This window comes from Calliphora vicina, chromosome 2, assembly GCF_958450345.1.
Source record: "Calliphora vicina chromosome 2, idCalVici1.1, whole genome shotgun sequence".
Lineage (NCBI taxonomy): Eukaryota > Metazoa > Arthropoda > Insecta > Diptera > Calliphoridae > Calliphora > Calliphora vicina.
The window spans coordinates 125,493,032-125,637,210 of NC_088781.1; the positions used below are offsets into that span (position 1 = coordinate 125,493,032).

Here is a 144,179-nt window from a genome sequence, read left to right on the forward strand (position 1 = left end):
GTTCTAGTTCAGTTCTAGTTCAGTTCTAGTTCAGTTCTAGTTCAGTTCTAGTTCAGTTCTAGTTCAGTTCTAGTTCAGTTCTAGTTCAGTTCTAGTTCAGTTCTAGTTCAGTTCTAGTTCAGTTCTAGTTCAGTTCTAGTTCAGTTCTAGTTCAGTTCTAGTTCAGTTCTAGTTCAGTTCTAGTTCAGTTCAGTAATTTCCTGCAGACAAGCTGAATAGCTTTGCGGGGTATAATAATTTTTAATAAAAATATACAACGAGAAATAAAATGAATAATATACATACAATAAAATTGTATAACAAAAACACCAATTAAAACTGATGCAAGATCTCCTTTCAACTACATAAATATGGAAATACAACACTGCTTGGATGATGGAGGCCGAATGCAGATACATACATATATATATTTTTTTGTTACACAATATTTTACTATATTTTGTTATATATTGTACTTTGTTATATATTATGTAACTTCAAACAATTTTTCTTAAATAAAAATAAAAAAAAAAAAAAAAAAAAAAAAAAAAAAAAAAAAAAGTTCTAGTTCAGTTCTAGTTCAGTTCTAGTTCTAGTTCAGTTCTAGTTCAGTTCTAGTTCAGTTCTAGTTCAGTTCTAGTTCAGTTCTAGTTCAGTTCTAGTTCAGTTCTAGTTCAGTTCTAGTTCAGTTCTAGTTCAGTTCTAGTTCAGTTCTAGTTCAGTTCTAGTTCAGTTCTAGTTCAGTTCTAGTTCAGTTCTAGTTCAGTTCTAGTTCAGTTCTAGTTCAGTTCTAGTTCAGTTCTAGTTCAGTTCTAGTTCAGTTCTAGTTCAGTTCTAGTTCAGTTCTAGTTCAGTTCTAGTTCAGTTCTAGTTCAGTTCTAGTTCAGTTCTAGTTCAGTTCTAGTTCAGTTCTAGTTCAGTTCTAGTTCAGTTCTAGTTCAGTTCTAGTTCAGTTCTAGTTCAGTTCTAGTTCAGTTCTAGTTCAGTTCTAGTTCAGTTCTAGTTCAGTTCTAGTTCAGTTCTAGTTCAGTTCTAGTTCAGTTCTAGTTCAGTTCTAGTTCAGTTCTAGTTCAGTTCTAGTTCAGTTCTAGTTCAGTTCTAGTTCAGTTCTAGTTCAGTTCTAGTTCAGTTCTAGTTCAGTTCTAGTTCAGTTCTAGTTCAGTTCTAGTTCAGTTCTAGTTCAGTTCTAGTTCAGTTCTAGTTCAGTTCTAGTTCAGTTCTAGTTCAGTTCTAGTTCAGTTCTAGTTCAGTTCTAGTTCAGTTCTAGTTCAGTTCTAGTTCAGTTCTAGTTCAGTTCTAGTTCAGTTCTAGTTCAGTTCTAGTTCAGTTCTAGTTCAGTTCTAGTTCAGTTCTAGTTCAGTTCTAGTTCAGTTCTAGTTCAGTTCTAGTTCAGTTCTAGTTCAGTTCTAGTTCAGTTCTAGTTCAGTTCTAGTTCAGTTCTAGTTCAGTTCTAGTTCAGTTCTAGTTCAGTTCTAGTTCAGTTCTAGTTCAGTTCTAGTTCAGTTCTAGTTCAGTTCTAGTTCAGTTCTAGTTCAGTTCTAGTTCAGTTCTAGTTCAGTTCTAGTTCAGTTCTAGTTCAGTTCTAGTTCAGTTCTAGTTCAGTTCTAGTTCAGTTCTAGTTCAGTTCTAGTTCAGTTCTAGTTCAGTTCTAGTTCAGTTCTAGTTCAGTTCTAGTTCAGTTCTAGTTCAGTTCTAGTTCAGTTCTAGTTCAGTTCTAGTTCAGTTCTAGTTCAGTTCTAGTTCAGTTCTAGTTCAGTTCTAGTTCAGTTCTAGTTCAGTTCTAGTTCAGTTCTAGTTCAGTTCTAGTTCAGTTCTAGTTCAGTTCTAGTTCAGTTCTAGTTCAGTTCTAGTTCAGTTCTAGTTCAGTTCTAGTTCAGTTCTAGTTCAGTTCTAGTTCAGTTCTAGTTCAGTTCTAGTTCAGTTCTAGTTCAGTTCTAGTTCAGTTCTAGTTCAGTTCTAGTTCAGTTCTAGTTCAGTTCTAGTTCAGTTCTAGTTCAGTTCTAGTTCAGTTCTAGTTCAGTTCTAGTTCAGTTCTAGTTCAGTTCTAGTTCAGTTCTAGTTCAGTTCTAGTTCAGTCCTAGTTCAGTTCTAGTTCAGTTCTAGCGCATTCAATTTCTGATTGCGTTAGAAATGAGCTTCATCCCAACGACTTTTCTTTTCAAAGAAAACAAATCTTTAAAATCGAAAATTAGATCCCACTCAAAGCAGTGGGTATATTTTATTTAACCTTTTTTATACTCTATATCCTCCTAATTTTATTATTTTATAATTAAATTATTTCAACTTTCCTTTTTAAAACCGTACATTTGTAAACTTTCAAAATATTTCTCATAGTAAGACAGCAATTCGTACGTTTCCCTGCCATACATCAATTCTGAATTCATTGTGCCGCCATAACATGCTGGCAGGCATTCGGGCGATATATAACGATGTAGGGACTCATAATTGCAACCATGTAAAATTATACGATTTGCAAATTTGGAGGTGAAAAATGGTTTAGCTGCAGCAAATATCGGTTGAAAGATTCTTGGTTGATTGACAATATGCAGTGCCTTAACTCTTAGGGGTATATTATTTTGTATATGGTCCAGAAGACGTTTGGCCTTATAGGGTGTAAAATGGAGAGCTTGAGAAAATGATAAACCCACCATATCCATTATATAGACAATGCCATTTATTTGGGTTTGCGGTTCCAATTGAAGGAGTTCAGAGCATAAAGTACTGCTGCTAAAGACATCATCTATGGGTATGAGTTTATGGTTCCACTGTTCTGTATTTATTATATAAGAATATTATCAAGATAATTGTTTAAATAATTGGGAAAACTTACTGCCACCTAATGATACTACTATGCGACGACCATATTGATCTCGTTGAGGTAATATGGTTACCAAATTAGCCTCGAATACATTTTTCAATTTACTGGGTATTAAGAAGTTGGTAATTTCGTTATATTTGCGACGTAGATTATAGTAACGTCTGATCTGTAAGTGGGTATAAATGGATTAGTAAATATTGTGTTCTGAATAAATATAAATCTTACCAAATCTCTGGCACTTTCTGGATAAAAATGACAAGGTCTCAGAAATTTCATCAACCACTCCTTATTTGTCTTGGGTATATTTAAATCTGTTTCAGCTGGAATTTTGTGTAAAACAATATATGTATTTGTTTATTATTTAAGTTTTGATTTATTATAATTTTATAATCACCTTCTAAACGACTTTGCAATTCTTTTAAACCATTTTGAATATTTTGTGGGTTTTCTCTTAGTTCCTCTAAAGCCTTATTCTGTACACTTTCGCTGGGTTCTGTCAAATCTAACTTTAGTAACAAATCACCACATTTTAATTCAGGAGACATTTTAGTTTAATTTATATATGTGTTTTCGTTTTAAGAATTGTAATGATTTTTGGCATGAGTCCCGTGGAAATTCTTTATATAAACTAATATGATTATTGCATTTTCAATTACTTTTATTTGCAGAAAATCCAAGGAAATATTCATAAATTATGTGTTAAATTTTAATGCAAATTATAATTCTAAACGAACTACTTACCATTTGTATATATTTTGTTTATTAATTACTACAACATGTCCAGCAAAAAGTGTTTGATTTTAACTTGCTGTTTCTAAAAAACAAGAACTATAGACAATTTCACGCCATTTTCTAATCACTTAGAGAATGAATTGACCCCTAATAGTGCTTCTGATTCCGTGCTTAATAAAATTCCAGTTTGTATACCCTTCACCTTCGTGAGAAGGGTATATATAAGTTTGTCATTTCGTTTGTAATTTCCACAATATAATTTTCCAACCCTATTAAGTATATATATTCTGGATCCTTATAGATAGTGGAGTCGATTAAGCCATGTTCGTCTGTCTGTCTGTCTGTTCAAATCAACTTTCCGAAGCCCCCAAATAACTTACATACACGATTCATACTTCAATATCTCCGGAACTCTTCCGGCTCGGTTGCTATTTAAAATCGAGAAAATCGGTCAATAAATGGCTGAGATATAAGGAAAGAAAACACGACAACCTCGATTTTTGACCTATTTTTTTACCTATATCTGGATTACTATCATTAATATAGACAATATGGATATCTAAAGATAGATATTTCAAAGACCTTTGCAATGACGTATATAAGACCATAGTAAATTGGACCTACATGGGTCAAAATCGGAAAAATATTTTTTAACTCGAATCTTCTTTTTCACCAATAGTTTTTTTTCGCTAAATATTAAAAAAAACAATTCCAAAAAAAAAATTTTAATTTTTTTGAAAAAAAATTTTGTTTACCTAAATATATTTAAAATTTTTATTTTGAAGCATAATTTGGTGAAGGGTATATAAGATTCGGCACAGCCGGATATAGCTCTCTTGCTTGTTAGTATAGCAATCATATGTCTCAAAGCGCAAAATTCTTCTGGTCGAATTTAGGCTACAAATCAGTTTAGCTCATTACTTATTTTGTCTTCAATGTTCTGCCGATTTCAACAAGGATATCGTCTCTGTATACATCTCGGAGAATTATTCCAAAATGTGTTTGCATCAAGTCCCAATTTATTCCTCATCGTCGTGTACACAAAGTGAGGACCGGGGCATATATCGTTAGAACCATTATCAGTATCTGCCCAGACCATATTAATTCATCCACAGTTACATTACCTCTAATAATAATGTGACCTGGTATCTAGCACAAGTTCAATACATTTTTCTCGTTGAGAACTTTTAGGTTTTTGATCGATAGCCAAGTGCCTTTATAGCAGCCTAACTGTCTATGAATATGGTGATATCGCTTGAATATATCGGTCTCATGATGCTAAGCTGCATCACAAATTAGATATATATTCTGGATATATGTCTAATTCCCAACAAAAAAATCCACTTTCGTTTCGTTTTCTTTCTTTTAACTATTTGTAAATTCTTTAATAGCTTAAGTAAGTTATTATTATTATTATTATTAAAAGACTCACAGTTATCTCTTTACAGAATACTTTTGGTGATCTCCATGATCTCTCCCGATAGGTAATCGAATTTGATCATTTTGTCTCAGTCTAAATCGAATCCTAGGATTTGATATAGAGATGCAAAGGATCGATTTCCAGTACTTTATATATTCGAGCTGGTTGAATACTTAGAGCGTCATTATTCTATTTATCCGTTCCGTGTATATAGAATAGGTTCGTACCTCTATTACAGGCCACCATACAAGTTAAATTATTAGTGGTTTATTACTCCATGTGTTTAATGCCTGACTATTTCCTTCTGATTAGGTGTAGAAGGCGCACCTAAAACATATCTTTCTTTGACAGCTTTAGAGATTATCCGCCAAGATTGGGGACCCTGAGATTCGATATTTTGTTTGAGGATTAACACCAAGCCAACAACTGGTGGTCTGACTTAATTCTCTTTGAAGCCATCAGATATTTTTAGATTGTTAAGGACATAGTTATGTTTGACATAAGCTTTTATAGACTTTGCGTCATCTTTTTCCATTTTTACTAACATGTCAATAAAATATTTCCGCATTGGCTTCCCTATCTGTTTCGTTATTGAGACTCCCCAGACCTCTGTTGGGAAAATAATCGTTCAAAGTTGTAATGTAATGAGAACTCTCAACTTTACTTCATACGAAGCCTTCACATTTTTAGCAGCACCCCTATCTTTAAACACTCTGTAGTGTATATGAAGATAGAGTAAATTCGGGTAATGTGGTATAGGTGGGTAATGTGGTATATCTGCTTTTCTCTAAAACTAAGAGCATAGGAGTAGCGGTACCAAGCTTAAGAGTTTTATGATCTCAGAAAATTCACATTGGGTGTGTGTACTTAATTTTTGCAGGTCATGTTAATAGTCAGTTGTAAAAAATCAGCATTATCTTATGGTAGACTTTTTTTGTGATCTGTTAAAAATTAATTTTTTTCTACATTCACGTGTTTTAAACATTATTAATTTAATTTTAAAGTCAAATGGTAATATTTTGCTATTGAAGAACATATGTAACAATATAGTATATTTAGTGTATATGTTTAATTTTATAATAATTTCAATAAACCACGTGGTCGGCTAATGTGGTATAGCTAAAGAATTTCAAGCAAATAATATGCCAAAGAAATGTGAAGTATGAAAATGGGCAGCGGAAGATTTTAAGAACGCTATCTGAGCTATTAGAAACAACAAATAAAAATTTGTTTCGCATCAGTCATTCAATGTCTCCTACGAAGCGAAGAATGTATTGAGGAGCTTCTGGTATGCTTGGTCAGCCGCCAACTTTAACCGCATCCATTAAAGATGATTTAAATAAAACGCAACTCATTTACAAATTAAAATACTATGTACACAGAGAAAACAGATTCGTGATAGCAACCGAATTTGTTGCCAATCGAATGATTCTGCCTTAGTGATCGAATTTTACAGTTGTGTCTACAAAATTTTAGAAGGGATAACCAACGATTGGTTTCTTGAACTGAAATTCTTCTTTATCAACTGACTTTCAGTTGATAGAACCGAAAAATTCTATGTGTAATACCGAATCATTCGATTGGCAACAAATTCGGTTGCTATCACGAATCTGTTTTCTGTGTGTATACAATATTAAAAGAACATGGTGTACCACATTACCCGCCAATTTTTTCAATGGCTTGTTTATGGGTGTTTTCTCTTTTTCCCAAATTTCTCTGAAACTTGAACTTAAAAGACTTTTTTACTTTCATGGATGTAAACCTAACACTTGTAGTAAAACACCAGCTGAAAACTGTTCCAATCGAATTAAGATTCTAAAAATTATTGTCAAATAAGAAATAGGTATACCACATTACCCGAACTTACTCTACCGCAAATTTATGTTTGAAAGATTGGGGTATATTTTCTTCGCATCAGTTTCCCCATTCGACTGTTTAGATCTATAACCTCATGCCACTAAGTCTGCTCCCTGTTCGAATTAAGAACCTTAAAGGTCCAGTGCAATACCAAAACTGATAGCCTACATTCAGGAACCCTAAATATATTAAGAATAAGTATGTGCAGCGACTTTAATGCCCGGCAAGCAGATTGAAAATTTGCAAGCCTGGTCTTTTACCAAACTGTGTAAAGCTGGAATGTGCAAAATGAGTCAATAGACTGATTTTATTAGACATGTTAACATTCCAGTTGAGTATCAAATTAAATTTTTACAACTGTTCTGCTTTTGCATTAAAACCGTTAAAAAAATTTTCAACAGAATCCAAGGTTTGGGAATTTGTGTATTTAATCCATTAGAATTTATTCCATCAAGTTGTGAAAATGATATCGTCCAAGTTGCCGCGACCAGAGTTGATGACCATACGGGCTTGTTTTATGACATTTTCCACTCTTGCCAGAACTTCGGGCGACAAGTTCTCGCATTCCTGATTAATATTCTCCTTAAGGGCTTTAAGAGTCTAATGCTTTTTCACATAACGTCAAAACCACATTTGGCTAAATTGGGTGATCACCAAAACGACCAGGAAATGCTTCCTTAGGAATGATGAGTCTAAGTTTATCGTGGGCAACTTCCGCATAGGCCTAGACCACACGGGCGACTTAACACCGGATAGAAACAATGCTTCTATCACCGCCATTGAGTGCCTTGCAAAAAACACTCAATTAGCAAATTTATGTACAAAGATTGCACAGATCAATGTACAAACCCCTTGCTCGAGAGCTCGGGATATCTAATCCGTGCTATCCATAGCTAGCTAATCAACTAACAAGCCCAGGACAATTATCAGAGCTCCATTGTATGGTATCTGACTTCAAAAGTTCCCGGCCGATAAAAGTCAGAGTGTGCTTACCATAACACACACTTCAGACCTCGACCGAGAACCAAGCCCAACGACCAGTACATCACGAATGCTACTAATAGTTGTTATCTGCTACTTTTAATGGCTCTGTTGTACTCATCAACAGCGCTTAGTCTGCACTAGCTCAAACATCAGTACTTTAGCCAACTATCTTCTTACCGAGATTTTGGGTTTAAACCAGTTACCAACACCAATGATCCTACAGGACCGAAGTCCTGGGGCCATAGGATCCCCGTGGTACTAGATAAGACTCTAGTCAGCTGCGAATTTAAAAAATTTAATTCTCACTAGGAAAGAGGTCCGTGCACCACAGGAAGCACAACATCAAAGTGTGGAGCTCACCAAGATCCATATCCTAAGGAATATTATATATTCCTTAGGAATATCGTTTGTGGCTCGAGCAGTGGCGGTCGACAGCTAACGGCTGAACATCTTCAAATCTGTAACCAAAAAATCAGTTTCGGGCTCCTCTTCGACATCTTGGGCAAAAGCAGTGATATTCTCAGCAGAACGTCTGCTCCGGGGCCAGCCAGCCTTGGGAAGATCCCGTGTTGTCCCAGTCTCTGCAAGGCGAGACACAACCAACGAATTGTTACCCAAAAAAATGGAAACAATTATTCCGCGTTCTTGTGGAGCGTTTTCCCATAAGGTGATTACATTTTTCCCACCTTGTATTTAGTATTATTTAAAACCTTAGCCCCTGTCTATACTTGACAAATATTTATCATAACAATAAATGACGTTTGCTGTCAAGACAAAGTTGTCTGAGCAAAAGCACTAACAGTTTTGTCATAACGAAGCAATAATACTAATAAATGGAGACTATACCTGATAATTTTTTATCTTGACAACCATTTTGACGTATGTCATGATATAAATTTATCAGGTATAGACATGGGTTAGGACTAGAGAGTTAACATTAAAAACAAATGTATTTCTTCAATTATTGGAATAAAATTTACCATAAAAATCTAAAATTTCATGATTTAGAGATTTTTCATGAAGAAATATTTCAAATTCGAATTAGTTTATAGGAACTTTGGAACTAAAACAGAAAAATAACTTATATTTTGAATGAAAAGTTTTCAGATATAGAACCAGCAAGAGCCTTACAATATTTTATTTACTATTGTTTATTATCCATGAAATTCTATATCATTATTGCTCTTATATAACCCTAATAGGAATACAACAAAATATCCAAAAATCAATCTACTGCGTTTTATAACCATACTGCTGTAAGCCTTCAAAATAGTTCTGATGATGTGACAGCAACTGATACGTTTCACGACCATACGTCAATTCCGATTTCAGTGTACCACCATAACATTGCGGCAGACATTCGGGCGATACATAACGATGTAGCGACTCATAATTCGAACCATGTAACAGTATGCGATCGGCGAATTTCGAATTGAAAAATAATTTAATAGCTGAAAAAATGGGTTCAAAGATTTTCGGCTGATTGACAATGTGAAAGCCCTTGACTCTTAGCGGTATATTATTTTGTATATAGTCCAGAATACGTTTTGTCCGATACGGTGTATGTTGTAGAGCCTGAGCAAATGATAATGCCTGCAAATCCACTAAATAGACTACACCATTTATTTGGGTTTCCTGTTCCAATTGAACTAAATCCGAGCATAAAGTGGTGGCGGCATAGACTGAATCATATGATATGATTTTGTGCAGCCATTGTTCTGAAGGAAAATAAATATACTTAGCAAGGCATTAATGATCAGATTAGTTTTTGTTAACACTTACTTCCCATTAGTGTTACTATAATGCGTCGGCCATGTTGATCTCGCTGAGGTAATATGGAGACCAAATTTGCCTCAAATACCGATTTCAGTTTAAGGGGAGTTAAGACATTTGTTATTTCCTTATATTTGCGGCGTATAGTGTAATAACGTCTAATCTGCATTTAAATATAATAACTGTATAAATAAATAATTCACATTTCAAGTCGTTCTTTTTTATAAATCTTACCAAATCTCTGGCACTTTCTGGATAAAATTTACAGGCTCTCAAAAACTTCATCAACCACTCCTCATTATTTTGGGGTGTTTTTATATCTATTTCATCTAGAAATTATATTAAATATATGTGTTTTAAATTAATTTAATATTTAATACGTTTTTTCTTTTGAGTTTAAAAACCTTGTAATAGTCTTTTTAATTCTATTAAACCATTTTGAATATTATCCGGGGTTTCTCTTAGCTCCCTTAAAGCCTTATTTTGGGCTGTTTCACTAGGTTTTCCCAAGTCTAATTTTAAAATTAAATCACCACATTTTATTTCAGGAGACATTTTTCTATAATTTTTCACTTAAGCTGTTTATGCAATTGTATATTTAATTTAACTTATTTGTTATTCGTGTGTCGTTTTTAAATTAATTGAATAAACTAAAACAATTATTGGCTGTTTAGTCATATTTATTTACAACAAATAATAGCTATTTAGACGGCTAAAGTGAATTGTAAATACCCTATTTCTATTTCGTAGCCCCAATGAAACTGCGAATTGTCGAAATACCCCTGTTTCATACGATTCATTGCTTTGATGTAACTTTCATTGCTATCATGTACAGTTTCATTAAATTAATGAAACTTTTCATTACATTAATGTAAGAGGGTTAACGTAACGGTTTCATTCCTGTTTCGAAACGTTTTTCCTTCAGTAATAGGCATAAGTATGACAATGGTGTTTAAATTAAACATTTTGTTTCAAAGGCGAAATGGTTTCTTTTTTCATTATAAAGAGTTTTGTTGAAAACTTCGACTGAGATCCGGATTATCGGATGGAAAATAAAAATTGTTGGAAATAACTTACGGCTTGACAAACGCCAATCGCCGCGGTATAAATTCATTCATAAATTAAAATATTAAAGTCAAGTGAACTTTGCCTGTTGACAAGTAAATTGAAAATTCCAGAGATCGAAAATAACTCGTCCATATACCAAAAAACCCAAATTGTGATTTATATTTCCCTTAAATACAGTAATTCTCAGTAATGTCTGCTATCTTGGCCAACTCCAATTGATATACATATGTTGGGTCATTTGCTCTTTGTAGTTCATAGAGAAGTCAATTTGTTACTTTATAGATCCCATGTAATCTAGGGTGAATACAATTGTCACTTAAGTGTCTCTAAGTAGTCTAAAGTCTGCTAAATTGGACAACTCCAATTGATACTTAGATATATGTTGAGTCATTTGACGCGAGTGTACTCTTTGTAGTGCAAAGAGAAGTCAATTTGTTACTTTATAGATCCCTTGTAATCTAGGGTGAAGACAATTGTCTCATAAGTGTCTCTAAGTAGTCTAGAGTCTGCTAACTTGGCCAACTCCATTTGATACTTATATGTTGGGTCATTTGACGCGAGTGTACTCTTTGCAGTGCAGAGATAAGTCAATTGGTTACGTTATAGCTCCCATGTAATCTAGCGCGAAGACAATTATCACTTAAGTATCTCTATGTAGTCTAGAGTGTAGTCACTTTAAATTATTTAGTTATGGATATTTTTATGAGTAACTCGTGTAATCCCATGTAATCTAGTGTGAAGTCATTTGTTACTTTAGTGTCTCTAAGTAACCTAGAGTGTAGTCACTTAAGAAATTTGTTATTTTACTCACCTGAAGTAGTCCATTGGTCTAAAAGATGTTTTTTTTAACAGGTCAATTACATGTTACATGTTAAAATAACCAGTTATGTAGCTGATCAATTAACCAGTTAGGTAGCTAGTAAGGTAACGTACTCTGTGTAACCGGTATTAGAATCCAAAGCTGGTCCAAAGTAGTGGACCAGCTATCAGACAGTCTCGTTGTAATCCAAAAGGTTCAATTGACCCCCTGCTTAGGACAGTACTAGTCACGTATTTAGCTGTGCAACAATTGTCACTTAAGTGTCTCTAAGTAGTCTAGAGTGTAGTCACTTTAAATTATTTAGTTATGGACATTTTAATGAGTAATTCGTACAAACTGGTTTTATACAAATTGTTGTTGATATAATTGTCATACAGTTTATTTTCTTCTTTGCTTAAGTATACTGACATCACATGTAACGTAGTGTCTCTAAGTAACTTAGAGTGTAGTCACTTTAGGAAGTTGTTCTTTTACCCATCTACAAAAGGGCAGAATCAAAATTTTTTGGACATAAATCTAGCATTTCTCAAAGGCTAGTCCGATCGATATAAAATTTGACGTGAGCGTAGCCAAGGAAAATTCGAGTTATTAAAATGGGACCTACAAATGATCCAAGAGCGGCGCTATGGGGGCTCAAAGTAGGGTACCTTCGACATGTAAAATTTTTAAAAATTGCAATATTTTTGAAGGACGGAGTTTTAAAGTGGAATATTTTTGAATCTAATTGAGATATTGACTTGAACTTTTTTTTGTAATACCAAAAATTAACTTATCTAAACAAAAAAATTAGTTCCGAATAAATGTGGATCAAATTGTTTCTAATATTTGTCAACCTATTAAAATTTTGATACAAATTTTAGTTTTAGAAACCCAATAAATATTTAATATGTAATAAAATCATTATTTATTAACAAAACTCAATAAAATTTTCACCGTTTTTTTTTAAATTCGTCATTCTAAATAACAAAATTTAAAAACACTTGTCAAAAGGTCAAAGCAAATCCCGCAATTCCTAAAAACTAGAGCGAAAATCCCAAAAATGGTAATTTTAACAATTTTGCCCATAGGGTCCACATTTCCTTTGGGACTGGGAAAATACTTTGGCGATAAATAGGAAACACATTAAAGTTTCCAAATCTGTTTTCTGTTTTCTGATCCCAGTTTTGGGATTTTAGAACATGTGGCCCAAAGTTGAAATTTTGATAAAAATTAAATCAAATTCCGAAGGCTGTAGGGGCGACATATTCGAAAAATAGGAAATTTTTTTATACCAAAATATTCTGCGTAAAGATACCTTACAGAAAAATATAAAATTGTTATATAGTCTTAAAGCAAGTTTCTTTTTAAGAAAAAAAAAGAGTTAAGTTACCTTTTCGGCCAAAAACAATAGCAAAAATCAACTATTTTTTGAATGGAAATTCATTTATTTTTGGATCCATAATTGATATTGCTCTGATATATTTTGTATATTATTGGCAATTTTGTTGTCTAACTAACAAAATAATTCGAGTCCATTCGTTCTAAAGCTACGGCCTACTTCAGGCTACCTAACTTCTGTACGGCTCTCCAAGCGGAAGTTACGGCCATTAAACGTGCATCCAACTGGCTGAGGTTTTATTGAATATCTGGTGATATATGTATATTTACTGACAGCAAGGCTGCCGTTAACGGAATAGCGGGTGTCTTCACGACATCTAGGTTAACCGAGGAATGCCGGGTATCCCTTAATGAGATAGCGAGACATTCTAGGAAAACGCTTATATGGGTCCCTGGTCAGGATGGAAATCAGGGTAATTGTATAGCAGACGAACTGGCCAAAAGGGGGGCGATGATGGATGATGAAGAGATTGATCCCTTTTCTGGTATTTCCCTTGCTAATTGCAAGATGGCTGTTCAGCGGATACTATATGAATCTGCACAAAACAGGTGGACCAATGAGTCTTCCTGTGTTATAACGAGGTCTACTTGGCCCGTATATGATGCCAACAGGACGAATCTACTTATAGAATTTCGTCGTGAGCAAATAAGGCTAATTGTTTCATTCATTACAGGACACTGTATAATTGGGACACATGCTAGGAGATTGGGCCTACGGTACAATGACTACTGTAGGAGGTGTCACAATGAAGAAGAGGAGGAGACGGTGTCCCACCTATTCTGCCAATGCCCGGCTCTGATAAACCTGAGGGAACGCATCCTCGGATTACCATTCCTATCATGCTTAGATGAGCTATCAGGATTGAGTCTTAGACGAATCTACTCTTTCATCAGAGAATCTGGTTGGTTTAGCCTGGAAACGATGGACGTATAATTAATACACAGACGTTTACCCCTTGGGTATCACAATGGGATCATATTACGGGGCACTGCATAATTGAAACACTTGGTTTAACGACTACTGTACAGCTGTTAAAACGAAAAAGAGGCTGTGTCACACCTATTCTGTCACTGACCAGCAAGAGCCGTCGAGCATGAATCTGAACACACATGCATTTCTTCATCAGAGAATCTGGTTGGTTCAAAAAGAAAATAAAGAGTGTCGACTGAGGGACCTACTTTTTAGTTCTTTTTTTAAAAAAATAAAAAAACAATTACTAACTGAAAAGCGTTTTGCTTGTCTGCAGGAAAACCGAGAGTCTCGGGCAGGAATCGAACTCGCAACCCTGGATTGATGGTCCAATACACTATCGTCTAGTCTATCGGGGCACTTGGCTATCACATCGGAATCAGCTTTTTTGAATGTACCCATGTTAGCTACTTAAAGAGTGGCTGACCACGGAACCTAACCTATTCTGTCGATGTTGTCAATTTAAAAATTGATGATTCCATTTTTGATTCTTTGAGATAGTTGCTAAATTCTATTTTCCTTAAACTGCAATATTTCCTTTCCCATATTGATATAGTCAGTTCAAAATTTCATTATTGCTCAATCCTTTTAATTATAACTTTCAGTTTACCACTAACACACTTCAATTAAAACAATTTACAGCATTTCATTTTTAATTTATTACATTTTTATTAGCAAACATCTGCATTTCACATCCTTAATACGTTCTTTGTGGTTGAAATATATTTTGTCGCGTGCTCTGGAAACCCATCAGTGTCAGCAGGAATTTGATTTTCCGTCGTATCAATTTCAGTTTCCATTTCAGACATTTTCTTGAACACATTCTGCGACGATGGTGTGGTCGTCTTGATCTGATACTTAAAACTGCCATTAGACCAACTAATTGCAATAAGTACAAGAAAACATGACATTTAATATTTTTTGTATTTGTATTTTTTTATTCAAATTTATTATTATTATTTTTGAAATGTTATGCAGACAAAATAACATTAAATAAAATGCATTTATTTTCTAGGTTTTAGTTTTAAAGGGTTGCTAATGGAATAGCAAAGAGTTAGTAAATTGGGAATGGTAATGGGATTGTTTTTAAAGAATTGGAAAAGCCCCTAGAAATTTGAGGGATATAAAAACATAAAAAACATAAGGATTGAGCAATAATGAAATTTTGAACTGACTATATCAATATGGGAAAGCTAGAGGAAAATAGAATAGAAAATTGCAATTATCAATTATTAAAAATACTTTTTAAGTAGCTCACTTGTGGAAAGAAAGAAAGATAGAAAGAAAGAAAGAAAGAAAGAAAGAAAGAAAGAAAGAAGAAAGAAAGAAAGAAAGAAGAAATATCTAATTGTTATTCAAATTTTGAGAGATCAATTAGAACAAGTATACCCGCCATCAATTTGTAGTTTTGGCAATCTATGGGGACTTGAATCAGTTATGGTCCCAACTGTATGGGTTATATGAGGGATTGGGTCAATTATAGATCGATGCTCACAAAAGTTGATAGAACGATATTTAGGTTCATATAAAACTCGTTTATGTCCAATATCATCGCAATATTAATAATTATAAGACAATTATGAATGTTCAAGTCATGAGGGGGACTAGGTACAATTGTTGCCCTATTTTCGACATATTTTACAATATGATTTCTGAGTACTGAGTAACTTGTGCAAAATTATTTAAATCCCAACCTAAACTAAAACTAAAGTTGGTATTGCCGCTACAATATCCAGGTAGTTTAAACTGGAGAGTTTGATCAACTCGCGTATTAGGGGGACATTGAGATCCCTATGGACATTACTATTGTGAATGGAACATGGAGCAACTGTTAATGTCCTTAACAGGGCTGACAGATTTCTTTGGAATTTGTCAACGCACAGTCGGGCAGAATCAAAATATTTTGGAAATAAATCTGGCATTTCAAAATTATGCCACTTTAAAACTCCGTGCATAAAAAATATTGCACTTTTTCATACTGAAAAATTTGTATAAATTTTCTTAATGTGACTGAGTCAGAACCAATGACTTGTGTTGAATAAAATATTAAGAAAATGTATACAAATTTTTTAGTATGAAAAAGTGCAACATTTTTGATGAACGGAGTTTTAAAGAGGTATATTTTTGAATCTAATTGAGATATTGAATTAAATTAACTTATCTAAACAAAAAAATATAACTGGGAATAAATGTGGATCAAATTGTTCGTAATATTTGCAAATTTTGATACAAATTTAGTTTTAGAATCTCAATAACAAAACTCAATGAAATATTCAACGTTTAAATTGTTATTCTAAATAACAAAATGTAAAAAAACTTGTCAAAAGGTCAAAGGGAATTCCTTAATTCTTAAAAATTGGAGCAAAAATCCCAAATATGGTATTTTTTACAATTTTGCCCATGGGGTCCACATTTCATTCTGGGCTGGGAAAATATTTTGGGGATAAATAAGGACACATCAAGGTTTCTAAAACTGCTTCTCGTTTTTTTTTATCCCAGCTTTGGTATTTTAGAACATGTGGCCCAAAGTTGAAATTTTGATAAAAAATAGGTCAAATTCCGAAGGACGTAGGGGCGACATACTCGAAAAATAGGACATGTTTTTTATACCAAAATGTTCTTCGTAAAGATACCTTACAGAAAAATATAAAATTGTTGTTTTTAATATTTAAATTGAATGCATAATAGATATTGCTCAGAAATCTTTTGTATGTTATTCGTAATTTATTTGTCTAACCAACAAAAAAAATTCTAGTCCAAAAGTCCGACCTATATTTTTAAAAAAGTGGAATTTCAATTTTGAAACTTTGAAATCGGATGGGAAACAAAAAATTGCACGTGTTTAAAAATTTTACATGTCGAGGTACCCTACTTTGAGCCCCCATAGCGCCACCCCTGTATCATTTGTAGGGCCCATTTTAATAATTTAAACTCGAATATTCCTTGTCTACGCTCACGTCAAATTTTATGCCGATGTGATTAGAAATGCCAGATTTATTTCCCAAAAACGTTAGATGAGGAGTCTGTTTCCCATAGCCGACTATCGGTTTTATGACTGTCTTGTACAAAAGTACTTTTGTACTCCAAATCTAGACCAGACCGTGGGCCAATTAGCCAGTGCAACTAAACTGACTTTAATTTTAATGATGTAACCTTTGCTTCAATATAGTGAGTCCATGCTAAGTGGCGATCAAGGTTGATACCAAGATATCTCACTTGGCTCTGTTCTGGAATTTTAATATTGTTTATCTGTGGGGGAGGACAGTTCTATCCTCTAAGAGTAAATGCACCGTAAGTACATTTTGTTGGATTGATTTTTATCTTCCATTTGTCCAGCCATTTTTCTAATTCGCCGATGTGAGACTGAAGTTTTTCGGAAGCTATTAAAGGATTTTCATGTATCGTCCACAAATGTGTGATAGGAACGGCCCTAGAATACTTCCTTGAGGTACCCCAACGGATAGTTTTCGACGTGAAGAGATCACATCTTTTGATCTGATTGGGAACGATCTTTCTTATCTATAATTGTTAAGCAGTTTATGTAAATTCCCAGGCAGTAATCTAATAATTTTGTATATCTGACTTTGTCGATAATGCAGAGCAATACTGCTTGCTCTCGAAGGTTTTCCGGATATGAGTAGTTATACGATGTACCTGGATAATTGTGCTTCCTTCTGAAACTAAATTAATGGTCAGAAATAATGCAATTATTGTTAAGGTGTACTATAAGGCTTTTAAGCAACAACTTTTCAAAAAGTTTAGATATTATTCACAACAGCTAAACATCTTTTCCCGGTTTTGGTATCATAACTATCTCTGATATTTTCCATGAAGAAGGCAAAAATCCTATACGTAGTATCGAGTTCAAGATGAACAAAATAATTCTTAGTGCTGAGTTAGGCAGGTTGCTATCGTCATGGTAGTAATTTTATCTATACCAGGAGATTTACCTTCCTTTATACCATTAATTGACGTCTTTATGGTAGAGAACCGGAATTTTATTGGGCGTATCACCACATTTTAATAGAAGAATTTGTATCATTTGGGGTAAATATTTACTCCAAGTGATTGGCGAATACCTCGGCATAGGTTAAGTTTAATCAGCTCGGGGATTGCGATTGTTATCATTGTCGTCTGAGTGTTCTCTTTTCTTTAATAAGAGTAAAGCGGTGGCTCAAATTAGAATTTTAGAAGACGTAATGACCAATAAAAACTTAACTGACAAAATTTGTTTTTTTTTATATCCAGAAAATGCGAAAAATGCAAAACTGATATCATAAATGCAGAATAGATTACAAGATGTGATTGATGCTAAAGGTGGACACACAAAATATTAGAGTATTACGTTACATAAACACTACAAATAGATGAATTATTCCATAGTAGCATAGAAGGGGGACCATTCGCCATAGAGGCACATCTGCCAACACCGATTAACTTGAAAACAGAGCAATCGTTACAATTGTATTACATTACCAATAGAACTTCTCCTGGGGCTCATTCGCCAAATGCCTGGTGGGGTGGTTTCGCTCGGTATTGTTCTATGGTAGCCAATTCCAACTCATCCATGAACATCACGATCAGTTACAAGATATTTATTTGATATTGATACATGTCACAGTACAATGTAAAGTAAAGTTTTGAACAAATTTAAAAAAATCAAAAATCTTTTAATCTCTTTTGATCACTTTTATATATTTTTTTGTTTAAATAATTAAAGTATAAAGTAGGGTATTCATTCGTGTAATGATCGCTGGATTCGAACAATGTAAAAATTTACATATGGGGGATTTCACGTCAAGTGAACCAACTTTTAAAATCGATGTCTTCGGTCGGGATGAAATACGAGACCAAAAAGCTCTTAAAGGAATAGACCTAAGCTTTCTTTTGAGCAAAAAAAAAAATTTAAAAAAGGGCCCCTTTTGAAAAAAAGTTCTATTTTGCCGAAAAAAAATAAAACAAATCTTGAGTTACAAAACATTTATTTTGCTATATATCCCACTCGCATCCCACTAAGCGACCAAATAGATCTTAAAGGACTAGACCTAAGCTTTCTTTTGAGCAAAAAAAAATTTTTTAAAAAGGGCCCATTTTGGAAAAAAAAAGTTCGATTTTGAAGAAAAAAAAAGTGAAAAATTTCATGTTTTGAGTTACAAAACATTTATTTTGAAAGATATCCCACTCGCATCCCACTTAGCCACCAAATAGGTCTGAAAACAAAATATCCAAGCTTTCTTTTGAGCAAAAAAAAAAAAAAATTAAAAAAGGGTCCACTTTGAAAAAAAAGTCAACAAATTTTTTGATTTTGCAAAAAAAGTAAAAAATTTCCTGTTTTGAGTTACAAAACATTTGTTTGGATAGATATCAAACTAAATTTCATCCCGATCGGAAGACATCGATTTTAAAAGTTGGTTCACTTGACGTGAAATCCCCCATTTATAAATGTTTGTTTTAACCTAGCCGTATGTACCCCATGGGTGGGTCGGTATCGCAGTATTTGGTCACTGAATAAATATTTAAAAAAAAGGTATAATAAAAATAAGTAAAAGTAAAGCCTACATATCTGACTATTTGAAACAAGAACAAATTTAAGAATATCTTTTATCGTTTTTAAAAGATAGCGTATCAAAAATAAAAGTGGCTTATGGTCCCCTTTCTATCCTAATTTATTTTGAAAACAATTGTTTAACTCTTTTGAATATTGTCTTATTTTAATTAGAAATTTGAAATGTATGTTTTCTTTGTCTTACTACTTTAAATTCAATAAAAAACATGAATTGTACGAAAAAAATCTGCAAAAAAAGATATATACTTTTTATTTTTATTTACTCATTAATTAAAATATTTTCAATATTTTCAGTTTTGAAAACAATTTATTGACAAACTGTAGATATTTTTTAAAAGATCATATATTTGAAAACTGAAATTAAGGAATATAGTTTTCAAAAAATGTTTCCATTGTTACAGAATATGGAAAAATTATTGTATTTCATTATTTTTCAGTTTTGTGCAACTCTGTAATTTTATTTGTTTATTTTATTTATTTATTATCCTTTTATATAACTGATAGTTCCGATTAATCGGGAATATTTATAGCAAATTTATCGATATTCTTACAAACCTTAATAGGAATATAACAAAATATCCTAAAATCAAACTGCCTGCCGCCTCTCAATGGTTTTTAAAACCATACTGCTTAATGTCTTCAAAATATTCTTCAAAATGTGACAGCAACTGGTAGGTTTCACGACCATACATCAATTCCGTTTTCATTGTGCCGCCATAGCATTGCGGCAGACATTCGGCCGATACATAACGATGCAGCGACTTATAATTCGAGCCATGTAACTGTATACGTTCGGCATATTTCGAGTTGAAAAATAGTTTAATGGCAGCAAAAATGGGTTCAAAGATTTTCGGTTGATTGACTACATGGAATCCCTTGACTCTTAGAGGTATATTATTTTGTATATAGTCCAGAACTCGTTTATTCCTATACGGTGTGTGTTGTAGAGCCTGACTAAATGATAAACCCTGTAAATCCACTATATAGACTACACCATTTATTTGAGTTTCCGGTTCCAATTGAAGGAGATCAGTGCATAAAGTACCGGCGGCATACATGATATCATATGGCAGGATATTGTAATCACATTGTTCTGAAGGAAAAGGAATAGAAAATGTTTCATTAGTGATCACATTACTTTTGGCAATTATTCTTTGTACTTACTTCCCATTAATGACATTATAATGCGCCGACCATGTTGATCACGCTGGGGTAATATGGTTACCATATTTGCATCAAATACCTGTTTCAATTTAAAGGGCTTCAAGACATTTGTTATTTCCTTGTATTTGTGTCGTAAATTGTAATGACGTCTGACCTGAATTTAAATATAAAGTAATTCACATTTCATGTTTTTCTTTATGTCTTAATCTTACCAAATCTCTGGCACTTTCTGGATAAAATTTACAAGGTCTCAAATATTTTATTAACCACTCTTCATTATCCTGGGGTATAATTAAATCAGTTTCAGCTGTAAATTAAATTAAACACTTTTACCCCCAGTAACACGAAGTCTGGTTATGTTTTAACTAATAGTTATACTGACAGTTTTCATACAAAAATAATTTTAACCGACTGTATAACTATGGGTTAAGGCTTAACCAGACTTCGTGTTAATGGGGGTTAGATTTATATTTATTTTGGTATATAAAACTTTTGTTTAGTTTAAAAACCTTGTAATAATCTTTTCAATTCGTATATGCCTTTTTGAATATTTTCTGACGTTTCTCTTAATTCCTTTAAAGCCTTTTTTTGTGCTGTTTCACTAGGTTTTCCCAAGTCTAATTTTAAAATCAAATCACCACATTTTATTTCAGGAGACGTTTTACGATTATTTTCCATTTTTATTAACTTGATGAAATTCTATATTTAATTAATTTAACTTATTTTTGATTTGTGTGATTCGTTCAAATGGATTCAATAAACTAATAGGTTTATTAATACTTCAGTAATTTTTATTAGTTTGGATTGCCAAACGGATCCCTAATTTTAAATATCAAATTCTAATGAACTTTGTCTATTTTGTTGCAAATTTTGTATATGACTTCTGAAGCCCCTTTAGACGATCACATTTTACAACTTAGTTTTGGAACAGTAATATTCCATGTTGTTAGTGACTAGCAATCATACCCTCCAATGACTACTATATCTTATATTATTATATTGTTACGTTTTAACCTTTTTAAAACGCTGGTTTATTTCCTTTAAATAAACCGGAGACTTTTGATTGCAAATAAAAGCCGTTTAGTAGTTTAAAAATTGTAACAACTCTTTATTTATTTAAAAATGTACAACAGAATTAAATAGGCACTCAATGTTTTTTTTTATACACGTTTATAAATTCTAAGAAATACAGACACTTTATAATGTACACGAATTCACTTGAAAAATACAGCACACTTTAAGGCACTCAGTTGGTGTTTATTCGAATAGCGTCTCTGATAAACTCACTCACGACTGCAACCTCTGCCACTATTTATAACACTGCATAACCATCTAGAAAGCTCTATTTCTACAATGTTCTTTAACTGAATATTCGAATTCGAATACAGCGTTGCCAACTTACGATCAATGGTCAACTGAATGATTTTATTTAATAAATAATGCCCACAGATATGTTACAGTTTGCTATTACATCACTGTTATTTAAAAGCCTTATGCTACTTTTAAATCAGCCCTTAAAATCGTTATATTTGAATTCAAGTACAATTTCGTAACAATATGTAATCTAATAACGATTAATTTATTATACAAAATTAGCCTATTCCAGCTGATCCATTACAGTTTCAAACAGTAGTATTATTTACTGCTAACGTTTAATATAAGTTCTTACGATCAATGAGTTATCATTGCCATTATATATAAGCGGTTATGGAAAGTACCTGCCTCCAATGATATCTCCGTTTTCAAATAATGATTCAAAATAAATCAGACACGGTTATTTTTTTGGAATGTTTTAATAAAAGCTGCTTTAAGCTAATAGAATTTTATGTCTCAAAAGTGTGTCGTAAAATCTGATTGTGTAAATAGTCTTTAATAAGTTGTAATTCCTTAAGGCCGAAGTCGCATAAACAGTGTTTTAATTTGTATTATTTATTTATTAAAAGGGAAACCGGAAATATGTTTTATTAAATATAATGTGAAAACCGAAAATTTTTTTTCGAATATTCTTGTTCATGTTCTAGTTCAGTTCTAGTTCAGTTCTAGTTCAGTTCTAGTTCAGTTCTAGTTCAGTTCTAGTTCAGTTCTAGTTCAGTTCTAGTTCAGTTCTAGTTCAGTTCTAGTTCAGTTCTAGTTCAGTTCTAGTTCAGTTCTAGTTCAGTTCTAGTTCAGTTCTAGTTCAGTTCTAGTTCAGTTCTAGTTCTAGTTCAGTTCTAGTTCAGTTCTAGTTCAGTTCTAGTTCAGTTCTAGTTCTAGTTCAGTTCTAGTTCAGTTCTAGTTCAGTTCTAGTTCAGTTCTAGTTCAGTTCTAGTTCAGTTCTAGTTCAGTTCTAGTTCTAGTTCAGTTCTAGTTCAGTTCTAGTTCTAGTTCAGTTCTAGTTCAGTTCTAGTTCAGTTCTAGTTCAGTTCTAGTTCAGTTCTAGTTCAGTTCTAGTTCTAGTTCAGTTCTAGTTCAGTTCTAGTTCAGTTCTAGTTCAGTTCTAGTTCAGTTCTAGTTCAGTTCTAGTTCAGTTCTAGTTCAGTTCTAGTTCAGTTCTAGTTCAGTTCTAGTTCAGTTCTAGTTCAGTTCTAGTTCAGTTCTAGTTCAGTTCTAGTTCAGTTCTAGTTCAGTTCTAGTTCAGTTCTAGTTCAGTTCTAGTTCAGTTCTAGTTCAGTTCTAGTTCAGTTCTAGTTCAGTTCTAGTTCAGTTCTAGTTCAGTTCTAGTTCAGTTCTAGTTCAGTTCTAGTTCAGTTCTAGTTCAGTTCTAGTTCAGTTCTAGTTCAGTTCTAGTTCAGTTCTAGTTCAGTTCTAGTTCAGTTCTAGTTCAGTTCTAGTTCAGTTCTAGTTCAGTTCTAGTTCAGTTCTAGTTCAGTTCTAGTTCAGTTCTAGTTCAGTTCTAGTTCAGTTCTAGTTCAGTTCTAGTTCAGTTCTAGTTCAGTTCTAGTTCAGTTCTAGTTCAGTTCTAGTTCAGTTCTAGTTCAGTTCTAGTTCAGTTCTAGTTCAGTTCTAGTTCAGTTCTAGTTCAGTTCTAGTTCAGTTCTAGTTCAGTTCTAGTTCAGTTCTAGTTCAGTTCTAGTTCAGTTCTAGTTCAGTTCTAGTTCAGTTCTAGTTCAGTTCTAGTTCAGTTCTAGTTCAGTTCTAGTTCAGTTCTAGTTCAGTTCTAGTTCAGTTCTAGTTCAGTTCTAGTTCAGTTCTAGTTCAGTTCTAGTTCAGTTCTAGTTCAGTTCTAGTTCAGTTCTAGTTCAGTTCTAGTTCAGTTCTAGTTCAGTTCTAGTTCAGTTCTAGTTCAGTTCTAGTTCAGTTCTAGTTCAGTTCTAGTTCAGTTCTAGTTCAGTTCTAGTTCAGTTCTAGTTCAGTTCTAGTTCAGTTCTAGTTCAGTTCTAGTTCAGTTCTAGTTCAGTTCTAGTTCAGTTCTAGTTCAGTTCTAGTTCAGTTCTAGTTCAGTTCTAGTTCAGTTCTAGTTCAGTTCTAGTTCAGTTCTAGTTCAGTTCTAGTTCAGTTCTAGTTCAGTTCTAGTTCAGTTCTAGTTCAGTTCTAGTTCAGTTCTAGTTCAGTTCTAGTTCAGTTCTAGTTCAGTTCTAGTTCAGTTCTAGTTCAGTTCTAGTTCAGTTCTAGTTCAGTTCTAGTTCAGTTCTAGTTCAGTTCTAGTTCAGTTCAAGTTCAGTTCTAGTTCAGTTCTAGTTCAGTTCTAGTTCAGTTCTAGTTCTAGTTCTAGTTCTAGTTCTAGTTCTAGTTCAGTTCTAGTTCAGTTCTAGTTCAGTTCTAGTTCAGTTCTAGTTCAGTTCTAGTTCAGTTCTAGTTCAGTTCTAGTTCAGTTCTAGTTCAGTTCTAGTTCAGTTCTAGTTCAGTTCTAGTTCAGTTCTAGTTCAGTTCTAGTTCAGTTCTAGTTCAATTCTAGTTCAGTTCTAGTTCAGTTCTAGTTCAGTTCTAGTTCAGTTCTAGTTCAGTTCTAGTTCAGTTCTAGTTCAGTTCTAGTTCAGTTCTAGTTCAGTTCTAGTTCAGTTCTAGTTCAGTTCTAGTTCAGTTCTAGTTCAGTTCTAGTTCAGTTCTAGTTCAGTTCTAGTTCAGTTCTAGTTCAGTTCTAGTTCAGTTCTAGTTCAGTTCTAGTTCAGTTCTAGTTCAGTTCTAGTTCAGTTCTAGTTCAGTTCTAGTTCAGTTCTAGTTCAGTTCTAGTTCAGTTCTAGTTCAGTTCTAGTTCAGTTCTAGTTCAGTTCTAGTTCAGTTCTAGTTCAGTTCTAGTTCAGTTCTAGTTCAGTTCTAGTTCAATTCTAGTTCAGTTCTAGTTCAGTTCTAGTTCAGTTCTAGTTCAGTTCTAGTTCAGTTCTAGTTCAGTTCTAGTTCAGTTCTAGTTCAGTTCTAGTTCAGTTCTAGTTCAGTTCTAGTTCAGTTCTAGTTCAGTTCTAGTTCAGTTCTAGTTCAATTCTAGTTCAGTTCTAGTTCAGTTCTAGTTCAGTTCTAGTTCAGTTCTAGTTCAGTTCTAGTTCAGTTCTAGTTCAGTTCTAGTTCTGTTCTAGTTCAGTTCTAGTTCAGTTCTAGTTCAGTTCTAGTTCAGTTCTAGTTCAGTTCTAGTTCAGTTCTAGTTCAGTTCTAGTTCAGTTCTAGTTCAGGTTCTAGTTCAGGTTCTAGTTCAGGTTCTAGTTCAGGTTCTAGTTCAGGTTCTAGTTCAGGTTCTAGTTCAGGTTCTAGTTCAGTTCTAGTTCAGGTTATAGCTCAGGATCTAGTTCAGGTTCTAGTTTAGGTTCTGGTTCTACTTCAGGTTCTAGTTTAGGTTCTAGTTCAGTTCTAGTTCAGGATCTAGTTCAGGTTCTACTTCAGGTTCTAGTTCAGGTTCTAGTTCAGGTTCTACTTCAGGTTCTAGTTTAGGTTCTAGTTCAGTTTCAGGTTCTAGTTCAGATTCTACTTCAGGTTCTAGTTTAGGTTCTAGTTTAGGTTCTAGTTCAGGTTCTAGTTCATTTCTAGTTCAGGTTCTAGTTCAGGATTTAGTTCAGGTTCTAGTTCATTTCTAGTTCAGGTTCTAGTTCAGGATCTAGTTCAGGTTCTAGTTCAGGTTCTAGTTCAGGATCTAGTTCAGGTTCTAGTTCAGGTTCTAGTTCAGTTCTAGTTCAGGTTCTAATTCAGGTTCTAGTTCAGGTTCTAGTTCATTTCTAGTTCAGGTTCTAGTTCAGGATTTAGTTCAGGTTCTAGTTCATTTCTAGTTCAGGTTCTAGTTCAGGATCTAGTTCAGGTTCTAGTTCAGGTTCTAGTTCAGGATCTAGTTCAGGTTCTAGTTCAGGTTCTAGTTCAGTTCTAGTTCAGGTTCTAATTCAGGTTCCAGTTCAGGTTCTAGTTCAGTTTCTAGTTCAGTTCTAGTTCTAGTTCAGGTTCTAGTTCAGATTCTAGTTCAGGTTCTAGTTAAGGTTCCAGTTCAGTTTTAGTTCAGGTTCTAGTCAGTTTCTATTTCAGGTTCTAGTTCAGGTTCTAGTTCAGATTCTAGTTCAGGTTGTAGATTAGGTTGTAGATCAGGTTCTAGTTCAGTTGTAAATAATTCTGATTTTTATCCGTGTTCTGTTGACGAAAAAAACAAGCAATCTCATATTACCGGTTTCCCTGGTTATTAATAAAATATTTTTCAAATTAAAAAAATAAATTATTGTAATATTTGACTGTTTTTTTTTTTTAAATTGAAATATGATTGATCTTAGTCCAGCGATCCAGCTCTTTAACAAACGATTGCCTTACTAAAATAAGATTTTTTTGGAGTTTTTCTTAAAAAAAAATATTTTTGTTCATAAATATGTATAGGATATTTATATGTAATATTCAGATTATAATAAGTATTGAATATTGATATTCCATATATAGTTTAAGGTTTAATTTGGCCCTAGAGGTTGAAAAACTATGTATAAATTAATAATATAAATTAATTAAATAAATATATAACATATTAGCGATCATATTTCGAGCTTCTATTATTTAGTTTTAATAACTTTTGAGTTTTTAGTACAATAAATCAATTATTGTAAAATATATGAGTGGCTGGCTTTAGGTATGCGAATATTTGCAGCAAAAGTTGGGAGACTCTTACTTTATTTTAGATGATGACCCTACCTAGTATTATCTTTACTACAAATAATGATAAAAAGGTAGAATCTGTAAATCTTTTTTACAAATATTCCATAATAAATATTTAAAAAACAAAAAAATATCAACAAAATCTTTAAGTGAAACCTCTTTTTATTTAATTTGCATTTTCTTTGAGAAGCTGAAACCGCAATTAAAATTATTGTAACATTTAATATTTAACTGATAGTTCTGGTAAAACGGAAATGTTAATTAATAGCAAATTTAAATTGTTCATAGAAACTTTTATATTTATTATTCACAAAACCATTTTGCAATTATTTACTCTCCCTCTTAAGTTATGGGCTTATTTCAGAAAATAAGATTTCATTAAATTTTAGATGAGGATGAATACTTTATAATTCAATGTGAGAGCTATGCCAATAACAATATATCCCAAAATCAAACTGTCTGCCGCCTCTCAATGGTTTTTAAAACCATACTGTTTAATGTCCTCAAAATAATCTTCAAAATGTGACAGCAACTGATAGGTTTCACGACCATACATCAATTCCGAGTTCATGGTACCGCCATAACATTGCGGCAGGCATTCCGGCGATATATAACGCTGAAGCGATTTATAATTCGAACCATGTAACAGTATACGTTCGGCAAATTTCGAGTTGAAAAATAATTTAATGGCTGAAAAAATGGGTTCAAAGAATTTCGGTTGATTGACTACATGGAATCCCTTGATTCTTAGCGGTATATTATTCTGTACATAGTCCAGGGCACGTTTATTCCTATACGGTGTGTGTTGTAGAGCCTGACTAAATGATAAACCCTGCAAATCCACTATATAGACTACACCATGTATTTGAGTTTCCGGTTCCAATTGTAGGAGATCAGTGCATAAAGTACCGGCGGCATACATTATATCATATGGCAGGGCATTGTAATCACATTGTTCTGAAGCAAAAGGAATAGAAAATGTTTCATTAGTGATCACAGGACTTTTCGCAATTATTGTTTGTACTTACTTCCCATTAATGACATTATAATGCGACAGCCATTTTGATCGCGCTGGGGTAATATGGTAACCACATTTGCATCAAATGGCTTTTTCAAATTAAGGGGCTTTAAGAGTTGTGTTATTTCGTTATATTTTTGGCGTAAATTGTAATGACGTCTGACCTGAATTTAAATATAAAGTAATTCACATTCCATGTCTTTCTTTTTTTTAAACTTACCAAATCTCTGGCACTTTCTGGATAAAATTTACAAGGTCTCAAATATTTTATTAACCACTCCTCATTATCCTGGGGTATATTTAAATCAGTTTCAGCTGGAAATTAAATTAAACAATTTTAGGTTTATATTTATTTTTGTATATCAAACTTTTGTTTAGTTTAAAAACCTTGTAATAATCTTTTCAATTCGATTAAGCCTTTTTGAATATTTTCTGGCGTTTCTCTTAATTCCTTTAAAGCCTTTTTTTGGGCTGTTTCACTAGGTTTTCCCAAGTCTAATTTTAAAATCAAATCACCACATTTTATTTCAGGAGACGTTTTACGAATATCTTCCATTTTATTAACTTTATGAAATTCTATATTTAATTAATTTTACTCAGTTTTGATTCGTGTGATTCGTTCAAATAGATTCAATAAACTAATAGGTTTATTAATACTTCAGTAATTTTTATTCTAGAAAGTTGTTTGAATCTTATAATTTACTTCGGATTAACAAACTGATCCCTATTTTTAAATATCAAATTCTAATGAACTTTGTCTATATTGATGCAAATTTTGTGTATGACTTCTGAAGCCCCATTAGACGATCACATTTTACAACTTATTTTCGCAACCGTCATTTTCCATCAAACGTTTAGCAATACTATATACATTACTTAGAATTGGTTTAAAAATGTATCGTAAAATCTGATGGTGTAAACAGGCTTTAATAATTTATAATCCCTGAAGACCAAGGCCGTATAAACAGTGTTTTAATTTGTATTATTTATTTATTAAAAGGGAAACCGAAAATATGTACTTCAACAAGTTTTTTTATTAAATATTATGTGAAAACTATTGTTACGTTTTAACCTTTTCAAAACGCTGGTTTATTTCCTTTAAATAAACCGGATACTTTTGATTGCAAATAAAAGCCGTTTAGTAGTTTGAAAATGGTAACAACTCTTTATTTATTCAAATGTACAACAACAGAATTAAATAGTCACTCAATGTTTTTAATACACGTTTATAAATTCTCAGAATTACAGACACAATTTATAATGTACACGAATTTACTTGAAAAACACAACACACTTTAAGGCACTTAGATGATGTTTATTCGAAAAGCGTCTCTGATCAACTCACTAACGACTGAAACCTCTGCCACTATTTATAACACTGCATTACCATCTAGAAAGCTCTTTAACTGTCAAAGTTCGAATATTCTAGATCATACGCCATCTGTGGTGTACTTTCTACAATGTTCTTTAACGGATTATTCGAAATCGAATACAGCGTTGCCAACTTACAATCAAATCAACTGAAAGCTTTTATTTAACAATGCCCACAGATATGTTACAGTTTTACAGCACTGTTACTTGAAAGCATTATGCTACTTTTAAATCAGCCGTTAAAATCGTTATATTTGAATTCAAGTACAATTTCGTAACAATATTATCCAAATATTCAAATCGAATACTGAAAATTTCAATAGCAGTCTCCAGTAAAAATTAAACTTAAATTCAAACCATATGATTTTTGTTTGAAAAATACTTTTTTTTTCAAATATTTTTCAAGTTTAATACATAATTACATTTGCAATCAAGTCAAATCCCAATAAAATGTTCAAGTGCTTGAATTTTTGGGTCTTTTCTGATTACTGGGAGTTCAGTTTTAGTTCAGTTCTTGTTCAGTACTAGTTCAGTTCTAGTTCAGTTCTAGTTCAGTTCTAGTTCAGTTCTAGTTCAGTTCTAGTTCAGTTCTAGTTCAGTTCTAGTTCAGTTCTAGTTCAGTTCTAGTTCAGTTCTAGTTCAGTTCTAGTTCAGTTCTAGTTCAGTTCTAGTTCAGTTCTAGTTCAGTTCTAGTTCAGTTCTAGTTCAGTTCTAGTTCAGTTCTAGTTCAGTTCTAGTTCAGTTCTAGTTCAGTTCTAGTTCAGTTCTAGTTCAGTTCTAGTTCAGTTCTAGTTCAGTTCTAGTTCAGTTCTAGTTCAGTTCTAGTTCAGTTCTAGTTCAGTTCTAGTTCAGTTCTAGTTCAGTTCTACTTCAGTTCTACTTCAGTTCTACTTCAGTTCTAGTTCAGTTCTAGTTCAGTTCTAGTTCAGTTCTAGTTCAGTTCTAGTTCAGTTCTAGTTCAGTTCTAGTTCAGTTCTAGTTCAGTTCTAGTTCTAGTTCAGTTCTAGTTCTAGTTCAGTTCTAGTTCAGTTCTAGTTCAGTTCTAGTTCAGTTCTAGTTCAGTTCTAGTTCAGTTCTAGTTCAGTTCTAGTTCAGTTCTAGTTCAGTTCTAGTTCAGTTCTAGTTCAGTTCTAGTTCAGTTCTAGTTCAGTTCTAGTTCAGTTCTAGTTCAGTTCTAGTTCAGTTCTAGTTCAGTTCTAGTTCAGTTCTAGTTCAGTTCTAGTTCAGTTCTAGTTCAGTTCTAGTTCAGTTCTAGTTCAGTTCTAGTTCAGTTCTAGTTCAGTTCTAGTTCAGTTCTAGTTCAGTTCTAGTTCAGTTCAGTTCTAGTTCAGTTCTAGTTCTAGTTCTAGTTCAGTTCTAGTTCTAGTTCAGTTCTAGTTCAGTTCTAGTTCAGTTCTAGTTCAGTTCTAGTTCAGTTCTAGTTCAGTTCTAGTTCAGTTCTAGTTCAGTTCTAGTTCAGTTCTAGTTCAGTTCTAGTTCAGTTTCTAGTTCAGTTTCTAGTTCAGTTTCTAGTTCAGGTTCTAGTTCAGGTTCTAGTTCAGATTCTAGTTCAGTTCTAATATAGTTCTAGTTCAGTTGTAAATAATTCTGAATCTTATCCCTGTTCCATTGACTTACAAAAAAAAACAATAATTTTGATTTTACCGGTTTTCCTGCTTATTAATAAAATATTTTTCGAATTAGAAAAACAAAATTATTGTATTTTTCGAGATGTTGCCCCCACTCAGCACCAACTGTTTTTTGTTTTTAATTTGAAATATGATTGATCTTAGATCCAGCGTCTTTTGTCTCTTAAAATCTTTTTAACAAACGATCACGTTAATGATTTAAGATTTTTTTTTTGGAATTTTTCATAAAAAATAGGTTTTTGTTCATAAATATGTATGGGATATTTGTATGTAATATTCAGATTATAATAAGTATTGAATATTGATATTCCATATATAATTTCAGGTTTAATTTGGCCCTAGAGGTTTACATTTATATATGGTAAAAATGAATTATACATAGTATAAATTACTATTAATTAAATAAATAAAATATGAGCGATCATATTTCGAGCTTATATTCTTTAGATTTAATAGTTTTTGAGTTTTTAGTGCAACAAATCAATTATTGTGAAATATATGAGTGGATAGTTTTGGTTATGCGAATACTGTTCTGATTCGGCTCATATTAAGCTGTTATAGTTGGGATCATCTTATTTTATTTTGGATGATGATCCTACCTAGTATTATCTTAACTACAAATAATGATATGAAAGTAATTTGAAGAGAATAAATATTTACTTTCTGTTCCGGTCCTTGTCTATGAATAATTGATTTTTTTACATGCTATTTTATTTAATCTGGCTATGCCAAATCATGACCTTTAATAACTCTGTATGATCTGGACTCTAAAGTTAATTGAATACTTTTGAACTAAACGGTTGTTATAAATTTACCAAGTGAAGTTCGAGGAACAACCAGACACATTATAATTGCTTAAAGTGTATTAAAAAGAAAATAATATTTTCATGAAAATCTAAGATAGAAGGTCTTGAATATAGACCCTCGTTATTTAATTTTAATATTTCGTATGTCGGGTATTATGTTGCGTGTTTCGCGAACGTGGTGATAGTTGCAGCTGGACTGCTCCGATGTAATTGAAGCAGAAGATCCAAAGTCGTGGTGGAAAGACTTCGTTCAATAAGGTTAGTGATCAGTTTACAGCACTTTTATGTAGACAATCCTGATTATGTAGAGACGATTGGCTGTTTAATTGAAACAGTTAATGAGACATTCGTCTCCTTTGAAATATTTTTTAATTGCCATTTAACCCCATCTTATTCGTGACAAATAATTTTGAGTTCGTATTATGTGATCTACAATTTCTCATAGCTTTTCTATGGGATTGAGATAAAACAAAGTGTTTGTGAGATATCATCGAAATTTTTTATTCGTTTGAAAGGCCTATCGATGACATTATATATGGAATATTACATCGTGCTGAAGTCCACCGCAAAAGATGTTGGTAATCATCGACCTATAGCGCTCGCCATTGACGCTGTTAGTTTGGTCAACGTCGTTCTCAAAGTAATATGGATCGATGACGCCGCCAGCCCAAAATCCATACCAAACAGTGACTTTTTCGGTGTCTTGCATCTCATGGTATCGTGTCTTGCATCTCATGGTATCGTTTAATGTTCGACAATTTAGTCTGCTTTTACAGACAGCAAGTTTACTTGAAGCAAGTCTCTTCGGTTCCCTTTTAAACTTGCTCGTCTGTTTACACACAGCAAGTCTGTGTACAATTTTATATGTCAAAACCTAATAGACGCCATAGTGAAAATGAGAAAACAAAAGAGAATTGAAGTGACTTGCCAGTACAAGCAAGTGTGTACCTCTCTTCTTTCTTCTTGCCTCTCTCTCCAATAAACACAGACTTGCGGCAAGAAAACTGGCCCTGTTTAAAAGCAGACTTTGTTTGTTTGTACCTCAAGTTAAAATGGGCAAGGTTCGCGCAATATTGTCCGAACAGAACAGCCATTTTGATTAAACAATTTTATTATTTGCAAGTGTTTTAAACGCTATATTCGTCGATGGTGATTTGGCAAAACAAAATGAATAAATGACAGCCAATTTGACAAATGTAGCTTCAAGATTTCAAATCGGATCGAGAACAAAAATTTGGCATATTTTTTAACTTTTCATATAACCAAGATCCTACCTTGGTCTTTAAAATTCAGAACTTAAACTCAATTACACCATACGGACTACATGTTTAGAAATTACAGATTTATTTCCACTTGCAAGGCCTGCATAGACATGTCGAATAAAAACACAAGCAATTTTTACATTTTTCACATTTTAATATTTACATGAATTTAAAATTTGTCTATTTTCCTTATTATAAAATAAAATTTGTCTATTTTCCTTACCCCCTGTCTACACCAGATAAATTTGTATCATGATAAACGTCAAAATGGTTGTCAAGATAAAAAATTATCAGGTATAGTCTCCATTTATTAGTATTATTGCTCCATTATGACAAAATTGTTAGTGCTTTTGCTCAAACAACTTTGTCTTGACAACAAACGTCATTAATTGTTATGATAAATATTTGTCAAGTATAGACAGGGGGTTATTATAAAATAAAATTTGTATATTTTCCTTATTGTTTAATGCTTACGGCGACACAGCATTCCAATGAGAAACCAATGCCTCGCACAACTTTCTTAATAACCTTAATAGGAACATAACAAAAATATTCTAGAATCTTCTTAATGCTTTCTGAAACCATACTGCAATAAGTCCTCAAAATATTTCTCATAATGTGACAGCAACTGATACGTTTCCGGGCCATATCTAAATTCCGTTTTCATTGTACCGCCATAACATTCTGGCAGATATTCAGGCGATATATAACGATGTAGCGACTCATAATTCGTACCATGTAACATTATACGAGCAGCAAATTTCGGATTAAAAAATAATTTAAATGTGGAGAAAATTGGTTCAAAGAATTTCGGTTGATTGACAACGTGGAAGCCCTTGACTCTGAGCGGTATATTATTTTGTATGTTGTCCAGAATACGTTTTATCCGATACGGTGTATATTGTAGAGCCTGACCAAATGTTAATTCCTGCAAATCCACTAAATACATAACACCATTTATTTGGGTTTCCACTTCCAGTTGTATGAGTTCGGTGCATAGGGCACAGGCGGCATAGACTGTATCATAGGGTACGGCTTTGTGGTCCCATTGTTCTGCAGGAAAATAATTAGTGATCAGAGGAGTTTTTGTAAATTATTGTTTTTTTTCTTACTCATTACTGAGACTATAATGCGTCGGCCATGTTGATCGCGCCAGGGTAGCATTGTTACCAAATTGTTATCAAATACCGGTTTCAATTTAATGGTCATTAAGAGATTTGTTATTTCGGTATATTTGCGGCGTATAGTGTAATTACGTCTGACCTGAATTTATATATTATTAACAGTAATTTACATTTCAAGTCTTTATTATTTTTCAATCTTACCAAATCTCTGGCACTTTCTGGATAAAATTTACAAGCTCTCAAATATAGTATCAGCCACTCCTCATCAGTTTTGGGGATATTTAATTTAGTTTCAGCTAGCAAATAAATTAATTAAATCATATTATTAAATATTAATATGTTTTTATTTTTTTAGTTTAAAAACCTTGTAATAAATTTTTCAATTCGATTAAGCCTTTTTGAATATTTTCTGGCGTTTCTCTTAGTTCCTGTAAAGCCTTGTTTTGGGCTGTTTTACTGGGTTTTCCCAAGTCTAGTTTTAGAATTAAGTCACCACATTTTATTTCAGGAGACACTTTTCGATAATTATCCATTTTATTAACTTTATGAAATTCAATATTTATGTATTTTTTTTTTTTTTTTTTTGTTTTAAATTTGTGTGATCTATTCAAATGGATTCAATAAACTGATATGTTTATTAGCTGTTTAGTTATTTTAATAGATCAAATATATAGTCGATTGGCTGAATCTTAGAAATTATATACATAAATTACTTCGCAATTGACGAACGAATCCTCATGATTTTTTTTAATATCAAAGTCTAAAGAACTTAGCTTAGTGTGAAAATGTGCTAAGTCCACTTTATAGGAAAATTTAAAGCTAAAAAAAGTAAAAATACACTAAAGTTTAGCAAAGAATTTACAGGCTAAAGGATGCAAGGCCTATACAAAAGAAAGAAATAATGCCAGATTTGGAACATGCAACAAAAATTGTCTAACTGAACTAGAACTGAACTAGAACTGAACTAGAACTGAACTAGAACTGAACTAGAACTGAACTAGAACTGAACTAGAACTGAACTAGAACTGAACTAGAACTGAACTAGAACTGAACTAGAACTGAACTAGAACTGAACTAGAACTGAACTAGAACTGAACTAGAACTGAACTAGAACTGAACTAGAACTGAACTAGAACTGAACTAGAACTGAACTAGAACTGAACTAGAACTGAACTAGAACTGAACTAGAACTGAACTAGAACTGAACTAGAACTGAACTAGAACTGAACTAGAACTGAACTAGAACTGAACTAGAACTGAACTAGAACTGAACTAGAACTGAACTAGAACTGAACTAGAACTGAACTAGAACTGAACTAGAACTGAACTAGAACTGAACTAGAACTGAACTAGAACTGAACTAGAACTGAACTTGAACTAGAACTGAACTAGAACTTAAGCAACAACAAATTGCGAAGAGTGGAAAAGGGTTTAGTCAATGATTTTTACAACGTCGCGACGTTTTTTCTTAATTCCCTTTTGAAGTTGCTTCCAAAAACCTTTTGCGTTTATACGGTGAATTTTGGTTCAGGGTTGCTGCCAGGCTAGATTTTTATTTTTTAATCGGTTAATCTGCTTTATTGAACTTCAAATTAAGAAAAAAAAATAAAACGTAACAAGAAGAAAAGAAATTAGTGCAAAGAGAAATATGAAAAAAGAGACGTGCGTAAACGCACTGATAGTCATGTACTACACACTCCAACTTTTCAACCCCAACCTGTCTGCCTTTCAATTTTTGCATCGTAAAAGGTTATCTATAAACAGCGCCCTCTGTGTATTTTGGTGTAGTGGTGGGGAATCTTGCTAATCTTTGGTTCCTACCTTTTTCCTAGTGGGTGGCTGTCGGGCTGCCTGACCTTTGCCATAATGTTATCTTCTTTTTCAGGGAGAGGGGTGGTCAGTGGGCTTCTTGGATTGATTGTTTAGAGGGGGGTTGAAGCCACGTAAGTCCATTTTGTGGTACGAAGCGTCATATGCGGGAAGTTTAGCTATACTCTTTAATTTAAAAAAAAACTACCGCTGAAGCACTCCGATTGCTCACCAAAGCTTATGGTGAATGTGTTCCATCGGTTTCAATGTGCATTTCAGAAATGGTGATTTTAACACGGAAGACAAATATCGACCTAGCCAGTCAAAAAAGTTTGAAGACCAAGAATTGGAGCCATTGCTCCATAAAGATTATTGTAAAACTTAACAAGAGCTTGCAAAATCATTGGAATGTACTCAAGCAGCAATTTCAAAACTTTCATGAGCAGCAGGATTCATACACACGAATTGAAGCCGAGAGACTTTGGAAGACGAATATAAAAGAAAATAATTTTAGAACCGAATCATTATTTGCAATGTAAAATGGATCAATTACGATATTCCGTTGCGTAAGAGATGGTATGTGAAGCTCGGCCAACCATCCGAATCGACACCAAAGCCAAATATCCATGGCGCTAAGGTAAATCTATTATTAACTGCTGAAATCTGACCAGACCATAACAGGGAACCTGAATCGAACTTAACTGATTCGTTTGGCCGAAGGTATTCCATCATGACAACGTCCGGTCACATGTTGCAATACATATTCAAAAGCTATATAGAATGAAGTGGTTGGGAAGTTTTGACTCACCCGCTATATAGTCCCGATCATGCCCCGTCCGACTACTATTTGTTTCGATCGATGCGGAACGCTCTCTCTGGAACAGCTTGATTTGTTCTTGGCCTCAAATGATAAGCATTTCTTTCTGCTCGATATCCATATGCAATAAATATTTGCGCCAAATTTTCTATGTCCCTTCGTATGTTGTTTTCAAACTTCGGACGTAAATTTTGTATTCAAATTGTATTTGTTGGACTGTTTTTTGACTACTTTCGACACCAAACATTTTTGTTCAAAATAGGTCGGGTGCTATGATCAATTGGGAGGCAATTGTTATAACATATTGTGCGTTGATATCTATGTATTACATGATTATTTTGATTAAATGTCGTCTCAAGATTTTTATGGTTGCTATATTTATTCTCGGAAATGGATCCTATGTGGGAGCTATATTCAATTATGGACTGATGGTCCCAAAATACAGATTTTTGCATACATACAACTGATATCTGAAAAATATTGGTTCGATATAAGTATATTTATAAGACATTTATATTGGTTTCTATATTTTTGGAAGTGGTTCTTACTTAATATTTTCAATTAGATTATGCCCTTTTGAATATATCCAGGCGTTTCTCTCAGCCTTGTTTTGGGATGTTTCGCTGGGTTTTCCCACGTCTCTGTTGAAATTTTTCGATAATTATCCATTTTATTAACTTTATGAAATTCTATATTTATGTATTTAATTTTGGTTTATTTTTTTTTTTATTTGTGTGATCCCTTCAAATGGATTTAGTAAACTAATAAGTTTATTAGCTGTTTAGTCATCAAATATCGTTTGGCTGAATCATAGAAATTATATAAATAACTTCGCAATTGACATGGTTTTTACAATATCAAAGTCTAAAGAACTTAGCTTAGTGTGCAAATGTGCTAAGTCCAGTTTACAGGGAAATTAAACTCTACAATGCCAACTGTTCATTTTTTATTGTCAAAATTGCAATATTATCATCTGATTCAATGGACAAAGCAACTGAAGTTCGGTTGCTATCTATAATCGACCCATAATTAGTGTTATAAATCATATTAAAGAAGTAATAAAACTCCTATAAAATATGTGAATAGGTACTTAGTACTTTTGCATTCTAAGCTACCGATGTATCTGTTAAAAGCCCGTTTACACGATCACATTTTACAGCACTGTTTTGGAACAGCAATTTCTCAGCCAAAAATTAGAAAGGACAAGCAAATGCTGAATAACCTACTTCCCAAGGACTAATACATAATATTTGTATTACTTAGAAATAGTACAATAATGACTAAATTATGAACTGATAGACATATAACTGGTTATTTATTGAACCTTTGTTGTGTTAATAGATCTTCTGAAAAAGTCTCGGTTCATTCCGGAGCGAAGATTCAATAGTCGTGGGAACTTATTGAACCGTAGTAGTTGTTACTGATAACAGTTACTATAAGTCCTTAGGATCAACAAGTTATTATTGTCGTTACTTGGAATTTGTTTAAGTGGTATCAATAATGTATTGATAGACTGAGGTGGAAAGTACTTGCCTGCAATGATATTGGCATTTTTCAATAAAATATTCTTTAAGCTGATTGAAATTAAATTTTTGCTACGAAGAGTGTCATAAAATCAGATTGTGTAAATAGTAGGGTATTCAATCGATTAACCGTTAATCGGTTAACCGATTAATTTTAGACGGTTAACTGTTCGAATAATTTAAAATTGCCGATTTTCAAATAACAAATAAACCGATTAATTTGTGTCGATTAACCGATTAACCGAAATTCCTTTTTTTGCACTTTAAACAATTTTTTTGTATTTATTTTTCCCTTTCAATTCAAATACAAATTTCAAATTAAAATTAGATATTTTTGGAACATCCAATAAACATGTTTAGTGAGTATGTAGAACAACTTACATATTTAATTTACATGTCTTTGAAACTATGTTTGTATTTACATGTATAGACGAAACTTTTTTTGAAATGAGTATTTTATCATAAATAAACGAAACTATTAAATTAATCAAAATCTGAAGCAATCCAAAAATGAACATGTATTCTTTATCATGCTTTTGATTTCTCCAACATATACAATCATCGAGAGAGTGTTTATCCAAGAAAAATTTTATTAAATCTAAAGAAAATGATCGTTTGAATTATATTCTTTATATTCTTATAAAAGATTATTTCAGAAGACCTCACTAAAACCCTAAAAACTCACACATACCTCATTTGTTGCAACAACGTCATAATTCAAAAAAAGTTGTTTCGATAAAAACGTCTTTGAATGTTTAATGGCATTTTACTATTTCTAAATAAATTTTTAACAAATTTTTACTTATCAAATAATTTTGATGTTTACAAAAAAAAAAAATACACTCATACAAAAAATAATTGACTTTTTTGAAAACTGATAATTTTGTATTACTCAATTCAAAAACAAGGATTTTGAGTTATGACGTTGTTGCAGCAAATAGGCGATATGTTTACAAAAATGATCTCAAATACCTTATTTGCCGTTTTTTATGTTTTTGTACACAAAATTCGTTGTTGTATTTTCAATTTAAAATTAAAATAGAAATTATTCGGTTAATCGAATAATTTTAAATTAACCGATTATTAACCGAATAAATCTAAACCTCGATTAATTATTTGCTCGATTAACCGAATAAACCAGAAACCCGATTAATTGAATACCCTAGTAAATAGGCTTTAATAAACTATAATTCTTTAATGACGATGTCGCACAAAACGCACATGTTATTAGTTATTAACAGGGAAATCGAAAATATATTCAAGTAAGAGTTGTATATTCGGCAGTGCCGAACATTGTCATATCTACCTTACTATCCACAGTGGTTTAGAAATTATTTTTTTGGAAATAATTCGGTATCTTGAGAACTTTTAGACATATTGTTACGAAATTTCACATGGTTGGAGCTGAGTTATTTTCGATTTGATTTACGTGTGTTCAGCTTCGTAGCGCTAATAGGGGAAATTGGGTAATCCCTCAAATGTGGTCACCTCGGGTCTCATTTTTTTTAAAAAAAATCGCCAAAATTCCATTTCTGATCCGAATGAGCTGAAATTTTAAATATAAATAGTCCTTGGGAAGATCTACAAAATAGTAGGTAGGTTATCTCTATTAGTTGAGATATTCAGGTTTAAAGATTATTTTTTTTTAATTTTGCTCGATATTTATATGGTTTTTTAGATATGGCGGGCTTACAGAGGGTCGAAATAAACCCTCTGATATATTATATCAGCTATATTGTCGATAAAATTTCTAACAGTTATCTCGTCTCTATAAAAAGTTATACGCATCCAAAGTTGGAACATGTAAAAAGGGCCGTATTTTTTACGTTTTTTCCCCAAAAAAGCCCATATACTTTTTCTTTTGTAAAAAAAATCTATATACAATTTTTATATGATCCGGAAAATGATCCCTTAATGCAAAAGCGTGTAAAGTAAAATTTGGCTCACTTAAGCGGACATAGCAGCCCCTAGACATATCCAAACGTGGCCAATTTTAAAAAAAATTTCAGTTTGTATAAAAAATTCTAAAAAGGCAAATCACCGATCCACGAAAAAGTTTCATATTTATATCTTTATATATAATTCTTCTGTACGTGTGTTAGTAATTAAACTCCTCCTTAACGGCTGGGCCGATTTCGATGAAATTTTTTGTGTATGTTTGAGTGGGTCCATGGATGGTTTAGATTCACAATTGACCGATATAGGTACAATGGGCGTGGTACCTCTCATACGAAGTAAACATTTATTATTGAATATCTGCTATTTTTAGTTATTAGCCTTAAATAAAATTTTAGGCAGGACAACGTCTGGCGAGACAGCTAGTAACACTATATATTTCTTAAATACTTAGGCAAATTATCTGCAAGTTGTTAAGTTTTCCCTAATTCATTTGCCGTGTAAAAATTATAAAGCAGACATTTTATATAGCAATGGATAGAGGATTTTGTCTACTTTTTAAAATTGTATATAACTTTTGCCAATTAAAAAAATCATGGAATATTTTTTTGAAAAATATGACCAAAATTGGTTTTTATTGAATTTTTATAATGACACAAATTTTTCAAATTGAAATTAAATTTTTATTTATAAATATTTTTTAATGAAATTTTACCGTTATATAGATTTTTCTATTGGAAATGTTAAAATAAAACATAAACATTGAAAAATACCCAAAAAAATGTGAATATAATATCCATATCAGGGTCGAGGTTATCGGAACCCTTTACAAAATAATTAAAAACATATTGGGCCATCTAAAATGGGTTATTATTTATTTATTTTTTCCCTAAAATTGATTTTTACATAAAAAATGCCTATTTTTTTTAAATTTTTTTTCATTTAAAATATTAGCTGAAAAGTTAGCTTTTCAAAAAGTATAAATTCCTTGTACATCCTCTTAGAAATTTTTTGCGATAACTTCAAAAGAAAAAAATACTTTTTTCCAAAAAAATTATGAAAAAATAGCATTTTCAATGTTTTTTAAATTCAAATGCATATAACTTTGAACTTAGTCATTATTTTTAAACAATTATTTTTCTATTTCACACATACATGTGTTTTTAGTCTAATAAAGGACAATTGCAGAAAATCGGGAAAGATTTGGATCCCCTGTTATCAAAAAACTGGAGTAGGGTGGGTTAAAATGTTGAAAATTTAATTTTCAAATGCGAATATCTCCTAAGCTATAATAGATAATTGAGAGGTTTGTTTTGAAATCAGAACACAAACGAAAAAATAGGATTGTTTTAAAAATGTAATATACCCGAGGTGTCCTTCTTTGAGGACCCTTGGTCGCGCCCCTGTCCATGAGGTCCAAATTCAAAACTTAAACTCGACTTTGTGAAGTTACATATTTATTTCCCTCTATTTTTATACCCTTCACCTTCATGAGAAGGGTATATATAAGTTTGTCATTCCGTTTGTAATTTCTACATTTTTCATTTCCGACCCTATAAAGTATATATATTCTGGATCCTAATAGATAGCGGAGTCGATTAAGCCATGTCCGTCTGTCTGTCTCTCTTCTCTCTGTCTGTCTATCTGTCTGTTGAAATCAATTTTCTGAAAACCCCAGACATCTTCGGGATCCAAATCTTCAATAATTCTGTCAGATATGCTTTTGAGAAGTTTGCTATTTAAAATCAGCAAAATCGGTCCATAAATAACGGAGATATGAGCAAAAATCCGAGACAACCTCTGAAAATTTTTGGCCAAGAACGAATCAAGTCAAAATTAAGAGTATCCCAGAGGGAGAGTTCTGCATCGATCGAAACAAATAGTAGTCGAGCGTAACACGGTCTGGACTATAAAGCTGGTGTGGCATTACTTCCCAACCATGGTTTCATGTTCGCATGAAACTGGCCAATGCTCGCTTCAAACGAATCAGTTGTGTTCGGTGCAGGTTCTTTCTGATGGTCTCTAGGCTTCAATTAGTATTGTATCCAATTTCCCAGTTTTTGGATGAATCCTGCTGCTCTCAAAAGTTTTGAAATTGCAGATTGAGTAGCTCAAAATGACTTTACAAGCTCTTGTTGAGTTTGCAGCACAAGAATTGCCGACATTATACTCCTCGGCTGGCCTGGGCGATTTTTGTCTTCCGTGTCAAACTCACCACGTCTGAACCGCACAAACCATGTCTCGGATGTTGAAAGTGAAAGAATACATTCAATTACCTTCGGTTCACAATCTTCCAGAGGGTCTTTCATTAAGCGCTTCCTATCTTTAAATTTAAATAAAACAAAGTGTGAGTGAGATATTATCGAAATTTGTTCATTCGTTTGACAGGCCATTTTCGATGTAATTTTGTATGGAATATAACAACGTGCATATGTCAGTGGCGGCTTCGAGGGGTGTAGTTGGTTTCCCAAAAGAGGTTGGTAATCATGGACCTATAGCGCTCGCCGGTGATGGCCTGGCCAACGTCCGTTCTCAAAGTAATATGGACCGATGACGCAGCCAGCCCAAAATCCACACCAAACAGTGACTTTTTCGGGATATATTGGTTGCTCTTGGATCTCATGTGGCTTGGAATCGTTCCAAATTCGACCAATTTGTTTGTTGCCATTCATATAGAAATGTATGTATCTGAAGTTAAAATGGACACAAAACAAACTGAATAAATGACAGCCAATTTGACAGATGTAGCTTCAAGTCCCTCTTGGAAAACTCTTTTGTACATTTCAAATCAGATCGAGAACAAAAGTTTGGCATCTCTTTGAATATTTCATATACACAAGATTTCCCTTGGTTTTTAAAATACAAAACTTAAACTTAATTACACCTCTTCTATAGGCATTTATTAAAATCGCATTATTCTTTTAGAAATTACAGGTCAATTTCCAATTGCAAGGCTTGCAGAGACATGTCTAATAAAAACACAAGCAAACAAATTACATTTTTCACATTGTATTTATTTTTTAGAGGAACAGAATGAAGAATATTTAAATTTAAAATTTTTTTTTATTGTTTAATGCTGACGGTGACACAGCATTCCAATATGAGATCAATGCCGCTCACACCTTTTTAAATAACCTTAATATAAATATGTATGTATGTATAACAAACTATTCTAGAATCTTCTTAATCGTTTTTAAAACCATACTGCAATAAGTCCTCAAAATATTTCTCATAATGTGACAGCAACTGGTACGTTTCCGGGCCATATCTGAATTCCATTTTCTTTGTGCCGCCATAACATTCTGGCAGATATTCAGGCGATATATAACGATGTAGAGACTCATAATTCGTACCATGTAACATTATACGAGCAGCAAATTTCGGATTGAAAAATAATTTAAATGTGGAGAAAATTGGTTCAAAGAATTTCGGTTGATTGACAACGTGGAAGCCCTTGACTCTGAGCGGTATATTATTTTGTATATTGTCTAGAATACGTTTTATCCGATACGGGGTAGATTGTAGAGCCTGACCAAATGATAAATCCTGCAAATCCAGTATATACATGACACCATTTATTTGGGTTTCCACTTCCAGTTGTATGAGTTCGGTGCATATGCCACAGGCGGCATAGACACTATCATATGAGATGACTTTGTGGTTCCAATTTTCTGAAGGAAAATAATTAATTATTAGAGGATTTTTTGTAAATTATTGTTTAATTATTTACTCATTAGTGAGACTATAACACGTCGGCCATGTTGATCGCGCCAGGGTAGCAATGTTACCAAATTGTTATCAAATACCGGTTTTAATGTAATGGGCATTAATAGATTTGTTATTTCGCTATATTTGCGGCGTATAGTGTAATTACGTCTGACCTGAATTTATATATTATTAACAGTAATTTACATTTCAAGTCTTTATTTTTTTTTCAATCTTACCAAATCTCTGGCACTTTCTGGATAAAATTTACAAGCTCTCAAATATAGTATCAGCCACTCCTCATCAGTTTTGGGGATATTTAAATTTGTTTCAGCTGGCAAATAAATTAATTAATTAAATAATTTTATTTCATATTTAATATGTTTTTATTTGTTTAGTTTAAAAACCTTGTAATAAATTTTTCAATTCTTTTATGCCTTTTTGAATATTTTCTGGCGTTTCTCTCAGTTCCTGTAAAGCCTTGTTTTGGGCTGCTTCACTGGGTTTTCCCAAGTCCAATTTTAATATTAAGTCACCACATTTTATTTCAGGACAAATTTTTCGATAATTATCCATTTTATTAACTTTATGAAATTCAATATTTATGTATTTAATTTATATTTTTTAATTTATGTGATCCGTTCAATTAGATTCAATAAACTAATAGGTTTATTAGCTGTTTAGTCATTTTTATTTAGATCAAATGTTTATAGTTGAATCATAGAAATTATATAAATTACTTCGCAATTGACAAACGAATCCTCATGATTTTTTTCTAATACCAAAGTCTAAAGAACTTAGCTTAGTGTGAAAATGTGCGAAGTCCACTTTATAAGAAAATTGAACGCTAAAATAAGTAAAAAAACACTGTTTATTTCGTTTTTTCTTCGTTGTTATACTGTTGTATGCAAAAGTTCTAAGAGCAATTTGTGTTATGAAAATCTGCTAAGTCCACTTTATATTATCAAAATTCCAATATTATTATCTCCGAATCATTACTTGACATGAAACATGCATCCATTACCCCTGTCTATACTTAACAAATATTTATCACAACAATATATGACATTTGTTGCCAAGACAAAGTTGTCTAAGCAAAAGCACTAACAATTTTATCATAACGAAGCAATAATACTAATAAATGGACACTATACCTGATAATTTTTTATCTTGACATCCATTTTGACGTTTATCATGATAAAAACCAGATAACCCGAAGCGTAAGAGATAATATGTGAAGGCCGGCCAAAGTCAAATATCCATGGCGCTAAGGTAATTCTATGTATTAGCTGGGAGCAAAAGGGTTCTATCTATTGTGAGCTGCTGAAATCTGACAAGACCGAACGCAACTGATTCGGTGGACATGAAACCGTAATATTCCATCATGACAACGCTCGGCCACATGTTGCAATATCTGTTAAAAAACTACTATTTAGAATGAAGTGGTTTTGAAGTTTTGCCTTTATTTTAATGTCTTTAAGGAAAATATCTAAGATTTCTTTTGAGAAAAAACTAATTTGAAAAATTTTGAAAAAATAGTCAAACAAGTTTTTGAAAAAATTTCAAATTTTTTTTATTTTTTTTTTTCGAAACTAAAATATTTGGGACACATTTTGTTAAGAACAATAGGTAATAAGAAACATAGATAAGAAAAAACACCTGCTTGGCCAAAATGGCAAATTTCTCAACCGATCTTGTTGAAAAATTGTGTCTGAGTTACTATCCAATAGAACTAACCTTGGTGCAAATTTCATCCCGATCGGAAGACATCGATTTCAAAAGTTGTTCACTTATCATGAAATGCCCCATATAGAAAATAGACTAGCTTGACCCGGTGCGCTTCGCTACCCCTGTCGTAGTAAAAATGGGAAAGGATTTCATAAAAAACTAAATGAATCTAATTAATACCGAAATTTCTTGAGTAGTGAAAAGGAGGCAATGTTGTTCGCTCTTCAAGTTTCTCCAAAATATTTCTGTTATTAAGAAAAACTTAAAATTGCCGAGTTTTAACAGGAATTTTTTAATTTTTTTCTTTACAAAACATCTCCTGAAAATTTCGAATCGAATAAAAAACATGTAAGAGCCTTCACCAAATTATACTTAAAAATAATTTTTTTTTAGGTAAATTGTTTCTTAAATTTTTTTTAATTTATAAAATAAAAAGTTGGAAAAAGAAGTTATGACAAAAAAAATTTTTGGTGAAAAAAAAATTCGGGTTAAAATATATTATTCTCGATTTTGACCATCGTTTGTATACATCGTTTTAATGGACTTTGAAATATCTATCATTAGATATCCATATTGTCTATATTAATGACTTAGTAATCCTGATATAGATCAAAAATAGGTCCGAGGTTTTTCCTTACATCTCAGCCATTCGTGGGCCGATTTTGTCCGGAAGAATTCCCGATATATTGATGTATGAATCATGTATGTAAGTTATATGGGTGCTACGGAAAGTTGATTTCAACATACATGGCGATATCGACTTCGCTATCTATAACGATCCAGAATATATATACTTTGTGGGTAATTTTTATATATATAGATCATATTAAATATGAAATAAAATTGGCAGATTTCTAAAATATTTAAAACCTAGGATTTTAAAGCGTTTTTTTATCTCTCCTATAAAATTTGTGAAAAGGGACTTAGCATGTTTGAATACTAAGCTAATGATGTGACTAATGAACGGCCTTTTAGACGATCACATTTTACTACTTAATATTGGAACAGCAATTTCTCAGGAAAAACTTAGAAATTAGTTAGAAGTAGTATGGAAAGTACTTGCTTGCAACGAAATGAGTTCCCTTAATTTTTGAAACGTTTTCAATAAAATATTCTTTAAACTAATTGGATTTATTTTGTGTGGCGTAAAGTGTGTTGTGAAATCTGATTGTGTAAATGGGCTTTAATAAGCTGTAATCCCTTAAGGTCGAGGTCGGACAAAACACATGTATTATTAGTTATTAACAGGGAAATCGAAAATATTTCATCAACTATACTTAAAAACAAAATTTTATGAAAAAAAAATCGTGAACAAAATATTAAATGAAAAACAAGTAAGAGAGCTATATTCGGCTGTGCCGAATCTTATATACCCTTCACCAAATTATACTTTAAAATATTTTTTTTTAAATATTTTTAGGTAAACAAAATTTATTTTTTTTTTTAAATTGTTTTTTATTTTTTTTTAAAAAAAGTTTTTCCAAATTTTTTTAAAATTTTTTTTTTAGTTTTTAAATTTTTTTTTTTTTTTGGAAAAAAAATGTATGACAAAAAAATTTTTTGATGAAAAAAAATTCGGGTTAAAAAATATTTTTCCCGATTTTGACCCATTGTAGGTCCAACTTACTATAGCCTTATCTACATCGTTGCAATGGACTTTGAAATATCTATCATTAGATATCCATATTGTCTATATTAATGACTTAGTATTCCAGATATAGATAAAAAATAGGACAAAAATCTAGGTTGTCCCGGTTTTTTGCTCATATCTCCGTTATTTATGGACCGATTTTGCTGATTTTAAATAGCAAATTTCTCGAAAGCATGTCTGACAGAATTATTGAAGATTTGGATCCCGAAGATATTTCAGAAAATTGATTTCAACAGACAGACAGACGGACATGGCTTAATCGACTCCGCAATCTATAAGGATCCAGAATATATATACTTCATAGGTTCGTAAAATTATATTGTGGAAATTACAAACGGAATGACAAACTTATATATACCCTTCTCACGAAAGTGAAGGTGTAACAAGTAAGAGTGCCTAATTCGTGCCGAATCTTATATACCCTTCGCCAAATAGAGAAAAAATACTAAAATTTTGGCAAAAAAATAATTTTGGTGAAAAATTTAGGTAGACGCGGTTTATTGCTGATATCTCAGCTATTTGTGGGCCGATTTTTCTAGATTTTAATTTACAATCTAAGTTGCACTATATCGAATATATTGAAATATCAATGATGTATGTAAGCTATAGGGTGGCTTCGGAAAGTTAATATCAATATATAGCCGGACATGACTATATTTATCCCACTATCTACAAACGGAATGATAAATTTATAGAATGAGGGTATACATACATTCTATAAGTTTGTCACTCAAGGTGAAGCTTATAAAAAGATGCAATTGCATATTACCGGTTTCCCTGGTTATTAACATAATATTTTTAGAATTATTAGAATAAAAATTATTTTGTTTTTGTAGCCCCATGACAAAAACTTTTGTTATTGTTCTTCAAGTATTGTTTCCCAGATCGAGCGCTTTTAAAAAATTCTATTTTTTTTGGGAACAAAGTTATACTTTGGTAGACTTCCAAATAAATGTAGCATTATTCAGACTGAAATATCAGCCATTAAAGCGCAGTTATAACAAGATATCAGATTGGTCCACGAAATCCGGGCATGGCTAGACATTCAACAGTCGTACTCAAGTGGGTACGGGGACATGGAGATACTACGGGCAACTGAGTTGCTGATGATTTGGCGAAAAAAGGAGGCATGTCTCCGTCAGGTAGCATAGATTTCATATATGGGTTTCCGTTATCCAAATGCAACATTAGTAACTTCTATTATGAGCTTGCTGAGGCTTGCTCTGCACTATAACCAGAACGATATGGCCCCGACTGCACCGTGGACAAACAACATATCTTCTTGGCTGTAGTGGCGGTTATTACCGGACACTGCACTTTTGGCAACCACCCGAGGAGACTTGACTTGCCCTAAAACGACTTCTGCAGAAGTTGTCAAAACGAGGAAGAGCATGAAACCATTTTTCATCTTCCTTGTCAGTGTCCGGCATTAGGAGTTCTACGCTTAAGGTTTCTGGAACATCGTTCCCTAAATAGTCTTTCTGAGCTCTCGAATATGAGGCAAGAGAGCATTAATGCCTTTATAAAGAATAGTAATTGGTTAAAAAGACCAGACATGGGGATCTCCTTAGAGTGACCTAATTAACCGCCGACTCATTGGTATGCAATTAAAAATCTCCTCTCCTCTCTCTTTCTTCGGATATCTTTCTCTTAACTTTTCAATATTTTAAGCACATCTGACTATCCCCTTCTCTCTTTTGATTTCTATTTGCCCCTATTTATCTGTATTTCTACTTTCAGGTAACACAAAGGGACCTATTGCCTGGACCCACTTCAGCTGCGCTTCTTTCTGGAAACCTAACCTATACTTTTTTTTAAAAAAATTTGGTTGGCGGAGTTGAAAACTCTCAAATTGCCGGGTTATCCCACGTTGATTTTAGTTCCCAGTCGACCTATATCTTCATGTAGGAAGCTGGAACTTTAAATCATTTATTAAAAAGTTAGGTTATGAAAACCATGTGGACTGCATGTGGACTGTAACGCGGTACAGTTAGACGACGCCTAACATTATCTAATGCGAGAGTGAGCCGCAAAACTCTCGAAGGCAGCGAAAAAGGGATGGCCTGATTGCCCTTAAGCAATAATGACAATGATGCGCGAGCTCTTTCTCCACCCAGAGCTGAATTACGACTGTAACATATACTTTGATAACAAATATTCAGTTTTTATACCCTTCACCTTGGTGAGAAAGGTACATATATATAAGTATGTCATTCCGTTTGTAATTTCCACAATATAATTTTCCAACCCTATAAAGTATATATATTCTGGATCCTTATAGATAGCGGAGTCGATTAAGCCATGCCCGTCTGTCTGTCTGTTGAAATCAATTTTCTGAAGACCCCAGATATCTTCGGGATTCAAATCTTCAATAATTCTTCAATAGACATGCTTTCGAGAAATTTGCTATTTAAAATCAGCCAAATCGGTCCACAAATGGCTGTGATATGAGGAAAAAATCAGGACAACCACGATATTTTACTTATTTTTGACCTACATATAACTGGATTACTAAGTCATTAATATTGTTACGAAATTGTACTTGAATTCAAATATAACGATTTTAACGGCTGATTTAAAGTTGCATAATGCTATTTGAAAGCAGTGCCCCTCAAACTGTAACATATATGTGGGCATTATTAACATTAAATAAAAGCTTTGAGTTGATCATTGATCGTAAGTATGGCTACGCTGAATGTTTGCTAGCTTTGACAGTTAAAGAACATTGTAGAAAAATCACCAGAGATGGCGTATGCTCTAGGCTTTGAAAATACGAGCTTTTACAGTTAAAGAACAATCTAGAGTGCAGATGGCAGTGTTATAAATAGTGGCAGAGGTTGCAGTCGTTAAGGAGTTTATCAGAGACGCTTTTCGAATAAACATAAACTGAGTGCCTTAAAGTGGGCTGTATTTTTCAAGTGAATTCGTTTACATTATAAAGTGTGTCTGTATTTCTGCGGATTTTTAAACGTGTATAAAAAACATTGAGTGACTATTTAATTCTGTTGTTGTACATTTTAAATAAATAAAGAGTTGTAACAATTTTCAAACTACCAAACGGCTTTTATTTGCAATCAAAAGTATCCGGTTTATTTAAAGCAAATAAACCAACGTTTTGAAAAGGTTAAAACGTAACAATATAGACAATATGGATATCTAATGATAGATAATTCAAAGACCTTTGCAACGACGTATATAAGACCATTGTAAGTTGGACCTACAATGGGTCAAAATCAGAAAAAATATTTTTTAACCCGATTTTTTTTTTCACCAAAAAAAATTTAAAAATTAAAAAAAAAAATTTTAAATAACAATTGGAAAAAATTTTTTTTCCAAGAAATGAAAAAAAAAACTTTGCAAAATAAAAATAAATTTTGTTTACCTAACAATATTTAAAATTTGTATTTTGTGAAAGGTATATAAGATTCGGCACAACCGAATATAGCTCTCATACTTGTTGATATAAACATTGATTTTTGATGTGAGTGAGCTCCGGTTTCGCCACCAATCTCGCTGCTAAATACAACACCAAGGTGTGTGGAAAGATCACCAAGGTAAAACGAGCTTAGCAATAGCAACCATTAGTCATTTGATTTTCCATTTCAGATATTTGTTTTAAACACATTCTACGACAATGGTGTGATCGTCTTAATCATGTTGCTAAAACTGTCATTAGACCAGCTAATTGTAGTACATACAAGAAAACATGATATTTAATACTCAAATTAATATTCAAATTAAGGTATTTTGTAAAATATTACCCATGTAAACAAAACAAAGAAAATTATTTAATAGGTTTTAGTTTAAGGGTTGCAATGCAATGGAAAAATAGTTAATTGTCAGGGGAGTAAGATTGTTTTTGAGGGATTCGACTGAGGAATATTTAATCGAGTATAGAGACATGATCTACAGGCGGTTCTATGCACCGATGTGGTTCTAGTTCACTTGGTCAAGGGCTGGCAACTCAGCAACCACTGCTGCTATGACAACGACACGATCTGTGATCACGAATATCAAATTTTTCTATGAAAAACACAAAAATTCTTATCTCATCAACAAATTTATTAAAAAGCTTTAAAAGCAGATCTTAAATCACCAATAACCTTGTTAGAAAAATATTTAATCGATCATGATCTTTCATAAGATCTTAAAAATCTAATTATTTCTAAATAAAACTCTTTTTACCATTTCCATTTAAATTTGTTTTCATATTTTAAATCTTTATTTCAAATTTAAATGTTTATCCTTGTTGGCTATATGATATCAATACAATTGTTATTTTATGTATTTTATTATTTGTTTTACATTTTCAATTTTCTCTAGTTGTTTTTGTTTTATAAATTCTTTGATATTTAACTAAGAATATTTAAAGGGGGTTTTGTATATTTTATAATTTATTTATTTATATTATTTTATATATATTTTTTTCTTCTTTAGTATTGTCCATAGGTATAAAATGTTAATTGTTAAGTTTTTCTTCTTTTCCTTGTTAGTTAATTTTAAACTAAACTAAGATTATGTCATTTTTATTGTATATATGAGAATTAAACAAAAAAATTAAAGAAAAACTTAAAATCGTTAAGGAATCTTTGTTTTATAAATTTTATAAACTAATACATAATGATATGCTACAATTTACTACTGGGTTGGTTTCTTTTTTTTTTATTATATTACAATTCAATTTGTGTGTTTGTCTTTGTTTTATTAATTAAATATTGCTTCTACTAATAATAAGTATTTTTAATTAATTATGTAATAAAAACTATCTTGTTTTTTTGTTAATGAAATAAATTCAATACTTTGTTATTTTTTATTTTATGTTTTTTTTTAACAAAATAAGGCAAATGTGTGTGTGGTTAGAAGAGTGTTCTTTTAAACAAATTTAAATTAATAATTAATTAAACATAAATTAAGTACATTTTTCAGTTTTAATTTTCTTTAGGAAATTTATATTATATTTACAGGTCTTTTTATAATTTAAATAAAGACTTATTTGGGTTTGATTTTTTCATACATAAACTTTTGTATTTGTTTCTTGTCGGGCTGCACAAGTCTTCGCTTATTAAATTCAAATTGTGCCAAAGCAAAATTATACAATTCAGTTTCCATTTGCCATACTTTTGATTTCATTATGGTGGCCACTGTCTCTTCGCTGGGCAGAATTTTAAAAGTAGTGTGTCTCAAATGGGACTTGTTTGAATGGCGATAGTATTCGGTAAAACCCTGGAACATGCTAAAACATAAATAAATTTTTATTAAAAAAAAAACAATATAACCTTAAAATTGTCTACTTTACCGTGGCAAGGATTTCTCCAATAAATCCACAAAATCTTCCATTTGTTCTGTTACGCCCACCAGAAAATATTCATTGACCAAATTCTGTTTGGCTTTCTCCAAAGCCCATTGACTGCCGGGCTCCCAACATTCGGCTGCATGACCACAGAAGAAGGGTATTTGTAGCCACATATTTTTGGGATCACAGTCTGGTTGCTCTAATTCCACACATTCATCGAATGTCTTTAAATCACAAAAGAATAATAAATAAAATTTTAATAATATTTAATTAAATTTTTTTAATACAATAACTTACAATTTTATTACCCGCCTTTTTGCGTACTAAGTTTGGACGATAGTTATCACCATAACGTAAAAAATAATAGTAGGAAACAAGTCTATCCAATGGCTTACGGACTATATTAATATAAATTGGTTTATGGGCTATTTGGAATCTGTAAATTAATAAAAAATATATAAAAAATTTTAAATTTTTAATAAAAAATTTTAAATTTTTAATAAAAAATTTAAAATTTTTAAAAAAATATTAAAAATTAATAGAATATTTTAAATTTTTAATAAAAATTTTTATATTTTTAATAAAAAAATTTTAATTTTTAATAAAAAATTTTAAATTTTTAATAAAATATTTTAAATTTTTAATAAAATATTTTAAATTTTTAATAAAATATTTTAAATTTTTAATAAAATATTTTAAATTTTTAATAAAATATTTTAAATTTTTAATAAAATATTTTAAATTTTTAATAATATATTTTAAATTTTTAATAATAAAATAAAAAAATAAAATATTTTAATTTTTTAGAGAAAATTTTAAATTTTTAATAAAAAATTTTATATTTTTAATAAAAAATTTTTAATTTTTAATAAAAAATTTTTAATAAAAAATTTTAAATTTTTAATAAAAAATTTTAAATTTTTAAAAAAAAATTTAAATTTTTAATAAAATATTTTAAATTTTTAATAAAAAATTTTAATTGTCATGCAGTTTTTAACGGAAACATTTTTTTATTTTAAATTTTTTAACTAATAATTCTTATATCGTAAACTTTTTAACGAAAAATTGTAATAAAGTATTTTTTTTTTTAAAACTGGGAAAAATCTTTGATGAAAAATCGACAAAAAAATTGTTCAATACAAACTTTAAAACTATGAAAATTTATCTATTAAAAATATCAAAAATGCTCAACTTCGAGAGAGCTCTCTAATCTAGATTATAAACGATCAATTATTTTGATTTTTAAGACGATCAAAAGTCTTCTATAAATAACTAGAGAAACACTGAAAAATTGCCAATAAATAACTTTAAAACTATCAAAAGTGATCTCTATGAAACATATTCTTTAAACAATTTAAAAATTCTCTATAGAAATCTTTAAAGAAAACTTTAAATCATTCAGAAATTTTTTTATAAAACTGTGATTTTAAAAATTGTGAAAATTATTAAATCACTTACTTTGAAAAATCCAAATATGCCAAATGACCATGATAGAGGGCCGGTTTCATTTCATGCCACTTGGTGACATTACGTACAAAAGAGATCTGCAAATTAAACACAGGTATTTCCAATATAAAAATCATCCCTATATAAAACATCATTAGCATACCTGATTAGGCAATGATAAAACATGATTATTGGCCGTAATATTGATATGCAAAACATGAAAACGATTCTTCTTACACAAGTCATAGGCAATATTTACAAAACTTGTTGAGCCCGTCTTGGGCACACGATTATACAGCACCACCAGTTGGTCCTCATAATCGAAATTATCCAAAGGTGATACAAGATCCGAAGCAGCGCCCACAGCCACCGGAGATGGAGCATTCAATTTCGTTAAAGGTTTAACGGCTAAAATAAATAATAATACGATATAATACATGTATCATTAAGTTTAATAGTTAGTTACTTACCATCTAGTTTGACTTCGGAACCTATAAACCAATAGCCTATGCACACCATCAGACATAAAACACCCATCAGAAAGATCCAGTGCTTCTTGGTCAACAACATTTTACGACCGCTTTTGTTGTGCATTGAGTCATCTATGGCTAAACACTCAAGAATTTCGTTGGAATTTCTAAGTTTTTTTGTGTTTTAGTTTCTTTTCTTTTTTTGGTGGAATTTCTACAACAATTTCATAAACTTGGCTTGGTTTTTATGTTTTAGTTTACACATGTTTTTTTAATTAAACAATGGCTAGACAATTTCCTTGTTTACATGTATTTGTTGGTTTAATTTTTTGGTAATAATTTTATTGAAATATGTTGGAATTTCTGGTTAAAATAACAAAAAGACGTGAGAAAAATACACAATTTTTTTTTCTAAGGGGAATATTTTTCTATGAATTGAAATGTCAAATAAGAAATTTTGTTGTAAAAACAAAAAAACAACAATACAGCGGTTAATATGGTGTCATTAATAAACAAAACAAGACAGCGGTTGATTTGAGGATTTATTTTTGGGGTTAATCATTTGCAGTGAGTGTTAATGCAAAAAATGCCGGTATTTGACAGCTAGTGATGCCAAATATTAATGGACAAAACACGCCGAAAATATATTTACTCCAATCAATGTTGGCAAACGTTAACGTTAAGCTACACCTGAATTACGATTTATGTTCAACTATCGTTACCTACATAAATGTAATTACCGTTACCGCTTAAATAACTTTATCATTAAACTAGAAATTATAAACAAAAATTGATGATTATAATAACCGAGTTTTGAAATCAGCACAATTTCAAATAATAACATAAACTGTCAAATCTTTTTCTTTTAAAATTTGTTTTTAATTTATAAACCAAAAAAAAAACAAAAGTAATATTATTATAAAAGATAAATTCAGCAGAAAAAATCAGCAAATAAATAAAAATATTCATAAAAATAAGAAATTACAAAAACATATTTAATGAATATGTGTTTTCTACCCCTAGAATATTTGGATATAAAGTTCCCATATTCTGCCGACGTTATTTGCAGTGTTAAGAAATAGAAATTACGATTGGTGACGGAGGGTAATAGTTCATAATATAAAAATTTGTCATATTGATAAACTAAAATTATGCACATCAAAGTGCGCGTTTTACAAAAAAGCGCTGACTGCAAAAACGCCGCAATTGTTTTTTTGAAAAGCGCTAAATAAGCATCGCTAGCGGCAGCTGCTGTTTAAAAAAAATAACAAACGCAAAAAAGAAACGGCGGCGAATTTTGAGGTTATTGTGTGTGTGCGCGAATAATTGCAACAATTTTTGTAAACGAATTTATTTAATAAAACATTTAAATACTAATAAATAAAATATTCTATAATAAAATGGCTGCCAATTTCAGTTTTACCAAATTAGCCAATGAATTATCTGAAGAAGGCATTACATTTGCCGACAAACAACTCAAATGGAATACAGCAGCCGATGGTTTGTTGAAAAATTGTTTAATTACTTTTATTATTTATTAATTTCTGTTTAAATTGCAGTTGAGGATGTAGTTAGAGCCTTGGATACACAAAAGGTAGTACACTATCTGAAATTGGATGGCAATACTTTGGGCGTTGATGCGGCTGCCGCCATTGGCAAGGCCTTGGAAAAGCATCCAGAATTTCGTAAAGCTTTATGGAAAAACATGTTTACCAGCCGTTTAAAAGCAGAAATTCCTGAGGCTTTAAAACTGCTAGGCAATGGCATGGCTATAGCGGGAGCTAAATTAACAGTGCTCGATTTGAGTGACAATGCCATTGGGCCGCATGGCATGGTGGGCTTAGAAGATATGTTGCGTTCTCCTGTGTGTTATAGTCTACAAGAATTGCACATGAACAATTGCGGTTTGGGTATCTATGGTGGCCGCATGTTGTCTGAGGCCATTATTGATTGTCATCGCAATAGTACGGCAGCGGGCACGCCACTTAAATTGAAAGTTTTCATAGGCGGTCGTAATCGTTTGGAAAATGAGGGTGCCAAGGCCATAGCTAAAATATTTTCCACCCTCAAGACTTTGGAAGAGATTGTAATGCCACAAAATTCTATATATCACGAGGGCATTGCTGCCCTGGCTGAGGGTTTTAAACATAATACAAATTTGAAAGTGTTGAATTTAAATGATAATACGGTGACAAGCAAGGGAGCGGCTCATATATCGGATGCTTTAGCTCATATGCCACAGTGAGTAGAATTTTCTTTTAATATACGAAATTATTTAATATAATTAGATTTTACAATCCTTATTCATTTTTTAAACTAAACACTGAATCATCTTTAAAACTTAATTGAAAATAGAAAATTTGTTATTAAAATCTGGTTTTTGAAGAATATTATGTTATCGATTATAGTTTTGTACACAAATATATATCGATAATTATTTTTAACAGCAAATTTATTTATTACTAACAGTATTGCATATAAATTATTTTTTTTTTTAAATTAATATCTTTATTGATTAGTTACATTGCTTTGGGGATTTACTTAAACAATATTACAACAATTAACAACTAAATAATTAAATAAATTACTAATATCACAGTATTAAGGAAAAGTAGTATAAAAAACCTTATAAAAAAGTGTTTATAGATAAGTTTTTCATAGAAAAATTCTTAACGATTACAACTCTTCATAGAAAATTTGCTATATTTTACAGTTTTTAGTAGAAAAAAAGTTATCGATGACATTTCTTCATAGAAAAATTATTATCGAAGACTGTTTTTCATACATAAATAGGTGTGTATGAGAGTTTTCCATAGAAACTGTGTTATTGATAACAGTTTTTCCATTTTTCCATCGAAAATGTGCTATCGATAACAGTTTTCCCTAGAACATTAATTGATAAAAGTTTCCATAAAAAATGTTATCGACAATGTTTTTTCACAAAAAAAGTATCGATAACAGTTTTTCATGGATGATGTGATATCGATATTAGTTTTACATGGAAAATATGTTATCGACAACAGTTTTCCATAGAAAATGTGTTATCGATAACAGTTTTCCATAGAAAATGTGTTATCGATAACAGTTTTCCATAGAAAATGTATTATCGATAACAGTTTTCCATAGAAAATGTGTTATCGATAACAGTTTTCCATAGAAAATGTGTTATCGATAACAGTTTTCCATAGAAAATGTGTTATCGATAACAGTTTTCCATAGAAAATGTGTTATCGATAACAGTTTTCCATAGAAAATGTGTTATCGATAACAGTTTTCCATAGAAAATGTGTTATCGATAACAGTTTTCTATAGAAAATGTGTTATCGATAACAGTTTTCTATAGAAAATGTGTTATCGATAATAGTTTTCTATAGAAAATGTGTTATCGATAACAGTTTTCTATTGAAAATGTGTTATCGATAACAGTTTTCTATAGAAAATGTGTTATCGATAACAGTTTTCTATAGAAAATGTGTTATCGATAACAGTTTTCTATAGAAAATGTGTTATCGATAACAGTTTTCTATAGAAAATGTGTTATCGATAACAGTTTTCTATAGAAAATGTGTTATCGATAACAGTTTTCTATAGAAAATGTGTTATCGATAACAGTTTTCTATAGAAAATGTGTTATCGATAACAGTTTTCCATAGAAAATGTGTTGTCGATAACAGTGTTCCATAGAAAATATTTTATCGATGACAGTTTTCCATAGAAAATGTGTTATCGATAACAGTTTTCCATAGAAAATGTGTTATCGATAACAGTTTTCCATAGAAAATGTGTTATCGATAACAGTTTTCCATAGAAAATGTGTTATCGATATTAGTTTTACATGGAAAATGTGTTATCGATAACAGTTTTCCATAAAAAATTTGTTATCGATAACAGTGTTCCATAGAAAATGTGTTATCGATAACAGTTTTCTATAGAAAATGAGTTTCCAATAATTCTTTCCATAGAAAAGTGTTATCGATAACAGTTTTTCCATAGAAAATGTGTTATAGAGAACAGTGTTCCTTAGAACATTTATTATTGATAACAGTTTCCATAAAAAATGTTATCAAAAACGTAGTTTCCATAAAAAATGTTATCAATAACGTTTTTTTTTCACAAAAAAAGTATTATCGATAACAGTTTTCCATAGAGAAAGTGTTATCGATAACAGCTTTCCATAGAGAATAGATATAGAGCTATAGATACAATTTTGCCATTAGTGATGTGTTATCGGTAACAGTTTTTCTTAGAGAATGTCTCATCGATAACAGTTTAACCTGGAAAATGTTTTATCGGTTTTATTGATAAAAAATTTTGCGTAGTAAATGTATTATCGCCTACAGTTTCCATAGAAAATGTGTTTCGTATAATGTTTTTCTATAGAAAATCTGTTATATTTTATTTTTATAATTTATATATTTTTTTCTTATGTTTTCTTTAAATATGTGCTTATTAAACTCTGTTCATCTCAAAAAAAATTAATATTATTTTGTAGCTTAACCCATTTTACGTTCATGCTTTTCTCTAACCCTTCAAAAATTTCTTTATTATTTAAATTTGTGTTTTAAACCTTAAATTAAGTTCCCTTTAACTGGCCTTGTTATTTACCCCATTTTACGTTCATGGCTTTCACTAACCCTACAAAAGTCTTTGTTATTTATATTTGTGTGTAAAATGTTAAATATGTTCCCAATAACTGCCTCTTTATTATTTAACCTTCATTGTAACCATTTTACGTTCATGCTTTTCGCTAAGCCCTATAAAAAGTAATTGTGTAATAAGTGTTTGTGTAAAAAGTTAATTATTTCGAAATTTTGAATGCCATTGCTTAAAATTTAGCTTGCGTGAAATAAATTTCGGTGATTGCTTGCTTAAAACCAATGGAGCCTATCATTTTGCCGAAGCTTTAGAGGAAAATCATCGTGAACTGGAAATTCTGGATTTGGGTTTCAATGAAATTGGACCCGATGGTGGTTTAGTTTTAGTGACCGCTCTACAAAATAAACCCAATTTGAAGAAAGTCAACCTAGATGGTAATCAAGTAAGTTCTAGAGATTTTAAAAACATTTTAAATACCACTACATGATATTTTGAATATTTTTGGTATTAATTTGATACTTTAGTTTGGTTTTGATGGACGTGAACGTATAAAAGAGGGCATGCAATGTACTGCTAATCCCAATGCTTTAGAAGAAATGGAAGAGGATCAATCGGAGGGCGAGGAGGATGAAGACGATGAGGATGATGTTGATGAAGACGAGGATGATGATGATACTGTGGATGAGGAAGTCGATGAAGAAGAGGAAATCTATGATGATCATCATAATGACACCACAGAGGAGGTAGATGAGGAGGATTATGGTGAAAATGCCGCAGAAGAAACTGCCTATACCACTACCCAGGCATTTACCACCAAGGTAAGCGTAATAGTTAACGAATTTAACATAAATACTAATTTCTATATAAATCAAACAGATGCTTAATGCCAATGAATCGTTTATGTCCAATAAAAGTGTTACATTTGATACAACAGCCACTAATTTAGGAACATCCGCGGAAACTTTTTGTCTTAGTCAAAAACCTTGTACTTTACAAATGTTTGATTCTTTGACAGAAACCGATAAATTGCAAGCCTTTAAAAGTATCATGGAGGTAATTAATACTTTTTTCTTTAACTCTATCCACCCTTTGTAACACTTTTAATCTACATACAGCAATTCTCCGATGACAACTACCTGTTGCTACTCATCTTTACCGCCCTCAAATGTGGCCATTTGTCTCAATCTTCCAACACCGCTTTAGATTTGGCCATGTCTCTGTTCAAAGAATGCATTGATTATGCCGTTGAAACCAAACAAGAGCGCCGCATCTTAAACTATCTGCTCATACAATTGGGTCTTATGCGCAGTGAATTGAAGTTTAATTCAGCTTACAACTTGAAATCCTGCCAGTATGCTTTAAGGGAAACCTTAAATCAAAAACCTTTAGCCAGTAAACTTATGAAAAATACTTTACAAGTTTTCCTCGATCAAGTGGAAGCTTAACCATCAAGCATTATTGTTGATGACATTCCTCATACATTTTGGTGATGTGTGTGTTTTGTTTATTTCTTTTTTTTTACAAATTTCCTTTTCTTTTCTACAAAAAAAAATCACTGTTTGTTAAACTCCCACTTATTTATTTTTCTTACTAATTTGTAATTTTCTGCTAAACATTTGAATAATAAAGAATAATTTATTATAGTAATAAATTGGTAAATAAATTTTTGTTAAATTTGTATTTTTTTTGGGGGAAATTTTCGAGTTTTTTCCTACAATCTAGTCTAATTTACCATGAACGGTTAGTTGGGAGCAGAATCTCTTCCAATACTATCATGAGGTAATGGTTGATTGGGGTTTCATCGATGTCTCCCTCATCTCCAAGGATATTTTCCAGCAATGCTTTGCTAGCATGTCAACAGCCTGGCAACCAACACAGTCGTACTTCGAAGTGATCCATCAGCCTTACTAAGGCTCTTTTAAAGGCATGTTCCATCTTGGATTTGACTATCTGTCCATTTTAAGCTTTCAATAACGCCTGAGAAAGTCACATTGTTTCCCCGGAGGCGTTCTCGTTCAAGTCATTATCGTAAGTGGTCCTTATATCGAAGCTATGTTCAATTAAGGGCCGATCGCCGTGAAATTAATTAAGATTAATGCTCGTTAAAGTGATTTTCAGAAGTAGGCCTTGTATGGGGGCTATCACCAATTATGGGCCGATCGCCATGAAATTAGGTCTAGTGATTTCCTTCTACATTGTACTCATTTGTGTTGAATTTGTTCTATGCTCGTTAAAGTAATTTTCGGAAGTCCGTACAAACTTTTTAAGTTTGTGGAAAAATTTGTGTGGATATCTATATAAATCAAGCATCTGTGACCTATAAAGTCCCGTTTCGGAAGGACATTTGTATGGGGGTTATGTGAAATAATGAACGGATTTGTTACAGTTGCAATATGCTTCGTCCTTGTGACAAATTTTTATCGAAATATCTTCTAAATTGCACCCTGTACTTTGTGTGTAAATTTACATGGTCATCCAGCCAGGTGGTCAGCCAGATGGACGAACGGACATCTTTAAATACTTTAAGGTGTCAGAAATAGTTCATGCACAAAATATGGATGAACCAAGGAGAAATTTGAAGAATTCTTTATAACACTAGGAGATTGGTTTCTGGCATGTGGAGAGACTACCACGTCAAACATACATATTGGGGTTCGAGATTGTTGAATCCCAGAGGTGGAAAAAGCTATACAAAGATCTAGTTAATATCAAAAATTTCTTAGATTTCGTGTCTCCTGGACACCCAACTTATTGAACAACAAATCCAAATGCAATAGCCACAGAAATATCTTAAGATCTATCTTCTGACCATTCTCCTGTAATTGTTACTTATTGCGATATACCCAACATCCCAAGATTTTGTAAGGACTCTATGTATTTTAAGATAAACAGGGGAGTTACTCTCTAATTCGATTCGAAAGGAAATCGTTTCGAATTAAGATTTCAAACATTTCAGTTTTCGGATTGAGTTGCGCAATATAGGAAATACATCAGCAGTCATATCCACACAAATCCTAATTTATAGTGTGAGAAAGATTTGGATAAAAACGTCAATGACTCCACGTCATTTTTAATTTCGGCTCTGGAACACTCTTGGTGCCAAATCCCTACAAAACCTAATACTTATTTCAAATTCGGACATTGAAAAGAGCCCTTCATTTAGAAGAGAATCGCATAAAAGTTTAGCGAGTACAAAATACAGAAATTTCTCTCTTTGGAAGGCCACGAGGAATATTAAGCCATCGGTAGAGATACAAATCGGTTTAAGAAAAGCTGACGGTACCTGAGTGAAATTTCTCTCTTTGGAAGGCAACGAGGAATATTAAGACATTGGTAGAGATACAAATCGGTTTAAGAAAAGCTGACTTTACCTGTGTGTTACTCCCTAATTCGATTCGAAAGAAAATATTTTCGAATTACAATGTATTTAGTACACAATTTCGAACATTTCCGTTTTCGGATTGAGTAACCCCCTGGTCACGAAGTACTATAGAAAAACTCACAATATTTGCTGAATATTTAAGTGAAGAATTTTAACTGAGTTGAAGCTCGAAGAATTGTCAGTTTCAACAATGGCTAATGCAGACCAATTCGCTATTAGTCCAGATGATGTTAATAGAGTTATTAAACATAAATTAAACATGAAAAAGTCATCGGCTTATGATTAAATAACACCTTCCATGATTAAAAACCTACTAAATGTGACAATAATTGTGATATCTATATTGTTTAATGTGATCTTGAAACTAAGGATTTATCCAAAAAACCGTGTAAACATTTAAACCTACCATCTTCATATAGACCTATTAGCCTACTCCCTTGATTGTCGATGCTATTCGAGAAAATATTCCTAGAAAATATCATACCTTTTTTGAATGATAAAACATTATCCCAGTTCACTAATTTGGTTTCCGTGAACATCATGGCACCATTGTTTAACTGGAGAGATTAGAAATCTTTATTACATAAAGGTCTAGTATATAAAATCAAATGTTTACTGTCACTATCTATATATATAAAAGAGTAACGTTACTGACTGACTGACTGATTCATCATCGCACAGCCCAAACGGCTGAAGCTAGAATCACGAAATTTTAACTGTGGGTTCCTCCCTCCCCAAAACGATCCGATAAGAAGGGATTTTTGGAAATTCGAACGTTTATGGGGTAAAAAAGGGTAAAAACGGCTAAATTCGGTAACCTTATATCTTCAAAACTAATAAAGATACAAAAAAACTTAAAATAGCATGTTACTCCATTTAAAAAATAAGCTGACAGGTGTTTCGTACTTTTTGGAAATTCGAAACTTTTAGGGGAGAAAACGGGTAAAAACTGTATTTTGGTACTTTTTTTGCACCCTATGTATCTTTTAAACCAATAAACATAGAAACAAATTTTAAATCGTATTCTTTAATTAACAAAAAATAAAAAATATAAGTTTGGTACTTTTTGGAAATTCGAACCTTTAAGGGATAAAAATTGTGTTAATTTTTGGTACTTTTTCATAAAATATGTTTTTCTATAATTTGACATAGACATACGAATATTTTATTATGAGCTCCCACCACGTTACAGAAATTTATTTGAATGAAATTGTACCAGCTAAATGGGGATAAAAAAGGTACCAAAAAGGGGATAAAATCGGGAAAATACATTATATTTGAAATTATTAAGCCAATTTTGATAATTTTTTTTAACGTTGGTTCCTGGATTCATACAAAAATTAACTAACAGGGTGTTATTTGGAACTCGAGTACCTAGGTGTATATTGGGCCAAATCCGGGTAAACAGTTTGGTACTTTTTTTAAAACATATTTATTCTTGGGCACATTAACACAGATTTTAATATTTTGATACATGCCTATAGCATAAACAATTTTGGCAAAATGGAATATTTTTAAATTTCAAACTTGAGGGTGTTCAAGTAAGAAAAGGGAAATTGGTACTTTTCTCCTAATGGTACTTTTTTAATATTTTAAATTATTTCAGTTATCGACATTAAAGTTAGCTGATATGTATTTGAGTGAAGTTAGTGTTAGGAATAGGGGATAATATTTAGGTACCAAATTGTGTGAACTGTACTATAGGTACTTTTTTTCATCTAATGGTACTTTTTTGAAATTTCTATAATAATGGACTTAGAAACATGAAATTAAACATATATGGTCCTAAGTGAGTGAGAATTCTAGCGGGAGACTTTTTGGTACTTTTTCTTTATTGGAATGGTACTTTTTGTAATTTCTTCACCAATGAACCTAGAAACATGAAATAAAGCTTATATGGAACCGAGTGAGTGGAAAACCATAAGTGTGGGTTTTTTGGTACTTTTTCTATATTCTAATGGTACTTTTTTGAATTTTCTATAACTATGGACTTAGAAACATGAAATTAAGCATATATGGTCCTAAGTGAGTGAGAATTCTAAGGGGAGACTTTTTGGTACTTTTTCTTTATTCGAATGGTACTTTTTGTAATTTCTTCACCAATGAACCTAGAATTATGAAATAAAGCTTATATGAACCCGAGTGACTGGAAAACCAGAAGTATATACTTTTTAGTACTTTTTCTATATTATAATGGTACTTTTTTGAATTTTCTACAGCAATGGACTTAAAAACATGAAATTAAGCATACATGGTCCTAAGTGAGTTAGAATTCTAGGGGAGACTTTTTGGTACTTTTTCTTTATTCGAATGGTACTTTTTGTAATTTCTACACCAATGAACCTAAAGCCATGAAATTAAGCTTATATGGACCCGAGTGAGTGGGAAACCACAATTGGGGGATTTTTGGTACTTTTTATATATTCTAATGGTACTTTTTCGAATTTCCTATAATAATGGACCTAGAGTTTCCAAAAAATCGAAGAATTTCAAAACCGCGGTTTCGGTTTATAAAATTAAAAACCGATCGGTTTCGGTTTTGTGATAATTTATTAAATCTTAAGTATTATAGAAACAAAATTAGTTGATAATATAGGAAATGATATACAAATCTAAAATTCAAGCTTGACGGGTTATGGTTTAGTGAATGCGAATTTAAAAGTGATAATCAATGGTACTATTTCCTTATTGCAATGGTACTTTTTGAATATTTTATATAATAAACATAAAAATTTAAAATTAGGAACACATTTTGCATTTTCTATAATAATGGACCCAGAAATATGAAATCAGACATTTACAATTAGATTCACAAAGTGAGACTTGATAGTACTATTTCTTTCTTCTAATTGGGGTGGCGAAGCGCACCGGGTCAGCTAGTATACTCATAAATTTCTAGAGTCTTAATTTCAGAATTAAGTACAATGATTATGTGTCGAGAGAATACAAGATTAGAGCTGGAGTTCTACAGGAAAGTGTACTAGAACCTACGTTGTATTTAATTTACACCTAAGTGCGATAAATTAACAATTTCTACATTTTCTGATGATACCGACATTATTAGCTCACTTGAAAACCCGCTTATAGCAACTAGTCGACTGGAAAATTGCCTCATACTGGAAAATTGCCTCATACGTGTGTAGACATGGTTAAAAAACTTGTGAAACTATATCTCTAAGGAGAGGAAATGATAATATACTGCAGTCTGATTATGTCACATACCTTGGTATTCATCTAGATAGACGACTTAGATAATAAGGCAGCCGTCAAAATCTTCGTCTAGTGCAGCTCACTTGGGTCCTTAGTACGTTCCCTTTGTGGAGATAGACAGCTTACATGGAGACTTCAGATAAATCTAAAAACCTTTAGCTCTCATTGTTTAATCAAAAATTAAGCCTTGAATACAAAGTCATCCTGTATAAGACCATTTAAAAACCAATTTGGACGTAGGGAATTCAATTATGGGTAATGGCTGGCAACACCAGTATTGATCTTATATAGAGGGCCCAATCTAAAATTCTTAGGACCATGACGGCAGCGCCATAGTATATAACAAATGAAAATATTCAAAGGGAATTGAAAGTGTCATTGGTAAAGGACAATTTCAAGAAAGTCCCTGAAAAGTATATTGTAAAACTGCAAAAACCATCGCAAATCACTTGTGCAGAGTCAAACCCGATCAATGCTCCGTAGATCAGATCTACCACACCGCTAAGATGAGTGCCATTTGTCCATGAAGGCTTTTTTGTTAGAGATTTAAATACTTCTTGTTAGGCCTATAAAAGGCGGATTCAACAATTAACAGAGCTATATTCGGCTGTGCCGAATCTTATATACCCTTCACCAAATTATACTTCAAAATACGAATTTTAAATATTTCTAGGTAAACAAAATTATTTTTTTTTTCCAAAGTTATTTTATTTTTTTAAATTTTAAAAAGTTTTTTATTATTTTTTTAAATTTTAAAAAAATGTTTTTTAATTTTTTAAAATTTTATTCGGTAAAAAAAAAAATTCGGGTTAAAAAATATTTTTTCCGATTTTGACCCATTGTAGGTCCAACACTATGGTCTTATATACGTCGTTGCAAAGGTCTTTGAAATATCTATCATTAGATATCCATATTGTCTATATTAATGACTTAGTAATTCAGATATAGGTCAAAAATCGAGGTTGTCCTGGTTTTTTCCTCATATCTCAGCCATTTGTGGACCGATTTTGCTGATTTTAAACAGGAAACTTCTCGAAAGCATGTCTGACAGAATTATTGAAGATTTGGATCCCGAAGATACCTTGGGTCTTCAGAAAATTGATTTCAACAGACTGACGGCCATGGCTTAATCGACTCCGCTATCTATAAGGATCCAGAATATATATACTTTATAGGGTCGGAAAATTATATTGTGAAAATTACAAACGGAATGACAAACTTATATATACCCTTCTCACGAAGGTGAAGGGTAAAAAAATTATATTGTAGATATTTTCAACTGAATTGCCCTGTTAATCAAACTTATTTAATCTATTACAATTTGGTTTTGGTCTCTACTAACAGGGCGTTTCATAACAAACCTAGTAGGAAACTACTTCCCAAATAAAAAAAACCGTTAACAAATTTAAATTGTTTGAATAGTTTTATTATAATATAATTTGTTTGCTTGTTTTATTAATACAATTTTATTTAATTTGTCTAATATTTTCTTAGTTTAAACTAAAGTAGTATACAAATTTTGGTTTCTTACTACTAAGAAAATAAAATAATAAGTGTTTTTGTTTAGGGTATTCCATAAATTTCAGAAATACTAGGAAGATGTGTGTTTGTTAATTAAGTAAAATAAAATTATTTAAAATTAAAAAAGTTTCAGGAGCAATAATGATTATAAAATATTCTATAAAATAATAACAAAAAAATGCTATAAAATAATCAAGTAAATAATATTTCTTTTATTTTAGTAAAAAAAAAAACAAAAAAAAATTTTGCAAATTTTTTTCTTTCTCTCTTTATTTATCACACAAATGGTCCAGCAAAATAGATTTTACGTTTTGTGGGCATAGGTTTGCTGGTCAGTGAAGTATTCTCAATAAATTTCTCAAAATTGGCTAAATTCTTTCGGATTTTCTTAGCCTTGTTGTTGGAGGGATTAATGGCTTCACACAATGTCTCGGAATCAATGTATAATTTGTTGGATATGGTTTCTTGCTCCAGTTCATTGCTATACTCCTCATCCAAATTGTATTCATCGGCCGTGGTTAACAAACTTTCACCATCTTCTTTGATATCGGCCAATAGGGTGGGCATAACAGTATTGAGAGTTTCATTGACCTTGGGTAAATCAGATTGCGAGTTTTTGCCATATTCGGCATCCAAATTATACCAATCGAATTCGGCCTGTAGAGGCAAACTCGTCAGAGATTCGTTTTCATTTGTGGATTTGCCATATAAAGAGGATTTGGGTGTTGTGGGCGTTAGGGGAGAATTGGGTAAACTTAATCTTTTATTGATTTCTTGTAAGATATTTGGCATGTGTTTACGTTTATATTGCTGTTGGTAATTGGCCGAACTGATTTGGGGTCTTAAAGAGCAGGTATCCACTTTGGCAGGCTTTAAGGAGTTGGTGAGTATGCCATTAATGGGCGTTAAATTCAATTTCAAAGAGTTTCGATCTGGTTTGGTGGTTGTGTTTGTATGTAGTTTTAGTGTAGCATTAGGCGAACTAGTGGCATTAGGGGGCATTAGGCCCATAATACCCAGTTTAGTTGCTTCAGTTTTGGGTGTCATTATTAAATAATCATTTTGTTTCAATGACGATTTAGGAGCTATAATGGCAGCCACATTGGGTAACTTTGGTATATCAGCAAAAATCTCTTCAATTTCTTCAGTCTTTTGTGAGGCGGCCTCAGACACAACCGTTGCCGCATCTAAATCATTTTCCTGTTCTATCACCGATTCTAAATCACGTTCCGACAAGGGAGCTCTATGTATATCAGCCCTTATTTGCACACTGGTAATGCCTACATTCACCTCGGATATGGAACAATAATCAGGCTCCACCATGACCTCGGTATTGTGGGCCTCTATCAGCTCATCGGGTGATTCATCAAGTTGTTGCAAAGATTTTTTAAATTTTAACAAATTAGCTGGTTTAGGTGGCAAGGCTGGTGGCAATTTGTTTGTTTTGCTGGCAATCTCTGTCGAGTTGCTTGCAGTTTTATTAGTTAAATCCATATCCACATATAAATTAGAGGAGTTTAACTCTGAGCCTATGGGTTCATACTCATTACTGTAAATACTTTCATAGTTAAATGTTTCCAAACGTTCGGCTTGATTGCTAACATCCAAGGCTGGTGAATGTGTTATATAGGCCGTCATACCCTGATAATTTGAGATCATATTTGTGGTTTTAAGTTCGGAAACGCCATCTTCCTCATCTTCTTCGGTTTCATCGTTGCGCGGCACATGCACCATACTGTTTTTAGTGGAGAAATGCACACGTTTGCGTGTTAAAGTACCATTACGGGAATTGGGTGTAGCACCATCACTAGCTCGACTATTGCTTCTTTGATTGCGTCTATCACTTAATGAACTGCGTCTGGGTAGTGTGGTAGAATTTTTGGGAGTTTGAGATCTTTCTTCTACACCTTCCATACTCTGCTGTAACAGTATCTGATTGACACACTCTAGCACGGGATTAACAGCACCCTGGCCATAGGATTTGGCACCCACCGAACCCGGAATTTCCTCCTGATCCGAAGCACTAGCATACCAATCATCTGTTGAGGTTTCGTAGATTTGTTTGGGCGAAGCTTCCGAAAACGCTTCCATAGCACGTCCTCTCACTATTTTTAATTTACCCTCCATTTCCTCCTCATAGTCTTCATCCTGGGTGGGTGAGAATATGCCATCATCCTCTTCCAGATTCTGACTCATATCGCTGGCTTTGCTGGTGGCCGTACTAATGGTGCTCTTGGAACTTTTTGTACTGGCTCGTGAGTTAGAACGTGTCACCGAGGATGAGGTGTCCAAACCACTGTGCTCCGAATCACGTTCACTTTCGCTCTTCACACCATGCATGCGTTCCATGGTCCTCGAGTAGATGTTGAGTTTTTCATAGCTCGTCTGAGAATCGTCACGACTTATGGTGCTGGGATATTCTTCGGAATTGAGGTCGCCTTCCAAGGCTGGACCGTCGATGTTCATGGCTCGGGAGCGCATATAATCACGAAATGTGCCCGAGGTTCGTTTGCTGGTATAGCGTACACTGCGTCTGGCTCCGAAAAACGATGATGAGACGGTATCATCACTCGAAGAGCCGAGTTCAGTTGTGGGATCATCTGGAAAGAGGAGAGAGGGAAAAATGTTAAGAAAAGTTTTTATTGTGTCAACAAAAGAGAAAAAAAGGAAGGTTCTAGATATTATTATCAATGAGGCTCCCTGTACTCCGACCAAAAGGATATTTAGTTCACTTTCAAGATAAGGAGCGACAAATATTTATAAACAGCCAAGTTGAATGGAAATTTAACAGCAAAGAAAACGGAATGGTTGGCAAGTGTTTTCCGTAAGAATACAATGAAAGAAATCTTTTGGTCGAAGAGCGAAAATTTATGGATATTCGTCAGTTTGTGGAAGGAATGAAACTCTTTGGTCGAAGATCGAAAATTAAAGAAGAGTTTGTAAGTTCACTTGAGATGAAATTGGTCTTCAGTTGTTTGAATAAATCAAAGTTAATCCATATCCTAACATAAGTTACGTTTACATAAGCCAAGAAAAGAGAACCTTCCACAGTAGGAAAAAGGCTAGAAAGAAGAGGGAAATCATATAAGTTCAAAGGAGCAATTTCATCCAATGAAGTCTCACAATAGAGAAACCTTCAGGAACTGTTATAAAATGGGAGATATGTATATCTTTTGCGATATTTTTGAATAATTTTTGAAAAACTGTAAGGGATAAAAGGACGATTTATACACGTTAAATGAAATATTCACACCTATCGCGAATCAATATTTCACATGAAATATGTTCCCTTTTCCCATTTCTCGTTCGTCAACTTTGTTCACGTGAAAAAATTCCCCATGTTGTGAAATTTTTAGATGTAAATTTGGAAACAATAAACAGCTGTTAGAACAAAATCAACTATTGTGAATGAAAAGTTCATGGGAATATCACGATAACAATTTCCCCTTCGAGGGAAATGGATATTTCATGGGAACAACATTTCACATGTTATTGCCGATAGAGGTGATTAATTCAAATTTAAATGTTTAGAACTTCGAGAAGTAAATTCTACGGTTTTATTGAAGTACATTGAATCATTTACTATATTGAACGGTTTAACTGATTATGGCCATAATATAGAAATATATATATTAAACTCACCATTATTCCTACTGCCATTACCATCCTTCAGGGAGCCGCTTCCCACTCCTGTCTGTGTGCAGTTGTCTGTTACTTCAATGTCATAGAATTGCTTGCTGCAATTGATGCATTGTAAGGCTTCCAAAACTAAACAGTCTTCGAGTAAATCTTTTGTCTCCTTATCACCATCTTCATTATCACCATCCTCCACCACACCCTCATCCTGGGCACACTCTCTCGCCTCCTCCTGCAGCTTAGACAATTTCTTGCGCAAAGCTCTATTCTGTCTAACCAAACGGCAAATTTCACCATCTTTCTCCTGCATACGTTGATTAACCGATTTCATATCGGTTTTCAATTTTGATTCAAAACACAATAATGACTTCACTACACAGGCCAATTCCTCGGTACGTCTACGCTTCTCTTTGGCCAATTCACGTTGCAAGAGTTTATTTTGTTGGTCATAATTGGACAGCATTTGCAGTAGTTTACGTCTTTGAGCCTTTTCGGGTGTAAGGGCTGAGCTATTGGGTGTATGCGGTGCTGAGGATGTGGATGAGGGTGAGAGTAGATTTGCCAGTGGCGTCTTTTCCGGTTGCGGTGTCATGGCACCTTTTTTACGCTCTCGTTTGCTGAGAAAATCTCCAGAGGATGAAGTTGATGAGCTGCTGCGCTGTAGATCGATTACTTTCAAACAGGGTATTATTGATGACGATAGATTGAGTGTTATAGAGTTATCAGTAACCTGTAAGCAAGTGTTATAAGAAAACATTTAATTTAGGAATTTTAATTGTTTTTTAATTGATATAATTTTAATGTTTATTTTTACGTTTTTTTTTCTCTTCAGTTTGTTATCTATTCTTTGTTTGTATGACTTTGTTTAAAGATATTGATTTTTATTTTGGTTTGTTATACAAAAGTTGTTACGAATTTTAAATTTCAACCTTTTTCCATTGACGTTATGTTGATAACTGAATTGCAAAATGTTTGTTATTCACGCAGAAGTTACTTGGATTTTAGCCTTTAGTTGATATTGCAAAAAAAATAAAAATAAATTTAGTATAGCGGGGTTTCCATAGCCATATACTGTGGTGGGGTACTGACTGCTCTTATCTTTAACTTGTATTTGTTATAATTTAGTCATGTTTTTCCATACAGTTCTAGCTAAAATATACATTTTATCATAGTTTGTTTTGGATTTATAACTTTACCCGGTTGGTTAATAGTTAATATGGGGGTAAATGGCAGACACCTAGGCAACTAACTTTAAACATATGTTAGCATATAATTGATAATAGTATTTGCTGGGAAAATCCCTTAGGTTTTAAGTATTATATGTTGAAAGCACATGGCTGTGGGTAGTTTAGAGAAATAATAACATTTTAAGGGAGAAAAGTTTAAAGAGAAAATTATAAAACATTACATTAAAACAATTGGTCAATTCACAAGGTCTCTTATCATGTCATATTGTCATAATGTCCTAATATTTCACAATGGTTTTTATTGTTTTTCAAGTAAAAAGTGTCCTAAAATAATAGTACTCTGTATGCCATGTTTATTGTGTTATCGTAACCAACCAGTAGAGACCTTCGCCGAATGCCTAAGTGTCGGTTAAGCCGAACTGCCGAGTCGAGATATATTAAGACATTATGACAATATGACTGATAAGAGACCTTGTGAATTGACCAAATATTTAAGTTGTCAGTTTGTAATACTAACTTCTATAGTAATGTAACCCGCTACACTGTAATGCAACCCTGTGTTATTTAAATGCAACTCTGAAGCTTCTTCTTGTTAGTTGTGCCATTCAATATAGAATGACATCTTATTTGTGTCATTCAACATAGAATGACAGCTTAAGCTAAATTATTGTCGTGATCTCTTCTTTAAATGCATGTAGCACTGTACTTTAATTTCAATTGAAATTTTCTTTATCTTTCCTTAAATTAATATGCCTTCTTCACTTTCAATATATTTGCTAATCTTGTTTAAGACATTTTTAAGTGTCGAAATCACTTCAATTACATTTTCAATAGCGATAACAATCTCGCCATAAATTTCGTAATATAGTTAAAACGTTTCTTTATCAGATTTCGATTTATATGAGTGGTGATTTGATAAAGTTTTTCTTTTTTGTAAAATAAGAACATTAAACTGTACATTGATTTATTGCTAAATGATTATTGCTTTACGATTTGATTTAACTATAAATTGATAATACAATTGTTAATAAACTATAATCAGTGATAAACTGAAAATGAAAATGTTATTTTTACCACTTCATATATCGAATACTTAACCTACAAAGTAAAGCGCCAACTATAAGTGGCCTTCTTAGCATACATTTTCTCATATACATTCCAATATTGCTTGAAAATAAAAAAGACAAGGACTAATTCTAATAAACAAACTTTTATGACCTATTCAAATTGAAAAGCTTTCTCTAAAATTTGTAGGTTAAGGGAGTAATACTGATTTTGACAAAATCTCTAGATTGAAAGAATAACATAAACAGAATTTAAAGCTTGGAGGCAAAAAAAAATTTGTTTAAGCTAAAAATGTCTGCTGGTTTTGGCTGAGGTTTTAATACGGGATATACGGGAAGAATATTTGAAAATATACCGGCGGTGAGGCAGCTTTGAAATTTTAAATGCCACAATATCTCGCCATCTATCGGGTGCCCCAATAGACTAGACGATAGTGTACTTGACTATCAATCCAAGGGTTGCGGGTTCGATTCCTGCAAGAGACTCTGGGTGTTTCTGCAGACAAGCAAAAAGCTTCGCAGTTTGTGTTTGTTTTTAAAAAAAAAAAAAAAAAAGCTTGATTATATTATACACCGGGTCATTGTGATCTTGGAAGGAGTTTCTTCGCTCCGTACAAAATTGTCCTTTGAGATTACCTATGCGACAGCAATGAGGCATATGATTGAGAGTCGTCGATGGCTTTACTGAATATTCTGCCCTATCAACTGCAGGCACTGATTGTGACTCCGGGATTCATGCTGGGATTTTAAATTCCATATAAGAAGCTATAAGAACTTCTGAAGAAGTAGTCATAATAAGAGAGAGGAGAAAATGGTAAACCACCACCACAGCCCAATACTGACTGATAGCAAACTCAAAGTATTAATTGAGAACTGGATGCTAGGCGAGCATGCAAGTCTCTTTGGACTCCCATTTAACGACCATTGTCGTAGCTGCAAGGATAGGGAATCTGCGAATGCCCAGCGCCGAGTATCAATAGGTACAGATTGCTGGTCAACTACATATTAACTAACCTTGGTGAGATATCTGGGTCTAGACCTTATGACCTACTGAGATATTTTACGGCAACATGTTGGGTCTAATAACTTTGAAATTTTAGCATACATTACGATGTAAATGAGACTACATCTGATAGCTCTAATTCCCGATCATCTGTGGTCACTTTTTGTTAGTTCGGGATTCATGCTGGTAGATTAAATCGTTCATATAATGAATTTTGCAGAAGATGTTGCAGGGAAGGAGATGAGCAAAATTCCATACACCCTCTCTACTACAGCACAATCCTGGCTGATTGAAATTCAAGACTCTAGATAGCTTCTTTCACAACTTAACGGAGCTAATGGTGATTTATATCAACAGTGAAAATAGCGAGACAATTCAAGACATCAAGAGTGTAAATGACTTGATTCGTGCATCGAAATAGATTCGTTAAAGACTCTAAATGTTCTCCTTTATCCAGTCTCTATTTTATAGGTATCTTAAAGAGACTTAAGTTAAGGACTCAAGTGTGAATATTTCACATATCCTATTATAAAAATATAAAGTATCCTGGCTGATTATGCAAATTTAATGACTTTAGTAATTTTAAACTGTATTTATCCATTATTTTGTTTTGGGTCTCTAACTTTCGACACTTACTTTGAACATTTTATGCTTTAGATTCTGTAAGGATAAATATTTCCATTTAATAGACAATATAAATACTCGATAAATACACATGGATCGGAAACTCTCCTGTCAAAGACCTAACTCAGTTGTCAAAAACTTAAGTGGCTGTTTGAGTATTTTTTTAGTTTCCGCTCTATGTGTATTTCTCAATGTTTCTATATTCATGATCATTAAATCGATAAGCTCTGATCGGTCGTTGATTCGAAATTACCATGAATAAATGCATAACAAAGAGGAGAATCAGTCTGAATATATGGAAATAAAGATCTCTGAATGCCAAAAGGAACATTTCAATGATTATTTTCTGTTAAGACAATAACTGAATTACAATGAGAAGACAACAGTCTTCAGATAATGAGATCTGATATTTTATTAAAATGAAAATAAATAATGATCAACTAATATCTTTCACAAAGAGCAAAATCAAATATACAAAAAGTAGAACTGATATCGGGGACACACATCGTATCTTAGACCCAGATAATCGATGATTCTAAGAAATAGAGCATCTACAAATTCATATTATCCTATTTAGGTCCAGGCCCAGATTGTTTTCAAAGTATCCTGTATATATTAAAATTTAGGGCTGACCAGCAGCGATAATTGTACCGACTGTCCATTGTCCTGACAATACGTCAATTAACAATAATAAGTTGCATGTGTGTTGTCTATGACAGGCTGATTAAATAATATTTAAACTAAACATAAGTCCCAATAACAATCAGGGCTTGATCTGTTCTACATGGATCTTATCCAGACTAGAAACTCGGCAGATGTCAGAAACTTTATGAAGGAAGTTTTTAAAGATATCAAACGATTCCCCAGATAACATCTGTCTGAATATCATCTTATTAGCCATGATCCATGATCATTCTATGTATTTAAAGATGTGATTAATGTTTATAGTTAAGGCAGGTTTTGAATCACTTGGTATAAGTCTTCTTTTGTGGGAATTTGTGTCAATTCTGTTAAACGAACTAGTACCGAATTATGTTGCAAACATTTTATATTTGCGGAGGCATTCACTAGTGTTGGATAGGTGCGCCGGGATTGCTGTAGCACTCATTAGCTTTTACTTTTCATACCTAATATGAAGTAATTCTCTAGGCTAATCGGCATATCTGTTGAAAACATTCAAATTTTTTAACTATACAAATATTGTAAGGAAATTTATCTCTTACCGAACCATGATTTCTATAATTGTTCTAACCTCAGACATTAGTTTTGCATGGTCTTTCCCATCTATTAAATGTGGAGATAAAATGCTTTATTAAAATCACAAAATGGGACCATCAGAAAGGGGGGATTCATAAAAAGAATGCTTTGAATGCTTCACATTGTGATTATAATAATAATGCATCTAGAAAGGAACAACTGGAAACTTTATCGTTCCGGAACGTTAACTATTCCCCAGCTGGTAGAGTTTCTACCATAAAGGGTAAATTCAAATAAATTATATTCGATTTTTGGATACCCAGTTGACTTTAAAATCATTTCTTAACATTTAATTCAGATAAGATCACATATAATGCCAACCTAATATATCCAAAATACTTGGCAAATGTTATTTTGAAATAAATTCCAATAAATTATATTTGTTAAATATAATTAAAGTCTCATTATTTGACAATTAAACGGTAAATTTCAAAAATATTTCACAAAATTCTAGTTTCTTTTATGAATTTTATGTTAATTAATAAATCTAACAAATTGTTTTCATTAATTATTTAATCAGCTATTAATCAATAACAAAATATGCAAATTTTATTTAATATAAATTGCTTATTTTTTTTTGGCAAAACAAAACTCTTAATAAATATTCGATATTTATTTATTTTAATTGCAATCAGCCAACAAACACCTGTTATTAATATATTGTTGAAACCATAATTAATGATAATTTTTTTGTTTTGTTAATAATTTAATAAGGCAGAGATAACTTGAGAGAGAGCGAACAAAATAAATATAATAAAAAGGTAAATAAACAAAAAATAATTTATGACAATAATTTAAACCTTAAAAGTGTTAGTGCTGATGTTGAGGAAAACCCTTATTCCTTATCTTTTATGGAATAACACCAGTTTTGTCATTGAAATCCAATTTTATTATTTTTTTATTTAGATAATATTGTTATTTAATTAACTGGCTTTGGGAAAAAGTTCAATTTCATCACTTTTATAGAGGATTAAATAATAACACTACATATTTTTAATAAACCTTTAATAGGCGGATCAGATAAGTTTATGAATTTGATTGTGATATAGCCATATCTATTTAGTAAAAGTCATTGACATTATTATTCTAGCTGTTAGTCAGTTTAGTAGCTTTTAATCTTTGTCAATATTTAAAAGGGAAAAACAAGTAAGAGAGCTATATTCAGTTGTGCCGAATCGTATATACCCCACATAACAAATTGGAAACTTAGTGAATTCTTAGTGAAAAAAATAAATTTTAATGATTTTGAGCCACTAGCGGTCCGAATTTTTTTATGGGGTTGGACCAACAAAGCGTCATATGCGGGAAGTTTTGCTTTACTTCTTTAATTTGAAAAAAAAGTATCCCTGAAGAACACCCACTCCTCACCAAAGCTTCAGGTGAATGTGTTGCATCGGTTCAACGTGCAAGAGATGGTTTGTTCAGTTCAGAAGTGGTGATTTAGACATGGAAGACAAAGATCGCCCTGGCCAGCCAAAAAAGTTTGAAGACCAAGAATTGGAGGCATTACTCCACAAGAGCTTGTAAAATCATTGGGAACTCCTCAACATGAATCTCAAAACGATTGCTAGCAGCAGGAATCATCCAAAGGCAGGGAAATTGCTTACCAAACAAATTGAATCCGAGAGACCTTGAAATACGATTTTGCATGTCCAAAATAATGCTTGAACGTTATAAAAGAAAATAATTTTTGCACCGAATCATTACTTGCGATGAAAAATGGATCCATTACAATAACCCGAAGCGTAAGAGACCGGCATACCAGCCGAATCGACACCAAAACTCAACAAGAGAACAAAACGTTTGCGAGCAGCAGGATTCATCCAAAAGCAGGGAAATTGGTTACCATATGAATTGAAGCCGAGAGAGCTTGAAAGACGATTTTGCATGTACGAAATGATGCTTGAACGTTATAAAACAAAATAATTTTTGTACCGAAACATTACTTACACAGTACAACATTTTTCAGTTCATTGCTTTGGGACTCAATTCTGACAATTGCACGTGAAAGTAGCCCCAAGGATAAGAACTTCTGCATCATTAGTTTTGTCAAGTTGGTTGCCGTAATAATTTAATGACCATACGAATTTTTTTTCCTCAAGGTGGATTTTTATCACTTTTTCTATATTTTAGCACGGTTATATCTCGTATATCGTACGGAATATCTCTTTTGTGGCTGAAGCAAAGTAGTAGATATTGAATAGTAGAAAAAAAGTACGGAACATACCTACCCGAAAAAAGTGCACCCAGTGCCTTAAAAATCGCAAAAATGCCCATTTTTGATATTTTTTTACCCAATTTTTCATCTTTTTTGCTCAATAACTGGATTACAAATCCAATTATGGACCGATCACCATGAAATTAGGTCGTGTGATTTGTGTTTATATGAAAGTAATTTATCATTAATTTTGTATGTATACCATCATTTTTAACAGATTTGATCACTTTAAAGTGATTTTCGGAAGCGGGTCTTATATGGGAGCTATGACTAATTATAGACCCATCATAAAAAAATTTGGTACATATAATTTGTTCGGCCCAAGAACGAAGCCTGTTGAAATTGGCTGAAATCGGTTCATTATTTCACCTAGCCCCCATACAAATGCCCTCCCGAAATTGGACTTTATCGGTCATAAATATTTAATTTATATATGTATCTACACAAATTTCGCTCAAAATAAGTTTTATATATATAAAATTCATGTCAAAAAATTTTATTATGATCGGTCTATAATTATTCATAGCTCCCATATAAGACCCGCTTCCGAAAATCACTTTAAAGTGAATAAATCTGTTAAAAATTATGGTATACATACAAAATTCATGATAAATAACTTTCATATAGACACAAATCACACGACCTAATTTCATGGTGAGCGGTCCATAATTGGATTTGTAATCCAGTTATTGAGCAAAAAAGGTGAAAAATTGGTTAAAAAATTTCAAAAATGGGGATTTTTGCGATTTTTAAGGCACTGGGTGCACCTTTTTCGGGTAGGTATGTTCCGTACTTTTTTTCTACTATTCAATATCTACTACTTTGCTTCAGCCACAAAAGAGATATTCCGTACGGTATACGAGATATAACCGTGCTAAAATATAGAAAAAGTGATAAAAATCCACCTTGAGGAAAAAAAATTCGTATGGTCATTAAATTATTACGGCAGCCAACTTGACAAAACTAATGATGCAGAAGTTCTTATTTTTGGGGCTACTTTCACGTGCAATTGTCAGAATTGAGTCCTAAAATCATGTGTTGTACTGTGTTATGAAGAAAAATAGATCCATTACGATAACCAGAAGTTTAAGAGATCGTATGTGAAGCCCGGCGAACCTGCCCAATCGACACCAAAGCCAAATATTCATGGCGCTAAGGTAATTCTCTGTATTTGGTGGGAGCAAAAAGGTTCTATCTATTATAAGCTAAATATAAGATGGCTGTACAGCAGAAACTATATGAGACTGCACAAAACAGGTGGGCCAATGAAGCTTCCTCTGTTACAACGAGGTAGACTTGGTCCGCATATGACGCTAGTAGGACGACGCCACTTATGGTCGTGTCCTTCATTACAGGATAATTGAGACACATGATAGAAGACTGGGCCTATGGTACAACGACTACTGTAGAAGCTGTCATAATGAAGAAGAGGAGGAGATTGTGTCTCACCTATTCTGCCAATACCCGGCTCTGACAAACCAGAGGGAACGTATCCTCGGAATCCCATTCCTATCATGTTTTTTATGAGCTATCAAAAATGAATCTTAGACGAAGCTACTCTTTTATCAGAGAATCTGGTTGGTTTAACTAGGAGACAACGGACGTATTATATATACCCTGCTGTTTACCCCTTGGGTATCAAAATGGGATCAATTTTGATTGAACCCAAGTGAGCTGCTTGACGAGTCGCTGTCCATGAAATCTAACCTATTATGAGCTGCTAAAATCGGACCATACCAGTACCGAACGCAACTGATTCGTTTGAAGCGAACATTGTCCGAAAAACTCAAAGAATATGCGGTCAGACATGAAACCGTAATATTCCATCATGACAACGTAGGCCACATTATGCAATACCTGTTAAAAACTATTTAGAATGAAGTGGTTGTGAAGATTTGCCTCATCCGCTTTATAGTCCAGACCGTGCCCCATCTGACTACTATTTGTTTCGATTGTACAGAACGCTCTCTCTGGGATACGCTTCACTTTGGAACAGTTGGACCTACAATGTGTCAAAATCGGAAAAAACATTTTTTAACCCGATTTTTTTTTTCACCAAAAGCTTTTTTTCGCTTAATATTAAAAAAAAAATTTAATTGAAAAAAAAAACAAGTAAGAGTGCTATATTCGGCTGTGCCGAATCTTATATACCCTTCACCAAATTATACTTCAAAATTTGAAATATTTTTAGGTAAACAAAATTTAATTTTTTTTCCAGTTGTTTTTTTCATTTTTTGGAAAAAAAATTTTCGATTGTTATTTTAAATTTTTATTTTTTTTTAAATTTAAAATTTTTTTTTTTAAATTTGAAAAAAATTTTGAAAAAAAATTCGGGTTAAAAATTTTTTTTTCCGATTTGACCCATTGTAGTTCCAACTTACTATACGTCGTTGCAAATGTCTTTGAAATATCTAACATTAGATATCCATATTGTGTATATTAATGTCTTAATAATCCAGATACAGGTCAAAAATAAGTCAAAAATCGAGGTTGTCTTGGTTTTTTCCTCATATCTCATATTCTCGAAAGCATGTCTGACAGAATTATTAAAGATTTGGATCCCGAAGATATCAGGGGTCTTCAGAAAATTGATTTCAACAAACAGACAGGCGGACATGGCTTAATCGACTCCGCTATCTATAAGGATCCAGAATATATATACTTTATAGGGTCGGAAATGAATGTAGAAATTACAAACGGAATGACAAACTTATATATACTCTTCTAACGAAAATATGAAAAAAAATTTGGTTGAAAAATAGGTGAACAAATTGAAGTAGTCGCTGTCGCTGCAACAGACAGACATGGCTATATCGACTTTACTACCTATAACGATTCATTATTGAGATTTTTATTACTTATTTCATCAAAACTTCGTTTAAATTTGTGTTGTTTACAGGTCAAAAACGGTTTATATTCGGCACCTGGTTGCTACGAGTGCCGACGACTAATTGAAAGCAGTGGTCGGCATAAAGAGAAGATGGAGCATAAATTACAATAACATGGAATGAACTTTCTTCTCTGTTGTAATTTGAACAGTTATTTATTGCGATTTTTATTCCTGTTCGGGTTCCATTAACTATGATTCTGACTTTTACAGCATCACAGCAATTTTTATTTGCTACACATTAATACACCTACTTACCCCATCTTGTTGTTGTTGTTGTTGCAGCTGCTGTTGCGCCTGCGCACTATTCTCTCCATTTTTCTCCTGCTTCGTATTCTGTGAATTGCGACCGCCAAAAGAAAGTCTTTTATAAAGATTCGATGAAGACAACGACGATGAGATACTATTGCTGCTGGTATTGCCAGTTGTTGTGGTCGTAGCATCACTGCTGCTATTAAACTCACCCGAACTGGCACCACTCGACACCACTAACGAGTCCACCAATAAGTCATGTTCACTTTCTGGTATCTTCTGATAGTTTTGTAAAGTGGCCGGGCCCTGTTCGACTGGTTCAACAGCTAATAAATTCTTGGAACACTTAATAGTCATTTCAGCCGTTTTAGGCAAATCTGAGTTAATTGAATCCTTGCTATTGTGGCTATTATTGACTTTTACACGATCATAGAATTCACCATCAAAACTATGACGATAACTGCCATGCAAACAATTGAAAGTAGACAATTTGCCACTACTACTCTCAGCATATAAAGGATCTGAATTACGTTTATTGGTTGCGTTTGATTGATTGGGCGATGTTGAGGAATAATTACGATAATTCTTTATGTTATCATAGGTACTTAGAAGATCGGTTTTCAGAAATTTCTCTATAAAATTTGTGGGATTTTTAGAGGCTAAAGAGGCAAAAAATCTATTGCCGTTATCCGAAACGGAAGAATTAGTTCTACGGTGGGCTTGTTTGGTTTGATGATTTAATGATGTTTGTGAGGTGGTTGTGATCGTGGCTAAGGGGGAATTTAATTGTAGCTGTGATTCATGTTCTGGATGTTGTTGTTGTTGTATGCCATAGATTTGTGTGGTATTCAAAAGACCAAACATTACTTTTGCCACTAGTTAGGAAGTGTTAAGGAGGAAAGCTAGATATCTGTTGAACGAATTACTTTAGTGGGTTCGTAACTTAGCTTAAATTAATACTGCTAGAGTTGTATTTATAGTTTAGAGTTGTCATATTTTTGTTAAATTTTATTAAAAGATTCTGCAAAGAAAAAAAAAAGGAAAATATTTTTAGTTAATAATAAAGCAAATAATTAATTAAATTTTATATAGCAAATACGTTTATTTTTAAGTTTCTTTTTTGTAGGTTTTCATTTGCTTTTTCTATTTGCTCCACTTGTTTTATTGTGCAAATATTTTTCATAGTTATTTGATATTATTTATTTAATAATTATGTAAATATGTAGAGCAAAAGTATTAAAGTATTGTTATAGTTTATTTGTTTATATTTGTTTTATTATTTATTTGTTTACATAATCAAGTCTGGGTTTTTAGGGAAGTGTGTGCTAACATTTATTTGTAAATAGGAAGTAAATATGGGAAATAAATTATTAAATTTCTACAGTATTTCAAAATCAAAGTGGGTTACTTTGAAAGTAATCAATGTTAGTTAAAGTATATTAAATACTAACAATTAATTTGTAAAAAATAGTGCATAAATATAGTACGAAATGTTTGTGGGAACATTTGGAAGTTTTTAAACTTTTTAATATCTTGATATCCTATATCTTCTCAAATCAGCTAAGTTATAAGAATTGAGTTCAAAGTCATCCGAGTGTTCAAAAACCAACTGAGATTTTTTTCTGAATCAGCTGACAAACAACGCGTTTTAGTTATGAACTCAGGTGGCATAAAGAGAATACAGTGGTCGGCATAAAGAGAACTTCATTCGTGTTGTTGATTCTGATCACTTAGCTAACTCCAATTCATAATTTTTGGTTATTTGTATGCGCCCTTTGTATTGCAGAGAGAAAGCAATTGATTACTTTATAGATCCCAAGTAATCTAGCATGAAGACAATTGTCACATTAGTGTTTCTAAGTAACCTAAATTGTAGTCACTTCAAACGTTTATTTGTACTACACTTTGGAAAGTAGTTATTTTTATCAACCAGAAGTAATCTATTGGAGAGTTATTGGAGGGTTTCTTTACAAGCAATCGGTTATTGGATCTATGAGATATATTTTTAACTGACTATTTGAGGACAATTAACAACCGTACATGTAACATATAAGAGAGATCTTATATACCCTTTACCAAATTATACTTTAAAATAAATTTTTTTAAATATTTTTAGGTAAACAAAATTATTTTTTTTTTAAATAGTTTTTAAATTTTTTTCCAATATTTTTATACCCTTCACCTTCGTTAGAAGGGTATATATAAGTTTGTCATTCCGTTTGTAATTTCTACATTTTTCATTTCCGACCCTATAAAGTATATATATTCTGGATCCTTATGGATAGCGGAGTCGATTAAGCCATGTCCGTCTGTCTGTCTGTCCGTCTGTCTGTTGAAATCAGTTTTCTGAAGACCCCAGATATCTTCGGGATCTAAATCTTCGATAATTCTGTCAGACATGCTTTCGAGAATTTTGCTATTTAAAATCAGCAAAATCGGTCCACAAATGGCTGAGATATGAGGAAAAAACCAAGACAAACTCGATTTTTGACCTATATCTGGATTACTAAGTCATTAATATAGACAATATGGATATCTAATGATAGATATTTCAAAGACATTTGCAACGACGTATATAAGACCATAGTAAGTTGGACCTACAATGGGTCAAAATCGGGAAAAAAAATTTATAACCCGAATTTTTTTTAAAAAACAAAAAAAAATTTTTTTTAAAATTTAAAAAAAAAAATTTTAAATTTAAAAAAAAAAATTTTAAATAAGAATCGAAAATTTTTTTTTCCAAAAAATTCAAAAAACAACTGGAAAAAAATTAAATTTTGTTTACCTAAAAATATTTAAAATTTTGAAGTATAATTTGGTGAAGGGTATATAAGATTCGGCACAGCCGAATATAGCACTGTTACTTGTTTTTTTTAATTTTTTTCTAATTTTTAATTTTTTTTTGGAAAAAGAATTTATGACAAAAAATTTTTTGGATGAAAAAAAATTCGGGTAAAAAAATATTTTTCCCGATTTTGACCCATTGTAGGTCCAACTTACTATAGCCTTATATAAATTGTTGCAATGGAGTTTGAAATATCTATCATTAGATATCCATATTGTCTACATTAATGACTTAGTAATCCAGATATAGATCAAAAATAGGCCAAAAATCTAGGTTGTCCCGGTTTTTTCCTTATATCTCAGCCATTTGTGGACCGATTTTGTCGATTTTAAATAGCAACCGTCTGTATTTTGAAATCAACTTTCCGTAGCCCCAAATAACTTACACACACGATTCATACATCAATATCTCCGGAATTTTTCAGGCTCGGTTGCTATTTAAAATCGAGAAAATCGGTCCTCGATTTTTGACCTATATCTGGATTACTAAGTCATTAATATAGACAATATGGATATCTAATGATAGATATTTCAAAGACTTTTGCAATGACGTATATTAGTATAAAAATTTTAAAATTTAAAAAAAAAAATTTTAATGGAAATTTAAATTTTTTTGGAGAAAAAAAATAAATTTTGTTTACCTAAAAATATTTAAAATTTTTATTTTGAAGTATAATTTGGTGAAGGGTATATAAGATTCGGCACAGCCGAATATAGCTCTCTTACTTGTTTTCACATAATTTTGTTACTAAGACATTCTCACCACTTAGATTTTAGACAACTGAGTTAGGTCTTTGACAGGAGAGTTACCGATCTGTGTGTATTTATCTATGACCGTAACAATATTAAATTCTTAAATTATATTTTGTCGATATTTTTGTTAAGAAGAAGAAGCTAGCTCTTTTCGTTTGGGCCCTATCGTGTTTTCAACAGACAGACAGACGAACAGACATAACTAGATCGCCTTAGAATCTTATGAGGGCCCTGAATACATATACATTTTATTTCTACGACCATAATGCCCCCGATTTCTCGGCTTTACTTCACCAGAAAGAAGTCAAGTGATTTTTAGTTTTCTTTGATTTACTCAAAATCAATCATTTGTTGCTTAACAAAAAAAACAATTCAATTGTAACTTTCACATTCAGTCAATTGTTGAAACTAAATTAATGAAACATACTGATGAAAGAACTAGTTCTATAAAAGTTGGAAACAGTTCATGTTTGTTACAAAACACTTCAGTAGAACTAGTTCTGAAGGCGACAATTTTAAGAAAAAAATCATTAATTTAAAAACTGATTTCAGAGTTATTAAGCTCTGTATAAATATGTAAATTAATTTGACATATGTCATTGGGAATACCTTCATTTTTGGTTGATTTCGATTGATTAATTTGGCGGCTGTCTGAATCCTGTGAATTGCTGACAAAAGTGTTGCCAATCATTATTGATTTAATTTTATAGATTTCATATTTTAGTTTACTCCGGTAGTTTTGATGTTTTCTTTAATTTTAAGCAGTTGGTCCAGCTGACTTTGTGCTTGTATAAATAACGTGATGGAATTTATAGATTTTTTCATAAACAGTTCACCAAACTAAATATTTATTTTGTTTCTTTTAAAATTTTGAACTTTTCAAATTCACTTAAAGGTTTAAAATCAGGGGTTTAATAATTCAAAATTAAAATATTTTTTTAATATTTCAATCCTCAAGTGTTGCCAATCACTGCAAAGCTAATACATTTTTCGTTGCCACAACAAATTTATTTTAATTTTTATTTGTAATTACTTTTAGCATTTAAACATTTCCCGACAAAAACTTATTTTTTTAATTAATTATATCAATTATTTAATATTTAAACTCTGGCGAGTTGCCAATCACTGCAAAGTCGCTCCCAGGACAGTTAAATCCGCAATAACTTTAGTAGCAGTCGGGCCGCGTTTAGACTCTAGACTGCAGTTTAACTAAACATTTTAAAACCGGACATGAACTTTTGTTATATTTAATTTTAGGTGTTGCCAACTATAGTCGCACTTTAAGGTTTATATTTGCTAAAATGTATTTCAAACTTTTTGTTTTTTTATTTTATTTTCACATCACTTAAATTCCATTTCAAAATGTCACAATAATACCTTAATTTCATAAAACAAATGAAATTTATATTCAGAATATTGAAATTTTTTATTTAGAATTTGATTTTTTTCATGTTTAGTTTCACTGTTTATTTATTATTTTCAATTTTAATAGTTTATTTCCGATTTTTTTCTTAAACATCTCCGCTTGCACGACCGTTCTCTTACATATCCTCTTTAAGACAGTCCACAAACTGTTTGAAAATAATTGCTAAAACATTATTTTTCTTTCCGAAAATTTGTTTCTGTCGTTCTCTTTTGTTTCCTTATCTAAGTGTTTGAAAACAAATGCTGAAACATTATTTTTGTGTGGAAATTTGTTTCTGCACACATATTTTTCTTAATCTTCCTTAAATAATCTCTCTGTTAAAACCCAGTTTAAACTCTCCTTTTGACATTCTCTAGCCCAAAAATTTCTAGGAAATATTTCCTTACATTTCTCATTGCCTTTAAACCACATTTTCTATGCAATTGTTTAAGCTACTGTTTATTTTAAGAGTCCTTATACATCCAATGTCGATGTGTTTTTTTTTAAACACAGGTACTAAACCTGTCTCTAAAGGAAAATCCTTTTTGTGATTTAAAAATATTTTATTTTCTTAAGGTGTTTTCTTTACTTTTAAAACAAGATAAATCTTTAAATATACGAGTAGTAAGTATGAGGATTTTTTTACGCTGAGATCAAATTAGGCCTGTAAATAAATACTTAATTAAAGCATGACAAAGTTATACAAAAAAAATAATGGTTTTCAAAAATAGTGGGCGAGTTTGAAGGGGATTTTTCTTTGTTAATTAAGAAAAGAAGTGGGAGGAAGTTTTATTAAGAAAAAAATAACTTGTTTTTTTTAATATTTAAAGAAATTTGTAGGTTGATTTATGTTCATAATTAAGAAATAATAAAATGGATCTTTTATAAAGAAAATTTAAGCCAATTATAAGTGATATTTTGAAAAGAGGTCGTGGATCTTTAATAAAGAAAATTTTTGACAATTATATGTGATATTTTGAATAGTGATCATGGATCTTTTATAAAGAAAATTTAAGGCAATTTTAAGTGATATCTTGAAAAGTGATCGTGGATCTTTTATAAAGAAAATTTATGACAATTATATGTGATATTTTGAATTGTGATCGTTGACTTTTATAAAGAAAATTTAAGGCAATTATATGTGATATTTTGAATAGTGATCGTGGATCTTTTGTAAAGAAAATTTAAGGCAATTATATGTGATATTTTGAATAGTGATCGTTGACTTTTATAAAGAAAATTTAAGGCAATTATATGTGATATTTTGAATAGTGATCGTGGATCTTTTGTAAAGAAAATTTAAGGCAATTATATGTGATATTTTGAATAGTGATCGTGGATCTTTTGTAAAGAAAATTTAAGGCAATTATATGTGATATTTTGAATAGTGATCATTAATCTTTTATAAAGAAAATATAAGGCAATTAGAAGTGATATTTTGAATAGTGATCGAGGATCTTTTATAAAGAAAATTTAAGGCAATTATATGTGATATTTTGAATAGTAATCGTGGATCTTCTATAAAGAAAATTTATGACAATTATATGTGATATTTTGAATTGTGATCATTGACTTTTATAAAGAAAATTTAAGGCAATTATATGTGATATTTTGAATAGTGATCGTGGATCTTTTGTAAAGAAAATTTAAGGCAATTAAATGTGATATTTTGAATAGTGATCATAAATCTTTTATAAAGAAAATTTAAGGCAATGATATGTGATATGTTGAATAGTGATCCTGGATATTTTATAAAGAGAATTTAAGGCAATGATATGTGATATGTTGAATAGTGATCCTGGATATTTTATAAAGAAAATTTAAGGCAATTAAATCTGATATTTTGAATAGTGTGGGTGGATCTTTTATAAAGAAAATTTAAGGCAATTATATGTGATATTTCGATTAGTGATCGTGGATCTTTTTTAAAGAAATTTTAAGGCAATTATAAGAGATATATTGAATAGTGATCGTGGATCTTTAATAAATAAAATTTAAGGCAATTATATGTGATATTGTGAATAGTGATCGTGGATCTTTTATAAAGAATTTTTCAGCAATAATATCAGATATTTTGAATAGTGATCGTGGATCTTTTATAATGAAAATTTAAGGCAATGATATGTGATATTTTGAATAGTGATCATGGGTCTTTATAAAGAAAATTTAAGACAATTATATGTGATATTTTAAATAGTGATCGTGGATGTTTTTAAAAGAAAATTTAAAGCAATTGTATATGATATTTTGAATAGTGATCGTGGATCTTTTATAAAGAAATTTAAGATGATCATGGATCTTTTATAAAAAAATTTATGGCGATCGTGGATCTTTTATAAAGATAATTTCAGGCAATTATATGTGATATTTTGAATAGTAGATCGTGGATCTTTTATAACGAAAATTTAAGGCAATTATATGTGTTATTTTGAATAGTGATCGTGGATCTTTTATAACGAAAATTTAAGGCAATTATATGTGTTATTTTGAATAGTGATCGTGGATCTATTATAAAGAAATTTTAAGGCAATTGTAAGAGATATATTGAATAGTAGATCGTGGATCTTTTATAACGAAAATTTAAGGCAATTATATGTGTTATTTTGAATAGTGATCGTGGAGAAATTTAAGATGATCATGGATCTTTTATAAAGAAAATTTATGGCGATCGTGGATCTTTCATAAAGAAAAAATTTAAGGCGATCGTGGAAATTTTAGAAATTCATGGTGATCGTGGATCTTTTATAAAGATAATTTCAGGCAATTATATGTGTTACTTTGAATAGTGATCGTGGATCTTTTATAAAGAAATTTAAGGTGATCATGGATCTTTTATAACGAAAATTTAAGGCAATTATATGTGATATTTTGAATAGTGATCGTGGATCTTTTATAAATAAATTTAAGGTGATCATGGATCTTTTATAACGAAAATTTAAGGCAATTATATGTGATATTTTGAATAGTGATCGTGGATCTTTTATAAATAAATTTAAGGTGATCATGGATCTTTTATAAAGAAAATTTATGGCGATCGTGGATCTTTCATAAAGAAAATTTAAGGCGATCGTGGAAATTTTATAAAGAATTTAAGGTGATCGTGGATCTTTTATAAAGGAAATTCAAGGGTGATCGTGGATCATTTATAAAGATAATTTCAGGCAATTATATGTGATATTTTGAATAGTGATCGTGGATTTTTTGTAAAGAAAATTTAAGGCAATATTCATTGATCTTTTGAATATTAATCGTGGAACTTTTATAAAGAGAATTTAATGCAATTATAGCTGATGTTTAAAATAGTAATCGAGGGTATTTTATAAAAAAGATTTAAAGTAAAAGTATTAGATATTTTGAAGATTAATCGTTGATCTTTTATAAAAAAAATTTGAATCAATAATAGTTGATATTTTGAATAAGGATAGTGCATCTTTTTTTGAAGGAAATGTAAAGTAATAGTAGCGGAACTGTGATCGTGGATATTTTGTTAAAGAAAATGTAAAACAATAATAACCGATATTTTGAACAGTGATCGTGTATCTTTTTTTAAAGGAAATGTAAAGTAATAATAACAGAATATCGTCACTATAAAAGATAACCAGAGATTGAGAAAATCGGTCTTAATGTTACCAGTTGTACTTATCAAAATAATTTTTATTAATTTCCATGGTTCATTTAAAATTTAATTTCCGTCTAGTTTTAATCAAAATGTTGTAAAGATTTTTTATTTTCGTTTTGTTATAAAAAAAAATTTCCATTTTATTTCCCATAGATCACATGACTTGTTTCTTTTCATGATGATTTTCCAAAATTACTAATTAAATATGTGTTTCTATTGGCCTTCAAATAATACCACAAAATTTTGTTGTTAACTTTATAAACAAATAGCCCTGAGTTTCCAAAAAAAAATTCAGTTATTACATGATCATTACACAAGCTTTAACAAGATAAAACCAGAGAGGGCATGATTTAGACTTTTTTTTTTAATTTGTAAGAATATTATATTCTTGTGTAATTAAACTCACATAACACAAATGATGTAATTTAACAAAAGGTATTTGGGAAAAAATTATAAATAAAATAAATTTGTGATAATAAGAAATGTAAGGTTAGAGATAAGGGGCTGTAATCTAGCAAATGCGAATTTTTTAAATGTTTACTTTAAGTATTTGTTTAATTTTGTGCTGGTGTAAGAAGGTTTTAGATATTTTCCACTAATTAAAGTTGTAAAATTTGGCAACTGCTAGGTGTTTATTTGTTTGGTGCTTTAAATAATTATTCCTTTTAAGAATAAAACTGTATTTGAAATTTAGGTAACCTTATTACATAATTTTGTATATTTCCTTATTGTTTATTTAATTGGTCAAAGTATCTTTTTTATCTGGTTCCCTTTGCATGTTTAAGCATGTTATTAGCCTATTTTACCATAACTATTTCTAATACATAGCAATAATCAATCATTCTCAAACACTGTGAAGAAAAAATGTAAATGAAAAAGAATTGAATGAATGACTTGACTTACACACCACTAAATTTGATACTTTTTTTAAAAAAAAAGGTGTCTTGTCGTACACAAAAATAAACAATGTGAAAAAATTTACATAACAAAATTTATAATTATTACACTGAAATCTAATATAGACAATAAACTAAGACCACAAAACTCAAATCTATTGTTTACAATTATGACTTATTGGCCGGCCATACTACATTCACTAGAGTGATGATTGTACGTTTAACGTACACAGGGGAATAAAAGCAAACAAATGAACAGGTATCACAACACCAACAACAACAACATAACGGTTGCCGTCTGTCTTTAGGTGTATAAAATACAAACCAAGTGACAATTAAACCAAGTACACATTATTATTGACACCTTGCTTGCTGCTGCTAGTGGCTGCCATATATAAACACGTGTCAAATCAATGGAAATTTAGTTGTAAAAATTTATTTCACAGTTAGGAGATTTATTTAAAAAGATAATATTGGTATTATAAGAAAGAATTAAACTTTTAGGAATTTAAACAGGTAGAGATTTTATCAAGAGATTAATTGACATTAGAAGTTGTACATGAAAATTGAATAACACAAAAGTGTGAGGCTATAAACAGTTATTTAAATAAATCAAATTCGGAAGTTAATTTCCTAGGAATTACCTACAACATTCAGGCAGTTTTTAATAGAAATAAATAAGAAATTTATTGTAAAATTTAAAATATTGAAATTGGCAACAATGAATAGAAATTTCAATACGTAATTGATGGTTTACTACTTATCAGCAGGACAATAGCATTGATCAGCAGCTGTCTGATTTTATCTTGCTAAGAAAGTTGGAAAATATGGAATTTAGGTTTGTTTTTCTGAAATTATCCCCAAAATATTGATATATTTATTGTTAAGTGCCATGATTACCCCCATACCAGTAACTTATACCCCTGACAAGTCCATTCAGCAGAACAAAATCAGTAGATTCTCAATAGAACTCGGTAGAATACTTTGCAAACATCCAAAGTTGCCAATCAGCTGAGGTTTCCCTTCGCGGAAAATGTTCTCAACAAATGAAGAATTTGATTCCCTTAAAGGGAAATTTTTTTATGTAAGGGAAATTTTTTAAATTTAATAAAACTTGTAAATTTTATTCAAAATATTGAAATGAAAAAAAAATAAATAAATTATAGGAAATACAAAAATTTCCCTTAATGGGAATTTTTTATGTTAAGGAAATTTCATCTATTTTATTAAATTTTTTTAATAAGTGTTATAACTATTGAAAAGAAATAATAATTTTTAAAATTGGTTGATAAATAAAAATTTCCCTTAAAGGGATTTTTTTATATAAGGGAAATTTGAAAAATGTTCATAAAATTGTTTGAATATCTAATAAGCATTAAAAAAAAAATAATAATTTTAAAAATTTTGTGGAAAACAAAAATTTCCCTTTGAGGGAAATTTTCTCAACAAGTGAAAAATTAGGAAAATTTAATAAAATTGGTTAATTAATGTTATATGCAGTGAAAAGAAATAAAAATTTGGAAAATTTTTTGAAAAACAAAAATTTCCCTTGAAGGGAAATTTTTTAATATAAGTGAAATTTTAAAAATGTTCATAAAGTTTTTTATATAATCTTATAAAAATTGCAACAAATTAACAATTTCAAAAATTTTGTGGAAAATAAAAATTTCCCATCGAGGGAAATTTTTTTAACAAATGGAAAATTTTAAAAATTTTATAAAATTGGTTAATTAATGTCATAAGCATTGAAAAGAAATAAAAATTATGAAAATTTGTTGAAAAAGAAAAATTTCCCTTAAAGGGAAATTTTTTTAAGTATGGGAAATTTTCTAAATTTAATAAAAATTGTAAATTTTATTCAAAATAAGGAATTGATATAAAAAATTTTAAATTTATCAGAAAAACCAAAATTTCCCTTAAAGGGAAATTTTTTTAAGCAAGGGAAATTGTACATATTTTATTGAAATATTTTATTTCACATAAAAAATAATGAAATAATATACAAAATTTTAAAATTAGCAGAAAAACAAAAATTTCCCTTAATGGGAATTTGTTTTATGTAAGGGGAATTTTAAAAATGTTCATAAAATTTTTAACTAATCTTATTTGCATTAAAACAAAGTAATAATTTTAAAAATTTTGTGGAAAACAAAAATTTCCCTTCGAGGGAAATTTTCCTAACAAATGAATAATTTGGAAAATTTAATAAAATTGGTTAATTAATGTCAAAAGCATTGAAAAGAAATAAAAAAAAATAAATTTTGTTGAAAAACAAAAATTTCCCTTAAAGGGAAATTTTTTTAAGTAAGGGAAGTTTTCTAAATTTAATAGAAATTGTAAATTTTATTCAAAATAATGAATTGATATAAATATTTTTAAAATAAAAATAATTTATAACTTTATTAAGTTTAATTCTATTTAAAATAAAGTTTGTAAATTGCCTTGAATTTTGCTATTGATAGTTAGATCGTAAAGTTGTTTTAAGCTTAAACTGCGTAAATACCACCCAGAATCAAGAAAGATATTGAAAATCTAAAAGTTTGTTAACTTTATATTTTAAAGTGTCTCTCTTAGTTAGCATTTTTGCTTGAATTTTAATTTATTAATATTGTTGTTTTACTCTTTTGGTTTTTAAATTAATAAACAAACATTTGCATAAAAATTATATAAATATTCATAATTTTAATGAAATTTAATGAAATATTTTGTTAATGTTAGTTAGTGTTTAGTGACGTTCAAAACACTTTCTTTATGATAATGACCCTCAAAAGAAATGTATTTTATGTTTTCAATTTAAATATAGAAAATGAAACTACTTAGTATTAGTTTCAATTTCTTATAAAAATCATAAACAAAAAAAAACAACAATTTAACAAAAAAAAAAAAAAAATATTTATTATTATTTAATTATTATTCATCGGGCATAATGAACCTCAAAGTGTTTAACGTACGTTTAATTAAGAGTGATTTAATATAAACAAAATAATGATGGTGTCCGCGCGACAGTCAACGCTAATAAATAATTACAAATTATTATGTTAAAAGACCAGTCAATGGCCGTTAATTTTTTTGTTAAACTATTAAATGTTTTCATTTAAAAATATTTGCAATTTTTTGTGTTTTTTTTTGTATTGTTTACTTTATCTATTTGTATTATTTCCCTTATTTTATCAGCAAATATTTATGAAATGTTCAATATTTACATTTTTATGTTGTTTTTATTTTACCGCTCTGTTAGGAAAATAATCAGCCATAAAATTTTGTTGAATCTGGGTAAATAAAATAGTTAATAATAATATTGATTTTATTATTTAATTTATTGCAACTTTTTGTTATTAAAAAAACACCTACAAAATGAACATAATATCATGGCAAAAAAAAGGTAAACAAAGCCGGACATCTTGTTTATCAATGTCAATATTGACTGAGAGCGTGAAAGTAACAATTGAACTTAACAAGGTTTGTTTACATTTAGTTTCAAAGTGTTATTGAAGCATATTTTTAGGCTTGTGAGAAGATAAGAAGATTTTCTAAAAGGGAAATAAAGGGAATTTTAATTTGTTTGTGATAAAATATTATAAAACAGTGGGATGGATTTGAAAATTTAAACTTTGTAAAGATTTTGATTGATTTTTTTGTTATGTATTAAATTTAGAGAGGGAGAAACTTTCAATAAATTTCTTTAATAAATCAAAAATTTATAAATTGAATGTGAAACCATATTTTGAAAATAAAGGCAGGTATATATGAACAAATTACATAAATTCGCAATTTTTATAAAAAAAAAAAAAACATCAAAGGCCTACTTTTTTATATAATTAACATTAATGTTGTAATTAATCATTTAAAATCTCCGCGTTTTTCTCTTTGTTCCCTAACATTTTGCCATTTTTATACAATAAATTTTTTTGGTTTAATGTTTATTTCCCAATAAAATCCCACATAAATCATTTTTATTATTATTTTTTTTTTGCTTTTTGTGAGTAAATTAATTTAAAATTAAATTCCCATCATACTTATTTGCCAGGCAAAGACTGCTGCTACATATGATTCTCTAAATAAGTAAATAGGTCACAAAGCAACTCTAACTTAAACAAAAACCGCTGGAAATTATTGTAATTTTTTTTTTGCTGTTATGTCTTTTTAATATAACAAAAGCAATTCCCAGGTATTTAATTTTGTTATAAATATGATTTTAAACAAAAAACTTTAATTTGCATAAATTTTATAACAAATCCCCCTACAATAATATTCAAATTTGTTGGTTTTCTTTGTTTAAATTATTTATTTCAGATATTTATTATCATTGTTAACATTTCTATTAATTTTTTGTTTCAAACTGAAAGGCTTTTGTTATCTGAAAAATTATGTAATTTTTATTTGTTTTACAGTTTTAATGGTTTTGTGAACACATGTTTCAATCAAAAAGGAAAGGTAGTTAAATAAGATGAAAGGGAAATTTGTTGTAAATAGTTATAGGTGCTAAAAATTTTTAAAAATTTGCAGATTCTAAAGCAATATGTTCGAAAAATTCTGAATTATGTCACAAAATACCAAGCTAATTGTATATAAATTCATTTCACGTTAAAATTCCATGTTCGAAAAAATTCGAACTTAAAAAATTTTCTATATTTTGCTGGAACAAAATAGAGAAAATGGTTTATCAATGCAATAAAATAAACATTAGTATAAAAATTTACAAATGATATGAACTATACACAATTTTAGGATAATAAACATATTTGAAAAAATTCGAAGTTTAAAAATAATCATAATAATTTTCTTTAATTCCATGTTCGAAAAAAATCGAAGTTAGAAAATGTTCTTTCTTGCCTTCAAAACTATTTCTCAAGACTTGTTTTCTTTATTTTTCGTTGTTTGAAAAATTCGAAATTGAAAAATTTTCTCAATTTTGTCCAAAAAAACTATGTAAATTGTATATAAATTCATTTTCCAAGCTTTCTAAATAAATTGCATAAATTTCAAATAAAAATTCCATGTTCGAAAAAAATTCGAACTTAAAATTTTTTCTATATGTTGCTTAAAAAATAGAGAAAATTTTATATAAATTTAATAAAATAAAGCATTGGGATTAAAATTTACAAACTATATGAACTATACATAATTTTTGGGTAAAAAATCATGTTCGAAAAAAATTCGAACTTAAACCATTCACAATTTTCTCTCAAAAAACATTATGAAAATTGTGTCGAAATTAGTTCTAAAGAAATTTTAATAAATTTCAGGTTAAAATTCCATGTTCGAAAAAATTCGAAGTTAAAAAAGTTTGTAATATTTCTTCAAGAAATGTAGAAAATTGTGTATAAATTCATTTATTTGCTTTTTAAACCATATCTCAACACTATTTTCATATTTTTTCCGAAAAAAATCTATGTTCGAAAAAATTCGAAATTAAAAATTTTCCAAAATTAAATAAAAAATTAAAGAAAATTGTGTAAAAATTTAATAAAATAAATGAAAACTTATAAACTACAAAGAAAATGTATAATTTTCTATGAAATATACATGTTCGAAAATATTCGAAGTTCAAAAATATTCCTAATTTTGTCACAAAAATATGACATGTTTAGCTAAATTCATTTGTTTGCTTTCTTAGATGATTCCAGATGATTATACTTTATGTTTTATGATTTTCGAAAACTTTCGAAATTAAAACATTTTCAAATTAAAAAGAATATAATGCAAATTGTATAAAAGTTTAATAAAATAAAACATTTTAATGAAAATTTACAAATTATATAAACGATACATTATTCGAAAAAATACGAAGTTCTGAAATATTCCCAATTTTGTCACCAAAATTTTTGAATATTGTATCTAAATTAATTTTCTTGCATTCTAAAGAAATTTTAATAAATTTCAGGGTAAAATTCCATGTTCGAAAAATTTCGAAGTTAAAAAAGTTTCTCAGTTCTCTTCAATAAATTTAGAAAAATGTGTCTCAATTCGTTTCTAAACCATATCTCAACACTTTTTACTTCATGTTTCCTAATTCTACCGAAAAAATCTTTGTTCGAAAAAATTCGAAATTAAAAAATTTCCAAGATTTTGTTAAAAAATAAAGAAAATTGTGTATAAAATAAAGGATTTCATGAAAAATTATAAATTACATGGAAAATGTATAATTTCCTATGAAAAATTCATGTTCGAAAAAATTCGAAGTTCCAAAATATTCCCAATTTTGTCACAAAAAAATATTATAATTCATTTCCTTTCTTTCTTAACAACTTCTTTAGGCAATTTTCCAGAAAAAATCCATATTCCAAAAAATTCGAAGTTAAAAAATTTCAAAATTTTGTTAAAGATATTAAAGAAAATTATGTATAAACTTGATAAAATAAAGTAAAATTTAAATTATATAAAAAACTGTGTTCGAAAAATATTTTTTTTAAATTTTGTTAAAAAAATTAAGAAAATTTTGTTTAAATTCATTCTTTGCTTTCTAAATATTATTTCTTCAATATTGTGGTAAAAATCCATGTTTGAAATAAATTTAAATAATGTTCAAAATTTTTTTATATTCGAAAATCGACTCGAAATCAAATTGAAACATAATTTTCTTTATTTAAAGTCTAGTTATACCTCTTAACATATTTAGTACTCTATTATAGGTTTCTTAACCTAAGTAGCCCCTATGTTCTTAACAATTCTTTTTTAAACAACAACACAAAGTCACACATGCCCTTTTAGGTTAAGACAGACTCATAAATTGCCTAACGCGGCATGAAATTAGATCGTATTTTTAACCTACACAAATAAAAGAAGTGAATTTACAACAAAACCTTGTTTGAAATCTTTTGTTAGACTATTGAAAATAATGAACTAGATTTTGTTTTTAGGTAAAACAATAGTTTCGAATGAATAAAACAGGAACGTGTACGAAACAAAAAGGATTAACAATAGAAAAACAAACAAAAAATTTAAATGAAAGCAAAAATAGAAAGAAATAAGAGCTACAGATGACACTTTTAAATTACACACAACAACAACCCAACAAGGTCGGAGGTCATGAAACGAAAACTGAGATTAAATGAGAGATAGTTGGAACTATTTAAAAAGAAATAATACAAGAAAAAACTAATTGGGTGGCCTGTTAAAAAAAACCTTTTAAATAATAATATTCTTTAAAAAAAACTAAATATATATATTTTGACCTTTTGAACTTGTTTTTCAGTTTAATTCATAAGTTTTAGTTTATAGGAGTTTTGAAATTTTGACCTGTTTGGGTTTTTCTTTGGCAGGTAGCTGGTTTGCACTGCAAATACTTTTCAATTTTATCTTTGCTTGGAAAATTCAATTATTTCCAAGGTTTTTTGTTGTTTGCATTTTATTTTATTTTACTATTTGGTTTCATGTTGCGCAAATATTTTCTTGTTTCTTTCATATCTATGTTTTCAAAATTTTGTATGAATTTCTAATGAAATTTTATTGTTCTACAATTTTAAAGTGCCATGAGAGAGGCGTAGTTAACAAAATTAATTGTGGTGTTATTGTTTCGTTACAAAAGGTCTTGGGTGTTGTTGGCATTGCTGTTAAATTGACACCTGTATAGGAATTTTGTTAGAAAAACTATGCTGCTGGTTCTTGTCACAAGGTGTTTGCATAAGATTAATCAATAATGCAAATAATGTAATGTTATTCAAAACAAACTATTTCGGGGATTTTTCAAATCAATTTTTGCCATTGTCGTTGGCGTGTGCAGATATTTTAAGGTCTTTAGTTTTAGTGTATGGAAAAAGAGGGTTTTTTGAAATCAAAATACAAAAGTTGTTAGGAATCTTTATGAGATAAAGGTGACATAATCTTTAAATAGAACTAAAGCTATATTATCTTTAAAAATTTCAAAAGAAATTTTACAATACATTACAACATTTTACAAATTTCTTAACCTAAAGCATTTAAACTCTAGTTAATCTATCAAATTTAAACTCTAGCTGCCAGCACTACTCCATCAAGCGCCAGTTAATTACCTACAACTCCAATCATTCTTTGTTAAGACATAAATATAAAAGAAATTTAATACTTCCAACTAATTTCTTAAACAAATATGTCTAAGCAAATGTATTTAGTAACAAAAATAAACCAAAAGTTTAAACTACCTTTATTAGTAATAGTAGTAGTAGTAGTAGTAACAGGAAATAACTATTTAATTAAACAATTCACACATAAAACGCGTTACTTCTAACTATTTTCACTCGTATGTCTTCATAGTGTTTAAATAGGAAATTAAGGTCGTCTTTTCCGTTCTAAGCGTCAAATTCTAATAACAAAATTGTTGTTAGTAACTTAACTTGACTAGGTCTGGTCAACAATATTGTAAGTAAATACTATACAAGAATGTTTTTTTTTTCATATTTAAATATTACAAAAAAACCTACATTTAGTAACATGAGTCTAGTTTCATTTTTGTGTTATAATTTAAATAAATATTGAATACAAGTAGTCTGGAAATTTATTTAAACAGTTTATAGTTACAGCACATAGAAATTGGTTAAGTAAATACTGACAATAAATTTTAAAAGGGATTTTCTTAAAAAAGAAGCCATAATTAAAAAATGTTTATTTAAAGGAAAATGGAAATTGTAACAGATTTAGTTGTTTTTTTTGGAATTTTTTTTTAAATTTTCAAAAATTAAAAAAAAAAATATTTTTTTTTCTAAAAATTAAAAAAAAAATTTGAATTTTTTTTGTTTAAATTGTACCAGTAATTCTTATTATTAATGATGCAAAATTAAATTCAAAATATTTGGTTTAGAATGCCAGATATGGAATTTTTAAATACTGATAACCAGAATTGGTGGGGAATTCATCTAGTAAATAACTTCCCCACCAATTTTGGTTTTTACAATTTTCAAAAATCTTTTTTATTTTTTTTTTCTTTAAATTATAGAAAATAATAGCACTAATTCACATTATTAAAAAAAAATTAAATTCAAAATATTTATTTTGAACTATGAAAATTTAATTCTTTGAAAATTATAACTTTTTGCCAAAATCTTTTATATAGGTTACACTCAGAGTCTAATAAATTATATTAAACGAATTTTCTTTTTTAATTTTGAATTTTTTTTGTTAAAATTATGGCAGTATTTCTTATTATTAATAATACAAAATTAAACTATTTGGTTTAGAACGCCATATATTGAATTTTGAAATATTGATAACCAAAATTGGTGGGGAATTCATCAAGTCAATAACTTCTCCACCAATTTTGTTTTTTGCCAAGTTTAAAAAATTTTTTTTTCTATTTTTTTGGTTTAAATTATAGGAAATTAAAGCAGTAATTCAAATTATTAAATTCTCGAAATTTTTTTTTAGGATTTTTTTTTTCAAATTTTTCAAAATTAAAAAAAAAAATTAAATTTTTTTGGTTAAATTATAGAGCAATTCTTATTAAATAATAATACAAAATTAAATTCAAAATATTTGGTTTAGAACGATATATATGGAAATTTTAAATATTGATAACCAAAATTGGTGGGGAATTCATCAAGTCAATAACTTCCCCACCAATTTTGTTTTTTGCCAAGTTCAAAAAAATTTTTTTTTGTTTAAATTATAGGAAATTAAAGCAGTATATATATTACTACAAAAAAATTAAATTAAAAAAAAATTTTAGTTTGAAATATGAAAATTTTATTTTTTTGTGGAATATTTAATTTTTTGCCAAAATCTCTATTCCCACAATTTCCATGATTTACTACTTTTTTCAATGAAACCAATACCGTTAATTGTTCTTATTTACTTAACAACAAATTTCCTTTGTTCTCAATAAAAATCTTTCCATTGTAAAGGCAAACAAATAACTACAACCAAACTCCCCATTTAACTGGTTTTTTCCCTTAGTATACCCATTTTTTTGTTTATCTGTTACAAAAACAACTTCCTTTTTTGTATTCCGCCTGCCATTAATTTCTTTGTTAAATTGTATTAAAAATATGTTAAATAAAACAATAACAATTTATAATTTAGTCTGTCTACAAAAGAAAACAGCCAGTTATAATATTGCCTTCTTATACATACAAAATCAGTATCATATTTTCTATATAGAAAAAAAAACTACTAAAAAATAAAAGACAATTATAGAGAATACTTAAATACATGACCATTTTAAGAAACCCTAGACGACTTCTTAACAAAGCGCTGCAGATAAATTAAAACTCTACAAAAGCAATTCTAGATAATTGTTTTTTTTTTGCTCTAGAGATCTTGTCAGGAATTAAAAAAATGTTTTTTTTTTTTAAATAAAAAACGTGATTTCTTTATTATTTCAAGAGGTTTAGTTTAAACCGCCAGCTCATGTTTAGCAATAATTTTAATATCTTGTATATGCCTATAAAATTTTAATGTTGATTTTGATTTTGTTATAATTTAAACATTAGCTACTTTCTTGTTTGTGATTTGTGTTTAATATGTTAATTAATAGCTTAATTTTTTAAAAACAATTTTCTCTTTTTTTTTTGATATTATTGATTTTTGATTTTAAATTATGCCAATAAAGTTTGAATATTAAAAAAGTGGCAGAATGGTGGGCGTTTTTATTTAAGTCTTTTTAAAGATGTTGTAAACTTTGCAAGAGAGAAAGAAACGTGGAAATTTTGTATTCATTTTATATCAAAATGTTGAAAATTTAATAAGAACTATTTGCTGGTACTTTTATTGCTTTAAACTGTTAAAGGTTTATAACAATTCGTCTTCGCTTAACAATTTACTGAAATTTATTTCTTTCCTTCAAAAACAAACAAATATTTTTAAAGGTTAAAATTTGTGCTTGAAATGGTCTTTTGTTTTTAAAAAAATCATGAATAAACATAATTTTATTTTGGTAAATAATGACTTTTCATTAATTATATTTTTGTGTTTAAATTACCCAATACAAAACACCCACTTTTAACAAGGTATAACAAAAAAAATCAGTTAAACAAGAATATGTTTCTATTATTGCCTAATTCTAAATGAAAGTGAATTTAATCAAAAGCTTTCATCAAGCTTTATTAACAAACTCTAACACTTGATGATTTTTGGAACTGGTATCACAAATGTTTACAAAATATCAAGATTTTTTTATTAAAATTTTCACACTAACTTAAAAAAAAAAGAAAAAAAAATTAAGAAGAAAGAAATAAACATACAAATCATTGAGAAAAGTGAAAGTTTACAAATCTTTACACACTGGTAAGAAGTTGTATAAAGATTTGTTTTGGATTTCTGGTTGTCAGAAGCAGCTTTAACTATTTTGGGCCTTCACTAGCAACCTTAAGTTTATTTTTCTTGCTATTTGGTTTTTCAAAGCGCCAGCCAGCCATCTGTTCGCCAAGTCATCATCATTATTACCATCTTCATAATATTCAAACTTTGTTACACTCTGCTTGTCTGTCTCTTTAACCAGCTGTGTGAGTTTAAGTTTTTTTGTTGGGTTTAAACAAAAAGACGTATTTAAAATTTGTTTGCCTGGATTTCGTAAATGACGCCCTCATAAGGTCAGATTTTATTTCCATTTTTTTTTTGGTAAGAGTATTTAAGAAATATTGAGATTGTTTTTTGCATTTAATATTTATTTTTGGCTGTTAATTTTTTGAGGTTTTTTTCCTTCTTAAATACTAAATCTTATGTGTTAATGTGTTGTTATTTTGTTTTTAAACTTTTACCATGACTGGCTAAATTCCTGGTCATTAATAAAATATGACCTTTATGAAAATGATTTACTACTTACTACCTTTCTTTGCGAACAATATAATGAAAGTGAATTTATAAACCATTTACAAGAAAAAAATCAAAATAAAGAGGCTTTAAATTTAAATGAAAGGCAAAGTATTTTAACAAGTGAGAGTAAATCATAAAAATTATAAACTTAACAGTGTTATAAAGCAATTAAGGGAATAAAAAGCTAGACTAGCAAAAAAGAGCTTTGATATATTTGAGTCAGTTTCCTAGTAACTAAATTAAGCTAATTTTTTTTTCAAAAGCTTAAAACTTTTCTAACGGTTTTATAAATATGTTTTTTAAAAGCTTTTCTATAGATTGAAATTTTAAAAATAAATTTAATCGTAAAGTTTTAATAAAACTAATATTAATGCTTTATTAAAACTTTTCAATCAAAAAGCTTTACAAAAGCTTTATGCTTCTTAGCACAAGCTTTGTTTAAGCCACAAATTTACGGATATATGAATATATAACTCACTTTAATACTGAAATCTAAATAAAGCTTTAAGCTCAAGAAAAAGTTTTATTTAAAATCAAGTTGTAGTAAAGTTTTTTTAAACCTAAAATTTTTGCATATAGAAATATTGAAAAAGCTTTATCTATGAAATGTAATGAAAGCTTTAAAAAGCTCAAGTAAAAGCTTTTGTTAAAAATTTAATTACAGCAAAGCCCATATTATATTGGTTTACGTAGCTTTAATGACAAAAACAAACAAATTCAGTAAAAGCTTTAAGCTGAGATTAAAGCTCAATCACTAGAAAAGTTATTTTTTATATTTAGGATTATAAGACATGATTTAAAGCTGAAAACTAAAGAAAGCTCATAAAGTCTCCATAAAATCTTGAAGTTAGGGAAAAGCTTTCATCAAAAAAGCTTTAAATTGATACAATTTGCACAATATCTTGAATTTGAGAATTGCAAAATATCTGAATTAAAGCTTTAAGCTTAAGAAAGCTTTTATTACACATTTAGTTAAAGAATTGTTCTCTATATAAGAGATGGTAAGGTTTAAGCTTTAAGGCTTGCTAAGGTAGTCATATAAATACTCAATAAAAGCATGAATATTACACAAAAGCTCGCTTTAAGCTCAAGAAAAAGCTTCATTTAAAATCAAATTAACGTAAAGTTTTGTAAAGCTCAAATTGTTACATATAGAAATATTGAATAAACCTTAAATCATAAAATGTAATGAAAGCTTTAGAAAAAGCTTTTGTTAAAAATAAAATTACAGTAAAGCTCTTATTCTATAGGATTATGTAGCTTTAATGCTAAAAACAATACAATAAAAGCTTTAAGCTTTGGAAAAGCTTTGATTAAAACTCAAGCTTTAGAAAAGCTCTTTTTTATATGCAGGATTATAAGGCATGATTTAAAGCTTAACAAAGTGTCAATAAAAGCTTAAAGTTTGGGAAAATCTTTCATAAAAAAACTTTGATTTGATAGAATTTGAACAAAATCTTTGTGAAGTAGAGAATAGAAAAATATCTCAATTAAAGCTTAAAGCTTTAAGAAAGCTTTTATCACAAATTTAGTTAAAGAATTGTTCTCTGTATATGATATTGTAAGATTTAAGCTTTAAGGTTTGTTAAGGAAGTCTAATAAATACTCAATGAAAGCTTTAATATTACAGAAAAGCTCTTTGTAGGTATATAGGAAACTAAAACATGATTTAGTATTACAAACTAATAAAAAAAGATAAAGACTCTCTAAAAGATTTAAGTTAAAGAAAGCTTTATTTAAAAAAGCTTTGATTTAAACTATATGCTTTGATAAAAATGCTTAAAACTGTAGATTTCATTAAAAGCTTTTATAAATTCTAATACATTCTACAAAAAATTTATAAAATGCAAGTTTAAATTAAATTTCGTAAAGAATATTACAAAATAACTGTATTATTTTGAATCATTAACCAAGAATGTTTTATTTGTTTAAAAATACGGTATTCCTGTTATTCCAACTGTTAAAAACATTGCAATGAATCTAGTTTTCTTTTTGATTACATTTCACATTACTAATATTGCTTCATTTGTTTAACACTTCATTATTGTTATTATTTTTTTTTGTACATTTTAATTACTTAAATGTCAATGTCAGTTCTTGATTTCTTAACAAAAAAATTCTTAACATTTTTTTTTCTTGACTAAATAATTTTTTGCTTAGATAAGTTCATTTTATGACAAAATACCAGCAGCAAAAAAAGTAATTATATTATTTATTTAAAAAAAATGTCTCATATTTCACGTTCTGTCTTTTCATTGTTAAAATAATAATAAAAAAAAAATATTCACAAAAAAGCTCTAAGATATGATGTCGCAAACCTTGCTTTAACTGTAAAGTTTTTTAAAAAAATATCAAGTCGTGAATAATGTCTTCTTTTTCATTCATCTAAACGGTATTTACATGTCAAATACAACAAGGGAAAAAACTGTTTAATGATAATGAAATGTCATGTTTGAAAAGAACATGTTTTATATGAATTCTTATCAACGGAAATTATGCTTAAAATTGGGAATTTTTTTTTGTTTAATTTAAAGAAATGAGATCATAGTAGAAGATGGCATTAAGAAAGTATTTCCCTAAAATTGTATAAGTTTTGCTGATAATTTGTTTCCATATTTCCATAAGAAGTAATTTCTTATGAGAATTTATGGAGGAAAAGCACTTGAAAAAATGATAATTAAGATTTTAATAATGACCAGGGAAACCGGAAATATGCTCTAAAAAAAGCGTTTTAGGCGCTTTAAATATGCAGTAAAAACTTTAAAATATGCTCTTAAAATTTAAAAAATATGCTCTTAAAAAAACAAACTTTTACATAATTTTTAACCAAAAAAAATTTACTTAAATTTTCAAATAAAAATCGTTGTCTATTGGATCTGAAAACATTTTTAAATATAGAAAATGTTCTTTCGACATCAACTGATGTTACAGGAGCAAATTTAAAAGACAATATTTCTTTAACACTTAGAACGGTTAAGTTTGAATTAGAACTAAAATTTGATATTTAGATGGAGCTATTATTAAAATAGTGCTTATTTTATATTAAAACAAGTAAGAGAGCTATATTCGGCTGTGCCGAATCTTATATACCCTTCACCTAATTATACTTCAAAATAAAAAATTTAAATATTTTTAGGTGAACAAAAATTTTTTTTCAGTTTTTTCATTTTTTGGATAAAAAAAATTTTCGAATTGTTATTTTAAAAAAAAATTTCTGTTTTTTAAATTTTTTTTTGGTGAAAAGCCATCTATTTTTCAATTTTGAATTTTAAACAAAGGAAGTAAAAACCTGTAACAACAGCGAAAAATAAGACAAAATTTGTTTTTGATAAACTCAAAATATGCCATTAAACAGTAAAATATGCTCTAAAAACGCAAAATATGACATAAATATGCTCTTAAAACAAATATATGCAAAAATATGTATTTAAGGGTAAAATATGCAAAAATATGCACTAACAAATCGATGCCAAAATTCTTAAATAGTTCTGAAACGTGTAAATATCTTATCCATGTGCTCATTAGACTCACCAGAAAAAACATGCATTTGCATATTTTGGTTTCCCTGATAATGACCAATTGATTTTTAAGGCCCTGAACTTCGATAAATTTTGAACTATAAGGAAAATGTAAAAGTACTAAGAAAGCTTTAAGACTAATAGGCCAAATTACGAAAAAGCTTATAGTGAGCTTTAAGCCTATATAAAGCTTTGATTTAAATTTAAGTCACAGAAAACCTGTTGGTTAATGGATTCTGTTACAAATTTTAATTTTAAAGTCTTATAAAAGCTCAAGATACAAAAATCCTTTTTAAATACAAGTTTGTAGGACAATTTATAAGACTTAAAACTAATAAATACATAGAAAAGCTCAGTAAAAGCTTTAACAAAAAATATTATTACAAAGCAAACCTTAAGACTGAAAGCTAAAATAGGTGCGAAAGCTTTAAGCTTAGGTAAAGCTTTGTTGAAAAATGCAGTTACTTAAAAGCTGTATATTTATACGATTTTGTTGCAATGCGAACTTTAAGCCGTAATGCTAAAAAAATATAAGCTTAGCTTTAAGCTTAGGTAATGATGTTTGAAAATGGTCGTTGTTTATAACATTCTGATGTAGGTAATTCTTTTATTACTATAAGAGAAGAAAAGCTTAATGAAATCTTTGATTAATAATCAATATATAGTATATTTCTGTATAACATGACAAATCAAATTTGTAAGCTGAGTTTTTAAACAAATATGTAAATGTTCTATGAAAGCTTTGAGTTCAGGAAAGCTTTAGCAAAAATATTTAAGATACAAAAGCTGTTTGTTTATAAAATTATAAGCAAACTTTGATTCTGTAAACTTAAAAACTTAATTTAAAGCTTTTGAAAGGCTTTCATGAAAATTTAAGCTTTAATTCTAAATACATTGAAATATTTGGGTTTGATAAATATCTAAGTTACTAGTGAACGGAAGCTTGATAAATATCTAAGTTAGATATGGAAATCTTAAGAATGCTAATTTAAAACTTTAAGCTTTCATGAAAATTAGGAAAGGAAATGGAAAATTTAAGTTAAAAGCTCATTAAAAAGCTTTATTTAAAATCAAGTTATAAAAAAGTTTTTTTAAAGCTGAAATTGTGGCATATAGAAATTTTGAATAAACCTTAAATCATGAAATATAATAAAAGTTTTAGAAAAGCTCAAGAAAAAGCATTTGTTAAAAATTAAATTACAATAAAGCACATTTTATATACCATTATGTAGCTTTAATGCTAAAACAAACAAATACAATAAAAACTTTCATTAAAACTCAAGCTTACAAAAGCTCTTTTTTGGTTATATAAGTATTAGAAGGCATGAGTCTCAATAAAAGCTAAGTTTGATATGAAAAACTTAAGAATGCTCATTTAAGACATTAAGCTTGGGAAAAACTTTCATAAAATTTAGAAAAGAAAATAGAAAATTTAAGTTAAAAGCTCTATTGCTAGTTTAAATGTAAAATGCTAAGGAAAGCTTAATGAAATCTTTAATGAAAGTTCAAGTATTAGAGAGACCTTCTAAATAACATGATAAATCAATCTTTAAGGCTGAAAGTTAAAGCAAAAGTGTAAAAGTTTAATGAAAGCTTTAAGTTAAGGTCTTTAAGTATATAAAAATCAACGGCAATTAAGGAAAACTTAATAAAATCTTTGATGAAAATTCAAGTATTAGAAAGTCCTTCTAAATGACATGATAAATCAATTTTTAAGTGTGAAAGTTAAAGAAAATGTGTAAAAGTTTAATGAAAGCTTTAAGTAAAGGTTTTAATAATAAAATCTTAAGAAAACTCCTAAAAGCTTGATAAAAGCTTTAATAAATCAAAATTCAAATAATAGTGCTGATTTAAATCCTTATGCTTAGGAAAAGCTTTCATAAAAATTAGAAAAGGAAATCGAAAAGGAAAAGCTCTATTGCAAGTTTAAATGCAAAATGCTTAGGAAAGTTTAATAAAATCTCTTATGAAAATTCAAGTATTAGAGAGACCTCCTCTAACATGATCAATCAATAGTTAAAGCAAATTTGTAAAAATTTGTTTAATGAAAGCTTTGAGCTTTGGAAAATATTTCATAAATGCAAAAGTTGCAAAAGCTGGAAGTAAAAAGCTTTTAAAATTCCAAGCCAAGCTTTAATAATGAAAACTTAAGAAAACTCCTAGAAGCTGGATGAAAGCTCTAATTGATCAAAATTCAAATTATAACAAAGCTTTAAGCTTTAATTTCGTAAGCTAAGCAAAGGACATAAGACCTCAATTAAAGCTTTAATTTTGGGATTTAGCTTTAATTAAAATTTAAAATACAGAAAATAATTTCTTGTTGAAAGCTAAAAATGCTTAATTTGAACTTTAATCTTTATTTCAAGCCATATTAATGTCATATTATGCAATTAAAACTGTAGTAAACTAAATGTAAAGCCGTTTTTTTTGCATTTAATGTCTGCTGCAAATATGACTCATTTTGTGTTACATTTTGTACTTTGGTTTGTGCCATTTATATCTTAGTGGTTGTCTTGTTACAAACTAAAGTACTTTTGGCCATAATTTTTATGGTTTTTTGTTGTTGTATTCTGTTAACAATAATAATAATAATAAAAAGTAGTGTTACCTGATTTCTTAACTAACTAACGAACGAATGAACGAACAAGAATTGAACGTTCACATTTGCAAAAGAGGCTTGTCAAAGTTTATGAGTCAAACAGCCAATATATTTCAATTTGAATTGAAATTTTTTAAAATTTACTTGTATTTACATTCGCATATGGAACACGCATTTACCTAGTGATATTACGAGGACACACAAATAAATACAATTTAAATTGTAAGTGAAAAAGTTAACTGGCTTTGTTGAAAGGCTTAGAAATGAAATTTATATCAAAGTAAATTTCAAAAGGCTGGGAACACGTGTGTTTTAAAGCAGCTTGTTTGTTTGTTTGTTGTTTTAATGCCATTAAATGTAAAACTTTTATGGTTTTTTTTTTCTGCTGAACTTTTATTAGTTTTAGGGGTAATTAAGACACACAACAAAAAACATTCTTACCGGAAATAAATATCCCTAAAACATAAAAACTTCAGTATGGCTTTACAATTGTTAAATAACCTTCAAAAGATTTTCTTATTTTGTGTTTTTTTATATTGAAACCTTTTTTGCCTGAAAACAATTTAACAATAAATTTAGTTTTTGTTTAAAAATAAATGCCAATATTGCAAATTCCTTTTAAATTGAAAAAAAAATATTCATATGCATACAAAAAAACCACAAAATATTTCATTAAATGACAAAAAAAAAACACCAAACCAAACAGCGTCTTGAAAAATTAATACGAAAATAAAATTGCTTACAAATTACATGAAGTGAATGTTTTGGTTATTTTGTATACAGGGAAGTTTAAAATTAAAAACAAACTTAAACATTTTAGTCAATATTCAGTTTAAAAACAAATGTAAAAACAGTGAACAAAAAAAAAATTGAGAATTTTTTTTAAAAAAATTTTGTGTTAAAATATTGTTACGTAACGACTGCTTGCAACATTGATCATGTTTATAAACATTTCCAGGGCTCTAAACTTCTACTAGAACATTCTGGTTTTGTCAGTTAGATAATTCATGAAACTACTAGAAGATGACACTGTCTATATAAATGGTAACAGCAAGTTGCAGATGTGATGCCTAGTGATTTCTAGGCGCTGTTAGACTTAACATCAGCTGTATTAAAATCAACATCAAAATTCAAACTCTTTTGAACTTGATAAGCAATTTAGACTCTTGGCGGATTTTATGCCCCTCTACAGACGTCATCAGCAGACTTTTATGTCCAACCCTCACATAGTTAACTCACCAGTCTTCTAGCTCAATTTCATTTGTTTGTAACAATTAAAAAGAACTTATTGAAGAAGTAATTCCTCCAAGTAAACACTTGGAGTAATGAAATGGACTTGTTTGATCCGCTGCGATCATCATCAAAAATATTTTATGTCGAAGATCAGTTGTAATGATCATCTATTTCAGTCACCATTTTCGAAAAGTTATTTTTCATTGTGAATTGTTACAAACAAATAAAGTTGAGGCAGAATAATAAATTTACTTCATAATAAAATTAAGATATTTTCAAAGGTCTAGGGTTTAACTCTGATAAAACTGATCTTTTTTCATTTGATGACATAAAGAGGAGTGTTGATCACCACTGAAACTGAGTGGCTCTCCTTAAATACAATTATAGTACTTATTTGTATTGATCTACCGCTGATCTCGAGCGATCTTCATTATATTACTCTTACAAATGACCCCTTAAATGCCTAATCCTTCTGTAGATCTTTGCTTGGTGCATTAAATTCAATTCCCAAATTTTATTTCTGTTGTAAAGATCATCTATTTCAGTAACCATTTTCGAAAAGTTACTTTTCAATGTATTCTTTGAATTATTACAAATAAATGAACTTGAGGCGAAATAATAAATCCACTTTATATTAAAATTAATATATTTTCAGAGGTGTAGGGTTTGACCTTGATAAAACGCATATTTTGTCATCAGAAGATATAAAGAGGAGTGTTGATCACCACTGAAACTGAGTGGTGCTCCTTAAATACAATTATAGTACTTATTTGTATTGATCTACCACTGATCTTATTTATATTTATACCCTGATAAAACGCATCTTTTGTCATCAGAATATATAAAGAGGACACAGAGTAGCTGATCCTTAAATACAATTATAGTTCTTATTTGTATTGATCTACCGCTGATCTCGAGCGATCTTTACTATATTACTCTTACAAATGACCCCTAAAATCTGCCATCCTTCAGTGGATCTTTGCTTGGTGCATTGAATGCAATTCCCAAATTTTATTTCGTTTATACTTAGCTTACTTTTACCCTTCACTGTTATGTTAATTTTCGTTTATAATAAATTTCAAAACTGGTTTTTGTACTGGCCAGCAGCCATCGATATAATTGTAATAACAAATTAACACACAACACATTAAACATGTAAAAAGGAATTTAAATTCAATATAAATAAGATTTAATGCCAACAGAAAAAAAAAAACATTAAATTTATAGTTAAAATTTATAAAAACTGAAACTACAGCTAAAAGCTAAAAATAGCACTTAATACACTTTGGAAAAGAGTTTTCGATCAGTAATAAAACAGACATTTCCAAATACTGACTAGTCAGTCCTAAGGGCTTTTGGAGTAAACGATTTGAAAATGAACATGTTAAAAAATGTTGAAGCATGAAAATGTTTTATTTTTGAATTGAATTCAACAGTAGTCCGCTAAATGAAAGTAAAAAATAGTATTTAATGGTTTCTCGAAATAAGCTTTTTAGTTCGCTAATAACAAGCCCTCAGTTGAGATTAAGAAAATGGCTATGATTTAAAAAAGCATATTTTGGCATATTTGTTTTAAATGCATATTTTTGCAATAACTCTTCAATATTAAATATTTGAATTTTATTATCTCAGAAATTTGGGGAAAATGGCCAGGATTTAAAAAAAGCTTATTTTTGCAAATTTATTAAAAATGCATATTCTGGTATAAACTGTATATTAATAGTTTATTTAGGTTACGGCCTAAATCAAACAATTTGTGGGAAAATGTTCAAGATTTAATAAAGCTTATTTTTGCATATTTAAGTTATATTAGAAATCAAGAAATTTAGCAGAAAATGGCCAGGATATAAAAAAGCATATTTTCGCATATTTGTCATAAAGGCATATTTTTGCAATAATTTAATACATATTTCCAATATATTTGAATTTTATTATCTTTAGAAATTTTAGAAAAATGGCCAGGATTTAAAAAGAATATTTTTGCATATTTATGGAAAATGATTATTTTGGTATAAACTGAATATTAATAGTTTATTTAAGTTAATTACGTCATAAATCAATTAATATGTGGGGAAAATGGTCATGATTTAATAAAAAAATAAAAAATCTTAAAAGCTTAGTTTTAAGTTTTATTATGCTTAGAAATCAAGACATCTGAAAGAAAATGTCAAGAATTTAAAAGAGCATATTTTGGCATATTTGCCATAAGGCATATTTTTCCAATAATTATTCAATATTAAATAATTGCAATGTATTTGAATTTTATTATCTTTAGAAATTTGGAAAAAATGGTCAAGATTTAAAAAAGCATATTTTTGCATATTTGTTAAAAATTTATATTTCTGGGTATAAACTGAATATTAATAATTTATTTAAGTTAAGTACGTCATAAATCAATTAATATGGGAGAAAATGGTCAAGATTTAATAAAGCTTATTTTGCATATTTATTTTAAAAGCATTTTTGAAAAGATGCTTATTTTGGCATATTTATTATAAGACATATTTTTGATTAATATCTTTAGAAATCAAGCAATTTAGGGGAAAATTTACAGAATTTAGAAAAGCATAATTTTGCATATTCAGGTAAAATGTATATTTCGGCATTTAGGGCAAAATTACTAGGATTTAAAAAGCATAATTTATTTATATTTATCTTAAATTCATATTTTTACTATAATTCATCAGTTCTACATATTAATAAAGTATTTAAATTTAATACTATGTGTAGAAACCCAGAAATTTGGAGCGATTTAAAAAAGCTTATTTTTGCATTTTTATAAAAAATTAATATTTTGTCAAATTTTACAAATCAATACATTTTGAAGAAAATAAACACTTTTGTTTGTAAATTTATGTCAAATACATATTTTGGCATACATGTATTATACCAATAATTAATATATGCTTTATCGGGATAAATCAAGACATTTTATGCAAAAAGCATATTTTTGCTTATTTATCTAAAATGCATATTTTGGCATATATTATCATTTTATGTATGTTAATAATTGATGTGAGTGTAATAATTTCACAAATCAATAAATTTAAATGAATATATACAGGATTTTATAAAGCTTATTTTGGCATATTTATCTAAAATGCTTATTTTAGCATATATAGCTTTATACTGCATATTATTAATGTATTTATGTTTAAAATCTTTACAAAGCAATACTTTTTGCGGAAAATTAGCAATAAAATTTACATTTCTGCACTTTTAATATTACAAATTGTTAATACTGCTTTTTTAATACTTAAAATTTGTTTTTTTAAATTTTTCCTCTGTTTTAAATTTTTCTCTTGTAATGTCAAACTTATTTCATTTTATTTGTCATTTTCTTAATGCCTTCTTCATCTTCTTTCAAAAACAATGTATTTTCAAGTTTTTCTTTTTTGTGAAAAAATTCTCTCATATTTGTAATTCATTTATTCATAGGTTTTCTTGTTTATTCATTCCTACTACAACATTTTTTTTTATTTTTTATATTTTTCTGTATTTAAACAAATATTTATTTAGAAAGTTTTTATCTGTAAATGCAAGTAGAAATAAAACTACAAACAAACACTTCTCATTACATTCTTTTAAACACACAAGTCATAAGGAAAGTTACTTGAATTATAAATCTTTTTCTTTCTCATCTTAACAAAACAACGTGATTTTCTTCTACATACCAGTCTGCAAAGCTGAATATTTTTTTCAACAGCCTGCTGTCATACGAATGTCAAAACTTTGTAACGTGTAATTAAAACTTTACACCCGGTTGTTGGAAGAAAAAGGTGTTGCAGCTTTAAGTAAATTATCTTATAATTTCAGATATGTATATGTATAAAGAAGAAAACCCTAAATCAACACATCTCTATTAAGGTTGTTTAAATAATGAGTGTTTTTTTTATTTTTTTTCAAAAGTTAAATAAATACTTAACATAGTTTTTTCTTGAAAGAATTTGTGTAAAGAAAAAAATATGATTTTTTATAGAATGTCACTTACCTTAATTGAAATCTTTTGGAGCAAACAATGATTGTTTCTCTAAAGGTTTTAGTTTTAATCTGTAAGAAGAGAGAGAGAAAATAAATTAAATTAATAAATAGTTTTACAAATAAATAATATGCTACTTATAGTGAATGAAATACTATAAAATAAGCATTTTAGAAAAATAAGCAAAAATATGCTTTTTAAAATTCTAATAATTTTCTGCAAAATTAATTGATTTGTATAGATATTAAATGTAATTAAACTATTAAATGCATTAAAAAATAATATATGCTTAAATAAGCATTTTACATAAACATGCTTGGCTAAATCTGATTTTCGTGGAAATGTGCGAAAATATGAATTTTTAATAAATATGCTATAATATGCTTCTTCAAATCCTGGACTTTCCCACTAAATATCCCATATTCTTAAATACATTATTATATATGTAAAACAGAACAATTATTGAAAAAAAATGCTTTTAAGATAAATATGCAAAAATATGCTTTTTACACTGTTAACCATTTCCCGAAAATTTCTTGATTTCTAGACAGTTTAAACTTAAATTAACTACTAATATCGTGTTTTTGTACATAAATGCCAAAATAAGCATTTTCCATAAATAAGCAAAAATATGTTTTTTTTAAATCCTGGTCTTTTTCCCTAAATTTTATGAATTTTACAAATATTACTACTGAAATATATTGTTACACATGTAATAATGATAAATTATTGAAAAATAAGCCTTTAAAATAAATATGCAAAAATATGCTTTTTATACTCTTAACCATTTTCCATTAAATTTCGTGTTCATTTTATTGAATTTGAAAGATATTAAAACATAAAATCATGTTTAATATGAAATAATGATAAATTATTGTAAAAATATGCATTTAATATAAATATGCAAAAATATGCTTTTACACTTAACCATTTTCCCCCAATTTCATGATTTGTAGACATGTTAAACTTAAATGAAATATTAATATCGAGTTTTAGTGCAAAAATGTTAAAATATTCATTTTCCATAACTAAGCAAAAATATGCTTTTTAAAATCCTGTTCATTTTCAATTAAATTTCATGAATTTGAAAGATATTAAAACATAAAATCATGTTTAATATGTAATAATGATAAATTATTGCAAGAATATGCCGTTAAGATAAATATGCAAAAATATGCTTTTTACACTTTTAACCATTTCCCATCAAATTTCTTGATTTTTAGGCATTTTAAACTTAAATTAACTACTAATATCGAGTTTTAATGCATAAATGCCAAAATATGCATTTTCCATAAATAAGCAAAAATATGCTTTTTTAAAATCTGCTAATTATCCATTAAATTTCATGATTTAGGAAGATGTTAAAACATGAATTAATTTTTAATATGTAATAATAATAAATTATTGCAAGAATATGCCTTTATGATAAATATGCAAAAATATGCTTTTTACACTCTTAACCATTTTCCAGAAAATTCATGATTTATAGGCATATTAAACTTATATGAACTTTTAATATCGTGTTTTAATGCTTAAATGCCAAAATATGCATTTTCCATAAATAAGCAAAAATATGCTTCTTTTAAAATCTGCTATTTATCCATTAAATTTCATGAATTAGGAAGATGTTAAAACATGGATTAATTTTTAATATGTAATAATGCTAAATAATTGTAAAATATGCCTTTCAAATAAATATGCAAAAATATGCTTTTTACACTCTTAACCATTTTTCACCAAAATGTATTGATTTGTAGACATATTAAACTTAAATGAACTATTAATATATAGTTTTAATATATAAATGCCAAAATATGCATTTTAAATAAATAATCTAAAATATGTTTTTTTAAAATCTGCTAATTATCCATTAAATTTCATGAATTAGTAAATTGTTAAAACATCAATTAATTTTTTATATGTAATAATGCTAAATAATTGTAAAATATGCTTTTAAAATAAATATGCAAAAATATGCTTTTTACTCCCTTAACCATTTCCTCCCAAATTGCTTGATTTGTAGACCTATTAAACTGAAATGAATTATTAATATCATGTTTTAGAGTATAAATGCCAAAATAAGCATTTTCCATAAATAAGCAAAAATATGTTTTTTTTAAATCTGTTAATTATCCATTAAATTTCATGAATTAGGAAGATGTTAAAACATGAATTAATTTTTAATATGTAATAATGCTAAATAATTGTAAAATATGCCTTTAAAATAAATATGCAAAAATATGTTTTTTACACTCTTAACCATTTCTCCTGAAATTTCTTGATTTGTAGGCATTTTAAACTTAAATAAACTATTAATATCGAGTTTTAATGCATAAATGCCAAAATATGCATTTTCCATAAATATGCTAAAATATGCATTTTTAAATCGAATCCATTTTCCTTTAAATTTTTTGAATTTGGAGGGTATTAAAATGGATAATCATTTTTAATATGTAATAGTGATAAATTATTGCAAAAATTAAACTTAAAATATAGCTTAAATCTATATATGCCAAAATATGCATTTTCCCATAAATATGCAAAAATATGCTTTTTACAATCTTGTCTATTTTTGTTTAATTTTCTTGAATTCGAAAGATATTGAAACTTAAAAACATTATTAATATGTAATAATGATAAATTATGTTAAAAATATTGGGTGTATGACTTAAAAATGCGGGATTTTTTAAAATTTTTAGCTTTTATTTTGAAAGATTTGTACAACATTAATTTATTCAAAATATTGGACATTGTTAGCTATGACCTTTTCCCATTTTTCTTGCAACATATGGAATCCTTGCTAAAATAATTGCTCATCTCTTGAGGCCAAGAACGAATCAAGCCAATATCGGATACTATTTTCATGGCTAGCAAATAATTTTGTGGGCTCTTGTTGAGTTTGGCAACAATCTTCATGGAGTAATGCTTCAAATTCTTGGTCTACAAACTTCTTTTATTCATAAATTTAAATGTCTTTAAAACCCCGTTTTTTCAACAAAACTTGGGATCAGTTTTAACTCCCAATTTCCTTTAAATTACTAGTCTTTAAAACCCCCTTTAGTTCATTTACCTTTTCATGGTTGTTTATTTATTTTTATTCAGTTCTTATTCTTGGGAAAAAAGAAACAAAATGTTTCAAAACCTGTCACTATTTTAACTTAATTGGCTTCTACAGAAAAATAAAAACAAACTTAAATAAAACTACACCATTTCCAAAGAATGTGAACTTAAATTAAAAAAAATCATTTCATTGAAATTAATTATAACATTTTCCGGAGTGTTTTATATATTTTAAAAATATTCCCCCTATTCCACCTGGAAACAGTGTAGTTTTGATAACGTAGGTAAAATTTACATTTCCATTATTTCACGCCTGCAGAATATGCAAAAATTCTCAAACTGAAATAATAATAAAATAAAGAAATAAGGAACATTGCCGCCCATATGAGAACTTTATCTAAGATACCAGAAACAGCAAAATGAAACCAATATTTAAATACCCCTAGAATGGGTTAATCAGGGTTTACAAAAAAACCAATAGTCTCACACACAAATAAAACTAAAATGAGGCAGACATTAAAAAAAAGTAAAAACAGTTCTAGTAGAGAGTTGTTTAGCATTTTATTTTATTTATTTATTTTTTTGCTAATTTGTATGCAATTTATGTTTCAACATAGAAGTACGAGTTGTAGGCTTTAAAAACAACCATAAAACAAAATATATCACTTTTGTCTGGCCATCGAAGACTGCCTGCAACTCATTCACTCACTCGCTGCAAGAACTAAAATTAAACAACAGAATGAAATTTTTATAAGACTTCCAGAATACGAATTACATACAATTCATATAATAATAAAACAGGTAATAAAATAAAAAGCGGAAGTTATTAGTTTAAAAACGTATGAACGAACAAGACATGTAGGATTTACATTCATTCATTTACTTTACTTGCTGCCTTTCATTCGTGGTTACAAATGCCAGCAAGAATTAATGAAAGAAGCCTTTGGAATCTTGGGGTGTAGTCTGTTACTATAATGGTTTTGATGACAACACTAAGGGGCTATGCTTGCTATAATCAATGTCTAAGGATTGTGAATGAATTGTTTGAATTTTAATGTTCGAGATAAGAAATATTGTCTTGAATGTAATGATTTAAAGAATGGCGCAAAACATTTTCATAATCGTTGACGCAATTGATCAAAGTTCTAGACAAATTCATTATTAAAGTTTATTTGAATACGTTTTCGTTTAGTCTAATGTTTAATCAGAACTAAAATCAAGGACTTGGTTTAGAAATAGTTATAGTATACATATAGTCTAGTCGATAATCTAGACAATAGTTTAGTCACTGGTCTAGTTAAAAATCCAATCAATAGTTTAAACAATAGTTCAGTATATAGCCTAGTCAATTATTAACTGGCCAATAGGCCCTGTTAATACTCTATAGTCTAGTCAAAATTGTATCCAATAATCTAGCCCAAAGTCAAGTCAGTAGACTATTCAATAGTATAATCATAGTCATGTCAATAGTCTATATAATATTATAGACAATAGTCTGGTCAATAGTCTATTCATAGTTCTGGTCATAGCCCAGTCAATAATCTACTAAATGGTCTGGTCAATAATCTCGACAATAGTCTATAGACTAGACGTACAATCTTAATATTATAGTATAATAGTAAAATCTCTAAAAGTTATAGCCAATAGTCTAGACAGCAGTCTAGTCAGTGGTTCAGGCCATAGTCTCTTCAATAATTTAGCCAATAGTTCTGGTCATAGTCTAGTCAGTAATAAAGTTAAGGGTCTAGTCACTTGTCAGGTCTATTCTAGACAATATAGTCCAGTCATAGTCGAAGTCATAGCCATAGTCAAAGTCATAGTCAAAGTCATAGTCAAAGTCATAGTCATAGTCATAGTCATAGTCAAAGTCATAGTCAAAGTCATAGTCATAGTCAAAGTCATAGTCAAAGTTATAGTCAAAGTCAAAGTCATAGTCAAAGTCATAGTCAAAGTCAAAGTCATAGTCAAAGTCATAGTCAAAGTCATAGTCAAAGTCATAGTCAAAGTTAAAGTCATAGTCAAAGTCATAGTTAAAGTCATAGTCATTGTCAAAGTCAAAGTCAAAGTCATAGTCAGAGTCATAGTTAAAGTCATAGTCATTGTCAAAGTCATAGTCATAGTCAAATTCATAGTCATAGTCAGAGTCATAGTCAAAGTCATAGTCTAAGTCATAGTCAAAGTCATAGTCAAAGTCATAGTCAAAGTCATAACCAAAGTCATAGTCAAAGTCATAGTCAAAGTTAAAGTCATAGTCATTGTCAAAGTCATAGTCAAAGTCATAGTCAAAGTCATAGTCAAAGTCATAGTCAAAGTCATAGTCAAAGTCATAGTCAAAGTCATAGTCTAAGTCATAGTCATAGTCAAAGTCAAAGTCATAGTCATAGTCATAGTCATAGTCATAGTCATAGTCATAGTCATAGTCATAGTCATAGTCAAAGTCATAGTCAAAGTCATAGTCAAAGTCATAGTCATAGTCAAAGTCATAGCCATAGTCAAAGTCATAGTCAATGTCATAGTCAATGTCATAGTCAAAGTCATAGTCAAAGTCAAAGTCATAGTCAAAGTCATAGTCATAGTCAAAGTCATAGTCAAAGTCATAGTCAAAGTCATAGTAAAAGTCATAGTCAAAGTCATAGTCAAAGTCATAGTCAAAGTCAAAGTCATAGTCAAAGTCATAGTCATAGTCATAGTCATAGTCAAAGTCAAAGTCATAGTTAAAGTCATAGTCAAAGTCATAGTCAAAGTCAAAGTCATAGTCAAAGTCATAGTCAAAGTCATAGTCAAAGTCATAGTTAAAGTCATAGTCATAATCATAGTCAAAGTCAAAGTCATAGTCAAAGTCAAAGTCATAGTCAAAGTCATAATCAAAGTCATAGTCAAAGTCATAGTCATAGTCATAATCAAAGTCATAGTCATAGTCAAAGTCATAGTCAAAGTCATAGTCAAAGTCATAGTCAAAGTCTAGCCATAGTCAAAGTCATAGTTAAAATCATAGTCATAGTCTAGCCAAAGTCAAAGTCGTAGTCTATCCGAAGTCATACTCAAAATCTAGCCAAAGTCATAGTCAAAGTCATTGTCAAAGTCATAGTCAAAGTCATAAAAGTTATGTTTAAGTTTTTGATTATAACTTTGAATTAAGCTTTGATTAAGATTTTCACTATTATTGCAGCGACCATTATGCCTATATTATTCATTGCTCTTGTGACTATGATTTTGACTAAACTCTAAACATAACAGTGATTTAAAATTAGCATTTGACAACATAAACAAACTTTGCTGAAGTAACTTTTGACCTAGAGTGATAAAAAAAAGTATAAAAGATTTCAAAAGCTAAAAACCGGCTTTAAAGATTTTTTTCTTTTTAAATTTACACAAAACATTTTTAAAAGCACGTCTGTTTTTTTAACAAAAAAAAAAATCTATAATATTAACAGTTAATTTTATCACCAGCTGTTGTTCTTTCAAAATTTATGAATGCCATCTACACACAGAGAACGCAGTGGTCACTGCTCCAAATTTTAACCTTAAATGTTTTCTTGTTTTGTGAACGTAAATTAAGCGTGAAGAATTTAAATATTTTTAAATAAATAAAAAAAAGAAAACACAAAGAATTTACTTACAATTATAAATTACAGATTTTTGAAAAAGAATTGAAGCAGAAATTGGTAATAGATTATTTTATGTTTAAAGGGAAAGTTATAACACCATGACTTTGACCTAAATTTAGAAAGAAAATAATCTTTGTTTCCCAAATTACTTGTGCTCCAATTAATTTTCTTTACACTTGAGAAGATTGTTAAAGATTGAAAAATTTTAATTAGGGAGCCTTCAAGATAATTATAATTCATTATATACAATGGATAATTTTTAATATTTTTTTTTAGATTTTTATTGTTATAACCATTTGAAATACTTTTTATTATTATTCTATTTCGATTTAAGACCTTGATCTATCAGTTAAGTTGTTATTGTGTATTGTATTTAGTTGAGATACAAACCTACTGAAATGATTCTAAAATGTTTTTATTCTAAAATATTTTCAATATTCATGTTAAACTGACCTTTTATTATTTTCTTTGGTTATATTTTTTTGCTATTTTATAGTTTCTTTAATGGTTTATTGAACTATGTGTGAATTTTTTTTATTAATTTGATTGATTTAAAAACTAGTTTCAGCTACAAAACAAATCTTGTCAGTTTCAAGTGTTTATGCTTGAAAATTAAATAAGTTTATTATAATTGTTGTTAGTTTTTTTTGTTAATTTTGTTAAAAGTGTATTATTAATAATATGTAGTTTGTTTTTTTCCATAAGATTTTGTTTCTTTTTATGGGGGACTGCTTCTAAACTAATTATTGTTCAGACTTTTGAGCCATCGTTCTCTTAAAAATGTTATTTTCAGTTAACTTTTTGAATTCAAAGGTGGGCCGATTGTATGGCGAATAGATAATTAATTATTGATGCTGAAATTTGAAGAAGCAAAAATGAATACTGCCATTAAATAACATTGGCGAATGTCAGAGATTTCCATGTACTTTAAGAGGATTTTTCAAAAGAAGACTTTGGCTATAACTTTTTCTGCCATTAAAAAAAAAAACGTGAAAGAAAGTCATGTTTGTTATGCTTTTTCTTAGATTTTGACTGTGACTATGACTTTGACTAGACCTTGACTAAACTTTGACTAAACTTTGACTAAACTTTGACTAGGCTTTGACTAGACTTTGACTAGACTATCACTAGACTATCACTAGACTTTGACTAGACTTTAAAGACTTTGACTAGACTTTGACTAGACTTTGACTAGACTTTGACTAGACTTTGACTAGACTTTGACTAGACTTTGACTAGACTATCACTAGACTATCACTAGACTTTAACTAGACTTCGACTAGACTTTAACTAGACTTTGACTAGACTTTGACTAGACTTTGACTAGACTTTGACTAGACTTTGACTAGACTTTGACTAGACTTTGACTAGACTTTGACTAGACTTTGACTAGACTTTGACTAGACTTTGACTAGACTTTGACTAGACTTTGACTAGACTTTGACTAGACTTTGACTAGACTTTGACTAGACTTTGACTAGACTTTGACTAGACTTTGACTAGACTTTGACTAGACTTTGACTAGACTTTGACTAGACTTTGACTAGACTTTGACTAGAGTTTGACTAGACTTTGACTAGATTTTGACTAGACTTTGACTAGACTTTGACTAGACTTTGACTAGACTTTGACTAGACTTTGACTAGACTTTGACTAGACTTTGACTAGACTTTGACTAGACTTTGACTAGACTTTGACTAGACTTTGACTAGACTTTGACTAGACTTTGACTAGACTTTGACTAGACTTTGACTAGACTTTGACTAGACTTTGACTAGACTTTGACTAGTCTTTGACTAGACTTTGACTACACTTTGACTAGACTATCACTGGACTTTAACTAGACTTTAACTAGACTTTGACTAGACTTTAACTAGACTTTAACTAGACTTCGACTAGACTTTAACTAGACTTTGACTAGACTTTGACTAGACTTTGACTAGACTTTGACTAGACTTTGACTAGACTTTGACTAGACTTTGACTTTGACTAGACTTTGACTAGACTTTGACTATACTATCACTAGACTTTGACTAGACTATGACTTTGATTGGATTACGATTTAACTTTACCAGATTAAGCACTAATTTTATAGTCGTGATATATAACTGTAGCTTAAACTTTGGCCATTGTTATAACTTTAACCTTGATTATCTTTTGATTAACTATACCTTAAACTACTACTACTACATTCCCTTTATCTTTTAACCTACAATTTATCCATTCTATCACCAAACAAACATATCTCTACCCGGATATTATTCCTGTCAATTTTCTCATCTTCTAGCAAGAATGAAAGTTTTCCAAAGCAAAACAAAAACTTTAATGAAAATTCAATTTGAAGACACTAAGTGATGACAAGAAAATAGAAAAAATATCAATAAAAAAAGAAAGTGAAGTAATTTAATTGTCTGTCCATTTCAGTTAACAAATTCAATCATAGAGCAGAGTGTAAGAGTTTAACAATTAAATTGGCCCCCTTGTTTAAGACGAAATCAAATCAATATAAAAAAATAAAAAAAAAAAATACTTGAAAGCTTCTCTTACTTTTAAGCTTTTTCTAACAATTAACTGTTTCTATTTTTTCTACTTTATCACATTTCTATTGAATTGACAGCAGCATTAAATTCTTGACATGTTTAGAAACTAATTACCAGATGGTTAATAATGTTCCACTGTACTACTCTCATCACTTGTGTTATTGTTGTTGTGGTTCCATTAATTGTTATTGTAATTGTAATAGTGGTTGTTGTCCATATTTTATTACTCTCTTGTACTGCTGCTACTCGTATTCCAATGCTATCATTGAGTACGATGAGTACATTTCAATGATATTTCTGCTGATGATCGTGTTGAATTTTCAAAATGTTTTTGGTCTATTTGAAATTACTTCAAAGTGACATTTGTTTGTCAAATCGTGTTTATTATTGTTGCTTCTTTCTTACCAAGGAATGTGTAAAAATATTTATGGTTTCAGTTTGTAGGCCTAAGTATTTTGTGTGTGTGAAGAAGAGTTTGTAAAAAAGACGTTATAAAAATTGAGGTTAGATATTGTAAGTGAAATGAGGAATTACATTGTTTTCATGTAAGAAACAAAAAAAAAAGATAAAGTAAATTTAAAATGCATGACATTTACTGCAATACGAGATATTATAGATTTCAATCAAAATACATTTCAATTTTATCAAAAAAGAGGAAAAAAACATTTCAACCGAAAAATAATTAAATTTGGTTTACATTTGGGAAAGTGTTATAATTAGGAAATAAGTAAAAGTGTTGTAATTTTGTAATATCGTTCGATTATTTTCTATAGAAAATACAATTTCTTTTGAAAAAACATTAACAAAATCATGACTTTCTTTCACATTTTATGTTTAATGGCAGAAAAATTAAGATGTTTGACACGTCGAATAGGAAATTGTTGTAGACTAGACATAGTTTTCACATAGTCTAGTCATAGTCTAGTCATAGTCTAGTCATAGTCTAGTCATAGTCTAGTCATAGTCTAGTCATAGTCTAGTCATAGTCTAGTCATAGTCTAGTCATAGTCTAGTCATAGTCTAGTCATAGTCTAGTCATAGTCTAGTCATAGTCTAGTCATAGTCTAGTCATAGTCTAGTCATAGTCTAGTCATAGTCTAGTCATAGTCTAGTCATAGTCTAGTCATAGTCTAGTCATAGTCTAGTCATAGTCTAGTCATAGTCTAGTCATAGTCTAGTCATAGTCTAGTCATAGTCTAGTCATAGTCTAGTCATAGTCTAGTCATAGTCTAGTCATAGTCTAGTCATAGTCTAGTCATAGTCTAGTCATAGTCTAGTCATAGTCTAGTCATAGTCTAGTCATAGTCTAGTCATAGTCTAGTCATAGTCTAGTCATAGTCTAGTCATAGTCTAGTCATAGTCTAGTCATAGTCTAGTCATAGTCTAGTCATAGTCTAGTCATAGTCTAGTCATAGTCTAGTCATAGTCTAGTCATAGTCTAGTCATAGTCTAGTCATAGTCTAGTCATAGTCTAGTCATAGTCTAGTCATAGTCTAGTCATAGTCTAGTCATAGTCTAGTCATAGTCTAGTCATAGTCTAGTCATAGTCTAGTCATAGTCTAGTCATAGTCTAGTCATAGTCTAGTCATAGTCTAGTCATAGTCTAGTCATAGTCTAGTCATAGTCTAGTCATAGTCTAGTCATAGTCTAGTCATAGTCTAGTCATAGTCTAGTCATAGTCTAGTCATAGTCTAGTCATAGTCTAGTCATAGTCTAGTCATAGTCTAGTCATAGTCTAGTCATAGTCTAGTCATAGTCTAGTCATAGTCTAGTCATAGTCTAGTCATAGTCTAGTCATAGTCTAGTCATAGTCTAGTCATAGTCTAGTCATAGTCTAGTCATAGTCTAGTCATAGTCTAGTCATAGTCTAGTCATAGTCTAGTCATAGTCTAGTCATAGTCTAGTCATAGTCTAGTCATAGTCTAGTCATAGTCTAGTCATAGTCTAGTCATAGTCTAGTCATAGTCTAGTCATAGTCTAGTCATAGTCTAGTCATAGTCTAGTCATAGTCTAGTCATAGTCTAGTCATAGTCTAGTCATAGTCTAGTCATAGTCTAGTCATAGTCTAGTCATAGTCTAGTCATAGTCTAGTCATAGTCTAGTCATAGTCTAGTCATAGTCTAGTCATAGTCTAGTCATAGTCTAGTCATAGTCTAGTCATAGTCTAGTCATAGTCTAGTCATAGTCTAGTCATAGTCTAGTCATAGTCTAGTCATAGTCTAGTCATAGTCTAGTCATAGTCTAGTCATAGTCTAGTCATAGTCTAGTCATAGTCTAGTCATAGTCTAGTCATAGTCTAGTCATAGTCTAGTCATAGTCTAGTCATAGTCTAGTCATAGTCTAGTCATAGTCTAGTCATAGTCTAGTCATAGTCTAGTCATAGTCTAGTCATAGTCTAGTCATAGTCTAGTCATAGTCTAGTCATAGTCTAGTCATAGTCTAGTCATAGTCTAGTCATAGTCTAGTCATAGTCTAGTCATAGTCTAGTCATAGTCTAGTCATAGTCTAGTCATAGTCTAGTCATAGTCTAGTCATAGTCTAGTCATAGTCTAGTCATAGTCTAGTCATAGTCTAGTCATAGTCTAGTCATAGTCTAGTCATAGTCTAGTCATAGTCTAGTCATAGTCTAGTCATAGTCTAGTCATAGTCTAGTCATAGTCTAGTCATAGTCTAGTCATAGTCTAGTCATAGTCTAGTCATAGTCTAGTCATAGTCTAGTCATAGTCTAGTCATAGTCTAGTCATAGTCTAGTCATAGTCTAGTCATAGTCTAGTCATAGTCTAGTCATAGTCTAGTCATAGTCTAGTCATAGTCTAGTCATAGTCTAGTCATAGTCTAGTCATAGTCTAGTCATAGTCTAGTCATAGTCTAGTCATAGTCTAGTCATAGTCTAGTCATAGTCTAGTCATAGTCTAGTCATAGTCTAGTCATAGTCTAGTCATAGTCTAGTCATAGTCTAGTCATAGTCTAGTCATAGTCTAGTCATAGTCTAGTCATAGTCTAGTCATAGTCTAGTCATAGTCTAGTCATAGTCTAGTCATAGTCTAGTCATAGTCTAGTCATAGTCTAGTCATAGTCTAGTCATAGTCTAGTCATAGTCTAGTCATAGTCTAGTCATAGTCTAGTCATAGTCTAGTCATAGTCTAGTCATAGTCTAGTCATAGTCTAGTCATAGTCTAGTCATAGTCTAGTCATAGTCTAGTCATAGTCTAGTCATAGTCTAGTCATAGTCTAGTCATAGTCTAGTCATAGTCTAGTCATAGTCTAGTCATAGTCTAGTCATAGTCTAGTCATAGTCTAGTCATAGTCTAGTCATAGTCTAGTCATAGTCTAGTCATAGTCTAGTCATAGTCTAGTCATAGTCTAGTCATAGTCTAGTCATAGTCTAGTCATAGTCTAGTCATAGTCTAGTCATAGTCTAGTCATAGTCTAGTCATAGTCTAGTCATAGTCTAGTCATAGTCTAGTCATAGTCTAGTCATAGTCTAGTCATAGTCTAGTCATAGTCTAGTCATAGTCTAGTCATAGTCTAGTCATAGTCTAGTCATAGTCTAGTCATAGTCTAGTCATAGTCTAGTCATAGTCTAGTCATAGTCTAGTCATAGTCTAGTCATAGTCTAGTCATAGTCTAGTCATAGTCTAGTCATAGTCTAGTCATAGTCTAGTCATAGTCTAGTCATAGTCTAGTCATAGTCTAGTCATAGTCTAGTCATAGTCTAGTCATAGTCTAGTCATAGTCTAGTCATAGTCTAGTCATAGTCTAGTCATAGTCTAGTCATAGTCTAGTCATAGTCTAGTCATAGTCTAGTCATAGTCTAGTCATAGTCTAGTCATAGTCTAGTCATAGTCTAGTCATAGTCTAGTCATAGTCTAGTCATAGTCTAGTCATAGTCTAGTCATAGTCTAGTCATAGTCTAGTCATAGTCTAGTCATAGTCTAGTCATAGTCTAGTCATAGTCTAGTCATAGCCCAGTTTTTTCTTTAAATTGATTTAGTTCTTCAATTTGTACTATTATCGGCACTTGAATCCCCTCTAGGAGTTGGTTTGTTCCATTTATTACCAATTTATGGCCTTCTTTTTTATAATTTGTAAATGAATTAAATTCAAACTAGATTAAACTAACATTGAATTAATTGTTAGATTACAGAATTTACTAAATTAAAATAAAATTAACCTAAATAAATATTTAAAGCGAAATAAATAAAAAAAAACAAAGTTTCTTTGTCTTCAATTGCGCTCTCTGCGCTGTGTTATCTGAACAAAAAGCTGGAAAATGTGTCATAAATTTAAGTACAAAAAGCAGACATAAAATTCCCTTTAAAATAATTAAACTTGTAAACTTTTTTTACCCAATAACAATAAAAAGAGATAAATAAAACTTAAAATCATGAAATTACCACAGAAAATTTCAATTTAAATTTAAACAACATTGCAAGTGTTTTATAAAAACAAGTAGATGGAAAAAACAAGTTAAAAAATAATTACAATTTTTGATATGTAAAATTGTTGGAACAAAATTTTAGTAAAAAAAACTGTAAGTAAATTTACGGTTTAAAATAGCGGTGTGACAGAAATTAATGCATTTAGTGTGAACGTATGTAGATATTTGGTTTTTGTGTGATTTTTATGGCCATAAAACTTGACATTTTGTCACTGACAAACTTCGCATTCATTTTTTTGTTTTAAATATTTCGTGTGATTTTTTATGAGAATAAAAACGTTAATTCCCCCTCCAAAAAGTGTTTGGTAAACTAAAGTGACCTTCTTTTTTTTAGTTTTTTTTTGAGAGTGTGTATCGTTTACCTTTCAAACAAAATAGTTGTTTTGGAATTTTATGAGTTTAACATAATTTTGTGTTTGTGGTTGGTTTTCCTCAAAACTTAAATTACATTGGATCATTGCAATTAGATGTGCAGTTTATGGTTTGGACTATTTTTAAAATAAATACGAATATGACAAAATAGCACGTTTCATTTGTTAGAGCAAATAAATAATAATATGTAGCGTTTTTTTAGATTTTAAAAATTTACAGATTTTTTTTTTTGAATTCATTTATGTTTTTTATTTCTGGTCTGTATTCTTTCTAAATTTGTTATAAAAATCCAAATTTAATATCCATTCCTTTGTTTCTTTTTCTATAATTCATAGCTAAATCGTGATTTTAAAAACCAACACGATTTCCTTATGTTTTAAAAGAACACCATAATTAAGCCATAAAAACAATTTCAAAAATGTCAAATATTTTTATTTAAAAATGATCTATATTAGTATGTTCTTATATAGAGGGGCAAAAAAACCAACACAAAATCGTGTGTGACCCATTTTAAAAAGTAACAGCAATAATACCGACACAAAAATATCATAAACCAATGGTCAAAAAACTGAAACACTCTAAATGTCAATTGTTAAGCAAACGTGCCTTAACTAATAATTAACAAAAAAAAAATTGGTATCAACCACTAAATATGTTGGGGTTTTCAATTATAACAAAAGCAAAAACAAACCGTAAAAAAATAAAAATTAAATAAATAAACAGATAGACGGACAACAAAATAACAACAATTATTTAATAAAATAAGAAAAATGTGCTGAGCATACATAAAAATTAAATTTCATTAATAAATTACAAAATTTTTGTAACACTAATAAAATTGTCTTGAAAAATTGTTAAAAAAAATCATTTAAAAAGAAATAAATTCAGATGCAAATTTAAACAATTTTGAAAATATAAGAGAATTTAAAATGTGATAAGTCCACTCCATAATCTGGTTCATAGTCATAGTTTCTTACATAGACTAGTCCAAAGTTTACAGTCTATGTTATAATCTAGTCCGTAGACTGGTCCAAAGTCTAGTCAATACTATAGTATAGTCCGTATTCTAGTCCGTAGACTAATCCAAAGTCTAGGCCATAGTCTAGTCCATAGATTAGGTCACAGTCTAGTTCGTAGTCTGGTTCATAGTCTAGGTCATAGGCTAGTTCATAATCTAGTTTATAGTCTACTCCATAAAGTGGGCCATATTCTAGTTCATTGACTACTCCATAGTCTAGTCCATGGCCTAGTCCATAGTCTAATCCATTGTCTAATCCATAGTCTAGTCCAAGTTCTTGTTCATAGTCTAATCCACAGTCTAGTCCATAGTCTAATCCATAGTCTAATCCATAGTCTAATCCATAGTCTTATCCATAGTCTAATCCATAGTCTAGTCCATAGTCTAGTCCATAGTCTAATCCATAGTCTAATCCATAGTCTAATATATAGTCCAGTCCATAGTCTAATCCATAGTCTAATTCATAGTCTAGCCCATAGTCTATTCCATAGTCTAATCCATAGTCTAGTCTATAATCTAGTCCATAATATACTCCATAGTCTAGTGCATAGTCTAGTCCATAGTCTAGTCCATAGTCTAATCCATAGTCTAATATATAGTCCAGTCCATAGTCTAATCCATATTCTAATTCATAGTCTAGCCCATAGTCTATTCCATAGTCTAATCCATAGTCTAGTCCATAATCTAGTCCATAGTCTAACATAGTCTAATCCATAGTTTAATCCATAGTCTTATCCATAGTCTAATCCATAGTCTTATCCATAGTCTAATCCATAGTCTAGTCCACAATCTAATCCATAGTCTAGTCCACAGTCTTGTTCATAGTCTAATCCATAATGTTATCCATAGTCTAATCGATAGTCTAGTCCACAGTCTTGTTCATAGTCTAATCCACAGTCTAATCCATAGTCTAATCCATAGTCTAGTCCAAGGTCTTGTTCATAGTCTAATTGATAGTCTAGTCCATAGTCTAATCCATAGTCTAACCCATAGTCTAATCCATAGTCTAATTCATAGTCTAGATCATAGTATTGTTTATAGTCTAGTTCATAGGTTAATTCATAGACTAGTTTATAGTCTAATCCATAGTCTAATCCATAGTCTAATCCATAGTCTAATTGATAGTCTAACATAGTCTAATCCATAGTCTAATTCATAGTCTTATCCATAGTCTAATCCATAGTCTAATCCATAGTCTAGTCCATAGTCTAATCCATAGTCTAATCCATAGTCTAATCCATAGTCTAATTGATAGTCTAGTCCATAGTCTTATCCATAGTCTAATCCTTAGTCTAATTCATAGTCTAATCCATAGTCTAATCCATAGTCTTATCCATAGTCTAATCCATAGTCTAGTCCATAGTCTAGTCCATAGTCTGATCCATAGTCTAGTCCATAGTCTAGTCCATAGTCTAATCCATAGTCTAATCCATAGTCTAATATATAGTCCAGTCCATAGTCTAATCCATAGTCTAATTCATAGTCTAGCCCATAGTCTATTCCATAGTCTAATCCATAGTCTAGTCTATAATCCAGTCCATAATATACTCCATAGTCTAGTGCATAGTCTAGTCCATAGTCTAGTCCATAGTCTAGTCCATAGTCTAATCCATAGTCTAATATATAGTCCAGTCCATAGTCTAATCCATAGTCTAATTCATAGTCTAGCCCATAGTCTATTCCATAGTCTAATCCATAGTCTAGTCCATAATCTAGTCCATAGTCTAACATAGTCTAATCCATAGTTTAATCCATAGGCTTATCCATAGTCTAATCCATAGTCTTATCCATAGTCTAATCCATAGTCTAGTCCACAGTCTAATCCATAGTCTAGTCCACAGTTCATAGTCTAATCCATAGTCTAATCCATAATGTTATCCATAGTCTAATCGATAGTCTAGTCCATAGTCTTGTTCATAGTCTAATCCACAGTCTAATCCATAGTCTAATCCATAGTCTAATCCATAGTCTAGTCCAAGGTCTTGTTCATAGTCTAATTGATAGTCTAGTCCATAGTCTAATCCATAGTCTAATCCATAGTCTAACCCATAGTCTAATCCATAGTCTAATTCATAGTCTAGATCATAGTATTGTTTATAGTCTAGTTCATAGGTTAATTCATAGACTAGTTTATAGTCTAATCCATAGTCTAATCTATAGTCTAATCCATAGTCTAATTGATAGTCTAACATAGTCTAATCCATAGTCTAATTCATAGTCTTATCCATAGTCTAATTCATAGTCTAATCCATAGTCTAATCCATAGTCTAGTCCATAGTCTAATCCATAGTCTAATCCATAGTCTAATCCATAGTCTAATTGATAGTCTAGTCCATAGTCTTATCCATAGTCTAATCCTTAGTCTAATTCATAGTCTAATCCATAGTCTAATCCATAGTCTAATCCATAGTCTAATCCATAGTCTAATCCATAGTCTAATCCATAGTCTAATCCATAGTCTAATTCATAGTCTAATCCATACTCTAATCCATAGTCTAGTCCATAGTCTACTCCATAGTCTAATCCATAGTTTAGTCCATAATCTAGTTCATAGTCTAACATAGTCTAATCCATAGTCTTATCCATAGTCTAATTCATAGTCTAATCCATAGTCTAATCCATATTCTAGTCCATAGTCTTATCCATAGTCTAATCCATAGTCTAATTCATAGTCTAATCCATACTCTAATCCATAGTCTAATCCATAGTCTAATCCATAGTCTTATCCATAGTCTAATCGATAGTCTAGTCCACAGTCTTGTTCATAGTCTAAGTCATAGTCTAGTCCATAGTCTAATCCATAGTCTAGTCCATAGTCTAGTCCACAATCTTGTTCATAGTCTAGATCATAGTATTGTTTATAGTCTAGTTCATAGGTTAATTCATAGACTAGTTTATAGTCTAGTTCATAGTCTAGGTCATAGATCAGTTCATAGTCTAGTTTATAGTCTAGACTAATATGTGATTAGAGATTCTTTCAAAATGTTGCCCTTACAAGGCCAAAAATATAACATTTTCGCACATAATTTAGACAAGAATCCAGAAGATGGATTTCTCACAAAAAACCGATTTTCATTGGGTACAGTTTTGAATATAAATTAGACTTTAAGATGTGACTAGAGATTCTTTAATAATGTGACCCTAAAAAGGGCAAAAATGTAACATTTTCATGCTCAATTAAGTCAAGGGGTAAAAAAGATAGCTTTCTATTAGAAACCCGTATTCGATATGAAAGTAAAACGAAATAAAATCAATTTAAAAAAAACTAAAAGTTTAGAAAGTAACATAGAATTTAATAAGTGATTAAAAATTCTTTAAAAATGTTACCCTTAGAAGGGGAAAAATGTAATATTTTCAGGCTCAATTTAGTTAAGGGCCAGTAAGGTTGCTTTCTAATAGAAAACCGGGTTTCATTCGACATAACAGTAGAATGATATCAAAACAATTTCAAAATATTAATAGAATTTTCTATGTGACTAAAAAATTCTTAAAAAATGTGACCCCTTAAAGGGCAAAAATGTAACATTTTGCGCTCAATTTTGTGAAGGTGCAGGAATGCCGCTGACTTATGATGACCTGATCGTGGAACGAAATGGCAGAAGATTTTTGCTAATTATAATTAGCACTAATTATTTATACTAAAAACATGCTTAAAAAGGTCACATTTTTGTTCTATTAAAATTATAAAAAGTTCACATTTTGTGAGGGTAAGGGCAACATATTAATATTTGTTTTAAAACCAGAAATGTAAATTTTAAATTTTGTTTCAGATGACAATATTATCAATTGTATTATTTCCTCTCTTTTAGGCAAGTATTTATAAATTTATTTTAAGTTTTAAACTTTATTTGATTTCCTTAGTCTGTTTGTTATAACCGGGATTTAACAATACTTTCTCTTTTTTTATGTTAAATTTATTAAAATTATAAAGTAATTAACACAAATATATTTTACATTTTATTCTTTTTAGTGCATATTTAGTTAAGATTTTTTTTTATGAATTTTTCTTAAAAGTTTTATTAGTTTCTATGTTTGTTTTTATTATTATTAAGCAGGAAGTAGACAATGTCTTTCCCAGTGAGAGTAACTAAGCATGTGCGTGCGTGTCTTTAATAACATTTCCGTTTTTGTTTATTTGAAAAAAATAAATAATAAAAAATGCCAAAAGTTTAAAGAAATTTTTACTTTCGCTTAAGATTTTTTCTATAAATGAAATTTTCTAACATGTTTTTACAAAATTTTCTCATAAAAATATGAAATGGAAAATATTTTAAATTAAATAAAATTAAGAGTTTAGAAAGTGAAGAAATGTAAATTTTTGTGATAGATTAAAAGAAAACTAAATAAAATAATAAAATTCGTGAAAAAATATTTTTTTTTATTTTTTGTTTTATTTTCAATTTTAACATAAATATAAACTTTTTTAAAAATTTGTTTATAATTTTGTTTAAATTAAAACACAACATTAGGATTTACTAAATAAAAGGAAAACTATTTAAAAATTTTAATATATTATGAAGAAATTGCGATACCAATTCAATGTGGAAGTAAACATTCTAGTTTTGTCCGTTAGAAACTTCATGAAACTTCTAGAAGATGGCACTTTGTGTGGAAATAGTAACAGGAAGTTGCTGAGGAATGAGTGTAGCATAGGCTTTGTTAGAGTTAACATCAACAAGAGTTTGTATTAAATATTCAATTAAAATTTCATACTTTTATTGGTTTCTTATTATATTTGAAAACTTTGTGCTGTCTTTTCAATTTTAAATAAATTAAATTGACATTTAAAAAAGCAAAATTGTTTTTTTTGTTTGCTAAAGATTAAATAAAACCTGATACTTATTGACTAAAAAAAACCATAATTAATTATGTTTTTTTTTTAATTTAAAAAACATAACTCTTTTTGTAGCGTTTTTATTTTTTGCTTTAAATAATGACTTGGCTTTAAAATAATTTATATACAAAATAGCGGTGATTTAAACAAAAAAAAAATTAAATAAAAAATCAGCAATACAAATTATTTCAAGGAGCGCCTTTAAAATAATTATTCTTATTAGTTGTATGGCACAGAACATTTGTGATTGTGGCGCCACTTAAGGTTTTAAATCGATTTTACAGCTTTATATGGCGGCTGGTTTATTATTTTTTTTTACTTTTCCATAGTTTATGCAATTTTGTTTTAAACAAACGTTAAAACCTAGTATGAGGGAAAAAACATTAACATTTTATATTAAATATATGTACATATGTGTAGAAAACAAACTGCCCTTAAGAAACTATATTTTTTTTTTCCAAAAACCCAATCAATCATTACAGCCTTTAAACATTATTCTAATGGGATTTCAAAGTTCAAATAAACATGTTTTTTGCAAAAAGTTACCAAAACCAGACGCGTGCCCCTCATATGTTTAAATTTAAAAATCCCGCCCTAAGGGGTTTTTTCAAAACAAATAAAATGCTGCGAAAAAATTTGTTTGTTAGATTTTTAGCCCATAGATTAATAGGCAAAAATAAACTACATTCATTAATGTTTTTACCTGCCAATTGTTCTTGTGTGTTTTGTGCCCCTAAGTAAACCTTTTTAACAGGGATTTTCATTGATTATTTAAAATTGTTTAGAAAAAACTACAAAATTTCCCATTATTTCCGCCTAAAATATAAATGAGGTTTAGGTAATTTATTAAAAGTTTAAGGAAATTTGTCAAAGTCATAGAAAATTCTATAAAATTTCCAATTGGTAGGAAAAACTCAAGCAAACCTAAGAAAATAGGGGAGTTTTGCTAGGGAATTTGATAACAACTTAAGAAAACATGCAAATAGGCGTATTTGTTTATAAAATTGTTTATTTTTGGAAAGATCTGAAAACAAAATTCCCATTTCATGAAAAAAAAAAAATATGTAAGAGATTTTGGTAATTTTTAAAATATTTTTGGGAATTTGTTTAAATGTTGGCAAATTGGCTAAACCTTAAAAAAAATATACTAAGGGCAAGTTTAACATGAAATTATTTAAAGAAAATATTAAAAATATTCCATTTCCTTGCTAAAAAAAATCTATGGGATTTTGGAAATTTCTTAAACTTTTTTGGGAATTTGATAAAATGTATGCAAATGTGTTATTTCTTCCAATTGGTACAGAAAACAGACGAAATTATTAACTTATTTAAAGAAAACTCTAAAAATTATGAAAAAATGTAAATTTTTTAAAAGCATATTTTTAGCATAAAAAAGCATATTTTACTAAATGGCAGGATTTTGTTAAAAAAATAAAAAATTTATGTTTTAAAATCATTTTTAATGGTTTAATATTTCTAATAAAGGCAAGAAATTATTAAAAAGCTGAGTTTTATGAAAGCATATTTTAGCATAAAAAAGCATATTTTTAATTTTTGACATAATTCGTTCAAAATAGATTATTTCGTATTAAAAATTGTGTGATTTCAAATGGAAATTCAAAAAATTAAAATTTTACAAAAGCATATTTTAGCATAAAAAAGCATATTTTTATTTTATAACATAATTGGCTTAAAAACTATTTATTTTGTATATTTGTACTTAATTAAGGAGTTTAAGCTTGGTTAAACCTCAAAAAAAGAAAATTTTCTTAAAGCATATTTTTGCATAAAAAAGCATATTTTATTTTTTGATAGGATTTTGGTACAAAAATAAAAATTTTATATTTTTAAATGATTTTAAATGGTTTAATATTTCTTATAAATGCAAAAAATTATTAAAAAATGTCCATTTTATAAAAGCATATTTTAGCATAAAAAAGCATATTTTTAATTTTTGACATAATTCGTCTCAGAATAGATTATTTTGTAAAATTAAAATGATTTCAATTGGAAATTATAAAAAAATTAAAATTTTATGAAAGCATATTTTAGCATAAAAAGCATATTTTTTTAATTTTCGAAATATTTTGATCAAAAAGTTTTATTTTATATTTTTGTTTATATTTAATGAGTTTTTGTATAAAAATATTCACATTTAAACTAAAGCATATTTTGAATTTAAAAATAAGCACAGTTTAGTAAGGCATATTTCAGCATATAAAAGCATATTTTGTTTAACATGAGTATCTTTTATTCAGAAACTACAAAATTTAGGTTTATTACAAATAAATAATTTTAATACACTTTTTGTTGTCATTCCAATTCAAGGGTTTATTCTATAAAACCATATTTTTTTCTTACAGCCTAACCTTTTATTTTTTCTATTTTTAAAGACATTAATTCAAGCCCTTTTGATTTCCATAGAAAGATAATAGTTTATGAATCTTTTAGAGCTAAAAAAGCTTAATGTTTATTTTAAGTTTTTGCAGTTTTCTTACAATATTTTTTTATATTCTAGTTATGTAGTAAAAAAAACCTAAATTTTTAATTCAAAAATTTCATTTATTTTTATTAAAGTTGTTTTTTTCTTCTAACTTTTATCTGATAAAGACATCTGATACCTTGTATTTGTTTATACTCTACTATAAAAATAAGATCTTATAAGACTAGACATTGTGTATTCTTATCTTTCGTAAAGTACTTTAAGATTTTATGACTGCAACACTTTTTTTTGTTATAAAATTTATTTCTTAAAGAATTAAATAACAACAAATAAGAAGTTATAGATAGCTGGAGAAGGAACAACAAAACATTTGTAAAACAACTAAATCTTTAATTGTAGAAAAATGATATGTATTAAAATATTTAAATACCAAAACATTATGAAAAAATGTGTAATGAAATTTGAATAAAAAAACTAGGTAAAAGAAAAGGTAGGGGTATTCAAGTTAAGAAAATAAAACAAATTTTAACATGGTATTAATTTAGTAATCATTTTAGAATTATTTTGTTTGTAAAGCATCAATTATTAGAAAAACATGATTAATTTTAGTTAAGTTTCAAGTGATTATCCCTAATGTTTCTACTATTGATTAATTGCTGTACTGAAAACTGGTAGTTTTGTAACAATTTTGTAGATATTTTTATTAGGCCTGCTTTATTGTTTTTATTATTATTTAAACAAGTGTTACAATTGTAAATTTTATAGAGTTTCTTTACAACTTCTGAACAATAGTGATACAAAGTGTTTTGTGTTGACGTTTTCAGTTGGGTTTAATGGTCTGGAAAAAGGTTACTAATCCTTTGTTACTAGGCGTAAATATTTGTAAGTTATTTTTGTTAAAAAAACATCTGTTTAACTATAAAAATACCAGAACAAATGTTTAGTTTAATTAGTTTAGTTAATCATTTAAATTCAAAATAAGCTAAACTTGTAAAATTATGTTATTTTGAATCAATGAATGCTTGCTTTGCTTATTATCATAAAAATGAATTTTTTATATCTTTTTAGTCATTTTAACAACTAGAAAGTCCCATTTCTTCAAGGCATATTTTTGCATATAAATGCATATTTTAGAAAACTGCATTGTTCTTGAAATTGAAAACGTTTTACAAACAAATATTGTATAAATAAAATATTACTATACTAAAATTAACATTTCTAATCATAGGTCTAAAGAAATTTTCACATTGCACTGTAAAATTTAACGGTATTTTTCACAAAAACTGATTCTTATATTGGAAATGCCATAAAAATGCTTATTTTGCACATTTTATTTATTTTTATTTAACCTTTAATTGATTTTCAAGGCAAACATACTGAAATATTGGAAATCGGGAAAGCTTATTTTTGCATATAAAAGCATATTTTTAAAAAAATGCTTTATTAGCGAACTAAGCACATTTATAGACAAATGTTTGCAGAAATATATTTGTTTTTATACGAAATATTTAATTCTTAAGGCTATTCCCAATGAATTTTATACATTTTGTTTTAAAATGTTCCGATATTTTTCAAAAATCTAATTTTTTCACTGGAAACGTCTTTAAAAAAGCTTATTTTGTAGTTTTAGTTCAGTTTTAATAAGTTTTGAACTAATTTTCATATGAAAAATACCTATCTCTTGAAGGCATATTTTTGCATATAAAAGCTTATTTTTGAAAAAATGCTTTATTATCGAACTAAGTACATTTTTAGACAAATATTGCAGAAATAAATTTGTTTTGATACGAAATATTTAATTCGTAAGGCTATTCCTAAAGAATTTTATACATTTTGTTTTAAAATGTCTCGATATTTTTCAAAAATCTAATTTTTACATTTAAAACATCTTTAAAAAGCATATCTGTAGTTTTAATTCACTTTTAATAAGTTTTGAATTAATTTTCATGTCAAAAAGACATATATCTCGAAAGCATATTTTTGCATATAAAAGCATATTTTTAAAAAACTCTGTTATTTGGAAACTAAACAGTTTTATAAACAAGTATTGTATAAGTAAACTTATTTTAATACTAAAAATAGTAATTGCAAACATACGTAAAAAATTTTTAAATTTTTGCTCCAAAAACATTCCAGTATTTTTCTACATTTAAATTTTATGCTGGAAATACATTAAAAATGCTTATTTTGTAATCTTAAATTATTTTTAAGGATTTTTTTAATTCATTTTCAAGGCAAAATCTCTTATTTGTCAAAGGCATATTTGTGCATATTTTTGAAAAAATGCTTAATTTCTAAACAAAACCAATTATGACATAAATACTGAAACATGAACTTATTTTTTATATCAATTATAATTTTTAAACACAAACATTAAGAATTTTTTTATTTTCCTAAAAATATTTTTCAAAAAACTTCTTTTTATACTGGAAATTCCGTCAAAAGAATTGTTTTGTAATTTTAAATTATTTTAAAGAATTTTTTTAATTAGTTTTCAAGGCAAAAACTCTTATTTCTGGAAAGCATATTTTTGCATATAAAAGCATATTTTTGAAAAAATGCTTTCTTTACTACACAAAACAGATTATTAAACAAATACTGAGAAATTAAATAATTTTTATAAGAGAATTAAAATTTTTAAACACAAACATTAAGATTTTTTTTAATTTCGAAAAAAAAAATTTTCAATATTTTAAAAAAAACTTATTTTATATTGGAAATTTAGTAAAAAAGCTTATTTTGTAATTTTAGATTATTTTTAAGGATTTTTCAATTAATTTTCAAGGCAAAAACTCGTATTTCTGGAAAGCATATTTTTGAAAAAATGCTTTCTTTGCTAAACAAAACAGATTATGAAATAAATACTGAGAAATTAAATAATTTTTATAAGAGAATTATAATTTTTAAACACAAACATTAAGATTTTTTTTAATTTCCAAAAAAAAATTTCAATATTTTTCAAAAAACTAATTTTATATTGGAAATTTAGTAAAAAAAGCTTATTTTGTAATTTTAGATTATTTTTAAGGATTTTTCAATTAATTTTAAAGGCAAAAACTCGTATTTCTGTTAAAGCATATTTTTGCATATAAAAGCATATTTTTGAAAAAATGCTTTATTTGCTAAACAAAACCGATTATGAAATAAATACTGAAAAATTTAATTATTTTTTTATAGCAATTATAATTTTTGAGCATATTCATTAAAATTTTTTTTATTTTCCTAAAAAATTTCCCGGTATTTTTGAAAAAAAAAATATTTTTTTTACTAGACTAAAAAAGCATATTTTATACTTTTTATTTAATTTTTTTGACTTTTAGTTATCGTAGATATCAGAGAGACCTGTTTTTGTTAAAGCATTTTTTTGCATATAAAAGCATATTTTTGAAAAAATGCTTTATTTGCTAAACAAAACAGATTATGGAACAAATACTGAAAAATTTAATTATTTTTATAAGAGATTTATTTATTTTAAGAACATTTATTAAGATTTTTTTTCATTTTCCTAACCAAATTCCCGGTATTTTTGAAAAAATTTTTTTTACTGGAACTAGCCTAAAAAAGCACATTTTATACTTTGTATTTATTTTTCTTGACTTTTAGTTATCGTAGAAGTCACAAATACCTATTTTTGTTAAAGCATATTTTTGCATATAAAAGCATATTTTTCAAAAAATGCTGTCAGAGAGACCTGTTTTTGTTAAAGCATATTTTTGCATATAAAAAGCATATTTCAGATAATAAAGGTTTTTAAGCTATATTCATAATTTTATTAATGTTTTATTTATTTTTCTTGAGTTTTAGTTATCATAGATATCAGAGAGACCTATTTTTGTTAAAGCATATTTTTGCATATAAAAAGCATATTTCAAATATTAAAGGTTTTTAAGCAAAATTCTCAATTTTCTTAATGATTAAGTTGTTTTTAATCGGTTTCTTTTCATTTTAGCCAAAAATGTTTTATTATTTTTAAAAATTTATTAAAATTTTCTGTAGAATTTCCAAAAAAAATCATTTTCTTTTAGCATGTTGTAGCGTGTCTTTAAAACTCTTGTCTTCTCCACATCTTTTAAAACTCCCACCTTAACTATTGTATTTTTTTTTATTACTTTGGTAATTGTTTCTTTTATCTGACCCTTAATCTTTTGTTATGAAAATAATCTATAATAAAAATAAACTAAATAAATAGTAAACGATAATCTATAATTATACATAAACATGTATTAAAATAAATTGTTTATTATGATTATTTTTTTGTTTTATATTCTTAAAAGATAAACTCCAAACAACATGAAATCAAAACGTAGCAGTTCCTATTGACCAGGGTCATTTACGTAGCTCTATTACTATGAATTTAAACATAAAAATAACCAACAATAAGTCATAAAATTAAAGACAACTTTCATTAAAGTATTATAGTTTTTTATGTTGGTTTGAGTGAGTGAGTTTTTTTTGTAGGTGAACAAGTAACTAAACCAAACCACACCACACCAATATTTTTATTAAAGATAGTTTTAAGATACAATTTTTTTCTTTACAATTTTTTATTATTATTATTTGTTTGGTTTAGCAAATGGCCAAACCCATTTATTGTTTAATGTGTATTTGCAGTTTATAGTTTAAGGCTTAAAGGAGAGCCTTGTCCATAGGCGATTTAAACCTTTAAAGTAAGAAAAAGGTGGAGTTAGCTACAGGGAAGAAGAGTTTTTGCTTTAATTTTATCTATCAATCATTGGGTAATGATAAGAGTTTAAAACTGTTAAAGGGGGTTTCATAGCAGTTGAGTTGGTTTTACAAAATCCTTTGAATACACAAAATTAAGTATAAATTACATAAATAGAAAGCTCACAATGGTAGCTTTCAAATAATGTAAAATAATAATGCCAAATAAGGTGTTGGAGAAAAGGGGAACAAACGCCACTTGAGTCTAAAGTTCTCCCAAATCATATTTTTTTCAATAATTCCTTTTAATTTTTAAAATTCTATTTGTTATCTGTAAGATAAACCATCTTAATTTGAATTATTCTTTTAATTTTTAATATTTTTCAACAATTTTCCGTTCCAAGGGGTACTTGCGCCTTCAATTAAATCTCAGTTCTGGTGCCCGACATTTATCATCAGCATTCTTTTATTAGATTTGGAGACAATTGTTTAACATCATATCTTAAAAATCTTTAAAACTATATAAACATTTTGTTTGTTTATAAACTATACTCCCCTGGTCCACTTTAAATTGGCCACATACTGTGTTAATACATTAAAATGTGAGCAGTTTTTTTTTAAAGGGTTTCAATTTAATTTCATTACTTTTTTTGTGTATTGCTTTGTTAAGCTGTTTTGCAAAAAAAAAGTAACAATAAATTAAAAACAAATAGCAAATAACGCTTTTTTCTTGAAAACATTAAGTGTATTTTAATTTGTATTTTTTACATGAGGGTTTTTTTTATTGGATTTGATTTGAACGTTGTTACCATTATAATGTAGTGAAGTCAAGGTTAGTTTATAAAGTGACCTACAATAGTTTGAAATACAAAACTTTTGTTTCAAAAGCGGAAAAGAAATAATGTTATAAATATAAACAAATGACAAAAATTAAAAAATCATTAGATTCCATGAGATTGCGTGAGATATTTTTGAGGAGATTTTCGAAATTTGTTAAGTTTTTGATAAGAAAAAACTATTCCGAGTTAAAAGAACTGCATATATTTTGAGGCCAAGAACGAAAATGCACAAAAGTTTAACCAGTTTAAACCCCAGTTTATTTAACTGTTATTTATTTCCACTGTACTACATTCAGTTCTATATCATCCAATGAAGAAGATAAAACCGGGTTTCTGTTTAAAATCGGGTTTGATTTGTTAAAAACCGGTTTTTGTGAAAAAATAGAATTTTTTGCCAATAAAAAATGTTTTAGTCGATAAAACAGTTTTTAGTCGATAAAACAGTTTTCAGTCGATAAAACAGTATTTATGTCGATAAAACGGTTTTTTGTTGTGATAAAACCGGGTTTTAGCACAATAATACTATTTATAGGTTAAAAACGGGAATTTTAAAGGAAAAAATTAAATTTTTGTTAAAAAAGAATAATGGAAATTACAAAAAGCATGTTAAATTGTATATAGCTATACTTGTATAAATAATAAAGCTAATAAAATAAGCAATTTTCTCACTGATAAAATGCACTTGCAAAAATTTTATTTTTAGGGCAACTTTTTTTATATAAAAGATCTTGATCACTATTTCAAAATGCTAACACTTTCACAGAGATGCCTTTTATTAAAAAAATGCAAGAAAAGAAGTATTATTTTATGCCAAAATATGAAAACAGCGTAAGTGTTTATTTAATTGTCAAATCAAACATTTTCTTCTTTAATCTTATTAAACATAAATTGATTCCTTAACAATAAATCATCTTTCCTGGTTGAACATCAACAAAAAATTGTCTTTAATTTGTTTAAATAATTATAAATAAACAACTTATGTAAATCATAAGTTGTGGTTTATTGTTTGAAATCTTAAGAAAACAATATAAAATATAATAACAATGAATGAATATTTGTCATTGTCAAGTTTAGGTTTTGTTTGTATTTTAAGCATTAAACTACTTTATAACATCGATCAATGACTAAATTCTAACAATAGAAATGATTTTTTGTTTAGTTTCCAAAAAAAATTAAAAAATATTACACAATAATATGAAATGAAATAATATAAACAAAGTTTTTCTTATGTAAATTTTGAATAGTATTGTTAAAGATTTGATAAAATAAACAATTTAATAATAAAAAGAGATAAAAACAAAAAAAAAATATCAAAAGACAAGCCGATTTTAGAAATAAAATCAAAAGATTGGCAGAGATTTAAAAATCAAGCAAACAGAAATTAAAAGTTATATAATACACTAGAATTTTAATTAGAAAAATTATAGAAAATTTATTATGATAATATGATTAAAATATATATTTAGGAATATAATTCTAAATCTTTTTTTTTTTTTTTTAAAAAAAGATTAAAATTTTGTTGAAATAAAACTTTGTTTAATTATTAAAAAAATATATATTAAAGGATTTAAATTATTTTCCTTAGAATGAAAGCTTAAGCTATTATCTATAAAATTGTTAAATAATTTTTTGCTATTTTCAGTTCTAAACCAATTTTATAGCAATTTGAAAAAAACGCATTTTTTGATCTTTCATTAATTCTTGAAAAAATATTTATAAAACTTTGTTTAAATATTAAAAAAATATATATTAAAGGATTTAAATGATTTTCATTAGAATGAAAGCTTAAGCCATTATCTATAAAATAATGAAATAATTTTGTGCTATTTTTAGTTTTAACCCAATTTTACAGCTATTTGAAAAAACTCACATTTTGATATTTCATAAATTCTTAAAAAAAATATTTATAAAACTTTGTTTAATTATTAAAAAAATATATATTAAAGGATTTAAATTATTTTGCTTAGAATGAAAGCTTAAGCTATTATCTAAAAAATTGTGAAATAGTTTTGTGTTTTTTTAGTCTTAAACCAATTTTATAGCAATTTGAAAAAAACGCACTTTTTGATATTTTATCAATTCTTAAAAAAATATTTATAAAACTTTGTTTAATTATTAAAAAATATATATTAAGGGATTTAAACGATTTTCCTTAGAATGAAAGCTTAAGCTATTATCTATAAAATTGTGAAATAATTTTTTGCTATTTTCAGTTCTAAATCAATTTTATAGCAATTTAAAAAAACGCACTTTTTTATATTTCATCAATTATTAAAAAAATATTTATAACTTTGTTTAATTATTAAAAAAAAATATATTAAAGGATTTAAACGATTTTCCTTAGAATGAAAGCTTAAGCTAGTATCTCTAAAACTGTGAAATAACTTTGTACTATTTTTAGTTGTAAATCAATTTTATAGCAATTTGAAAAAACGTACTTTGTGATATTTCATAAATTCTTTAAAAATATATTTATAAAACTTTGTTTAAATATTAAAAAATATATATTAAAGGATTTAAAAGATTTTCCTTAGAATGAAAGTCGAAGCTATTATCTATAAAATTATGAAATAATTTTGTGCTATTTTTAGTTTTAACCCAATTTTACAGCTATTTGAAAAAACTCACATTTTGATATTTCATAAATTCTTAAAAAAAATATTTATAAAACTTTGTTTAAATATTAAAAAGATATATATTAAAGGATTTAAATTATTTTGCTTAGAATGAAAGCTTAAACTATTCTCTATAAAATTGTTAAATAATTTTTTGCTATTTTCAGTTCTAAACCAATTTTATAGCAATTTGAAAAAACGTACTTTTTGATATTTCATCAATTTAAAAAAAAAAAAT

The 144,179-nt window shown here is 29.4% G+C and overlaps 9 protein-coding genes across 9 annotated transcripts; 1 reads left to right on the top strand and 8 right to left on the bottom strand.

The window, feature by feature from the left end:
• Window positions 1-2,153: 2,153 nt before the first annotated feature.
• LOC135950837 (alpha-tocopherol transfer protein-like) lies at window positions 2,154-3,342 on the bottom strand. The gene is made up of 4 exons (XM_065500363.1): window positions 3,192-3,342; window positions 3,023-3,117; window positions 2,810-2,963; window positions 2,154-2,749 (listed from the first exon to the last, which is right to left on the bottom strand). The coding sequence occupies exons 1-4, from the start codon at window positions 3,340-3,342 to the stop codon at window positions 2,259-2,261; spliced, it is 891 nt and encodes a 296-aa protein (XP_065356435.1). The 3' UTR covers window positions 2,154-2,258.
• A 5,588-nt stretch (window positions 3,343-8,930) lies between these two features.
• On the bottom strand, window positions 8,931-10,194 carry LOC135952474 (alpha-tocopherol transfer protein-like). The gene is made up of 4 exons (XM_065502421.1): window positions 9,968-10,194; window positions 9,798-9,892; window positions 9,573-9,726; window positions 8,931-9,508 (listed from the first exon to the last, which is right to left on the bottom strand). Exons 1-4 carry the CDS (start codon window positions 10,116-10,118, stop codon window positions 9,021-9,023), a joined length of 888 nt encoding a protein of 295 aa, XP_065358493.1. The 5' UTR covers window positions 10,119-10,194; the 3' UTR covers window positions 8,931-9,020.
• A 4,293-nt stretch (window positions 10,195-14,487) lies between these two features.
• Window positions 14,488-21,206, bottom strand: LOC135950838 (alpha-tocopherol transfer protein-like). Its single transcript, XM_065500364.1, has 5 exons — window positions 21,038-21,206; window positions 20,741-20,835; window positions 20,529-20,682; window positions 19,992-20,457; window positions 14,488-14,677 (listed from the first exon to the last, which is right to left on the bottom strand). Exons 1-5 carry the CDS (start codon window positions 21,204-21,206, stop codon window positions 14,488-14,490), a joined length of 1,074 nt encoding a protein of 357 aa, XP_065356436.1.
• A 5,818-nt stretch (window positions 21,207-27,024) lies between these two features.
• On the bottom strand, window positions 27,025-28,129 carry LOC135950839 (alpha-tocopherol transfer protein-like). Its single transcript, XM_065500365.1, has 4 exons — window positions 27,961-28,129; window positions 27,794-27,888; window positions 27,584-27,737; window positions 27,025-27,512 (listed from the first exon to the last, which is right to left on the bottom strand). Exons 1-4 carry the CDS (start codon window positions 28,127-28,129, stop codon window positions 27,025-27,027), a joined length of 906 nt encoding a protein of 301 aa, XP_065356437.1.
• A 4,951-nt stretch (window positions 28,130-33,080) lies between these two features.
• Window positions 33,081-34,297, bottom strand: LOC135950840 (alpha-tocopherol transfer protein-like). The gene is made up of 4 exons (XM_065500366.1): window positions 34,129-34,297; window positions 33,966-34,060; window positions 33,753-33,903; window positions 33,081-33,693 (listed from the first exon to the last, which is right to left on the bottom strand). Exons 1-4 carry the CDS (start codon window positions 34,295-34,297, stop codon window positions 33,206-33,208), a joined length of 903 nt encoding a protein of 300 aa, XP_065356438.1. The 3' UTR covers window positions 33,081-33,205.
• An 8,633-nt stretch (window positions 34,298-42,930) lies between these two features.
• Window positions 42,931-44,148, bottom strand: LOC135952584 (alpha-tocopherol transfer protein-like). The gene is made up of 4 exons (XM_065502596.1): window positions 43,922-44,148; window positions 43,754-43,848; window positions 43,540-43,690; window positions 42,931-43,480 (listed from the first exon to the last, which is right to left on the bottom strand). The coding sequence occupies exons 1-4, from the start codon at window positions 44,088-44,090 to the stop codon at window positions 42,993-42,995; spliced, it is 903 nt and encodes a 300-aa protein (XP_065358668.1). The 5' UTR covers window positions 44,091-44,148; the 3' UTR covers window positions 42,931-42,992.
• Window positions 44,149-51,269: 7,121 nt separating this feature from the next.
• Window positions 51,270-54,520, bottom strand: Hs2st (Heparan sulfate 2-O-sulfotransferase). Its single transcript, XM_065500484.1, has 6 exons — window positions 54,103-54,520; window positions 53,796-54,040; window positions 53,645-53,730; window positions 52,484-52,622; window positions 52,190-52,410; window positions 51,270-52,126 (listed from the first exon to the last, which is right to left on the bottom strand). Exons 1-6 carry the CDS (start codon window positions 54,224-54,226, stop codon window positions 51,883-51,885), a joined length of 1,059 nt encoding a protein of 352 aa, XP_065356556.1. The 5' UTR covers window positions 54,227-54,520; the 3' UTR covers window positions 51,270-51,882.
• An 876-nt stretch (window positions 54,521-55,396) lies between these two features.
• RanGAP (Ran GTPase activating protein) lies at window positions 55,397-60,361 on the top strand. The gene is made up of 6 exons (XM_065501656.1): window positions 55,397-55,602; window positions 55,662-56,343; window positions 58,939-59,140; window positions 59,223-59,516; window positions 59,575-59,751; window positions 59,814-60,361. The coding sequence occupies exons 1-6, from the start codon at window positions 55,503-55,505 to the stop codon at window positions 60,141-60,143; spliced, it is 1,785 nt and encodes a 594-aa protein (XP_065357728.1). The 5' UTR covers window positions 55,397-55,502; the 3' UTR covers window positions 60,144-60,361.
• Window positions 60,362-66,694: 6,333 nt separating this feature from the next.
• On the bottom strand, window positions 66,695-81,818 carry LOC135951522 (uncharacterized). Its single transcript, XM_065501185.1, has 3 exons — window positions 80,946-81,818; window positions 70,454-71,177; window positions 66,695-69,411 (listed from the first exon to the last, which is right to left on the bottom strand). Exons 1-3 carry the CDS (start codon window positions 81,801-81,803, stop codon window positions 67,088-67,090), a joined length of 3,906 nt encoding a protein of 1,301 aa, XP_065357257.1. The 5' UTR covers window positions 81,804-81,818; the 3' UTR covers window positions 66,695-67,087.
• Between the last annotated feature and the right edge of the window lie 62,361 nt (window positions 81,819-144,179).

Excerpts from the sequence above, each read along its gene's own strand:
- LOC135950837 (XM_065500363.1), bottom strand. The coding sequence starts at position 3,342 with ATGTCTCCTGAATTAAAATGTGGTGATTTGTTACTAAAGTTAGATTTG. Across the intron at positions 3,118-3,191 it reads ATTGCAAAGTCGTTTAGAAG|CTGAAACAGATTTAAATATA; the intron begins GTGATTATAAAA and ends ACAAAATTCCAG. Across the intron at positions 2,964-3,022 it reads CAGAAAGTGCCAGAGATTTG|ATCAGACGTTACTATAATCT; the intron begins GTAAGATTTATA and ends ACCCACTTACAG.
- LOC135952474 (XM_065502421.1), bottom strand. The coding sequence starts at position 10,118 with ATGTCTCCTGAAATAAAATGTGGTGATTTAATTTTAAAATTAGACTTG. Across the intron at positions 9,727-9,797 it reads CAGAAAGTGCCAGAGATTTG|ATTAGACGTTATTACACTAT; the intron begins GTAAGATTTATA and ends ATTTAAATGCAG. Across the intron at positions 9,509-9,572 it reads TATAGTAACACTAATGGGAA|AACAATGGCTGCACAAAATC; the intron begins GTAAGTGTTAAC and ends ATTTTCCTTCAG.
- LOC135950838 (XM_065500364.1), bottom strand. The coding sequence starts at position 21,206 with ATGGAAAATAATCGTAAAACGTCTCCTGAAATAAAATGTGGTGATTTG. Across the intron at positions 20,683-20,740 it reads CAGAAAGTGCCAGAGATTTG|GTCAGACGTCATTACAATTT; the intron begins GTAAGATTAAGA and ends ATTTAAATTCAG. Across the intron at positions 14,678-19,991 it reads TATTTTGAAGACATTAAGCA|TTGGTCTAATGGCAGTTTTA; the intron begins GTATGGTTTTAA and ends TATTGCAATTAG.
- LOC135950839 (XM_065500365.1), bottom strand. The coding sequence starts at position 28,129 with ATGGAAGATATTCGTAAAACGTCTCCTGAAATAAAATGTGGTGATTTG. Across the intron at positions 27,889-27,960 it reads ATTGAAAAGATTATTACAAG|CTGAAACTGATTTAAATATA; the intron begins GTTTTTAAACTA and ends TTTAATTTCCAG. Across the intron at positions 27,738-27,793 it reads CAGAAAGTGCCAGAGATTTG|GTCAGACGTCATTACAATTT; the intron begins GTAAGTTTAAAA and ends ATTTAAATTCAG.
- LOC135950840 (XM_065500366.1), bottom strand. The coding sequence starts at position 34,297 with ATGGATAATTATCGAAAAGTGTCTCCTGAAATAAAATGTGGTGACTTA. Across the intron at positions 33,904-33,965 it reads CAGAAAGTGCCAGAGATTTG|GTCAGACGTAATTACACTAT; the intron begins GTAAGATTGAAA and ends ATATAAATTCAG. Across the intron at positions 33,694-33,752 it reads CATTATAGTCTCAGTAATGA|AACAATGGGACCACAAAGCC; the intron begins GTAAGAAAAAAA and ends ATTTTCCTGCAG.
- LOC135952584 (XM_065502596.1), bottom strand. The coding sequence starts at position 44,090 with ATGGATAATTATCGAAAAATTTGTCCTGAAATAAAATGTGGTGACTTA. Across the intron at positions 43,849-43,921 it reads ATTGAAAAATTTATTACAAG|CTGAAACAAATTTAAATATC; the intron begins GTTTTTAAACTA and ends TTTATTTGCCAG. Across the intron at positions 43,691-43,753 it reads CAGAAAGTGCCAGAGATTTG|GTCAGACGTAATTACACTAT; the intron begins GTAAGATTGAAA and ends ATATAAATTCAG.
- Hs2st (XM_065500484.1), bottom strand. The coding sequence starts at position 54,226 with ATGCACAACAAAAGCGGTCGTAAAATGTTGTTGACCAAGAAGCACTGG. Across the intron at positions 52,623-53,644 it reads GCATATTTGGATTTTTCAAA|ATTCCAAATAGCCCATAAAC; the intron begins GTAAGTGATTTA and ends ATTAATTTACAG. Across the intron at positions 52,411-52,483 it reads AAAAGGCGGGTAATAAAATT|ACATTCGATGAATGTGTGGA; the intron begins GTAAGTTATTGT and ends TGTGATTTAAAG.
- RanGAP (XM_065501656.1), top strand. The coding sequence starts at position 55,503 with ATGGCTGCCAATTTCAGTTTTACCAAATTAGCCAATGAATTATCTGAA. Across the intron at positions 55,603-55,661 it reads ATGGAATACAGCAGCCGATG|TTGAGGATGTAGTTAGAGCC; the intron begins GTTTGTTGAAAA and ends TTTAAATTGCAG. Across the intron at positions 59,141-59,222 it reads TCAACCTAGATGGTAATCAA|TTTGGTTTTGATGGACGTGA; the intron begins GTAAGTTCTAGA and ends TTGATACTTTAG.
- LOC135951522 (XM_065501185.1), bottom strand. The coding sequence starts at position 81,803 with ATGTTTGGTCTTTTGAATACCACACAAATCTATGGCATACAACAACAA. Across the intron at positions 71,178-80,945 it reads AACAACAACAACAAGATGGG|GTTACTGATAACTCTATAAC; the intron begins GTAAGTAGGTGT and ends ACTTGCTTACAG. Across the intron at positions 69,412-70,453 it reads TAATGGCAGTAGGAATAATG|ATGATCCCACAACTGAACTC; the intron begins GTGAGTTTAATA and ends TCCTCTTTCCAG.